The sequence below is a fragment of the Chlorocebus sabaeus genome, chromosome 20 (genome assembly GCF_047675955.1).
Source record: "Chlorocebus sabaeus isolate Y175 chromosome 20, mChlSab1.0.hap1, whole genome shotgun sequence".
NCBI classification, from domain to species: domain Eukaryota; kingdom Metazoa; phylum Chordata; class Mammalia; order Primates; family Cercopithecidae; genus Chlorocebus; species Chlorocebus sabaeus.
In genome coordinates this window covers 97,131,551-97,275,115 of record NC_132923.1, presented here as the reverse complement: position 1 = coordinate 97,275,115, position 143,565 = coordinate 97,131,551, and the positions used below count along the sequence as shown (strand labels likewise).

Genomic DNA, 143,565 nt, shown 5'->3' with positions numbered 1-143,565 from the left:
GGCCAGAGTGCAGTGGCCGTATCTCAGCTCACTGCAAGCTCTGCCTCCCGGGTTCATGCCATTCTCCTGCCTCAGCCTCCCGAGTAGCTGGGATTACAGGCGCCTGCCACCTCGCCTGGCTAGTTTTTTTGTATTTTTTTACTAGAGATGGGGTTTCACCGTGTTAGCCAGGATGGTCTCGATCTCCTGACCTCGTGATTCACCTGTCTCGGCCTCCCAAAGTGCGGGGATTACAGGCTTGAACCACCGCGCCCGGCCAACTCATAATTTTTTTTAAGTGCTGTAATCCCAGTGATTTGGAAGGCTGAGGTGGGAGGATCACTTGAGGCCAGGAATTTGAGAACAGCTTGGGCAGCATAGCAAAATTTATTCAATTTATTCAAATTCAAAAACAATATTTTTTTAATTAGCTGGGCATGGTGGGACATGACTGTAGGAAGGCTGAGTTGGGAGGATCACCTGAACCCAGGAGTTCAAGATTACAGTGAGCTATGATCACGCCACTGCCCCCCAGCCTGGGTGACAAAGCAAGACCCTATATCAAAAAATAAAATAAAATGACCAAGAGTAATGCCTACCAGGGGTGTCCAATCTTTTAACTTCCCTCGGCCACATTGGAAGAAGAATTGTCTTGGGCCTCACATAAAACACACTAACATTAATGATAGCTGATGAGCTTAAAAAAAATTGCAAAAAAACCTCATGGTCTTTAAGGAAGTTTCTGAATTTGTGTTGGGCCGCATTCAAAGCCGTCCTGGGCTGCACGTGGCCTGTGGTCCTCGGGTTGGACAAACTTGGCCTTGACATTTGTACTCAAATCACTCTCTAGAATGGACCAAGCAGAGTGCAGGCACAGGTACAGAACACCTCTGACATCTTACAGTCCAATAACTACGCATATGGACACATCCTAGTGACCCAAAGCCTTTATTCATTCCTTCTACCCCTCCTGTCCTGTGGTAGAGGGTGGTGGATGGTTGAGGGTGAAGCGATGGTTAAGTCAAGAGCACCTGCTCTGGCCAGGCATGGTGGCTCACATCTGTAATCCTGGCACTTTGGGAGGCCGAGGAGGGCGGATCATGAGGTTCAGGAGTTCAAGACCAGCCTGGCCAACATGGCAAAACCCTGTCTCTGCTAAAAATACAAAAATTAGCCAGGCATGGTGGTGCATGCCTGTCATCCCAGCTACTTGGGAGGGTGAGGCAGGAGAATTGCTTGAACCCGGGAGGAGGAGGTTGCAGTGGATGGCGCCACTGCGCTCCAGTCTGGGTGACAGAGCAAGACTCTGCCTGGGGGGAAAAAAAAAGAGCACCTGCTCTGCAGTCACACAGATGGGTTCACATCAAAGCTCCACATGGGCCGTATGACCTGGAACCTCTCTGGGTCTCTGACTCTTTGTGTGTTGGATGGGACCATAATTGTACCTGCCTAGAGAGGTAGGGTAACAGCATTACACAGGGCCCAGCTCACGCAATGAATGAGTAAAACCGTCTTCCAAAGGAAGAGGGCCTCCCGAGGCAGGTGTGGGCATGGGCGCTGCAGCCTGGAGTCGCAGCTCCTCCATTCCTGGCTGTGGGCCTCTGAGCCTCACTTCCTCTCCTGTAAAACACGCACGAGACACACCTGCCTCACGTGGGCCTGGACAGCTTGCTATTACTAAGAAAGCAGCAGCAACCACAGGACAGCTTCACTTCCGGAAACTCCCTCTGTCACGTGATTTGCATGACTCCTCACCCTGTCTCACCAGGGGCCCTCTCCCCGTTTCACCAGTGACTTGGTAACACCCAACCTTGCTCAGGAAGCAGCAGCTGTGTCCTTTCTGTGTGCAGTGGGGTGTGGGTTTGGGGAGCCACGGTGTCTGTGGAGTTCACAGGCTGGGGTCAGAATCCATGGCCCCTGTCGCCACTGCCACCCCCCAGCTGCTGAAGGTGACAGATCCAGGGCTGGTATCCAAGCTGCTGGGGGGTTGGAGTCTTGGGCTCTGGTCCACGTCCGCCTCTGATTGGTTCTGCCACCTGAGCTGGTCACTGTCCCTCCGTGGGCCTCAGCTTACCCTATGGTAAAGTGAGAACTGGGGGGAAGACCCCTTAATCACTAAGATCTCTGACCACAGCCAAGGCTAAGGGAAGCGCAGGAAAACGTGGGGCTCGTCCAAATTTCCGGCCTCTCTCTGCCCCCTGGTGGAAGCCGGCAGCCTAGCACTCGGGGGGAGATGACCCCGACACTGTGTGACCTCTGCCAAGGCTCCCCTCCCTCTGAGCCCCAGTTCCCATCGGTTACATAGGAATGATTATAATACCTACCTCTTTGGGCTGCTGTGAGGAGGCAAGGAGATAATGCATGAAAAGTGCTTGGATGGGATGGATACTAGCCACTCAACAGAAGGCAGATCCTAGAATGGGGATGGCGAGTCCTGTCATCAGTGAAGAATGTAATGACTGCAAGCTTAGATGACCTGTCTGTTACTGGAAACCAGAGTTGTTTACTTAAGCTGTAAATGAACTCATAGTCCCTGGGATAATTATCCCACCTCTGGATAAATAAACTCAACAGCCTTATGTATTTCATAAATTTTTCTTAAAAAATGCTTAAAATATTTTTCCTTCTTTTATTTGTTCTCTTTTCTTGGTTTCTGACTTTATTACGTTCTTTCTTTCTGTTTAGGCATTTGTTTTATTGCTTTTTTTCCGCCAACTTAAACTGAATGCTTACCTTATTTAACAGTTTTACTGAGGTATAATTTACACACCAGAAAATTCACCTGCCTTAAGAATACTGTTCAATGAACAGCTACTCGGGAGGCTGAGGCAGGAGAATCACTTGAACCCGGGAGGTGGAGGTTGCAGTGAGCCGAGATCACGCCACTGCACGCCAGCCTGGCGACAGAGTGAGACTCTGTCTAAAAAAAAACAAAAAACAAGTCTCTCCTTTCCTTTAGCTACCACATCCAATGAGATGGCACAACTCCTACATCAGCAGATCAGACTCTTATGTAGAGTGAGACCCGTCTTCAAAAAAACAAACAAAAACCCCAAAACCTAGTGCAGCATGCTCTGGTATTCTGCCCAGTCATCAGCTCTGTGTACGTCAGGTTATTCATCACAGAATGGTTTGTGATAGCATCAGTCTGGAAACAACTCAAGTGTCTATTACTAAGGAAGGGACTGGTTAAATTAGCTATAGAACATCCTCACCACGGAATACTAGGCAGCTGACAAGCAAACTCCACACACACACACACACAAAAGAAAGCTCTTTATGGACTGATATAAGCTACAAAATACATTGTTAAATGAAAAAGGCAAGATGCAGAACACAGTATACTCTCCTTTGAGTAAAAGGGTGGAATAAAATTTTCTATTTGCTTTATTTACATGAAATAGACACCTAGGAAACTAATAAAGTTGACTTATAGTGGATGGATGAGGTGGACAATGGAATAAAGATAAGAGTAGAAGTAGCAGGGATACTTTGTTTATCTTGAGACAAGGGCTCACTGTTGCCCGGGCTGGAGTGCGATGACACGATCGTGGCTCACTACAGTCTTGACCTCGCAGGTCCAGCGATCCTTCCACCTCAGCCTCCTGAGTAGTTGGGACTACAGACACGTGCCACCACACCTGACTAATTTTTTGCTCATTTTTTAGAGACAAGGTCTCACTATGTTGCCCAGGCTGGTCTTGAACTCCTGGACTCAAGTCATCCTCCCACCTTGGCCTCTGAAATTATTAGGATTACAGGTGTGAGCCACCATGCCCAGCTGAGACTTCTTAAAGGATATCAATTCTATAGCTGATTTCTTGAATGATGCAAATATATTACTTAGCCAAAATATTAAGTAGAATAAAAAAAGTCTTGAGTTAATGAAGGCTCTGTGTAACCCTAAGGAACTTATTTTCCCAATTCCCACCTCAGTTTCCCCAAATAAACTGGAGGACCACTGAGGGCTACCCCTCTTTGGCTCCCAGACTTTGGGTACAGGCCCTTAGGACTCCAGCCTGCATCTCTGACCGCAGCCCTGACAGAGGGTCAGAAGGGGTCTGCCTCATTTCATGTGCCTCCCTCCTCCTAAATCAGTCAGGGCTGTCAGCACTTCAGTCCGTGTCCTGCTCCCTGGAGCCCCTGAGCCAGAGGGCCTGTTCTCCACCCGTTCTCCACCTGGAGAGAGAATCACATGGAGGAGGCTAACTCAGCTCTGCGCTCTCTGCCTAGAGGTTGCATCTGTGCTCTCTGCTCAGAGCACCTACTGCCAGGGTTTTGTCTGCAGTGGGGCCTTGGAGCTCTCTTTACATCTCACCCTTCACCTTCTAAACAGCAGGTTATGATTCCCTGCTATGCTGTGACAGAGCTGAACCCTCCATCCCAGCTGCAGGCACCTGCCTCTGTGGAGTGGCTACTCTAAGCCAGGTACTTCAGCATATTCTCTCTGTTCATCCTCCTGCAGTCCAATTTGGCAGCTAAGGAAACTGAGGCCTAGGGAGGTTCTGGGCTCCTGCAGAGCCAGGGAAAGGGGAAGGAAGCAAAGACTAATCAGGTATCCCTTTAATGGACTTGCCTGGGAGGCGGGCACTGGGCCTGAGTAGAGGGTGCTGGGAGCTGAGTGTGGTCAGAATACAGGGAACAGATAGGTGCAGGGTGACCGAGGCTGAATGGGGGTGGGGGCAGGGTCCCTGAGGGCAGGGCTGAGGCACTTGGACAATTGACTACAGTGGGGCATTTGGAGGTCTGGGCTTGTGAAGCAGACAGATGAGGTCCCTGAGTGGAGACACAGGATGGCCGGAGAGGTTGGGGAGAAGGTGGTGAATCTTGGAGGAATCCAGAGGGGAGATGATGTGACCTCATCTAGGGATGTAGAGGTTGTGAGAGGGGCAAGAAGCAGCAGGGCTTGGTGACTGACAGGATATGGAGGTTAGGGCAAGGGAGGGGTGATAACATTTATTGGGCACTTTTTATGTGCATTCAGTAGTGTTTCCCATTTGTCATAGCACTTAATCCTGCAAACATGCTAATAGTGTTGGTTCTATTGTCACCCCCATCTAACAGATGGGGACTGCGACTCAGCGGTAAGAGTCTTAGCAGAGGTCACAAGCCAGTCCTCAAGTCCCTGGGAATCACTTGGTTCCCACCGTCATCTCCCCCGGGATGCTAGGCTGCTTGTGTCCACCAGGGGGCAGAGAGAGGCCGAGAGTTTGAATGGGACCCACGTTTTCCTGCGCTTCCCTTAGCCTTGGCTGTGGTCAGAGATCTTGGTGATCAAGGGGTCTGACCCCCTAGTTCTCACTTTACCATAGGGTAAGCTGTGGCTCATGGAGGGACAGTGACCAGCTCAGGTGGCAGAACCAATCAGAGGCGGACGTGGGCCAGAGCCCAAGACTCCAACCCCCTAGTAGCTTGGACCCCAGCCCCAGTTCAGGTCACCCCAGCACCTGTGGGTGGCAGTGGCGACAGGGGCCATGAATTCCGACCCCAGCCTGTGAACTCCACAGACACCGCGGCTCCACACAACCCACACCCCACTGCACACAGAAAGGACACGACTGCCGCTTCCTGAGCAAGGCTGGGTGTCACCAAGTCACTGGTGACACGAGGAGAGCGCCCCTGGTGAGACGGGGTGAGGATTCATGCAAAGCATGTGACGGAGTTTCCGGAAGTGAAGCTGTCCTGTGGTTGCTGCTGCTTTCTTAGTAATAGCAAGCTGCCCAGGCCCACGTGAGGCAGGTGTGTCTCATGCGTGTTTTACAGGAGAGGAAGTGAGGCTCAGAGGCCCATAGCCAGGAGAGGAGGAGCTGCAGCTCCAGGCTGCGGCGCCCATGCCCACACCTGCCTCAGGAGGGCCTCTTCCCTTGGATGATTCTTCTTTATGGACAGGGTCTTGCTCTGTCGCCCAGGCTGGAGTGCGGTGGTACAATCACGGCTCCCTGCAGACTTGACCTCTCGGGCTCAGCTTCCCAAGTATTTGGACTACAAGCATGCACCACCACACCTGGCTAATTTTTAAATTTTCTGTTGAGATAGGGTCTTGCTATGTTGTCCAGGCTGGTCTTGAACTTCTGGACTCAAGTGGTCCTCCTGCCTTGGCCTCCCAGAGTGCTGGGATTACAGGCGTGAGCCACTGTGCCCAGCCTGGATGATTATTTTAGTCAGTCATTCATCACACGAACATTTGTGCCAGGTGTACTCTGAGCCTGGTTCTGTGGTGGGCACTGGTGCCACCCTGGGCCCTGAGGTGGATGAGGGGGCGGAACAAATGGAAATTGAGGCAGGCTAGGCCTAGAGCCTGTGGGATTCCTGGGACTGGGCACTGAGCAGTAAGCTTGGGGGACAGAAGGCTGAGCCTAAGGGTGTGGGCTTGTGCCACCTCTGCCTAACCAGGGCTTGCTTATCTTCCTCCCAGAATCACATAATGGAGGTCGTTCCTCCCCTGTACAGCATCCTGCCCTCACGATAGCCTTGGGGCTTCCCACACACATGGGAGCTCCCTCATCTGGGGCCACTCCAGGGCCGGGGATTCTGCCAAGAAGAAGGCTCCCACATCCTTGCCCCGCTGTCTGAAGCTGGTTTGGGCCAGTGAAGAGGAGCCTTCCCTGGCCGACCTCCCATTGTCCAGCCCAGGGAATATCCAGGGCAGGGGGTGGGGTCTGGCCTGGGGATCAGGGGGCCAGGGTCATGTTTGGGATTATCCTAACAGGCATTGCATCTGCATAAGACAGTGCAGGATGGGTCTGCACAAGACCACATAGACGAGAGGCGAGCAGGGTTGAAGGCCAGTCCACACCCCGCTCCACTTGGCACTGCTGGGGGCTGGAGCAGGGCTGTATCAGCCTAGAGGAAACAGTTTCTTTTTCTGAGTCATCATGGGCACCACATAGGTTGGCAATGCCCTGATGGCAACAGTCCCTAAAGTGCAGCACTGGAACAAGGCTTGACGTTGGCCTGGAGCTCCAGGGCCAGTTGCTATTTGAATGAAAGAGCTGCAGCGAGCTGGTCTTTTCCCCAAATCCATGGCCCCAAGGTCTTGCTCAGGAGAAGGAGGGATGGAATTGGCCATGGGCCACCACCTCAGGAGGCTGGACCTCCCAAAGGAGCTTCTAGTGCTTTGCTTAAGATATGTCCGCCAAGACCCACGCCAACACTCTTGGGATCTCAGGGGCTCCTGACTGTTCATTCTCCCAGGCGCCAGTCCGGACTGACTCTCCCAAACGCCCATTGTGGATTATGTCCAAATTCCTTTGCAGGGCCATTTTCTCTTCACCACAGACACACCTGTGTCCAGTGTGCACATCTGACTAGCCACTGCTCTGAGGGGGACCTCCTGGTTGGGGGGATTCCAGGACCTAGATCTGTGAAACCACCTGTCCCGGACACCACAGAGGAGGATGGCAGTGTTCGGAGGCTCAGGAAGCGCAGCACCGTGCGTGGGTGGCAGTTGGCCTGGAGTCCAGGCAATGTGGGGTGAACCAGGGCCACTTTCTGGGATGCCCAGCCAGGACAGACAGGAAGGTGTTCCAGGCTGGGCCCCAAGGCCTCTCTGTAGCCTCCTGAGGCCACGTAAGGACCCAACCTGGCCTGGCCCAGAGGTCAGATTCCTCAGTCATGGAGTTGCAGGGACAAGGAGAGGCGGCCAGTGTGGTGGGAGGACGCCTTTGTTGCAGGTATTTTCTCAACGGTGGGGCTGGGCTGCCTGCCAAGTGCCAGGGCGCCGCTCTGGTCTCCCACCGCACAAGCCACTTTGCTGCCAAGCCCTGTACCTGGCCCAGCAGCTCTTTCCTGCGCTTCTGCTGCCAGGCCCAGGAAAGTGAGAGGGAGGAAGTGTGGGGCGGGCAGAGCAGGCTGGTTCCCAGCCCACCTGGCCTCATGCTTCTGGCAAGGATCCTGAGCCTAGACAGGAGAAGGGACTCACTCGGGGGCCCTCATGGTGCTTGGCATTTAGAACCGCACTCTTCCAGTTAAAAAATACATACACACTTTTGCTCAATAAAATGTGATAAAACTGCAATGCTGGATATGAGCTCATACACTTATTAGCTGTATGTCCATGAACAAGTTACTACTTATCTTCTCTGTAGCTCCATCTCTTTACTGAAAAATGGGGACAAAAGAAGAAGAAAATGGAAAAATGGGGACAATAGTTGTCCTACCTCATGGGACTATTACGAGGATTTGATGGGTCATTACACGTAAAGCTCTCAGAACAGTCTTGCACGTGGTGAGGGCTATGGAAATGTCTGTTGCGATCATGAGCATAATGGTGACCATCAGTGGGAACAATGCTAACCAAGAATCAGTGGCACAGAGCAGAAACTCACTCAGGCAAGCTCCAGCTGAGAGCTTTTAATCACATCTTCAGAGATGGCACGTGGAACCCGAGGGTAGGGGCAGCCAGACCTCAAGAGGTCTGAGAACGAGGATCTGAAGAATGAGAAGCCCGGAAGCTCCTGTCTCTCTCTGGGCCTCACTGTCTCCTATCCACCCTCTTTCTGCAAGTCGGCTTCACTCTTATACCTCTTAGCAGCTCGACTTTCCCCAGTTCTCTCACGGCCAAACCTGGCTGGCTCTCAGGTCTCAGGTCAAGTAAGCAGAGGAAGCACACCGGCTTCTCTGAATCCCAACAGCAAGATCGTCGGACAGGGAACCCATTGCCCAATTTGGGTCATGCACCCATCATAGCCCATGGCTGAGGGGCCGCCAGGGACCAGTCCCTTGGTGCTGAGGGAGAGCCTATGGGCTGGGCAGGCATCCCCAGGGGCATCTGCTCCAATGGTGCTCTGGGCAGCGAAGAGACCAGTGTGCTAGCCCTGGTGTCGCGCAGGAGATCCCCGGTGTCACTGGGCCCTTTTCCTCTTCTGTTCACTCTGTGATTCCTATAGTCCCTTGTCACAGCACTTAGGGTGTCTTATAATTGTTTATGTGTCTGTTTTCCTCACTAGACTGTGATTTTCATTCATTCTCTCAATACAGTAATCACCAAGTACCAGCCATGTGCTCAGGATAGAGATGAATCCAACTCAGTGCTTGCTGCCTCGGCAGAGGCTCAGTCTGGCTTGGCGTGTGGTCATGTGAAACGGATCGCCTCCATGTCTGCTTTCTCCCAAACTCAGGTGCTGGAGACGTTGTTTCCCATAGCATTGACAATGTCAAGGTCCCACTCTTTATGAAGTTTACAAGACTCTGGAGCTATTATGAAAAGTGTGTCTAGGCCAGGCGCGGTGGCTCACGCCTGTAATCCCAGCACTTCGGGATGCCGAGGCGGGTGAGGTCAGCAGTTCAAGGACCTCACCTGAGGTCAGGAGTTCAAGACCAGCCTGGTCAACATGGAGACACCCTATCTCTACTAAAAATATAAAAATTAGCCGGGCATAGTGGCCTGCACCTGTATTCCCAGCTACTCGGATGCTGAGGCAAGAGAATCTTTGAACCTGGGAGGTGGATTGCAGTGAGCCAAGATGGTGCCACCGCACTCCAGCCTGGGTGACAGAGAGAGACCCTGTCTCAAAAAAAGAAAAGAAAAGGAAGGAAAGAGAAGGGAGGGGGGAGGGGAGGAGAGGGGAGAGGAGGGAGAAGAAAGAAAAGAGAAGAGAACAGAAGAAAAGAAAAGAAAAGAAAAGAGAAAAAGTGAGTGTCCACAGGAAATGGTTCTGAAGGGGCCAGGCGTGGGTGGGCATCACCTCTGCTGGGTGATTGAAGGGCAACAGTGTGCAGCTGACAAAAGAAGAACTTGGCTGGTGCCTGTAATCCCCACACTTTGGGAGGCCAAGGTGGGCGGATCACCTGAGGCCAGGAGTTCGAGACCAGCCTGGCCAGCATGGTGAAATCCCATCTCTACTTAAAAAAAAAAAAAGGAAAAAAAAAATGTTAGCTGGGCGAGGTGGTGCGTGCCTGTAATCCCAGCTGCTTGGGAGACTGAGGCAGGAGAATCGCTTGAACCTGGGAGACAGAGGTTGCAGTGAGCTGAGATTGTGCCACTGCACTCCAGCCTGGGTGACAGAGGAAGACTCGGGCTCAAAAAAAAAAAGAAAAAAGAAAAAGAAAAACTCAGCAAGTGAGGAGCAGGATGGCGACTGTGGCTTCTCAGCTCAGGTGACAGCTGTGCTAACTGGAGGCCACGGATGGTTACTGGTATTGCTTGGCTGCCATAACACACCACTGGCCCTGCAGCTGGGTGTCTCTTGAGGCTGACTTTGCTCCTCGCCACATCTTTGCTTCCATCTCAGGCCACTCTGATCTCTTCCAAAATCAACTTGTGTCCCTGTTCCAACCCTGAGCTATCCCTAACAAGTCTCCCTGTGAGCAGGATGGGGGAGACACACCTCTAGGCTCCTTCCAGCTCACTTCTAAGACATTAACTTTACACTCTGCCTCCTTCAGGGACATTCTTTGGGTTCTCAAAATCCTCTCTCCACAAAGCTGAGCACTTGGCTTTCAAAATTATTTATGCAGGTGACCACACTGAGGTCTAGTTTAGAAGCTGAAAAACTAAATGTAGTTTTTTTCCCCTTCCTTTGTGCATTCCTACTATAAAAATACTAATTCTTGAGGCAATGGAATGCCTCTGGCTGATGAGGGAAAGGGCCACATACAAGGAAGTGTGGAAAAGAAAAGGACAAATACTAGGATTTCAAGATGTTTTCCTACTACACATAATCAAATAATTGAAAATACAGTGTAATAGGAATCTCTGGTTAGGGGTGATGGAGTTTAAGGGCTGCAGTGAAGAAAGCAGCGGACTCGCCTGGCTGTGGTGTGGGGGACAGCGTGGAGGCCAGTGCAGAGAAGGTCATGCTTGAGCTAGGCCTAGCAGGGATGGATAACAATTTCCAAGGAAACGAGAAGGTGGGTTGGGGGAGAGCACTCCGGGCAGCGTCAATGGGACTGAAAGAACAAGGACTAAAGAAGGAAAAGCTAACAATGTGCAAAGCACTGTTTGTTTGTTTCGTTTATTTATTTTATTCTTTTGACATTGTGTCTCGCTGTGTCCCCAGTCTAGAGTGCAGTGGTGCAATCATAGCTCACTGCAGCCTCGACCTCCTGGGCGCAAGTGATCCTCCAACCTCAGCCTCCCGAGTAGCTAGGACTACAGGCACACGCCACCAAGTCCAACTAATTACTGTTTTTTTTAGTAGAGACGGGGTTTTGTCATGTTGCCCAGGCTGGTCTTGAATTCCTAGGCTCAAGCAATCTGCCCACCTCGGCCTCCCAAAGTGCTAGGATTGCAGGCATGAGCCATCGCACCTGTCTCAAGCACTGTTTTCATAGGTACTCTTAAAGTATTAATTTAATCATCACAACTTTTGTGGGACTTTTAAAATGAAACTGAGGCACAGGGTGCTGGGCGTGGTGGGTTCATGCCTGTAATCCCAGCACCTTGGGAGGCTGAGGAGGGCAGATTGCTTGAGCTCAGGAGTTTGATACCAGCCTGGGCAACATGGCAAAACCCCCTCTCTACAAAAAATACAAAAATTATCCGGGCTTGGTGGTGTGTGCCTGTAGTCCCAGTTACTTGGGGAGCTGAGGTGGGAGGATTGCTTGAGTCTGGGAGGTTGAGGCTGCAGTGAGCCAAGATCTTGCCACTGTACTTCAGCCTGGGTGACAGAGTGAAATCCTGTCTCAAAAAAAAAAAAAAAAAAAAAAAAAAGAGAGAGAGAAAGAAAAAAGAAACCGAGGCACAGGCATGTTAAGTTACTGGCCCAAGAATTCTAGTTTGGCAAGCTGAGACCCAGGCCTGAGATGTGTGGCCTCAAGGCTGGGAGTGGTGGCTCATACCTATAATCCCAGCACTTTGGGATGCCAAGGTGGGTGGATCACCTGAGGTCAGAAGTTCAAGACCAGCCTGGCCAACATGGTGAAACCCCATCTCTACTAACAATACAAAAATTAGCCGGGCCTGGTGGCATGTGCCTGTAGTCCCAGCTACTCGGGAGGCTGAGGCAGGAGAATCGCTTGAACCTGGGAAGTGGAGGCTGCAGTGAGCCGAGATCATGCCACTGCACTCCAGCCTAGGCAACAAAGCAAGACTCCGTCTCAAAAAGAAAAAAAAAAAGAAGTGTGGTCTCAGAAGCTCTAAAAGCCACACTATTCTCTGTCTTGAAGCATGGAAAATAGCTTTGTGATGGCAGGTGGGGGATTTGGCTGAAGGAGTGAGCAGGATAAAGACCTCAGAAGACCTTGCACACTATCTAAGGCGCTCAGACTGGATCCTGATGATAACGGGGAGTCAGTACAAACTCAGAATCAAGAGAGAGACACAGAAGATGCTATTAGAAGGGTCATGGGTTGAAGGGGGTAGGACCAAAGGCAGAGACTAATTAGGAGGCTGTTTTAACAGCCTAGAAGAGAAGGAGATGACCTGGCCTGAAGAGCGATGACAGCTGAAACAGGTGAGTTCAGGAATGGTAAGTGGTCAGGATGGTGTGGAAGATGTCCACATCCTAATCCCCAGAACCTGTGACTGTCATTTTAAATGACAAAAGGGACCTTGCAGATGTGACTAAATTAATGATCTAGAGATGAGGAGATTATTTTAGGTTATCCAGGGGCCCAATGTCATCACAGGGGTCCTCCACAACAGTGAGTAGGAGGAAGGCAACATGACGGCAGAGGCAGAGATCCAAGTGATGCGGCTACAAGCCGAGGAATAAATGGCCACCTGGAGAAGCTGGAGGACAGGGAGTGGACTCTCACCCAGAGCCTCCAGAGGAACTGGCCCCGCCGACAGCTTAAGTTTAGTGCACAAAACTCGTTTCAGATTTCTGACCACCACATCTGTAAGAAAGATACTAAATTTGTGTTGTGTTAAGCCACAAAGTTTGTGGTTAGAGTTGTCCCTCAGTACCCATGGAGGATTGGTTCCGGGACCCCCTAAGTATGCCAAAATCGATATACTTGAGTCCTGAAGTAATGGCAGGTACATGTGGAATAATCCACTGTATATGCAGGCTTCGCATCCTGCAAACACTGTATTTGCGATCTGTGGTTGAAAAAAATCTGTGTCTAAGTGGACCCATGCACTTCAAAGCCTTGTTGTTCAAGGGTCAATGGCATTTGTTACATCAATAGGAAGCCAGTACAGATGGTTAAGACCTTGTGACCAGGTAGTTATCAAAGAAGGAAAGGGAGGGGTCCCAGAAAGGGTTGAGCAAGAGGCGCGGATTTTGGCTTGGGTGATGGGGCTGGCAGTGAGACCAATACAATCAGGACTGCGGATAGTGAAGAGCGGGCAGTTTGGGGAATGGTGGGACAGTAATGTGTTCTGTCTTGGACATGGTGAGTTTGAAGTGTGCATGGGACATCCAGAAGGAAAGTCTGGAACCTAGGGCAGACCTTGAGAGCGATCAGTGCACACAGGCTCCAATCTGAAAACTGCTGGGAGAACATGTGGCCAAGGACATGGGTTTCCCTTTTTAGCTCATACTCTGTGAGGTGAGACCAAAGTCTCTCCTAAATGCAGCTGTTGGGCACTTAAACAACCCTCCTAGCACCCTTCCTTACACACTTCCCTCTTTGGCAGTGAATAGAAGCCAAATCGACTCTTCCGAGGAGTACCCATGTGTCACTTCTGGGACAGGCAGCCTCACTCCTGCCAGGGCCATGCAGGGCAGCCCACAGGCCAAAGGTCCAAGTAGATCCGCGCTGCTGAGTTGCTTCTGGGTAAGCTCTGCTGGCTCCTGAAGAGCCACCCCTGTCCCACTGGTGCATGCGAAGATGCTTTTCAGTGTGTAAGCCAGTTTAACTCAAGCTGTACCTGTGGATAGCACCAAGGTATTTCTGATACTAACAGAAATATCTTAGGGGAATTTCCCATGGGTCAAACTGAACATGCAAGCACTGAATACAAAGGGCACAGGATAATAGTCACATATCATTTTAAAACAAACAAAAAAGCCTGCTCATCCGGCAGAACAGGTGGGAGCCAAAGCCTGAGAGCAGATGAGATCATTCAGGGAGGGCTTGCGGCCCAAGAGCAGAGGAGGGTCCAGGAAAACGATTTCTCTAGGGTGGGCAAAGTGAGGGAAGGGGACCCTAACATGCTCATCTTCATGTACTCAGGGCTGATAGACAGTAAAAACTCAAAGGATGCTTGATGAATGAATTCATTTCTATTCTATCTTCTGTAGAATATAAAAAGGAAAGAGGCCAGGTGTAGTAGCTCACATCTGTAATCCCAGAGCTTTGGGAGGCTAAGGCAGGAGGATCGCTTGAGGTCAGGAGTTTGAGACCAGCCTGGGCAACATGGCAAAACCCTGTTTCTACAAAAAAATACAAAAATTAGCCAAGCATGGTGGCACACGTAGTCCCAGCTACTTGGGAGGCTGAGGTGGGAGGATCACTTGACCCCAGGAGATGGAGGTTGCAGTGAGCCGAGATAGTGCCACTGTACTGCAGCCTGGGTGACAGAGTGAGACCCTGTCTCAAACAAAAACAAAAATAAAAACAAAACAAAGGAAAGAAAGAGAATGTGGGAAAATACGTGTTGATTAAAAATCCAAAAAAAGAAAAAAAAAAAAAAAACAGACACATGCTTATTATCCAATAAACTGAATTGAGTATTTACGTATGAAACTGGATTCTACCCAGAAGGGGCTTAAAATGTAAACAACATGAATATAGCATTATCTTAGGAAAATGATAGTCTGACCAGGAAATAAAACAAATGCAAATTCAGTTTCCTTTAAGATAAACTTATAGGCTCATGCAATTGGAAAAAACAAGGCAACAAGGCCCCCAGCGGGTGAGGCTGTGGGGAAGTAAGGGCTCCAGCAGCCCCGGATGAGAGCAATGTAGCCATCGAGACCAGGAGCCCAGAAAGGGCACACCCTGGGGCAAGAAGCCTTGGGGATAAACATAAATGAAATGCACTTAGGCAAAAATGGAGAGTTTTACAAGGAAACAGAGGTATCCCAGGAACCCAAGGAAGCACACTAGGTCTCAGGAGGGTCAGGAACAAGGAACTGAGAAGTCAACAGGAATCTCCCTCTCCCTTCCTCATCTGGGCTTCCCTCCTGCACTGTCTGCTTTTCTCCTTCTCTGAAGATCAGCATTCTCTGTTTTGTAGTGCACCCATTCATAACAACAAATAGTTATTTCCTGTGTATGACCAAACATGGTTCTTGTATTTCTCTGTTCAAGTGTACCCAGCTAGGACTAAGCTGCGATTTGAAATTCCTGGGAGGAGTGTGATTGGCCTGGCCGGCCCTCCGTGGGTCTAATAAGTTAGAACCCTGGGGACAGGGTAGTTATTCCTTTAGGAAGTTATGATCTCTGATTCCTTTTTCCACAGGAAGATAAATTAGTGAATGTGATAAGATAAGATGGGGAGGGAATGCCCCGAGGCAGCAGAGCTCAAAACTTTGAGCTCCAGGCCCTGGTTCCAGCGAGAACATCCTGTTAACCTTTTTCCTGCTTCCACTGTCCACATGCTTACTATGCCTTTATAGTCTGTTTTCACATAGCAGCCAGACTTATCTGTTAGCATGTAAATCAGATGATATTCCTCCTCTCTCTAAATGAACAAACCAGCCAGAAAACTCTTTAACTCCTTCCTTTGCAATTAGAATAAAATCCAGGCCTGGTGCAGTGGCTCTCGCCTGTAATCCCAGCACTTTGGGGGCCCAAGGTGGGTGGATCATTTGAGGTCAAGAGTTCGAGACCAGCCTGGCCAACGTGGTGAAACCCTGCCTCTACTAAAAATGCAAAAACAAATTAGCTGAGCGTGGTGGCGGGTGCCTGTAGTCCCAGCTACTCGGAAGGCTGAGGCAGGAGAACCACTTGAACCCAAGAGGTGGAAGTTGCAGTGAGCCAAGATCGTGCCACTGGACTCCAGCCTGGGTGACAGAGTGAGACTCTGTCTCAAAAAAAATTTTTTTAGTTAAAAAAATAAAATAAAATCCAAAGTCCTTATCTAGTGCTTGGCGACTTCTCTAACTTTGTCTTCTACAAATCACCTCATCATTCACTCCTCTGTAGCCACACTAGCCTTTTTTCTAACTTGTAAATATGCCCAGCCCAATTCCTATCTCAGGGCTTCTGCACTTGCTGCTCCCTCTGCTCCACCTTCTTGTATGGCCAACTCCACATCATTCCAGACTCAGGTGATGCCACCTCCTCAGAGGATCTTCCCTGAGCAACCCATCTGGAGTAGAACCCCCACCTCAGGCGAGGCACGGTGGCTCACATTTGTAATCCCAGGACTTTGGGAGGCCAAGGCGGCGAATCCCCTGAGGTCAGGAGTTTGAGACCAGTCTGGCCAACATGGCAAAACCCCGTCTCTACTAAAAATACAAAAATTATCCGGGCGTGGTGGCAGGCACCTGTAATCCCAGCTATTCGGGAGGCTGAGGCAGGAGAATCGCTTGAACCTGAAAGGCAGCAGAGGTTGCAGTGAGCCGAGATGGCGCCACTGCACTCCAGCCTGGGCGACAGAGTGAGAACGCCCACCTCAACACACACACCAATCACTCTCTACCCTGTTTTTCCGTTTTTCACAGGACTTCATAATTATTGAAATTTTCTTCATTGTTTGTGACTTGCATTTTTTTTCTTTCTCCCTGTGAGAATGTAAGCTGCATTTGGGCAGAAACCCTGTCGTCTATCTGATATTTTCCCAGCAGCAGAGCTAAGCCTGGCACTTAGTAGACACCAAAAAAACACTTGAATGAATGCCTGAACAATTTGGTTTCAATGTTATACTGAGGCAGTGCAGTGCAGCACTTCAGAGCAAAGACTTTGGGGCCAGACCACCTGAGTTCACCAGCTCCCCATCTCCTGCCTGCATAAACTTGCACACATTGTCTTACTAATCTGTCTTTCAGTTTTGCCATATGGAAAATGGGGTGGAGGGGGAGGATAGCAGTACCCATCCTTTAGTATTGTTATGAGGAAAATGAGTTCACACATGTAAAGGGTTTGAAAGGGCTTGCCACAGAGCAAGCACTCAACATGTCCTCACTCTTATTATTCACTATTAATCATGAGTCCACTCAGCTGAATTATCAAAATTCATGTTTCATTGTCCTGCCCTCCATAGCTCCTCTTTTATCTTATTTTCATGTCTTTTATCAGTTTCCTGTGTTCTGGGAGACCATCTGAAGTTTGTTTTCTTTACTAAATTGATCTTCTGTGTTGGACCTGGCATTTGTTGCTTCCATGCAGTTTTTAATTCAGCAGCCATGTCTTCAATCTCTTCTTAATCTCTTCTTATCCCAGATTATTCCATTGGCAGAAGTGCTGATTCTAAGTGAATTATGTACCATCTTTTGAATCTTATTGAAACTTCAATCAGGTATCACCTACACTTTCTTTTATTATTTGCAACAGGTCTTTTTTAGAGGTAGGTACTCCTCTAAATCTTCAGAGAAAAGCTAAATCACAGTCTCTGCAACTGCAGACTGTGTCTTACCTAATCCTTCTGGAAGGAGGTCTCTACATAGGTGACTGAGCATCTTGGTTTGCCCCCACTGAGGGGTTTCCCAAGACATGAGATTTTCAGTGCTAAGACCAATAAATCCCAAGCCAAACAGGATGACTTGGTAACCCCACCCGTAGACCGTGTCAAGGAAGAGCTGTATCGTTTTAAGAAAAAATGGTCTTCCAAATCCTTCACAAAAGGAGGAAACCATTTTCTAGTAAAAAGAATGACTAGCTCCTTCCAAGTAGCATTTTAAAATGTGAAAGTCTCTTACAAGTAAGGGGGTGGGGGCGGAAACAAACTTGCTTCAACCCAAAGCCTCCCTTTAGCAACCCCCTCTCCTTCCTTTCCTAACTTAGACACTCAACCCTTTCTCTCCTCCCATTCACTCCTCAAACCACTGGAATATGGCTTCCATTTTCTAACCCTCAGCTGACCCTTCTCTTACCAAGGTTACCACTGATGTCATCACTAAGATCCAATGGATACTTCTCATTCCTTATTGTGAATGGCCCCTACACACTTCCCTGCAGACCACTCCCTTCTCAAAGCTCTGTAAGATGCTCTGTTGATGTTCAAGGCTCTGCTCCAGATAGTCTCTGTTCTCACTACACCCCATGCTCGAGTGACCTCATCTTCCACGGCTTCAAATACTATCAATACTGATGACTCTGAGATCCCTATCTCCAGCCCAGAGTGCAATCTGGGCTCAACCCGAATATCCAGTTCCATGAGGATTCTCTACAGATGCCTCAATCTCCACAAGTCTCACACTGAACTCATCCTCAGCCCAAACCTGCTCTTCCTCCAGTGTTCTTATCTTGGCGAAAGGACTTGGCCACTGTCGAATCAACTGTTCAAGTCAGAAACCTGAGCCTCATTCCTGACCCCTTCCCTTCCTTCACCTCCAACATTTCATCAAGTCCTATAAATGCTACCTGCTACATATCTAAACTGTCCCCCGCCGCTAGGCTTTCTGCAGCCAGTCCACTCTCTGCATTGCACCAGAGTGATCTCTCCAGGAAACATGTCTGATGTTTTCTCGGGATTCATGGTTTACAGGGTCCTCTATGACCTGGGTCCTGCAGACCCCTCCTGCCTTTTCCCCTAACACTCCCCTACCTGGCTCCTGCCCATTATTCTCAGGTTTTTTGTTTGAGATGGAGTCTCACTCTGTTGCCCAAACTGGAGTACAGTGGCCGATTTTGGCTCACTGCAACCTCTGCCTCCTGGGCTCAAGAAATCCCCCTGCCTCAGCCTCGAGAGTAGCTGGGACTACAGGTACATGCCACCAGGCCTGGCTAATTTTTGTATTTTTTATAGAGGTGAGGTTTTGCCATGTCGCCCAGGCTGGTCTCAAACTCCTGACCTCAAACAATCCCCTCACCTCAGCCTCCCAAAGTGCTGGGATTACGGGCGTGAGCCATGGTGCCCGACCTCATGTTTTTTCAGATGCCATTTCCTCAGGAAAGCCTTCCCAGACTCTTCTAGAATGAGTCAGGTAAAATCTTGTGTATTCCCTAAACGACCCTATTATAGCATTTATCATATTCACTGGGATAGCATGGAAGACTCCAGCTCTCTGAAGACAGGAACTGTCTTATTCACTGATAGATCTCTAGCACCTGGAACAGTGAACGATAAGCATTCATTTAAGTCTGTTGAATAAATTAACAGGCATTCCTAATTATAAAGCTGTTTGACTCCTGAAGTCCTCTACTTGCCTTCATATTAGTTCAGAACTGGTTCAACTTACCATGTACCTGATGAAAAATACAACTACTTTTTAATTCAAAATAACTAGAAGTGGCATAATCCAGTAAAAAGAACACTACTGCTAAACCAGGAGACCAGGGTTCCAGGCACAGCTCTGCTACTTACTAACTCTTCGTGTAGCTGTTGGTGACTTACTTAACCTCTCTGTACTCAATTTCTCTATCTGCTCAATAATGTGGCTAATCTGGATCAGAGATTTTCAAAGTGTGTCCCACAGCGGGGGCGGGGGGGGCGCGCTAAATCAGAGGGACCAGAAGACTGTGCACCCCACCCAGACTCGAAGCCATTCTATTTCAATATGTATTATATATTGGAATTCATGTATGACTTGGGAGAGGGGGAAAAAAAAGGATCCACAGCTAAAAACAAGTTTGAAAACAACTGAAACATGATCACTGAATTCTCTGCACCCTTTACATGCTAACATTGAATAGAAAGCCATGAATGTAATAACAAGGCAGTTTGACCGGGCACGGTGGCTCATGCCTATAATCCCAACACTTTGGGAGACCAAAACGGGTAGAACACCTGAGATTTCAGGAGTTCGAAACCAGCCTGGCCAACATGGTGAAACCCTATCTCTACTAAAAATACAAAAATTAGCCAGAGGTTGCAGTGAGCTGAGATCGCGCTATTGCACTCCAGCCTGGGCGACAGAGAGAGACTCCATCTCAAAAAAAAAAAAAGAAAAAGAAAAAGAAGGTAGTTTTTAAAAAGCACTTGAAGATTCTGACTGCAAAAGTTTGGAGAGAGTAAGCTGGCACTTTTGTCTGCCATCAGGAACCCACCAGTTTCCAAGCAACTTGACTTCATTATGCAGATCCAGCAAGACACACAGACATTTTTGTATCCACAAGTAACATCTATATGTGTCTTTATACCTCGGAGCCGGACACAGTGGCTGACACCTGTAATCTCAGCACTTTGGGAGGTCAAGACGGGAGCACTGCTTGAGACCAGTTCAAGACCAGCCTGGGTAACATGGCGAAACCTCATTTCTACAAAAAATACAAAATTAACTGGGCATGATGGCAGGTGCCTGTGGTCCCAGCCTCCCTATGCTGAGGCGGGAGGATCACCTGCACCCAGGAGTGCCATTGCATTCCAACCTGGGTGACAGAGTGAGACCCTATCTCAAAAATATAAAAAGTCTTTATACCTCAATCCCCTTCATATTAACAAGGAGGCTCAGGCAGAAGGCACAGACTTAAACGGTTTTCCTTTATGCCTTTCAGGTGGTTTGTCACTTCACTTCTGGTGACTCAGAGTCTGACCCCAGCCTCACACTTGATAAAGCACCATCCAGAGGTCTTGCAGAGATAGGGCCTTCCTTTAGCATGGGAAGTAGTCCGTAGTTACTGTGTGCTAGTGAGGGTTGTAGTCAGAGGACCTGGACTTCTCTCCTGATCTGCCACCTACTCTGTGTCACTGCTATGGACACCTATTATTTGGTCTACTCAGCACCAGTCCCATCCCTGCCCTCTTCCTGAAAACTCTTGTGGTCCCTTGCTTCATTCTATCATACTGTTCTACAGGGAGGAACATGTTCTTAGATGGTGCACTCTCCTGCTTAATCTGAGGATAGACAACAGAATTCAGCTCTACTCAACTGCGTCTTTTCCTGGGGCTTTTAAACTTGGGATTTGGTCCACTTCTTTGCAGTGCAGAAAAGCTGTAAGATGTGAAGTGTGGCAGCTTCCAATGACCATGTGAAGAAAGCCGGTTTGCATGGAGAAAAACGTGAAATCGGCACGCTGAGAAGAGATGAGGCAGTGCTAGTAGTGTCTGAGTCCTCGGGAGCAGTTGTTCCTGAGGCCCAGCTGCACCTTGCCTGTCCTTTCAGGAGAAGCTCAGTTGTTTGACTTTTAGATTCCATAAACCAACAAATCCTCTTTTATACCTAAATTAGTTTAAACTGGTTTTTAGTCCCTTACATCTGAACTAACACCAACCCTGTGTTAAGTCACTGAAATACTGTAAGTCTGTTTCTTCATTTGTAGAAACGACCTCAAAGGTTTTTGGCAAGTACTAACAAGATATGTCGTTTTGTTAAAACCATACCGGGCCATAAATTTCTAAGGAATGACTACTACAGATATCTCATGATGAAGATAATGGCAAGTACCACCCAGAAGGCATACGAACTTAGTTAAGCTCAGCCCTGCTGCTGGAAAACCAAGTGTCTTACTGACTAGCAGACAGCAACTTCACAGGGACACCAATGCTTGTCTGCCCAGGTGCCCTCCCCTCCTTTCAGGAATCCATCTCCAGACTGGCTGATGGGCCTCAGGATAAGCACTAGACTCAAGCTGTGCTAAAGGATCCCTTTCCTGGGACTTTTACTTTTTCAAAAAAATGGTGGTAAAATTCACTTTTAAGTGTATAGTTCAGTAATGTTAAGTGTATTAAAGTATGAAAGTGCATGAAAGTGTATTAAAGTAGTTTTAAGTGTATTAAGTAGTTTTAAGCGTATAGTTCAGTAGTGTTAAGCATATTCATTGTTGTGCAACTAATTTCCAGAACTTTTTCATCTTACAAAACTGAAACTCTATCCCATTAAACTTCTCCATTTGCCCTTCCCCTCCACCCCCAGGCACCACCATACTGTTTCTATAAATTTGACTATTCTAGATACCTCATGTAAGTGAAACTATACCATATTTGTCTTTCGGTGACTGGCTTTTTTTTTTGTTTTTTTTTTTTTGCTTTGCTGCCCATGCTGGAGTGCAGTGGCGCCAAGGCACACTGCAGCCTGCCCTCCCGGGCTCAAGCAATCCTCTCACCTCTCATCGCCGAGTGCTGGGTAATAATTCTTTTATTTTTTGTAGAGGTAGAGTCTCATTCTGTTGCCCAGGCTGGTCTCAAAACTCCAGGCTCAAACAATCCTCCCACCTCAGCCTCCCAAAGTGGCTTGAGCCACTGTGCCTGGCCTGACTGGCTTTCATTTAGCATAATGTCCTCAAAATTGTAGCATGCGTCAGAACTTCCTTCCTTGCTAAGGGTGAATATTCCATCATATGTACTTACATTTTGTTTATCCACTCACTCTTACTTATTTTTGAGATAGGGTCTGTCTCATTCTGTCACCCAGGATCTGGAGTGCAGTGACACAATCACAGCTCACTGCAGCCTTGACCTCTTGGGCTTAAGTGATCCTCCCACCTCAGCCTCTTAAATAGTTGGGACTACAGGCACACACCACCACACCCAGCTAATTTGTTTATTCTTTTTAGAGATGGGGTCTCACTATGTTGCCCAGGCTGGTTTTGAACTCCTGGGCTCAAGTGATCCTCCTGCCTTGGCCCCTCAAAGTGCTGGGATAACAGGCACAAGCCACCGTGTGCAGTCCTAATATTCACTTTTCTTTTTCTTTCTTTCTTTTTTTTTTTTTTTTTGAGATGTAGTCTCACTCTGTCGCCCAGGCTGGAGCACAGTGGCACGATCTCAGTTCATTGCAACCTCCAACTCCCAGGTTCAAGTGATTCTCCTGCCTCAGCCTCCCAAGTAGCTGGGATTACAGGCCTGCGACACCACACCCAGCTGATTTTTGTATTTCTAGTAGAGACAGGATTTCACTATGTTGGTCAGACTGGTCTCAAACTCCTGACCCCAGGTGATCCACCCACCTCAGCGTCCCAAAGTGCTGGGATTACAGGTGTGCGCCACCGCATCCGGCCTAGATTCATTCTTGATGGACAACTGGGCTGCTTCTACCCCTTGGCTATTGTAAAGAACATACTATGCAGCACGAGGGTGTATCTCTCTGAGACCCTGCTTTCAGGTCTTTGGGATATATCCCCAGAGGGGGGACTGCTGGATCATATGGCGGTTCCCTTTTTAATTTTCTGAGGAACTGCCATACCATTTTCCACAGCAGCTGCACTATTTTACATTCTCACCAACAGTGCAAAGGGTTCCAATTTTTCCACATTCTTGCCAACACTTGTTATCTTCTGGGTTTATTTGTTTTGTTTTGTTTTATAGCAGTCATTCTAATGGGTACAGGGTATCCTAGGGCTTTTGAACTTAGAACCAGAGAGAACATCCGCACAATCTGTGTCCAGTTGTCAAGCGCATAAGAGGTGAAACACAGGCGCTACTAGCAGCCCTGTCTCCTGCCATGCAGAGAAAGCCTGTTTACAGTGAGAGAGGAGTGAGCTGATTTGCAGAGAAAAGAGAAAGTCTCTAAAGCCTCAGATTGGGTAGTACAAGTTGTGCCTGGAGCCTAGATACTTTCTTGCCCTTGAATTTGATGAGACACCTCATTAACCTAATCATAAATCCACCTTTTTACTTGTTAGTTTGAGTTGTTCCATTTGTAACCATGATTCTTGCCATAAACATCTTTGTACATGTTTGAGTTAGTTCTTCAATCATCTTTTCTTCTTCTTTTTTTTTTTACGTTTTCTTCCTTTGATTCTTTCTTAGAAGTAGATCGGATATAAATAATTTGTACATTCAAAAACCCTAAATCTGTATGTTCAAAAACCCTAAAGAAATGCCCTTGCAGAAGTAGAGGGTTGTGGTTAGAGCATGGCTTTGGAGTCAGCCCAAACTGGCTTCAAATCCTAGCTCAACAAATGTTTATGGGATGTGTTAACTAACTTGATGGTGGTATAGACAGATAAGATAGATAGATACACACACACATATATATACATATATAAAACCATCACTTTATATAGCTTGAATACATACAATTTTATCTGTCAATTATATCTCAATAAATCTGGATAAAAATAAAAGGCTGACTTAAATTAAAAAGCAAAAACACAAATAAGTGCTTTTAAGCAGCAGGCCATTGTAGGTGCCAGGGATAAAGCAGTGAACAACAGACAAAAATCGCTGCCCTCACCAAGCTTTCTCTCTGGTACTCGGCAAATATTTGCATGTTTACTCTATGCCAACCACTGTTTATTAAGCTGTGTTTATAAAATGGTGATAACAAATTATCTTGTCCGTTTGTTTTAAGGAATCATTATAACGTATGCATGTGCTTGATATAATGCCTGACACACAGAAAGCACTCAATGAAGAGAAGCTATGTCTACATTTAGACAGGGAGGTGTGCCTTGCAGAAATTAGCCTCAGTATACATTGGGTGCCCACTATATGTTCCACAATTATCTTAAAATAGTACTCAGATCCTGGCAGAATTTACTTTCCAGTGGGAACAAGAGATAAATAACAGGTGCTATGAGCTGTAGCAAAATAATGAGGCAGAACAGACTCTGGAGCCACCCACCTATTTTCAAATCCCAGCTTGCCCTTAGGAAAGTCATCTAACTGCTCTACTCACTTTCCTCAGTTGTAAGACAGAGCTAACAAGAACAATGACAAAACTACCTCATTGGGCTCTGTGAGGATTAAATAACTTAATATGTGTAAAAGTGCTTAAAGCAGTGCCTAGCTCACAGGACTACATAAGCACCAGCTAATATTAACACTATTACGTATTAACTGCTAGGAGGAGAAATTAAGTCTCCCTAGAGGAGTCGAAGAAGCTTTTTCTAAGGAGAGGACATCAGATCTGGGCCTTGAAGGATGTGCAGGAGTTCACTAGGTAAAGAGCAGGGGAAAGGACATTTCAAGGGAAGAAAACAGTCCAAGCAAATGAGCTGACCCATGGAGGAAATCATATGCATTGAAACAAACCAAACCTAACAGCTGAAGCCTAGGTGGGTGGCAGATGAAGCCTGAGGCACCATTTCTGGCCATTAGTACTACAGTCCACCAAACTAGTCAGTCTTAAGTCAGACCTTGCCCTGATAACTTCCAAGAAATGATACCATATCAGAAACCAACATTTTAGTAGCATTAACAATTTTTCCCCAATGAAGCAAATAAATCCAATTTATACTTACCATTTACTGGGCACTACAGTGCCAAAACACTATGCCATTTACAAAAGGACCTCACTTAATCTTTACCATGTCCCGTGGAATACAGATAACTTCATTTTACACACGAGGAAACAGGCTTTTAAGCAATATTCCCAAGATCACACAGATAGTATATTAGAAAATAAAGTGTTCAGCTGCAAATACAAATAGTGGTTTCTTTCTCCCACTGCCCCCTCCCTGCCACATAAAACAAGGTCTGAAGGTAGGCAGTTAAGTCATCATTAGTTCAGTTATTCAACAATGCCACCAAAACACCTTCCATCTTTCCTCCCCACCATCTTCACAGTATCAGCCACCGGCCCTGAGGTTTATACAGACTCCCATTCCCTACGATGTTTTCTTATTCTTGTCTTAAAGTCCTACCAGTCAGGATTTTCTCAAGCTTTACTTTTTGAAATATTGCAGAGGTCAGCTCAATACAACTCACTAATTTCACAGATGGGGAAATAGAGACATTTGCCCCAGGCAAACTAGCAGAGTTTATTAATTAGTTAAATGAGCCTGGAATTGAGTGCTCCTTCCATTTAGTGGGGACTGTAAGTTGCCCACCAAAACCTGTCCTTCCATTCCTTCTTGGCACATGGCTTGACTACGTTTCTCAGCCTTCCTGGCAAGGTAGGCGTGGCCATTGGACTAAGTCCTTGCCAAGGGAAAGTGAGAATGTATGCAGAAGTATCCATGCCACTGAAGGGTCTAGGCCTTTAGGTAGCAGGTCTGCCTCCTCCCTGTTCCTTTTCCCCTTCCCATTAGCTGGGACCAATGATGACCCAGCTTTAGGCACGCAGCCCATGAGGACAATACTCCAGAGGATGGAGAAGCAACATGATATGAGGAACCTGTGTGCCTGAATCACCATTTGGTGCAGAGCTGCCCCAGTGACCTGAACCGCTCACTTCAGACGGGTCAATTCCCCTCAGAGCTGTTACCTGAGAAAGAATAAACTTCTTTGTTCTTTAAGCCACTGTATCATTGAGTCTCTTTGTTATAGCAACGTAGCCTTTTACCTGAACTAATCCAAACATGCAGCTTCCTTTGTAAGCATTCAGAGCAGCTTTACAAATAACCAGTTAGCCATCATTTTAGAAAACAGCCTTAACTGCCCAAGTAGGCGATAATCAAATACCGAAATTCCTGCCAGTGGCTATCCCAAAATTTCTTCATCTTGGTTAAAGGGTATTTAGCTATTGAAGCAGATCACTTATGTAGAGAACTACTTAGTTTTTATGCTTTCACGCAATTTATTTAACAAATATTTGACTGTTTCTAGGTGCTAGGGATACTGACAAGTCACTGCATTCATAAAAGGTTGATTTCATGCATGTGTGTCTAGGGGGAGGGGGTTGTTAATTTTATTTTCTTTTTGAGCAACACGGTGTTGCTCTGCCACCCAGGCTGGAGTACAGTGGCATGATCATGTTTCACTGTAGCCTCAATCTCCCAGGCTCAAGCCATCCTCCTACCTGAGCCTTCCAAGTAGCTGGGACTATAGGCATGACCCACCATACCCGGCCTGCCTATCTATCTATCTATCTATCTATCTATCTATCTATCTATCTATCTAATCTATCTATCAATCTATCTATCAATCTGTCTATTTTTTAAATCTATCTATCTATCTATCTATCTATCTATCTATCTATCTATCTCTCTATCTATCTATCTATTTTTTTTTAAACAGACTGGGTCTCACTACGTTGGCTAGGCTGGTCTCAAACTCCTAGGCTTCAGTGATCCTTCTGCCTCAGCTTCCCAAAGTGTTGGCATTACAGGCGTGAGCCACCACTTCTGGACTGTTGTTTTTTAATGTTATACTGTGTGTTTTGTTTTGTTTTGTTTTAAGCAAAAAAATCCTCTTTGGAACTAAAGAGAGCTAAGAGAGTACAAAAAATTACTCAGCGCTAGGAAGGATCAAGCCATATTCCTGGAATACAGATGAGCTGTTCTCTTGCTTAGCCCTAAGAATCAAGCAAAGTATTTTCAAGTCTAAGAATCTAGATCTCTCTTCAGAATCAAAGTACTTTCTACCCACCTACAACAACATTGCCTGAACTGTAAGAAATATCTAAAGCCTAATCAAGATTTTTACTGACAGAAGCAGATGAACCTAATAGCTCACTGAGTATTGGAATTAATTGCCAAAGCCATTTAGATAGCACTGCTGGTGTGACGGACTGGAGGCTCTGGGTACCTGGACTGGAGGGCTCTGCTTGCCTGGAGATTGCTATGGCCAGATGGTACAAAATGGCATTCCTCATTCTCACTCCAGGCTGAGCAAATAGCCCAAAGCTCTATGGTACTTTTCAGCTCTCAAATGAGATTTGGTATGAGATTTAGAAATAAAGTAAGAAAGGTGATCTAAGGTTTGTCCTGGCTTTGCCGTGCTCTGTGACTGGAACATCCATATTTTAGGCCTCAGTTTCCCCATCCATACAAGAGATAAAGGATTCTTTCATCTCTACATTTATGACCATCACCAGACAAACTATTTTCCTTCCCTACACTTGACAGCAAAGTCATTCATTGGGGAGCAGGCACAAAAGGGAAATCTACTCAGGGCAGTGCCTCAGCCCAGAGCGCCAGGCAGATTTCTAGTGAGTGTTCTGCCTTTCCCAGGCTCTTTGCTGCCGATAAAGGAATTTCATTTGGTTGAATTTACAGTTTCTAAGAATATGAACAGTGGGCTCGACCACAGTGCCTTACACTTAGTAAGTGCTTCATAAATATTAGACATTTTGATTTTTTTTTTGTAAAAAATTCCTGATTTCCAATTGCCATAGAGATAACAACGAGTTCAATGAGAAGTTACTGCTCCAAGTATTTCAGATGGAAGAATTAAAGGCTTTTTAACGTACAATGATTAAAACTAGTTTTTCCTGCTTGTCTACTGAAACTTTTTTAGGCTTTAAAACATATTTAGCAACTTGAACGAAGAATATTTCAGAGAAACTAAAGGTTCTCCCCTACAAACTGCCAGCTTAACACAGTGCTTAAAAGGTTGTCTACCAGCCTCACCTCAATTCCAGCTCTACCACTTGCTAGCTGTACTCCACTGCTGAGCCTTAGTTTCCCCCCAGTTAACAGCAAAGAAAACAGCATTTCCCTCCCAGGGAATGTGAGAAGATAACGTATAAAAAGAACTTAAGCACTGCTTGGCTCACAGTAAGTACTCATCTCCACTCCCACTGGGAAGATGTGGCTTCTCACCTTGTTAGCTCCTAAAGTAGTTAATAAACTTCTTTGCCCAGAGAATAAATTTATTTCTGAGATTCAAATGAGTTAAAGGTGGGTGAGGTTCTGGAATTCAGCACTGTTTAAAAAAAGGTCAATCAAGTTAGATAGTTTTTTTACTCTGCCTTCTCCTCTGTGAAGTCTTACATGCATAGGAAACAAAACATTTACCAACAATTGCTTTTCAAGGTCTAGCAGAAATGCTCCTCCTTCCATGATCGCTTCCCTTCCTTCTAAACTGAAATTCTACACAGCTCTTGTGGCCTTTGATACTCTCTTGCCTGGATTGGTGTTTGTGTACACATGCAATTATTTATAAGCTCCCTGAAGGCAAGAACACATCTCATCTCTGCATTCCCTTTAGCCTAATTCAGGGCCTCTCATATAGTAGATTCTGCACAAACAAAATGTATTTGAATGGGGAGTTAATGCTTACAGGGCACAAAGTTTGTTTGGAGTGACAAAAAAGTTTTGGAAGTAGATAGTGGTAACGATTGCACAACATTGTGAGTGTAGTCAATGCTGCTGAATTATACACTAAAAATGCTATATTTGATGTTATATATAAATAATAACTATTTAATATTGCTGGCAGCGCAGGTCACTCCAGAAAGAGGGCTTCAACTGGAAGTAATAGATCTCCAATAAAAGACCCTCTCTAGATGTCTTCAAGGACTATAATGTGCTAAATAAACACCTGCTACATAAATGGACAGCATGATCTACGAAGAATGTCAAATTTGAGAAAAAGCTATATCATATTGATAACAGAGCATACTGTGTATAAACTAGACATGGACTTGTATGTCTTTTTAAGGATCAAAGAGGCTCTTGTAAATTTTTTCTTTATTTAAACTTCAATAAAAATATAGATTTGTAACTCAATAGAAAGACAGCAGTGATAATAACTCACATATGAGCAGCTTGCAAATTTCAAAGTCTTTGGTCTTCAAGTCCCATGTCACAGCTTCTCAGTCTGATTCCTCCTCCTCTGTAAAATTCCGAGAACTAGTTTGCTTCACTTAATCATCTCAGTGGGGATGGTCCTTTCCTGCCATTCACTCAAATCTAGAACTCCCAATATGTGGCTCACAAATACTTCAGTCATCTACAAAAGCATCTGGAAATCAGATAATTTTAGCCAGAGTCAGGGACATAAAACTTCTTTAAAGGGATGCAGTCAGTCCTGGTATTCACCACAAAAAAAGATCCTCATGTATAAAAATGTGGAATCTGTGCCTCTTTTAATAATAGAACCTTTAAGATTCAAAGAAAAAAAAAGGCTTTCTTGAACGACATCATTTCCAGACACATCAGCCATACAAGGAGCTGACAAGACCTGCTGTTTCTATTATAGAGAACATGAGACTTTAGAACACGCCACTGAATGAAAGAAAATGGTGGGAGCTTTTCTGCTATGCACAAAATTGTGCATAGCACTCCTCTGCCCAGACTGGGAGACAGACATACCCCTCCCTTCAGAAGTGGATCCCCGCCACCTTTCCAAAGGCCACTGGACATGTCTCTTAAATGCTGCATTTCAACTCTTGCTCATTCTGCCCTGAGGATCCCTTCTCTTTAGGTTCTTTGTCATGGTCTGGGGAAATGCTCTGACTTTCTATGGTGTTGGCAGCATCTGAATCCAACCTTCTTCTTCTCTTCAGTTGCTTCAAGTGGGATTTGGATTTTATATGCGCTGATAAGACAAAACCAAATCAAACAAACAAAAAAACTCATTAGAATGCTCTAGAATTAATCTAGAAGCAAGTAAAATTAACTATACAATGCTTTTCTTCAACAATAAATAGCAAGATCAACACATGTATGGGTATAGCTGCTTAGCATTTTTAAGGGAAGAATAAATTATATGGCTAGCGAGCTGGCAAAAGAGAGTGAGCTACCACCTATCAAGTGCTCCCTGCCAGGTACTTTACATCACCAATCCTCATGGCAGTCTTGTAAGATGGTACTATTCTGCTCATTTTACACAAGGGAAACTGAAGTTCAGAGAGGTCTTACAAAATGTCCAAGGTCACACAGCAGGTAAACTCTTCTACTTAGACCCATGGCTTCAAAAAGAGATCCCACTTTCCAGAATCAGGTCTCTGTAGTATGGGGCTTCCTGTTACAGATACATTTTTAACTTGTAAGGCTGAAAAGTTAGAAATTCAAATCCTCTGTATTGCAGGGCATTGCCTGTTGTCCTTCCTGGTCTGGCATCCTTGTGCCTGGGTCAAAAAGGTCATGTGAACCACTCTGGCAAGATTCCTATTCTCTAGGCACACACTGCTCCAGGGATACAGGAAGGTGCATTTATCACTGACAATTTCTTCCGAGGGTTCAAGGAGGAAGTCAAGCTAAAGGGCCACTGTTGCCTGCTATCAACTGCGGACCTGTCACCCCTAAGACAGTTCCCACCTTATGACTAACTTATACAGGTTTATTTTCACTATCCTGTTCTTTTTTCAAGGAAATCTCATCTGGGAACACTGAAAGAGATAGATAACTAGTTTAAATTCTCTTTTATACATATTAAAAACATCATTTTGAAGAGTTTAGAAGCAAGAATAAGTAAGGTAGAGGTTAGAATTAAGAGAAAAGTTTACTTGGGGAAATAAGTCAGCTTTGTTCTCCAGCTAGAGCCTAAGGCAAAAAATGAGCTTCTGGGCTGGCTCTCCATGGCAGCAGGAGATGGGAGCAAGGACTTGACAGATGGCACTACAGAAGGGCTTACACAAGCTAAGCTCACAAAGGCTCACACATGTTGCTTCTCTAAGGCTATCCCTGAAGGACATTCAACAAATCGAACCACTAAGTTTCCTTTAGAAAAAAACAATCAGACACTCTCTTTCTCTTCCCCTTTCATCATTATAAACCAACGACAATCGAGGCTTCTTCTGCTGGTTGGGCAGTCACAGCCATCCCCAGTCTCTGACAACGGAGTTCATTTTGCCAGTTACCAGTTAATAGACCTAATCATCCTATTGGTTGCTTTGGGGAGAAAAATCTACTTCTCTGAGAATCCCATGCAAAACAGTACTCTGAACAGAAGGATCCCAGCCGCTGAGTAAACGACAAGCCCCACTGTGCCTGAAAGCAGCAAACCTTACACCTGTTTCTAAATACCAAGTAAACTCAAGGCTTGGGGGAGAAGTCCTGGGCTTTGACTGGATCACTGCAGAAATCTGAAAATCCAACGATGTGTGTGCAATGTAACTCTGTGGCAGAGGCAGAGCCAGGCTCTAATGCAGGGATACAGAGCCTTAGGGTGGGGCTGGCCCTGAGGTGGTGGGGAACTAACCTTCTTTATACATGTGTGACAGGCTGACTTTCACACAGTTTCCCTTAACATCTTTTTATCACAGTTTTAGCAACTACCACTATGTCAACAATTACCTCAAAGGTTACTGAAGAGATACCACTTTTAAAAACCACACTCAGGAGGAGTAACTGTACTTCCTGCCCGCTCCCAGCTATGCTTCTGCTTTTTCCAGTCTCCTGGATGAACTGCCTGGCTTCCCTTACACCCTTACTTTCTGATCCCTCCCCCACTGAATTATAAACATGAAAGGCCAAGAAACTCCTCCAAGGCAGGACCACAAAGTCAAAGGAGCTCTAGAAAGTTACCTGCAGATCTCTTAGTATAAAATATTAATTCCAGCTGAAGATGGAGAGCATTTGATTTTCCTCTGAATCTCAGAATACAGAGACAACTCCCCAGTTGGGGGAAGCCTCCAGTGAATTTGAGCACAGGCTCTTAGAGGAATCTAGCTGTCCCTTTACAAATAAATAGACTCCAGGTTCAATCTGCCAAAGACCCTGAATTTCATGAAGTCAGTGTGAACCCACCCTTATAGATTTCTTCATGCCCCTCCCCATACTCTACCTGCCCACTCGCGATCCCCAATGATGATTCGATCACAGAGGTCACACATGTGATAACTTCTCTTGTTCTCAGCTTCATTGTATGGCATCTTTATTGGAGTGGCTATAGGCTTGCGGCCCTAAAAGAACAAGGGTGGAAGGGAATATTCAATTCAAAGAGATCTGGATATAATTCTCTATTAAGGGAAGTGGGATTTTCCTAAGATTCCTTTTTCTCACCCCAGAGAGCAGATGGGTTGTATCCAGATTTTAGCAACACCCTTTCTGAATGTAAAAGTAGAAAAGCAGTCTCCAGGTACTGAAAAGCAGCCAGCCCTTTGGCTTTATTCTATGGAAAAGAAGGCCTGGTTCTTCAATATAGCAACAAAGGTGTCAGCTAACAAAAGTGCTCTGAAAAACAGACAATAGACTGTATCATGATTCACAATTACCTGGATGAAACTTTGCACGATTTCAAGAGCAGGTTTAAGAACAGACTCTTCCCACTTCGAGACATCAGATACCTCTAAGCCATAGACAGGGGGGACACTGGGACCAGGTCCTAATGATGACAAAGAAAGGTTGTGAGAGGTCAGCCTCAAACCCAATCTATTCTGCACCCAGGACTCTGAAATCCTCCAGGGAAATACACAGAGCCAAAGGAGTAAATATTCTGACCATGCTATTCATTCTAACTGAAACATGAACCACAATCCAAGAAAGACCTAAAGGTTTCACTGCTCTGCAGCCAATAGGACTAGCTACATAATCTGGATACATGGGTGCAGGATCTTCCAGATCAGCCAGGAAACCAGAATAGAGATAACAGCTCGAGGGACCATTGTGTGAGCTACAACACAAAGACAGCACATCATAAGAAGAAATAAACTAACAGCTTTAAGTAAGTGCCTATTCTAAGTTCCGTATCATCTTACGATGACGGCGATCTGTGGCAAGAGAATTCACAGCTTTCTTTAGGAGCAGATACTAGTCTCAGGTTTGCATATATTCCCTCAGCGGCCTGGGACTTATGAAATGGTTTGACAGCATGGGCTGGGAACAGAATCATATCAGCCAATAAGCCACAGAACCTGCGAACCAGAAAGAAACCTTGGAATTGATGTAGTCGAGCAACTTCTTTTAAAAACCTGATCTAGAGGGTATTCAAGAAACACCCCCTGGTAGACACTTTCGAATGCAGATGAGACTGAAAGTAGCAAAGAGTGCAGCTACAGGTAGTTCACCCACCTGAGCCAACCATGTTGCAAGAGTTTAGTCTCTGCAGTTAGCTTCCCTGCCTATGTACATACTAAATTGCCTTCCACAGCTAGGTTAATTCAGTTGCCTAACAGCAAAGAGCATCACCCATAGGCAAAAACATCAAAGGCCTTGGGATGCCAACGACTGGCAGGTGCTGGCCTTTTGATTGTGCCAACCACAAATAAGATTCTTCATAGACTGGACTGGGCTGCACCTGCCACCACATGGAAAGGTGAGACTAGGAGGGTGCAGGCAGCATCCACAGCACACCTGGCTTTGGCTAAGCTCTGCACCTGTTTCCAGGCCACTCTACATTTTCCTTTCTCCTCTAAGCCCTTTGTTGGGCTTCTGTGCCCTGTCTAAGCACCTTTCAACAAGTTCTCGGCTCCCAGCTGCTATTTCTGGCTTGGGTCCAAGGCCAAGCTGGGGTGGGGAAGTCCCCCTGGCTTCCTGCCAGAACCATATCCCAGCAGACCAGCCCTGGCCAATCACGCACAGCTCCTGATTTACAGGGCAGCTGTGCCTTTCACTCAGCACCAGGACGATGCCGGCATACACACGAATGAGGAACAGGCATATGACACACTGTGCCATCAACTCCTCCTGCCACAGAGATGGAGGAACTACTGTGGTTTTACTACAGGAAGAAGTTCTAAATTATTACCAAAAAGTCTTCTGTTACAGGCTCATTGTCGGACATGGGGAGAAGAGAAGTTGCATTAGAAATCTGTAGTACAGGCCGGGCGCGGTGGCTCAAGCCTGTAATCCCAGCACTTTGGGAGGCCGAGACGGGTGGATCACGAGGTCAGGAGATCGAGACCATCCTGGCTGACACGGTGAAACCCCGTCTCTACTAAAAAATACAAAAAACTAGCCGGGCGAGGTGGCGGGCGCCTGTAGTCCCAGCTACTCGGGAGGCTGAGGCAGGAGAATGGCGTGAACCCGGTTGGCGGAGCTTGCAATGAGCTGAGATCTGGCCACTGCACTCCAGCCTGGGCCTCAGAGCGAGACTCCGTCTCAAAAAAAAAAAAAAAAAAAAAAAAAAAAAAAAAAAAAAAAAAGAAATTTGTAGTACAGCACTGAGCTTCAACTTCAGATGACACTAAGACTTCTATCTACCAGGACATGCAGAGAAAACAGGATAAGTAGAAGAAAGCATAATGAGCCTCTTCACACCAGAACTCCACTGGAGAGCTCAGGCAGAGAGTGGGAGTTGGGAGAAAGAATGTTAGCAGTTTAGTGGTAAAAAGCAGGGATCAAGGTATGTATTTTCAGAGGCACCGAGTGGGGCAGACGCTTCAGCTGGCCCTATCTGTAATTGAGAGCAGAAGTCTACCAGCAAAAGGTAAACACAGGATGATTCAGAAGCATATTTAAAACGTGTCCACAAGATAAAACTGAAGTTTCACTTATGCTTAAATTAATCTCCTTTCGCTCATAACCACATAGTTTTTACCCACAGTCCAATACTAATGCTGTCTTGCTAAAGTTACAGCTAAAGGAAGTAAGAGTAGCAGTATAAAGGAGTGTGGACTCTGTGTCAGGCCTGCATTCAGTTATCTACTGCCGACTAGCTGGGTGATTTTTGGCAAGTTATTTAACTTCACTAGGCCTTCATTTTCTTATCTGTAAAAAGAAAAGAATAATACCTACCTTGAAGACTCAATAATATATGTATGGCACCAAATTTAGTGCCAAAGACACAGTACAGGGCCAAATGAATAAAAATTTCCTTTCTTTTCCCTTAAAAATACTATTCAATTAAAGTTTCATTTGAAGCAATCTGAAGCACCATGTGGAGATGCTGGGAGAAATGGTGAAGGTATCTTTTTATACTACTCATCTGGCCCCCAAAAAACATTGTAATTAGGAAATCTTCCCTACAGAAATCTGACTGACTGCTCTTCAGGTACAAAACTGAAGCTAAAAATCAGCCCTGAACACCAACTCTCCTAAGAAGATGCTGCTGTTGTTCTTAGCTGTTTGCAGCCAGTATCCATCTGTTCAAGGCAGAAGGTAGACTCCTCAATGCAAACAATTTTTTTTTTTCTGAGACATCACAAGAAAATATCCCTGGATAATCATTTATGTTATAGAACTTCCCCTAGGTCAGATCCAGAATCTCAGAACAGGCCCAGAATCTAAAATTCATTTTCTGGGTGAGCTGAGGACATCTATATTCTATTGAAAACAGACCCATAGTATAAGGAAAAACATGAGACTTACTGCTCAAAAAACGGTTTTTAACCCATCGGTTTTGCTTCCGGGCATATCTCTTAGTTACTTGTTTCAGAGCCTCGATACCTGAAAGATACAGCAGATTTAACAACATCTAGGTAAGCACTCCTTACCCTGCAGAGAGGCAGGCCCTCCCAGCCCAGCAGGAGAAAGTCAGTCATGGCAGTACAATGTCAGACTTGGTGGACAAAAATCTCAATTCTGAGCTGAAGGCTACTTGGGACGCTTTGAGCCTTGGCTCTTTCTCAGACCATACCAGCAGAGTACCCTGCCACCCAAAGATGTCCAAGACTAGGTCAGATGGAAGAATTCACACCTTTCTTTAGAAGCTGGTCACTAGTCTCCAGTGTGCATTTTCCCTCAGTGATCAGGTACTCGTGAAATTCCTTGAAGCCAATTGATTGGAAGATACCATGTTGATAGTCCTGGCTGGGAATAGGAGGGCATCAGCAGATAAGCCATTGCTCCTAAAAGCTAGCAGGCGCTTTGGAGATGGACCTAGTTGAACCATTTCATCTGTCAGATAAGGAAATTGAGATCCTGAGCAGTTACTGATTCTCTGAAATTTTCCCCTCCCCTACCCACCAGGTTACTTTCTTGAAAAGTTAACTCCTGGGACTGTCTGAAAGATTGAAAAACTGCATCTGTAATGAAGGCTGATAAACAGGTAGACCCAAAGCTAGTATTAGCGTTATGGTCTTTTGACTGTAGGCAAAAGCTGGACAGTAGGTCAGAATAACAGCCAAATGCTCACCTATTTTCTGAAACATTCTTCTGATTATAGCGTCTGTGAAAATCTCTTAGTTCCTCCAAGAGCCCAGCAGCAAGCATGTCATCCACCCTCTTATCCAAGCGCTTATCTAGAACTTGAATCAAATCAGCCCATCAATCAGCAAGCAAGTTGTACGTACCTACTATATACTTACATCATGAGTGAACAGGTGGTCACAAAAAAAAGAGAATTTATCCAAATGGAAGAAAGAATTCAGATTCCAAAGATTATTGTAATAATTTATACTTTATTTACTCACATTTAAGACTTTGCAGCTCCAAATAAAAACTGCCAGAATGAAGCACATGCCTCCTCATCATATAGAGAAAGCATACAACTACAGCAATTGTGAAGGACAAATATTTCATTCTCACATGGAATGTATATCCCAATGTGTTTTAGAGGTGGCTGAGGATCCCCTGGTTTACCTTTCTTATTTTTAATTTAATGTGTCATTATACTGTAACTCAGTGTTACTTTGTTTAAGAACCCATAGATAACACCTCGGATAAGAATATGGAACTTTCATCCAAAGACATCCTAGATACATTCTAAACTACTGAGCCAAGCAAAGGAGCAAAGAGTGAGAGGTCGTAATTGTTCAGATGTGACAAAGGGCTTTACTGTGAATCAGACACCATTATGTTATGCTGAATTGTCGAGTAGAAGATTTTATTTACAAAATTTCATTATTGAAAAATTCCCTTTTAAAATCAATTTATGGCAGTTAATTTAACAATAGATTGTCACCATTTTAATTATATTCTTCTACGTCTCTACCATTGTGATTTATTGGCCTACGGCAACAATAACCTTCCTAGAAAGTTTGCATTTATTGAGGACCCATCACGTGTCAGACACATTCTGAGCACTTTACATGTATTAATTCATCTAATCCTTAATGAAGCTATGAGATATATACTATTACTATTATCTCTATTTTACAGGAGAACTGGGACACAGAAAGGTAAACTAATTTGTCTTACAATTCACATAACTAGAAGCTAGTAGATCAGGAATTTGCTATTAGACAGTCTGCCTCAAGAGCCTGTGCTCTTCAGTGCTACACTCTACCGTTTCTCCACATAATGATGTCGTCTTTTCAGGTCTATCATAGGCTACCTTTGCAAACTGGTCTCTGACTCCCCCCAGATAATGTTTATTGTCATCCCTTCTCTGTGACCCTACAGCACCCTGAAAATATATCTAGCCCAGCATTTGTCAAATAAATAATAGACAGACAGACAGTATCTATCTCCTTGTCTGTTGTCTCACTAGACTGGGAATTCCTTAAGAAAAGGCATTGCCTCTTCAACTCTGAAAACGAAGTACCACACAGAATACCCAGCACTTCACTGAATGCTTACTGAACGTTTGCTGGATGAATAAGTTACTACTATCACAGGGCATAATTATACTTTAGCAACAAAATACCATCAGGCTAGCAAGCTAATTATAAGGCATACTGCTTCTAGAACATTCTAGCCTCCAGCCAACCTTCCACAAGAGACTTCCTTCTTTTCTCCTTTGGACCTTCCCTGGATGGCAGTCTCTTTCCCATTCTGTCCATCCCATCCCACTCTACCCATGATATCTTCTCCTAGTGCCAGGGCTATCCTTTCTCCCTTTCCAAACAGATATCTAGGGGGAATAGCACTGTGCCTAAGTCAACAAATAATGATAATGATAATAAAATTAATAGCTAATACTTGTTTAGGGTTTATTACGAGCCACCCATGGTTCTAAGCATTTTCTATACAGTAACTTATTACTCTAAGTTCCATCACAGATGGACTCTAGGGCATCAAAGGGCTGTTACCTGCCTGGTCAGCATGAAGCCAAAGGATGCAAGGGTTAGAGAACTTCAGAGGACCTCCAAGGGGACCACCACCTTCTTCTGTATGTTGACGATGGAGAAATTCACTATGAGAGATTCCCGTTTCTTCAAAAACTTGCAAGCTCCTAAGTAATTTAAAAGGGGAGGGAGGGGGCACACCCATAAAAACCAATAGAAAATATTCATTCTCAGGTAAAACAAGAAGAAAGGCTGTTTATTATAGAAAGCCTCATTCTTGAAAGCCAGGCATGACAGTGTGCGTGTCTGTAGTCCCAGCTACTCAGGAGGCCAAACTGGGAGGACTGCTTGAGCTCAGGAGTTCAAGATCAACCTAAGCAGCAACAGACCCTGTCTCTTCAAAAAGGGGGGACGCAGAAAGGCTTAATCTCATTTTCACTGCATTAAGTTCCAAAAGACATGAAGGTCTAGGGTTACTCCAGTCCTACAGCTACTCAGAAAAGGGTACTAAAGAAAACTTTAGGTAAAGTAAAAAATAATTCTATTTTTCTAAAGATATATAAATTATTCTGAAATCAGTTAAATAGGTTCAGAAACAAGAGATTTCTTCTATACAAACAGAAAGGTACTCACTCCCTTTCAGATAAACAGTAAAAGAGCTTGTTTGGGACACTTTGTAACAAGCCAACAAGTCTGGTCTCGCTGGCGTGCCTTTCCCACAGTACAAAAGCATGTTGTACGTCCAGCTCATCAGCTTTCTTTTTTAAATATGTCAAATTAATGAAGAATGCTCCTGGCTAATCCAGTGCTCTACTGGCACAAAGATCACTGAGAAAAGAACTCACATACTTATTCTTAAGCCACCATCCACTTCTGTCTGTATCTATTATGTTATGCAGCACTAGGTAATTTAACTCCCCAATCTATACTCTACCACTCTGGGTGATTGCAACTTATCAGCCTGAAAGTGATCTTTCTCTTCCTGACCCAATTCTACTTCCTGAAACCCTAACGCAAGAGTGTAGACCCCTTGTCTTTCAGTATCACTGGTTTCTCAAAGAAGATCTATGAGAAAAAAATGTAGGAATAGATAATATCTCACTTATCTGGAGTTAAAATACAGCCTCAAGCCAAAAGAAAGATTAAAAAAAAAAAAGTTCTCATTCTCTAAATGAGACTCTAGAGCTCTTGCTTAGAACCTATTGACTCTTACTAAGAAAAAATTCTCAAACTCATTACTCATTTAGAAGCAGCAAAATGAGGAGAGGTGATAAGAAAGAATTGACTAGTAAAAGGAGAGAATAATAAACACCAAGCTCTAGAATCATGTAATAAAACAATATAAAAATGAATGTTTATCATAATGTTCCTAAGTTTAAAAAAAACCTGAATGTTTTCTATTAAAGTGTTTAAAATGTTTGGATACTGAAAAGTATAAACTTCGTTAATCTAAAACATGCATTCTTAATGGGGTTATATTGCCTTTAAGGGGGTGAGAAAACTTAGATAATACAATTTGTGCCCCACCCGCTCGCCATGCAAAGGACAACCCTACCTGAAGAAATCCTTTTCTTGGCTGAGTACTGTGACTCATGACTATAATCCCAGTACTTTGGTAGGCTGAGGCAGGAGGATCGCTTGAGCCTAGGAGTTTGGGACCAGCCTGGGCAACAAAGCAAAACATCTCTACTAAAAATTAAAAATTTTAAAAACTAGCCAGGTATGGCAGTGCACACCTGTAGTCCCAGCTACTCAGGAGGCCAAGGCAGGAGGACACCTAAGCCCAGGAGGTCAAGGCTGCAGTGAACCATGATCGTGCTACTGTACTCCAGCCTGGGCAACAAAGTTAGACTCTATCTCTTAAAAAAAAAAAAAAAAGTAATAATAATAATGAATGTTTTAAATCCAATATTCTAACATGAAGTTTCATTGAGGGGGGTAAAATCAGGACGAAAAATATCAAATTCATTTCAGTGGAGTACTTCACAACCCCTATGAATATGAGATGTTACTTTAATATTTAATCTGCACAACCATCAATAGAGTAGGTCCTTCATTAGATGTTCTACTATGCCAGAAGTGGTATCACTCCTAATTCTGCAGAAAAATAAACCTAACATGAGGCTGCAATTTCAAAACAACCTAAAAAAACATGACCTTGTGAGTTCATTCACTACTTTTCTTCCCTACCAGATAGTTTCCATGTGCAAAGGTGAGCTGATCTGTGAGACAGTTTATAAAATCCACCTCCCACTGGGAAAGCTGCTGGGGCAGAACACGGCATTGCATAATCAATTATGAAATCCAAATCACAATGTAAACAAACTGCATGCCAGAAAAAATGTATATGAAAACTGTTATACAAGCAAAGATCAAATAGAAAATGAAGCAACATTATATAGGCCCTAGGGGAAAACGATATTGTACTATGCATTTAAAATGTAACAAAGTAGGGTGCAATTATTTATTGAGGGAGCTGAACTGAAGCAATAACTCAGGGCCTCCCAACCTGCTGAGTTAGAACAACACATCCATCTCCACTAACTGCTATTACCAAATCTCTCTCATCACCTGGGCAAACCGAAGAACTGACTGTTCCCTAGTTGTAAAGGAATTTGGGGTCAGCAGGCCAGGCTTTCTTACCTGGCCACTTTGCGTTTGTCATGTGGATGCAGCTTGGCGGCCATTTCTGGGTCCACCTGGCTTAGGCGTTTGTGAAGTACAAGACCATCCTCCTTTTCAAGCTCCACTTTTCGGTCAATCACTTTCTCAGTGCCCATCTGCTGGGGCTAATAAATGATGGTTTAGAAGCAAATTTAATTCAACCAACACTGAGACGGTGTACGTGCCAGGCACTTTGCTAAGTGTCAGGAATACAGAATAATCAGAAGATCTTGCCATACAGTGAGAGACAGATCATAAACAGAAAATTCCAATATGCTGTGGTAAGTGCTGTGAGGCCACAGCAAACAAAAAAGAAGACTTACAACATAGGGAAACACTTGGCTATTTGCTTCCTTGTCAGAAGTTCAAACAGGTACCAGGGCTAATATATGTATTTTAACATATCCAGGAGTCTAGTCTTCTCAGCAAGGGTGAACAAGGAGACCAGGATTGCCAGCAAATTACAGTTTACACAGTCTTACCCTACACAGTAGCACATATGTAAACAAGGTCAGTGTTGGACATCTCCCTGATATACATACTGTGCTGCCAGCCAGGAAATACTGAATCAGGCTAATGTACTGGGTTTTTTAAAATATAATTTTTATAAAGAATTATACATATTTTTTCTTGAATCACATCTATTTATTATTATTATTATTTTTTTGAGACAGGGTCTCGCCCTGTTGCCCAGGCTGGAGTACAGTGGCGCGATCTCAGCTCACTGCAACCTCCACCTCCTGGTTCAAGTGATCCTCCCACCTCAGCCTCCCTAGTAGCTGGGATTACAGGTGTGTGCCACCACGCCTGGCTAATTTTTGTATTTTTAGTAGAGACGGGGTTTCACCATGTTGGCCAGGCTGCTCTCAAACTCCTGACCTCAGGTGAGCTGCCCACCTTGGCCTCCCAAAGTGCTGGGATTACAGGAGTAAGCCACCACGCCCGGCCTAATGCACTGTTAATTTATATGGAGATGCTAATTAATCCACACAGCAACATTTTTCCCACACACAGCCCCTTCCCATAGACCAGCCTGGAGGAACTCACTTCACATATGGAGGTGGCATTTGCTTGAGAATATTAAGTAGGAAAATTATAGTTGCTGAGTATAAGAAATAGGCAAGAGTCAACCTTTCTCCCACTAAAATTAGCCAGCAAGAAAGAGCAACCCACTTCCTCAGTGAGTTACAAGTGAACTAAACTTACCTTGGTATTGACAAGAACTTTCCAGAGCAGAGATTCAATGTAATAATTGGTTCCTCCCACGACAATAGGAATTTTGTCTCGAGCAAATATATCTTCAATGTGAACATTAAGAAAGATACCACGATATTAATATCAAGAGAATCCTGACTCACTTGGGAAGGACACTATTAGCAAGAAACCACATTCATTTATCTGCAGAGCAGAGGAGAAAGGGTGGGAACCAAAATGCATTCATACCAGCCCTCAATGTTTCCAACAAATTTCCAGAATCATGTCCAATCAGTTCTGGAGGGACTTGCAGAAACCAGAGACAAATGCATAGTGGTAATTCCTTCCAGTTCTAGAACTTTCTAGGTCTTGCTGCTAAAAGTCAAAGTTTTATTAGTATTCCAAATCAGTTCAACAAGCACAAGCCCGAGGACTCTCAAAGAACCAAGTGTCAGCTGCTCAGGAGGCCATCAAGGTGGCATCCATTGCGTGACTTTGCCTTCTAAGGCAAAACACAAGCTGGTTTCCCTAAGATTCTTAGACTCAGTCAGTCTCTACCATCAGGAGAGACTATCACATTTTTGCCACTTGAGGCTTCACCAAATTAAGTGAGACGCACAGGTTCTGAAGATAAATAGACTTCAATTTCCAGGTTCAGTTCTTGGGCAAGTTACTCAGCCTGTCTGAGCTTCAGTTTTCTCACCTGTAAAAATCTCCATAAGAATTAAATGTGACAATGCACAGAAATCCCCTACCACAATGTCTAAAAAATAATAAGCACTCAATTTACTTTAGCCACTATTGTTTTTATATCTCTGCTACTTTACATTTTTCTCTTTAGAATCTCCATTGAACAGATAATTATCTGCTTTAAGAAGGCCTTCGCTCCTGAGAATAATTTTTGTTTTTTTGAGACAGGGTCTCACTCCGTCACCAAGACTGGAGTGAAGTGGCGCGAAAACAGTTCACTGCAGCCTCGACCTCCCAGGGCTCGAGTTATCCTCCCACCTCAGCTCCCACTGCCAAGTAGCTGGGACTGTAAGCATGCACCCCCACACCTCGCTAATTTTTGTATTTTTTGTAGAGGTTAAGGTTTCACCATGTTGCTTGCCCAGGCTGATCTTCAACTCCTGAGTTCAAGCAATCTACCCACTGCAGCCTCCCAAAGTGCTGAGGTTACAGGTGTGAGCCATTGTGCCTGGCTGAAAATAATTTTTTTAAAAAGACTTTCAATATCCAGGAAATAATCATTTACACACTTCTTCTCCTTGTTGGCCAACTTGCCAGCATAGAAACAGACCACCTCAATTCTACTAGAATCTCACTAACCCTTAAGCAGTTAAGGTGGAGTGGGAAGAAAGATGTTATCAATCAAGAATCATAAAGAGAAAACATCGTTTGTTTTAAAAAGAGAAAACAAATTCTCTATTTGCCCCTTTAAATTAAGTATAGGGAGCAAAGTGGAAATTGTATACAAGTTAAATATCCCTTATCCGAAATACTTAGGATCAAGGAAATGTTTCAGATTTTGAATTATTTGCATTATACTTACTGGTTGAGCATCCCAAATCTGAAAATCTGAAAATTGAAATGCTCCAATGAGCATCTCCTTTGAGCATCATCTCAGCACTCCAAAAATTTCGGATTTTGGAGTCTTTTGGATTTTAGATTTTCAGATGTTCAACCTGTAGTATGATTAACAAAGGGAAAGTGAGCAAAGAAATGAAAAGGGGAAGGGAAAAATGTTAAGATTCCAGAAGAGGAGAGAGTGGAAAGAGGAAAGAAGATGGGATAGGACATACTTCACGGGAAAAGGTTTAACTTATTTGTGCAAGCCATGAAATGACTGTGATATTGAACAATCACCCTTCTACCCTTTGGGCCTCAGTAGTTAGTACCTTCACCTGTCGAATCAAGAAGGCTGATTGGGGCCAGGCGTGGTGGCTCACACTTGTAATCCAGCACTTCAGGAGGCCGAGGCGGAAGGACCACTTGAGCCCAGGGGTTCAAGACCAGCCAGGCAACATAGCAAAATCCATCTCTACAAAAAATAAAATAGCCTGGTGCGGTGGCTCACGCCTGTAATCCCAGCACTTTGGGAGGCCGAGGCAGGTGGATCACGAGGTCAGGAGTTCGAGACTAGCCTGGTGAAACCCTGTCTCTACTAAAGATACAAAAACTTAGCCGGGTATGGTGGCGCATGCCTGTAGTCCCAGCTACTCGGTAGGCTGAGGCAGGGGAATCACTTAAACCTGGGAAGCGGAGATTGCAGTGATCCGAGATTGCGCCATTGCACTCTAGCCTAGGTGACAGGGCAAGACTCCGTCTCAAAAAAACAATGGTAATAAAATAAAAATAATTAGCTGGGTGTGGTGGTAAGCACCTGTAGTCCCAGATACTTGGGAGGCTGAGGTGGGAGGATCACCTGAGCCCAGGAGGTCAAGGCAGCAACGAGCCATGACAGTGCCACTGCACTCTAACCTAGGCAACAGAGTGAGACTGTCTCTAGGAGAAAAAAAAAAAAAATTTACACACTTCCATTTGAATCTATATCTGGGTTTTCTATTCTGTGCCACAAATATATCTAGTACTAAATAAATTCCATACTATTATAATTATTATGACTTTTCAATCTTTTAATATATAGCAATCCAGATACTAAAGGCAGTCTGCATGTTAAGACATAAGGGCAATCCCCCTTACATTATTCTTTTTGCAAAAATTTCTTGGTTTTACCCAGAACTATATTTTCGAGTCCTCTCCCATCTAACAATCCCTTTGAAATTCTAACTAAAACTCCATTATATTTATAGATTAACTTCGTATCTCCATTTAAAAGATAGAAAACCGAAGCTCAGTGGGGTTAAGGAAATGCTTTACCCAGTAAAATTCACATGGTAAAAAAGGCAGTTCTGGACTGTAACACAAATTTTCTGATTCTTAAATCAGTGTTCTTATCACTAAAACAGTGCTTCTCAAATTTTAATGTGCATATGAATTACTGGGGACTCCTGTTATAATGCAGATTCTGATTCAGTAGGTCTGGAGTGGGGCCCAAGAATCAGCATTTCTAACAAGTTCCCAGAGGATGATGATGCTACAGTCTAAGGACAAGAATATGAGTGACAAAGACACTGTATCTTTCAGTCCATAGTCTGATGGGGATGGCATCTATCAGTAGTTAGGCCTTGGGTGCCCCTTCTGAGAAGAAATTGCCACTAGAAGGAAAACTTCTCTCTTGGCTTGGGCTGCTTTCACCCACCAAACCCAGCTGCTGCCTTTCCTAAGGATATCAGAGCAGTTGCTCTATTTCTGAAGTCCACCACAGTGTAATTGGTCACAAGAGGATCCACAAAGCTGATCATGTGGTGCCGGCAGATTCTCTGCTCTTGGGCAGAAACCTTGTTGGTGATGATGTCTAGGCCTTCATAAACCTAGGGGAAGGAAAATTTACATGAGAAAGTCAACCACATCCATACAAAATGCATACTTATGAACAGAAATTTTAATCTGTTTCTCCCTCCTGCCAAACACTTCACTGACCCAAAGCACCAGACGTATTCTAACAGAGGGCACAGTCAGATCCAAGAAACCCAAAACAAAGAAAGAAGAAAACAGAGCATTGGTTTTCTTATCAAATAGTAGCTATTAGCTCAGATTTAAAGGTAAGAAGAATATGTAAATACATGCCCAGAATTAGTAAAAACTAATTCTGCATGGCCAGAACGTTAAAGCCCTGCAAATTGGGCAGGGTGTTTTATTTATTTTGCTTATCACAAGACTCTAGAAAGGTAACATTTTACATTCATTGCTCATAGTTCTACTTCAAAATGCTTAGGTATTTCTTGGATTTAAATGGCTCGAAAAGGTCTTCAGAATTTGTATAAGATTGGTTCCCTTTGTGGAGAAGAAGTCTACAAAAATACATAGAAAACATACATATACACACTTTGAAGTCGGAACCCCTAATACTGCTGTACTCTAGTGGAAACATTGTGATCTATCAAAATTACTGCTTCAGGGGTCAGCAAGGACAATCTAAATACTCAAAGGCAATATCCTGTCTGTGGGCTCTTGATCTGCCAATTCGACTAAAAAGTTCAAGTGTACTTTTTCTAAATGCAAGGTCTCCAAGAACAGATCTGAAAATACTAGTTTGAAAATAGGGGTGAATACTTTGAGATTAAATGTTCTCTGTAATCACTGATTCTACAGGGAGCACTAAATGAACAAATAATAAGTTCTGTAGAACCCACAAAGATGTTAAAAGCATTTTTATCTCACGTTTCCCTTTACTTACATGGGTGTCAAATAAGTACGGTACAGTGTAATGGTTAGGAGGAAAGACCCTGGCGCCAGGCTGCCTCAGCTCATGTCCTAGCTCTGCCACTCACTAGTTATTTGTAGTTGGAGAAGTCAGTTACTAACCTCTCTGGGCCTTAATCCCTCATCAATAAAATGAAAATAATAATATCTATCTCATAGGGTTGTTGTGGGGATTAAATGAGTTACTACTAAAAAGCACTTAGTTTTTGCCTGGCACACTGTAAGGGCCACGTGAGGGTCACTACTACCTAATTGCTATCATTATCACTACTACTATCACTATAACTAAAAGAGAAAGGGAAATAATTTTAGTGTTACTGTTTAATACTCAGAAGCCTCTATGCTCTTAGCGACTGAGGTCATTTACCAAGCAAGGATATAAGCTATCTTCAATGAAATAAAATCAGTAAATAGTAAAACAGCATATAAATAAAAAAAACATAAACAAGAGCCATAAGGAGTATCAATTCTGCCTTTTAAACTCATTTAATTTGTGCCTGACAGCAGACTCACATTCTCATACCTGAAAATTAATGGAATCATAAATCATAGAGTATTCTTTTCTGTGTATCTTGAACAAGACTTCCTTCTAATGTTATACAAGGTCATATGGTTATTATACACTGCTGTCTTCAGTGCAAATTAAGAAAAGTAAAGGGGAGGCCGGATGCGGTGGCTCATGCCTGTAATCCCAGCACTCTGAAAGGCCAAGGCAAGCAGATCACGATGTCAGGAGTTTGAGACCAGCCTGACCAACATGGTGAAACCCCATCTCCACTAAAAACACACAAAAAATTAGCTGGGTGTGGTGGCGTGTGCCTATAATCCCAGCTATACTCAGGAGGCTGAGGCAGGAGAATCGCTTGAACCCAGGAGGCAGAGTCTGCAGTGAGCCAAGATTACGCCATTCTAGCCTGGGCAACAGAGAGAGACTCGACTCTATCTCAAACAAAAACAAAAACAAAAAAACAATGAAAGAGGCCAGGTGTAGAGGCTCACACCTGTAATCCCAGCACTTTGGGAGGCTGAGGCAGGCAGATCACTTAAGTTCATGAGTTCAAGACCAGCCTGGGCAACATGGCGAAACTGCGTCTCTCCAAAAAATGCAAAAATTAGCCGGGTGTGGTGGCACGCACCTGTAGTTCCACTACTGGGGAAGCTGAGGTGGGAGGATCCTTGTGCCTGGAAGGCAGAGGTTGCAGTGAGCTGAGATCATACCACTGCACTCCAGTCTGGGCAACAGAGCCAGACTTTGTCTCAAAACAAAAAAAAAAAAAAAGAAAAGAAAACTAAAGGGAGGAAAGAGTTAATAATAACTGTTTATTCCTCCCTGTCTCCCTCTTTTCCCACAGCCCTTGGTTGACTCTGCTGTAGCTTAGAATTCCAAATGATCATATTTTAAAGAGCTCACATAGCAACAACTTGATTTTGCTAATAGAGGATTTCTAACCCCTGTTAAGTATGTTACAGTAAAAAGGATTCTAAATTTTTACACTGAGATTAATGTTAATTAATGTTAATCAGTGTCAAATCCATAGCTGCAAATGTATAATTACCCACACCTCCAACAAGGTCAAAATGTAAATATCTCTACCAGCACCTTCTATCACAAACCCTAGAAGGCTAGATAAAATTTCTTCCTGTAATCTGCCTTTAGGTGTATCTTCTAGAGGCCCTTAAAATGGTGAGTTTAAACAAATGGACACACAAATATAATTCAAACAGAAGGTAACCCAGAGCTAGCTCACCTTATTTACTAAAGGAAGTGGCCTATTGTACTGCTTATGATAGATAATACAAATGCCACCAAATATCAGGAAGAAGAAAAGAGTATTAATGGTTTAAAGAAAGCAGAGCTCTTACTCACAGAGTTAACAAAAACTATAACTCACAAAAGTACTAAATCTTGCTTACTAATATAAATTGTCATCTTTGGGTGATCTGTTAACTCTTTGCCTCTTACACATTCAGATTAAAAGAAATGGGACATAAAGATGTGGGTGATAAAGACTAGACATCTGATTTACATTTAATATGGTTTTATGGGTATGTTTTATAGTCATTAACTAAATGCAAAACTGAAAACTTCTGAACACCAAACACACCACTCAGAGGAAATGCTCACTGGAGTATTTTGGATTTTAGATTTTCAGATTTGGGATGCTTAATTGGTAAATATAATGCAAATATTCCAAAATCAGAAAAAACTAGGAAACCAAAACACTTCTGGTCCCAAGCATTTTGCATAATGGATACTCAACCTGTATAATAGTATATTAAAGTACAATGAATGAAAGTATATGACTGTGACCTGCATTGCAACAATAGGGAAAGGAGAGACAAGACTGTAAGTGAAACACGATTGGCCAAGTGTTCATAATTATCGACTCTAGGTGATGGATATATGGGTAGTTCATTTCATTATTTGCCCTACTTTCTTTATATGTTGGGAAATTTCCATTACAAAAAGTTTATTTAGAAAAAGACAGCCAGTTGCGGTGGCTCACGTCTGTAATTCCAGCACTTTGGGAGGCCGAGGCAGGCAGATCATGAGATCAGGAGTTCGAGACCAGCCTGACCAACATGGTGAAACTCCGTCTTTACTAAAAATACAAAAATTAGCCAGGAGTGGTGGCGTGCACCTGTAATCCCAGCTACTCAGGAGGCTGAGGCAGGAGAATCGCTTGAACCCAGAGGGCAGAGGTTGCAGTGAGCGGAGATGGTGCCACTGCACTCCAGCCTGGGTAACAGAGCGAGAGTCTGTCTCAAAAAAAAAAAAGATATGAATGTACTTCGCACTCATTATAATGGCTATTAGAAAAAGAAAAAAAGAAACAGAAAATAGCAAATGTTGGCAAGGATGTAGAGAAACTGGAACCCTTGTGCATTGCTGAGGGGAATGTAAAATGGTGCAGCTATTATGGAAAACAATATGGCAGTTTCGGGAAGGGCAAGGTGGCTCATGCCTGTAATCCCAACATTTTGGAAGGCTGAGGCAGACCCAGGAGTTCAAAATCAACCTAGGCATCATAACGAGACCCCATCTCTAGAACTTAAAAACAACAATAAAAACGGGAAGAAAAACAGTATGGCAGTTCCTCAAAAAATAAAACAGAATTAACATACAACCTAGCATTCCACTTCAGGTATATACCCAAAAGAATTGAAAGCAGGGGGTTGAACAGATATTTACACATCCATGTTCACAGCAGCATTATCCACAATAGCCAAAAGGTGAAGTAATCCAAGTATCCATCCACAAATAAATGGACAAACAAAATGCAGTCTATGCATACAATGAGTATTATTCAGCCTTAAGAAAGGTAGGAAACTGGCCGGGCGCAGGAGCCAGGAGCTAGGGAGAGGGGAGAATAGGGATTTATTGTTTAACTAGTACAGAGTTTCATTTTAAGAAGACAAAAACCTATTGGAGATGGAAGGTGGTAACGGCTGCAGAACAATGTGATTGTACTTAATGCCACTGAAACACTGAAACGGCTAAAATGGCCACCGAAATGGTTAATGGTCAATGTTATATCACAATTTTAAAAAGTCTTGGATGATAGCTTTTAGGCATAATAAGAAACTAGTGAATAGCATCAATGAAATAAAATTTTCAAAATTATTGAGAGCTGGTAATGTTCTATTTCTTGTAATGCTCTTTTTCTTGAACTGAAATTCAGTTGAGTTGTGGTTACACAGGTATTTTAACTTTTTGATAATGTATTGAGCTATATAGTTATGAATTAGGTATTTTTATGGGTATCCTTTATTTATCAAAAAAAATCATACTGAACAGTTAAGAAGCAAAAACACAACATTTTTCACAGTTGTACCAAGCATAAATATCTAAACAAACTTAGAAATCAATCAATTTTATAAATATCACATTTGGTCCAGAGGTTTAAGTTACATCCATGCTCTAAATGCCACAATCAGGCTTATGATTTTATTACCAGCCTAGAAAACATTCACATGTGAGATTTGTAGCTGAATGCCTTACATTTCCCCTATTTTTCAGCTTCAATTACAGTTTCAGCATCACTCTACCTACAATCAGCCTGAATGCTGGTAAGAGCCAGAAGGATCTGTGTCATCTTTCAAAGACAGCAAGTCACTCTGCTCCATTTCCCCTTCTCCCTTCCAAAGGACACTTGTGATCTGAGTACAAAGAAATTATTTGGGGCCGGGCATGGTGGCTCAAGCCTGTAATCCCTGCACTTTGGGAGGCCGAGACGGGTGGATCACGAAGTCAGGAGATCGAGACCATCCTGGCTAACACAGTGAAACCCTGTCTCTACGAAAAAATACAAAAAACTAGCCGGGCGAGGTGGTGGGCGCCTGCAGTCCCAGCTACTCGGGAGGCTGAGGCAGGAGAATGGCATGAACCCGGGAGGCGGAGCTTGCAGTGAGCTGAGATCCGGCCACTGCACTCCAGCCTGGGTGACAGAGCGAGACTCTGTCTCAAAAAAAAAAAAAAAAAAAAGAGTCCTAGTCCTCAGAGAGTCCAAGTTAGACACAAATAGCTAAAATAAAAGAAGATACATGATATAAAAGTGCATAATCACTAAACATTTAATGTTCTAGGCATTAAATTGGGCATTATAGAAAAATATACCACTTTGTTTCACCTCTATTGATGGTTTATTTCCAGACTGAAAAAAAAAATTTGGAAAAATGGTGCAAGGCTGAAATAACCTTAACTCTCCAGATCAACAGAGCTGAAGCGCCTAGAGGAACTAATGAAGGCAAAAGAAATCTACAACAGAGAAAAAAAAAAAGATATGAAAAAAAATAAACCCATAAACAACAACAAAAGATATGGAAAAATCAAAAAACAAAAAAAGAAATCCACAACAGAGACCTAGAAGAAGAAAACCAGCAGAATCCAGAGCCATGGTTCTCAACTCAAGTGATTTTATTCACTGGGAGACATCTGGCAATGTCCAGAAATTTTTTCTTTTTTTTTTTTTTTTTTGAGACAGAGTCTTGCTCTGTTGCCCAGGCTAAGGTGCAGTGGTGTGATCTCAGCTCACGGCAACTGCCACCTCCCAGGTTCCAGCAATTCTCCTGCCTCAGCCTCCCGAGTAGCTGAGATTACAGGTGTCTGCCACCGTGCCTGGCTAATGATTGTGTTTTTAGTAGAGACGGGGTTTTGCTATGTTGGCCAGGCTGGTCTCAAACTCCTGACCTCAGGTGATCCACCAGCCTTGGTCTCCCAGAGTGCTGGGATTACAGGTATGAGTCACTGCACCCAGTCGGAAACATTTTTGATTGTCACAACTACAGGGCTAGGGGGTGCTACTAGCATTTAGAGGGTAGAGGCCAAGGATGCTGCTACACATCCAATGATGCACTCGGGTCTAGCCATCAGCCCCAAACACAAAGAAGTATCCGGCCCCAGGCCGGGCACGGTGGCTCACGCTTGTAATCCCAGCCCTTTGGGAAGCCGAGGTGGGCGGATCACAAGGTCAGGAGATTGAGACCATCCTGGCTAACACGGTGAAACCCTGTCTCAACTAAAAATACAAAAAATTAGCCAGGCGTAGTGGCAGGCACCTGTAGTCCCAGCTACTCGGGAGGCTGAGGCAGGAGAATGGCATGAACTCAGAAGGCGGAGCTTGCAGTGAGCCAAGATCGCACCACTGCACTCCAGCCTGAGCGACAGAGCGAGACTCCGTCTCAAAAAAAAAACAAAAAAACCAAAAAAAAAACATTTATCCAGCCCCAAAATGTCAACAGTCCTGAAATTGAGAAACCCTGATCTAAAGAAATTTCACCTTGCAGATACTCCCCCGAGTTTTTTAAGTGTACAGCCAAAGATCCCATCCTTTTAACCCTCCATCCCTTTGGGCTCCCTTGCTGTAGGGTGGTCCTGAGTGTGCTAATCAGCAGCAATGTCCGTGGCAGTGGGCAAATCCCAGAGCTCTGAGTGCTGGCTGTGATGTCCCCACATAGCTGTCTACAAGCAAAAGGAAAAGCTGCCCCCACCCCTGGATGGTTCCTTCCCTGTAAGTTATCTTCCACCTTTTCACTTATGTCCTTCCCATTTCAAATTAGATCCTAAAGTCCTTCAATCACTTTCTTGCCTCAATGGATTACACCTGCCTTGAAAACCGCAACCTTGGATTATGGCTCAGTATAATCATCCACTGCTTGCTGCCCTCCACTGCCCTATGGATATCTCACTGAGATCATTAATGAACCCTAACTGCCAAATATAACACTTTTCTACAAAGCTCTCAAAACAAGTAATGGAAAAAGCAACAATCTGATATTACTGAGCTCTCTCTCCTTCATAAATCACTCCCCTTTGGGGCTTCAAGGGCACCATTCTTTCCAGGTTTTTCTTCCTATCCCACTAGACCTTCCTCCATCTATTTCACTGAGGCCAGCCACTGATCTATTAGCAGTATCTGTCAGAAACAATACTGAGAAATGGCAGTCTTTATGGCATCCATCTGCCTTTTTGTATTATGAACTTTCTCTGAGTGACACCCATGGCTTCTACAACCACTGTTGTGTTGATAACTCTCAAAATCCATATCCACAATCCAGTTCTCTTTTTGTGGTGCCAGACCTGTATATTCAACTGTCTAGTGGACATTCCATCATCGAGAGGCACATAGCATATAGAAAAGTGGTTAACAGTAAGGATTCTCGTCAGGCATGGTGGCTCATGCCTGCAATCCCAGCACCGTGGGTGGCTGAGGCAGGCGGATCACTTGAGCCTAGTGTTCAAGACCAGCTGGGCAACATTGTGAGACTCTGTCTCTACAAAAAAACAAAACAAAACAAGAAAATCAGTCAGGCATGGTGGCACGCACCTGTAGTCCCAACTACTCAGGAGGCTAAGATGGGAGGGTCATTTGAGCCCAAGAGGTCAAGCTGCAGTGGGCCATAATTGCACGACTACACTCCAGCCTGGGCAGCACAACAAGACAAGAAAGGAAGGAAGGAAAGAAGGAAAGGAAAGAAAAGAAAGAGAGTGATAAAGAATGGAAAGAAAAGAAAAAGAAAGGAAGGGAGGGAGGGAAGGAAGAAAAGGAAGAAGAAAGAAAAAGGAAAAGAAAGGGAGGAAAGAAAGGGAAGAAAGGGAAGAAAAAAGAAAGAAAAGGGAAGAGGGAAAGAGGGAGGGAGAGAAGGAAGGAAGGAAGGGAGGGAAGGAAGGAAGGAAGGAAGGAAGTTGGTCAAGTTTTTCTTCTGGAACCTCAAGTTTCTCACATCTAACATCTCTTCTAGTTCTTCTTCTTTTTTTTTTTTTTTTTTTTTATCAGACGAAGTCTTTGTCTCCCAGGCTGGAGTGCAGTGGCATGATTTTGGCTCACTGCAACCTCCCCCTTCCAGATTCAAGAGATTCTCCTGCCTGAGCCTCCCAAGTAGCTGGGATTATAGGCACCTGTTACCATGCCCAGCTAATTTCTTCTAGTTTTAATAGTTCAAGCTTCAGGAGAAAAGATGGTTTTAGCATATGTAGATGAAAGGAAAAATTAAGATGTTGACACTCACTGAGAAGTTGATTTTCCTTTAAACAAATTCAACTGAAGAGATTTTGAAGAGTAGGGGAAAGGCTGATTTCTTGACTAACTTTACTTTTTTAATTAAAAGAAAATTTTTTTTAACATAACTTCAGTGGGTTAGGACTAATAAGTTTGTTGCAGGAACATCAAGGCAATTACTCTTTTTTAACTCTGGCAGAAATTCAACCGTAGATATGCTGAATAAACTGGACACATTAAGATGCTCAGAAAGCAGAAGGCCAGGCACAGTGGCTCACACCTGTAATCCCAACACCTTGGGAGGCCAAGATAGGAGGATCGCTTGAGCTGAGGAGTTTGAAACCAGCCTGGGCAGCATAAAGACCCCATCTCTACAAAAAATAACAAAAACAAAAACAGAAAACCGGGCCGGGCGCGGTGGCTCAAGCCTGTAATCCCAGCACTTTGGGAGGCCGAGACGGGCGGATCACGAGGTCAGGAGATCGAGACCATCCTGGTTCACACGGTGAAACCCCGTCTCTACTAAAAAAATACAAAAAACTAGCCGGGCGAGGTGGCGGGCGCCTGTAGTCCCAGCTACTTGGGAGGCTGAGGCAGGAGAATGGCGTGAACCCGGGAGGCGGAGCTTGCAGTGAGCTGAGATCCGGCCACTGCACTCCAGCCTGGGCGACAGAGCTACACTCCGCCTCAAAAAAAAAAACAAACAAACAAACAAAAAAAAAAACCAGTTTTAATCAGCCAGGCGTGGCAGCACGTGCCTATAGTTCTGCTACTCAGGAGACTGAGGTGGGAGGATTGCTTGAGCCAGGAGGTCAGGGCTGCTGTGAGCCATGATTGCACCACTGCACTCCAGCCTGGGTGACAAAGCAAGACACTGTTTCAAAAAATAAAATAAAATAAATTAAAATAAAATAAAATAAAATAAAATAAAAAAGCAGAAGAATCTGTGCCTGATCTGTTGAGTCAGTGTAATGAGACTCATGGTTTGGAATTTATAGTGCAGATTACGACTTTTATTCTTCCTACAGATCTTCTCTTTAAGGGAAAAGGGACCTCATATAAGGCCACAGTTTTCTGCTTTTTTTTTTTTTTTTTGAGATGGAGTTTCGCTCTTGTTGCCCAGGCTGGAGTGCAGTGGTGCAATCTCGGCTCGCCGCAACCTCCACCTCCTGGGTTCAAGTGGATTCTCCTGCCTCAGCCTCCCGAGTGGCTGGGATTATAGGCGTCCACCACCATGCCCGGCTAGTTTTGTATTTTTAGTAGAGACGGGGTTTCTCCATGTTGGTCAGGCTGGTCTCAAACTCCTGACCTCAGGTGATCCACCTGCCTCAGCCTCCCAAAGTGATGGGATTACAGGCATGAGCCACTGCGCCTGGCCAAGGCCATAGTTTTCAAACTGAGACATGCATAACATACATATGATACATTCTTCTGAAGTATCAATCTTACTAGGTAGTAAAAAAAAAAAAAATGAAACATTTTTACATCTAAACAAACAGTGCAGAGAATGCAAAACTGGCTCACATTTTTAAGTTAAAACATGAGAAACTGCAACACAGAGCTTCTGCAATGGCTGCTTGGAGTCCACCTGCAAACAAACACTGGAGAAGCATGGTTGTAAGGAAATTCAGAACATCCATCCAGTCCAAACACCCAACATTTTATATTCGAGAATACTCAGGCTCCCCTGGCCATATAACTGGCTGGAAGCAGAGACAGGACTAATGCCAGGCTGCTCTGCCTATAACCCAAGCTATTTCTGCTGCTACTTAGTAGAATTTTTATCCCCATTTGACTCTGGTGTGTTTGTTTGCTTTAAGTAATGAATTCCTCCTGAGGTGAAATTAAATTCCAGAAACTGAGGAAAAGACAGTTACCACACACTGAACTCCTTCAAGATTCCTTTTTTTTTTTTTTTTTTTTTTTTTGAGACGGAGTCTCGCTCTGTCGCCCAGGCTGGAGTGCAGTGACTCCATCTTGGCTCACTGCAAGCTCCACCTCCTGGGTTCACGCCATTCTCCTGCCTCAGCTTCCCAACTAGCTGGGACTAGAAGAGCCTGCCACCAAGCCTGGCTAATTTTTTTGTATTTTTAGTAGAGATGGGGTCTCACCGTGTTAGGATGATCTCGATCTCCTGACCTCATGATCCGCCTACCTCGGCCTCCCCAAGTGCTGGGATTACAGGCGTGAGCCACCATGCCCAGCCATTCAAGGTTCTGAAGAGTAGGCAAGAGAGAAAGCTACAAATATACACACAGACAACACCATGTGACCATAATGCTGACACACAAACAAAGGGCTTAAGAGAGAAAATAAGGTTCATAATAAAGTTTCCATTCTTTGGCCATCTTTAAAGCCTCAAGATTGGCCCATCTTTGATGATTTCAGTGATATTTTATCTCAGGATACCTCAAATAGCATATGATAGCTGAGGTACTTCAGTATTTGGAGGTGCATATCTAAGTTATGAGGAGATAATATAGGATAATGGAGTAGACCATCTAGGTTCAAATTTTGCCTCTACCATCCAGCGGTGGCCTTCACTTAGCAGATTATTTAAATACCTAATTTTTCGTTGCTTCAAGTGTCCTCATCTGTAAAATGGGGATAATATGAGCACCTACACTCCTTATTGGGTTATTTGAAGATTAGTGTTAGTGCATGCAAAATGTTTAGAATGATGCCAGGCAGATAAGCACTATGTAAGTGCTTGACATTATTTATATTTAATTGGTAGCGGTTAAACAAGATTTTCCTTGGCTCTTTGTGAGAGTTTCACTCTTGTTACCCTGGCTAGGGCCTAAAAGAAACACAAAATACCAGCGCTGAAAGGAGTTTTAGACACCAAGACAGATAATGTATGGCCCATAAAGCCTAAAATATTTATTATCTATCTCTTGATTGAAAAAGTTTCTAATACCTGATCTAATCCAATGAGTCTTCTCTGCTTAATACAACCAAAGAGGAAACTAAGGCCTAGAGAGGGTCAGTAACTTGTCCTAGGTTATATATACAGTGAGTGAGTGGCACAGCTGGAACTAAAACCCAGTTTTCCCAAAAAATATAACTGCCTACCAGGCTAAATGAAGACCTTAAAGACAGACTATAGGCCAGATGCCATGGTTCATGTCTGTAATCCCAGCATTAGGGAGGCTCAGGCAGACAGATCACTTAAGGCCAGGAGTTGAAGACCAGGTTGGCCAACATAGTGAAACCCTGTCTCTACTTAAAATACAAAAAATTAGCGAGTGTGGTGGTATGCGCCTGTAGTCCTAGCTACTAGGGAGGCTGAGGCACAAGAATTGCTTGAACCCAGGAGGCTGCAGTGAGCCAAGATTGTGCCACTATACTCCAGCCTGGGTGATAGAGCGAGATTCTGTCTCAAAACAAACAAACAAACAAAAAAAGAGACTATAAATTAGGAGACTAGTGGCATCTTCGAGTTAGACAAATAATCTAATCAATAGACCCTCACTAAGTATAGGCCTAGGCATCACTATTTTTTTTTTGTTTTTGAGACAGAATCTCGCTATGTCGCCAGGCTGGAGTGCAGTGACACGATCTCGGCTCACTGCAACTTCCGTCTCCCGGGTTCAAGCGATTCTCCTGCCTCAGCCTCCCAAATAGCTGGGACTACAGGCGTGCACCACCGTGCCCAGCTAATTTTTGTATTTTTAGTAGAGACGGGGTTTCACCAAGTTAGCCAGGATGGTCTCGATCTCTTGAACTCATGATCCGCCTGCCTCAGCCTCCCAAAGTGGGCATCAGTATTTTTTAATGCTCTCCAGGTGATTCTAATATGAAGCTGGGGTTGAAAACCACTGTTAGATGGCTGGTGTGGGGGTAGCTCATGCCTGTAAACCCAACACTTTGGGAGGCTGAGGTGGGTGGATCACTTGAGCCTAGGAGTTAGAAACCAGCCTGGGCAACATGATGAAACTCCGTCTCCATAAAAAAATTAAAAAATTAGCTGGGCCTGCTGGCACATGCCTGTGGTCCCAGCTACTTGGGAAGCTGAGGTCAGAGAATCGCTTGAGCCTGGGAAGTTACAGCTGCATTCAGCTGAGCTCGCACCACCGCACTCCAGCCTGGGCAACAGAGCACGACCCTGTCTCTTAAAAACCAGAAAAAAAGAAAAAAAAAGAAAACCACTATTACAAGTACTGTGTTAAGTAGCGAGAAGTAAACCAAAAAAAGTAAAAGAAAAAAAAAAAAAGAAAAGGCAAGGAAATTGAGTAGCTAACCAAACATATCCAGACCTAAGTATGCCTGGATAACACAGGACCCCACAGTTAATCTCCAATTATCTACAAGTACGTAGGGAAGAGCAACAGGGGCAATAAAGCCATGAAAGCCCTGGGTGTGTGTTCATTTACACTAGCAACACTAGCAATCAATGACTTTTTTTTCTGAGATGGTATGTTGCTCCGTCGACTAAATTGATCTAAATTGGACTAAAGTGATCACCCCACCTCAGCCTACCAAGTAGCAGGGACTACAGGTGTGCACCACCACACCACACCACACCCATGTTTGGCTAATTTTTATTTATTTATTTATTTTTTCTCGCTCTGTCACCCAGAGTGGAGTGCGGTGGGACGATCTCAGCTCACTGCAACTTCCGCCTCCCAGGTTCAAGTGATTCTCCTGCCTCAGCCTCCTGAGTAGCTGGGATTATAGGTGCCCGCCACTACGCCCAGCTAATTTTTAAATTTTTAGTAGAGATTGGGTTTCGCCATGTTAGCCAGGCTGGTCTCAAACTGCCGACCTCAGGTGATCCACCCGCCTCGGCCTCCCAAAGTGCTGGGATTACAGGCATAAGCCACCATGCCAGGCCCATTTTTAAAATTTTTTTTTTCTTTTTGAGACTGAGTTTTGCTCTTGTTGCCCAGGCTGGAGTGCAGTGGCACAATCTCGGCTCACTGCAACCTCCGCTTCCCAGGTTCAAGCAATTCTCCTGCCTCAGCCTCCTGACTAGCTGGGATTACGGGTGCTCACCACCACACCCAGCTAATTTTTTGTATTTTTAGTAAAGATGGGGTTTCGCCATGTTGGGCAGGCTGGTCTTGAACTCCTGACCTCAGGTGATCCGCCCACCTGGGCCTCCAAAGTGCTGGGATTACAGGCATGAGCCACCACGCCTGGCCCCATTTTTAAATGTTTATTCCTACATTGTCCAGGCTGGTCTCGAACTCCTGAGCTCAAGAGATCCTCCCACCTCCAACTCCCAAATTGCTGGGATTACAGGCATGAGTCACCACACCTGGCAGACATGAACTCTTTCAAAAAGAATACTAAAAAACTAATTTATAGGCCAGGTGTGGTGGCTCACGCCTATAATGCCAACACTTTGGGAGGTTGATGTGAGAAGACTGCTTGCACTCAGGAGTTTGAGACCAGTCTGGGCAACAGAGTGAGACCTGTCTGTCTGTCTCTGTCTCTCTCTATATATATATTGTTTGTTTGTTTGTGTGTTTGTTTTTTTGAGATGGAGTTTCACTCTTGTTGCCCATGCTGGAGTACAATGGCGCGATATCAGCTCACTGCAACCTCCGCCTCCTGGGTTCAAGTGATTCTCTTACCTCAGCCTCCCAAGTAGCTGAGATTACAGGCATGCGCCACCACGCACAGCTAATTTTTATATTTTTAGTAGAGACAGGGATTGTCTATGTTGGTTAGGCTGGTCTATATATATATATTTTTTTGAAAGACTGGCCAGGAATTGTGCCTCATGCCTATAATCCCAACATTTTGGGAGGCCAAGATAGGCAGATCGCTTGAGCTCAGGAGTTCACGACCAGCCTGGGCAACATGGCAAAACCCCATCTCTACAGAAACAAACAAACAAAAATTAGTTAGGTGTCCATCCTGGCCAACATGGTGAAACCCTGTCTCTACTAAAAATACAAAAATTAGCTGGCTGTGGCAGCGCGTGCCTGTAGTCCCAGCTACTTGGGAGGCTGAGGCAGGAGAATTGCTTGAACCCAGGAGGCAGAGGCTGCTGTGAGCCGAGACCACGCCACTGCACTCCAGCCTGGGCGACAGAGTAAGACTCTGTCTCAAAAAAAAAAAAAAAAAAAAAAAAAAATTAGGTGTGGTGGCACACAACTGTAATCCCAGCTACTCAGTAGGCTGAGGTGGAAGGACCGCTTGAGCCCAGGAGGTAGAAGCTTCAGTGAGCAGAGATCGCACCACAGCACTCCAGCCTGGGAAACAGAATAAGACCCCGTCTCAAAGAAAAAAATAAATAAAAGGCAGAGCAAACAGAAAACACAAAAAAGAAAAACACAAATGGCCAAGCTAGGTAAAGTGGCTCACATCTGTAATCCCAGTGCTTTGTAAGGCCAAGATGTGAGGATTGATTGAGGCCAGGAGTTCAAGACCACCCCTGGTAACAAAGGGACAACATCTCTACAAAAATAAAATTAAGGAGAAACACAAATAGCCAACATATCCTTGAAAAGATAATTAACCTCCCTAGGAAATGAAATTAAAAAGAAATCCATTTCTTATTTACCAGATTGACAAAGATGAAAAAGACAGGGAATACACAGAACTGCACGTGTGAGGTGAAACAGACATCCTACTGGTATGTCTGTTTCATGGTCTCCAAAGTAGTACGGCAATATCTTTCAAAATATAATGTGCACAACTCAACAACAAAAAAACAACTCAAGTGTAAAATGAGCAAAGGACTTTGAATAGATATTTTTCCAAAGAAGATACAAATGGTCAACACACACACCAGAAAATGTTCAAAATCATTAGTCATTACGGAAATATAAATCAAAACCACAGTAAGATACCACTTTCATACCCACTAAGATGGTTACAATTTTTAAAAAAGGAAAATAGTAAGTGTTAGAATAGATAGGAAGAAATTTGGTACCCTTGTACTTTGCTGGTGGAAATGTAAAATGGTATAGCTACTGTGAAAAACAATATGGCAGTTCCTTAAAAAGTTAAATACAGAATTACCATATGATGTAGCAATTCCACTCCCTGGTATATACCCCAAATATTTCAAAACAGGTACTGAAACAAACATGTACACTCATGTTCATAGTAGTGTTATTTACAATAACATAGTATTATAATAACATAGTTCATAGTAGTGTTATTTACAATAGCCTAAAGGTGCTAATGTCTATCCACAGATTAACTAACTATAGTATATATATATATACAATGGAAAATTATTCAACTATTAAAAGGAATAAAGTACCAATACATGCTACAGCTAATGTAAGTGAAAGAAGTCAGACACAGTGGTGGCTCACGCCTGTAATCCCAGCACTTTAGGAGGCAGAGGTCGGATGATCGCTTGAGCCCAGGAGTTTGGAACCAGCCTTGGCCACATAGCAAGACTCCACCTCTATATTTAAAAAAAAAAAAGGCAGCAGCAGCAGCCAGACACAAAAGGTCACACATTGTCTGATCCCTGATCCCATTTATATGAAATAACCCAGAATAGACCGGGTGCAGTGGCTCACACCTGTAATCCCAGCACTTTTAGGAGGCTGAGGCAGGCAGATCACCAGGTCAGGAGATCGAGACCATCCTGGCTAACACTGGGAAACCCTGTCTCTACTAAAAATAAAAAAAAAAATTCGCTGGGCGTGGTGGCAGACACCTGCAGTCCCAGCTACTTGGGAGGCTGAGGCAGGAGAATGGTGTGAACCTGGTACGCGGAGCTTGCAGTGAGCTGAAATCGCACCACTGCACTCCAGTCTGGGCGACAGAGTGAGACTCCATCTCAAAAAAAAAAAAAAAAAAAAAAAGAATAACCCAGAATAGGTAAATCTATAGAGAGAGAAAGCAGACTGGAGGTTTCCAGAGGCTGCATGGAAGGAGAAATGGGGAGTAACCGCTTAATGAGTATGCGATTTTCTTTTTGGGGTGATTAACTATTTTGCAACTAAATAGATGTGGTGGTGGTAGTACCTTGTGATTGTACTATGTCACTGAATTGTTCATTTTTAAATGGTTAATGTTAGGTGATTTTAACCGCAATAAGAACAATAATACAAAATATACCCTCTACTAAAGCTGTTGAAGTGGAAGAAGATGGAAAAAAAAAACCCATGTGTGTAGCCTCTCAACCAATAATATCATTCTAGAAATTTACCCTGAGGAGAGACTCATATAAGGGCAAAAATATGTAAGTGCAGAGATGTTCATCTCTGCATCATTTATAACAGCAAGAAACGGAACACTTCAAATGTCCTTCAGTGGAAAACTGGTTAAGTAAATCATGATGCATCTATAACAGGGATTAAAACAATAATGTAGATAAGCTGGAGAGCTAACACTATTCAATTTCAAGATTTATTATAAAGCTACAACAATCAAGACAATGTGGTATCTGTGAAAGAACAGACACACAGATCAATGGAACACAACAGAGATACCAGAAACAGACTCACAAATATAATCAACTGATTTTTGACAAAGGTACAAAGGCAATTCAATGGAGAAAAGATAGTATTTCAAAAAAAGTGTTACAAATGAATATCCATATGTATCTGATATACCATATTATACAAAAGTTAATTCAAAGTTGATCACAGACCTAAATGTACAATGCAAAATTATAAAACTTATAAAAACTTATAAAGTTATAAAACTTATAAAAATTATAAAACTTCTTTTTTTAAAAAAAGAAAATTTTGCCAGGTGCAGTGGCTCAGGCCTATAATCCCAGCATTTTGAGAGGTCGAGGCGGGTGGACCCAAAGGTCAGGAGTTCAAGACCAGCCTGCCAACATAGTGAAACCCCGCCTCTACTAAAAATACAAAAAAAAAAAAAAAAAAATTAGCCGGGCATGGTGATGGGCACCTGTAATCCCAGCTACTTGGGAGGCTGAGGCAGGAGAATCTCTTGAACCCAGGAGGCAGAGGTTGCGGTGAGCTGAGATCACGCCATTGCACTTCAGCCCATGCGACAGTGCGAGACTCCGACTCAAAAAAAAAAAAAAAAAAAAAAAAAGAACAGAAAACTTGCATGATCCTGGGCTCGACAATGAGTTTTTAAAAATGACTTCAAAGATACAATTCATAAAAGAAAAAAAGATAAATTAAATAGGGCATTATAAAAATGTAGAACTTTTGCTCTGTGAAAGATAGTGTGAAGAGAACGAAAAAATAAGCCACAGATTGGGAGAAAATATTTGTGAATAACATACTGATAAAGGATTTGTACCCAGGATATACATAAAGAACTCTTGGCCGGGCACGGTGGCTCATGCCTGTAATCCCTGCACTTTGGGAGGCCAAGTTAGGTGGATCACCTAAGGTCAGGAGTTCGAGACTAGCCTGCCCAACATGGTGAAACCCCGTCTCTACTAAAAATACAAAAAATTAGCCGGGTGTGGTGGCAGGTGCCTATAATCCCAGCTACTAAGGAGGCTGAGGCAGGAGAATTGCTTGAACCTGGGAGGTGGAGGTTGCAGTAAGCCAAGATCATGCCATTGCACTCCAGCCTGGGCGACAAGAGCAAAACTTCCTCTCAAAAAAAAAAAAACTCTTAAAATTCAACAATAAGAAAACAACCCCACTCCTGTGGGCGGAAGATCTGACAGACACTTCACCAAGGATAGACAGATGGCAAATAAGGATATGAAAAGAAGCTCAACATTGGCTGGGCATGGTGGCTCACGCCTGTAATCCCAGCACTTTAGGAGGCCGAGGCGGGTACATCACCTGAGGTCAGGAGTTCCAGACCATCCTGGCCAACATGGCAAAACCCAATCTCTACTAAAAATATAAAAATTAGCTGGGTGCGGTGGCAGGCACGTGTAATCCCAGCTAGTCGGGAGGCTGAGGCAGGAGAATCCCTTGAACCCAGGAGGCGGAGGTTGCAGTGAGCCGAGGTTGCACCACTGCACTCCAGCCTGGGCAACAAGGGCAAAACTGTCTCGAATGAAAAAAAAAAGGTGAATAGACAAACTATGGTACATCCAAACAATGAAATACTACTCAGCAATAAAGAGCACTGGACGCATGCAACAATATGGAAGAATTTTAAACATAGTTTGCTGGTCAGGCGCAGTGGCTCATGCCTATAATCCTAGTCCAAGGCAGGTGGATTGCTTGAACTCAGGAGTTCCAGACCGGCCTGGGCAACATGGTGAAACCCTGTCTCTACAAAAAATACAAAAATTAGCCAGGTGTGGTGTGGCACACACCTATAGTCCCGGCTACTTGGGGGCCTGAGGTGGGAGGATTGCTAGAGCCCAGGAAGTTGACACTGCAGTGAGCTGAGATGGTGCCACTGCACCCCACCCTGGGCAACAGAGTGAGACCCTGTTTCAAATCAATCTATCTATCTATCTATCTTTAAAAAAAAAAATGTATTTTGCTAAGTGAAAAAAGCCAAACCTCAAAGGTTACATATTGCATGATTCCATTTTAAGACATTCTGGAAAAGGCAAAATGATAGTGATGGAAAACATGTAAGTCATTGCCAGAGACTGGGGGAGATAGAGGGGTTGACTACAAAGGGGCCATTATAAGGGATTTTTTAGGGTGATAGAACTGTTCAGTATGGTACTGTGGGGTATATATCTGACTCTATGCATCTGTCAAAATCCATACAACTAAACATCCTAAAGAGTACACTTTACTGTATGTATGCAAAAAATTTAAAAAATGGTTTTTTTTGAGACAAAGTCTCACTTTGTTTTCCAGGCTAGAGTGCAGTGGCCCCATCATGACTCACTGCAGCCTTGACCTCCCTGGCTCAAGCGATCCTCCTGCTGGGACTACAGGTATGTGCCACCATGCCTGGCTAATTTTTTTTTTTTTTTTTTTTTTTTTTTTTTGTAGAGATGGGTTCTCACTATGTTACCCAAGCTGATCTCAAACTTCTAGACTCAAGGAATCGTCCTCCTTGGCATCCCAAAGTGCTGGGATTAGAAATGTGAACCACTGCAGCTGCCCACTGTATGCAAATTTTTAAAAATAACCAGAATATCTGGGAACCCAGGATAGACTGCAGACTATAACAAACGAAATCTAACTGCATAACAAGTGTCTGATATAACCTCAGGGAGGAAAACAAAAGGAGCTGATCTAAGTAGCTTCATAAAACAATGTTACTACTGGATATTGTAAGGATAAAAACAAACTGTAGGCAAACATTGTACTCTAGTTGGTAAATCTGTTTCTCACAGGAGTAATCACAAACTACAGGTTACACAAATAAGTAAATACACTGTAGAGAATGAGAGCTAAATTTCTTACAAAGAAGTCACAAATAAGCAAGGGGGGAAGACAAGAATGAATCTTGTGGTGCTGGATTAGAGTCAGAGATACCAGTATAATCCCATGCTTATTTTAATATACATACAGATAGATAAATAAATATAGATGTGTGTATAAATAGATTAATATACATACATACATTTCCTAGCTCTTTCCACTGAAAGGGACTAGAAGCATCTTGTAGTACCAGACAGGAAGTACTAAACACACACACACACACACAAACACAGAGAGAGAGAGAGAGAGGAAGGAAAGGAAGGAAAGAAGGAAGGAAGGAAGGAAGGAAGGAAGGAAGGAAGGAAGGAAGGAAGGAAGGAAGGAAGGAGGGAAGGGGAAGAAAGGAAGAAAACAAAGACAGGAAAGACCGATGAATGCTAAAATCAGAGGGTGAAACTTTAAGGAGAAATAGGACATCTGCATAGCCTGAGAGTATCTCCCCTAAAATATTTATTAATTACTGTGGTGCTTTTAACATATGTCCGCAAATTCTTTGATATGCTTTCCTCCTGGAAGTGAAGGTTAATTCTTCTTCTATTCAGAGTGGGCCAGACTTGGCAACTAATTTCCAACAAATATGACTAGGTACTGTCATTTGATGGAAATGGAAAAGAAAAATAACACGAAAAGGGAAAAATCGTGACTTTTTCAGTGAAGAAACATGTACACAATCTCAACCAAATGATCAAAAGTTACCATCACCAGTAATAAGCCATGCTGATACTATGTTGATATCATACTTTGATGTGATCCAGTGAGAATGGTACTTCACTTCTGTGGTATACTTTCCCAAAATCCATAATGTCAAGTCTAATCATGAGAAACCAAAACCCAAATGGAGAGACATCTACAAAAGAGCTGACCAGTACCCTTCAAAAGTATCAAGGTCATAAAAGACAAGGAAAGACTGAAAACTGTCAAAGATTAGAGGAGACTAAGGATGCATGATGACTAACTACAGTATGGTATCCTAAACTGAATCCTGAAATGGAAAAGGAACATGAGTGAAAAAACTGGTGAAATCTAAGACTACAATTTGGTTAATCGTATTGTACCTATATCAATTTCTTAGTTTTAATAAATGTACCATGATGATGTAAGATATTAACATTAGGACAAAGTAGATGAAGGGTATACAGGAACTCTTGGTACTATCTTTGAAACTCTTGTGTAAATCTACAATTATTTCGGGCCAGGTACAGTGGCTCACGCCTGTAATCCCAGCACTTTGGGAGGCTGAGGCGGATGGATCACCTGAGGTCAGGAGTTTGAGACCAGCCTGACCTACGTGGAGAAATCCCATCTCTACTAAAAATACAAAATTAGCTGGGCGTGGTGGCGTATGCCTGTAGTCCCAGCTACTCAAGAGGCTGAGGCAGAGAATCACTTGAACTCTGGAGGTAGAGGTTGCAGTGAGCCGAGATCATACCATCACACTCCAGCATGGGCAACCAGAGGGAAACTGTCTCAAAAAAATAAAAATAAAAATAAAAATCTACAACTATTTCAAAATCAAAATTACACCTGTAATCTCAGCTACTTGGGAGGTGAGGTGGGACGACTGCTTGAGCCCAGGAGTTTGAAACCAGCCTGGGTAACATAGTGAGACCCTGTCTCAATCAATCAATAAATAAAAAATTATAAAAACAATAATATAGGACAGTTTTTTAACCTCAGTACAATTAATATTTGGGGCCAAATAATTCTGTTATGGGAAGTTGTCCTGTGCCCACTAGCATGTTAGCAATGTCTCTGGCCTCTACCCCTTAGATGCCAGGAACGCACCTCCCCAGTTATTAGAACCAAAAATGTCTCCAGGGATTGCCAAATGTCCCCTAGGAGGCCAAATCACCCCAAGTTGAGACTACTGATATAGCTATATACATTAACATATGAAGATATCCATAACATACTGTTAAAAGAAAATAGAATAGCATCTAACCTCTGAGTCAATTTATGTAATAACATATATACACATGACACATGTGCTCAAATATATATACAAATGTCTGGAAGGATGTAAACCAAAATGGTTACTCCAGGATGCTAAGACTATGGTTATATTGTCTTTGTACTTTTCAGTGTTACTGGATTTTTTTAATAAGCATGTCTCATTTTTCTTTTCTTTTCTTTTTTTTTTTTTTTTGAGACAGAGTTTCGCTCTTGTTGCCCAGGCTGGAGTGCAGTGGCGTGATCTCAGCTCACTGCAACCTCCACCTCCCGGGTTCAAGTGATTCTCCTGCCTCAGTCTCCTGAGTAGCTGGGATTACAGGTATGCACCACCACGCTTGGCTAATTTTTTTGTATTTTTAGTGGAGAAGGGGTTTCTCCATGTTGGTCTGGCTGGTCTCGAGCTTCTGACCTCAGGTGATCTGCCCGCCTCAGCCTCCCAAAGTGCTGGAATTACAGGCGTGAGCCACTGTGCCCGGCCCCCGCATGTCTCATTTTTCTGAGTAAAATTTGTCAGTAAAAATGCTTTGTTCTCATTTTTTTCATAGTCCTTCCAATTCAATAACCAAAATCCTACTGGTTCTGTTTCCAAAATATCAAAATGGTTACCTATTCTCTCCAGCCAAAGCCCAACTCCAGCCTCTCTCACCCAGGTTAATGTAACAGAATCCTAAACTGTTTTTCCTTCTCTAACCCACTCTCCATCCAGTTACTTAGTAAAATAGATTTACAGGCCAGGTGCAGTGGGTCACGCCTATAATTCCAGCCCTTTGGGAGCCTGAGGCAGGCAGATCACGAGGTCAGGAGTTCGAGACCAGCCTGATCAACATGGTGAAACCTCGTCTCTACTAAAAATACAAAAATTAGCCGGGTGTGGTGGCATGCATCTGTAATCCCAGCTACTCAGGAGGCTAAGGCAGGAGACTGGCTTAAACCTGGGAGGTGGAGGCTGCAGTGAGCCGAGATTGCACCATTGCACTCCAGCCTGGGTGAAAGAGCGAGACTCCGTCTCAAAAAAAAAAAAAAAAGATTTACTACCACTTCCCTGTTTAAAACCTCAAACCTCATGGCATGACTTTTGAGGGCCTCAAAAATTTGTTCCCAGGGTCTATATTTTTAGTTTTACCTCCTACCACTGTCCCTCAAGTACCTTCTATGCCAGATAGTTGCTGGTCATTCCTTGAAAACATACCATGCATTTTCTTAACTTTGCCTATACTGTTCTTTTGTCAGTAATATTATTCTTTCCACTTCTCTGCTTGATAAAATGTACACAGTGGTACAGAGGAAAAGAATGGGATGGAGGATGAATGAATAAATAAATAAGAGTTAGAGGGAAAAGTATAAAACAGCATGGAGATGAGGATTTAAGAAAGTAATTTTTAGTAGGGATGAGACAATAACAGTACCCACGTCAAAAGGTTATGGTGATGATATTAGATAATATTTGTCAAACTTTTAGAACAGTGCCTGACATATATTATTCTTGCTATTATCTTCAGTAGTATAATTATTATGATCATTCCTGTAGTGAGGGCTTGAACTCTGACTGCCACAATGAGGGAGGTACAGGGAGGCTGCTACTCACAAGCAGAGCCCCAAAGGGATCAAGAGGCAAACAGGGTCCTGGTCTGATTCAAGTTTCCAAGGAATCCAAAACTACACAAAAAAACAAAACCAATTCCATTAAACCACACTGGAGCACATATGTGAATTCTTTTATGCCCCAAGTAACTTTTACTCCTCAAATATATATTTATTTTTGAAGTGGAGCTGCTTCAACACCCTGCCCCAGGCACTGAAACATCAGGGTAGCACTCATCCTCATGAATCTGAATCTGCAAGCCTCATTTGTGCTCTCCTGTGGTTTCCTATTTGGCCAGTAGTCACTTCTCCTTCCTTATATAACACAGATTTGACTCCAAAGTTCTCCCTGTAGGTGCAAAAACATGACCACATACGTACAAAATACACAGCTTAATACTGTAGCCAAAGGAAAACTAAATTCATTTACAATGGAAGTGAACCAAGGGACCTAGAAACTCATTATTTATATGTGTGTGTGTGTGTGTGTGTGTGTGTGTGTGTGTGTGTGTGTGTATATATATATATGAATGATAAGTTGAAAATTTTGAGATTTCCTTTTTAGCCTCTTGTAAGTCTCAGTCCTTCTAAAAGACTGCCTTTGGCTGGCTGCGGTGGCTTATGCCTGTAATCTCAACACTTTGGGAGGCTGAGGATGGCAGATCACCTGAGGTCAGGAGATTGAGACCATCATGGCTAACATGGTGGAACCCCCCTCTACCAAAAATACAAAAAATTAGCCAGGTGTGGTGGCACGCGCCTGTAGTCCCAGCTACTCAGGAGGCTGAGGCAGAAGAATCGCTAGAACTTGGGAGGCTTAGCTTGCAGTGAGCCAAGATCACGCCACCGCACTCCAGCCTGGGTGACAGAGCAAGACTCCATTTCAAAAAAAAAGACTGCCTTTGTCGGTTGTGTCAAATAGCTTCCAGATAGACCCCATTTCTCCTGGTTAACAGGTCTTAAGAAAAAAAACAAAAACAAAAACAAACAAAAAAAACACAGATCTTCAAGCCTTTTATTTCACATTTTATTAAGCCACTGTGATCCACCATCCCATCTCTCCTTTCATATCCCTCCCCGAAGCATCCCATATCCTTTGATCAGACTGTCTTTTGGTACAAACACGGCTCCTACAGTATGTCTCAAAGCAGACAAAAAGAATACAGAGGCCAAGTGGGGTAGCGCATGCCTGTAATCCTAGCACTTTGGGAGGCCAATGCAGGAGGATCACTTGGGGCCAAGAGTTCAAGACCAGCCTGGGCAACATAGCGAGACCTTGTTTCTATTTAAAAAAAAAAAAAGAACAAAGAGCTCCACATCTATTAGATGACAAGATGACACATATTCTGCTTGCTTACTAGTCAGACTGCCAAAAATCATTTGCTTCTCCTCTTGTAGATTTAAACAAACACAAAAGGAACTGTGCTCCTATGTATGGCTACTGCTTCTCCACAGGACTTGAAAAACTGAGGCATTAGAGACATTTCCTCTCTATAAACCCAAACAGAACACTTTGTTTCTTTTCTCTTAGCATATAGTTGGTAGTTTGTATTTCCAGGCCATCATTGTACATGTTTGGCAAGGGCCTTCAATTTTCTCAGTACAATGTTTCATCCAGTCACTGAAGGCCCGGCATTGTACCTTGAATTTACAAGCCAAGAAAAAGACTCAGACTGAAAAGAAGACCTTCGGTATCATCTTCCTGAAATATATCAGACTCTACAAATGAGTTAGAAGACCCAGATCCAATTCCCCGTGTCTTGCACTGTGATCTCTAGACAGCGCTTTAATCTTTCTACCTCCAGTTTTTCCATCCTGGAAAACAGGGATTGTATTACCTGTCCCTCCTTGAATTCAGACTCTTACTACTGAAAGAGAATATTTTTATTTCTATAATTTGTGAAACAACCAGCATTCAGAAGACTCAGAAAATAAAGCACAAATGTTGTTTCTCACTTCTGTCAGAATTGCCATGTAGAAATCCTCAGCAAAACCCAAGAGAAATCCCAAAGTAGGTAATCTTCTCAGAAAGTAATTCTGACTTCCCAATCCACAACTACCTTGCATAAGAATCATGGAAGGGCATGTGTTTTCAGGACCTCCTGGGGCTGTGTCATAGGAAACAAATAAAAAGAAAAAAAGAACACTGGGATGCAAGAGGACAGGCAGGACCTTCAGCTACTAGATGGCTACAGAAGCAAGTCACTGCATATCAGGCTACGTGAAGAAATTATCACTATCGACACAATACCTTTAACAACCCCGTTGTAGTTTTACCTCAAAGCTTAAAGCACTTATTCAATGTTTACAAAAACAAATACTTTCTCTGGATAGGAACTGCCCTGTAGGTGCTGTAGGGTTGACCTTGGGTAGGTGTTGCCTGGGATGACCCTACAGTTTAAAGCAGGACAAAGGGGTGACAAAAGCAGTATAAGGTACGAGACAATTTAGCATTTAAGATAGTGTTGTACAATAGTTTTTGAGTTACTGGTACACTTCTGAATAGAAAATTTTCAGCAGCACACCAAAAGGAATTATTAAAATGCAAATATTGGTTTTAAAAAACCCAATTTGGAAACTTGAAAAAACTTTCTAGTGATCACACCTTCTATTTGGTCACCCTTTGGTGTGTTACAACAAAGAAGTTTACTGTTCTGTCTAGGCTCTCCACAAGTCCAAGTTTACCCTTTGTTCCAATAAAAACTATCTGTCTTTGATACGAACTTGACATTAGATTCTATTAATATCTCTTAGCTGCAGCAAATTTTATCCCCAAAGTACATCAGGTGGCTTCCAGTCAACTCAACACTCCACTTGACAGATACCACTATGAATTAACACTGTGATTTACAATATGAATCCTAAAATACATCTTATATCCTGATCAAAATGTTGCACACTCCTATGAAGGATGAATGGCATACAAGTTAAAAACTCCTGGCCTGGCGCAGTGGCTCATGCCTGTAATCCCAGCACTGTGGGAGGCCGAGGCTGGCGGATCATGAGGTCAAGAGATCAAAACCATCCTGGCTAATACAGTGAAACCCTGTCTCTACTAAAAATACAAAAAATTAGCCAGGCGTGGTAGCACGTGCTTATAGTCAGTCCCAGCTACTCGGGAGGCTGAGGCAGGAGAATCGCTTGAATACGGGAGGCAGAGGTTGTAGTGAGCCAAAGGGAGGCAGAGGTTGTAGTGAGCCAAGATCGTGAGCCTGGGTGACAGAGTGAAACTCCATCTCAAAACAAACAAACAAACAAACAAAAAACTCCCTACTGACTGAACCCCACAGCTCCTGCTCATCTTAAAGGGAATGGCTTTGTGTAGTAGATATGCCTCTGGGCAAGGAAAGCAGAAACCTATGTTCAGACTCCAGGTCTGCTACTTATTCTAAGACCTTAGGCCTATTTTCTTAACTGTGAAGTGATAATATCCATTTTATGAGGCTATTGTGAGGATTTTAAAAAAATTTTCTCTCTCTCTCTCTCTCTGTCTCACCAGCACAGTGTTCCATGCCTATAGTCCCAGCTACTTGAGACAGGAGGACTGCTTGAACTCAGGAGTTCAAAGTTATAGCAATGCCAGGCGCGGTGTCTCACACCTGTAATCCCAGCACTTTGGAAGTCCAAGGCAAGCGGATCACCTGAGGTCAGGAGTTCCAGACCAGCCTGGCCAATACAGTGAAACCCCATCTCTACTAAAATACAAATTTAGCCAGGCGCAGTGGTACATGCCTGTAGTCCCAGCTACTAGGGAGGCTGAGGCAGGAGAATCGCTTAACCTGGGAAGCGGAGGCTGCAGTGAGCCAAGATGGTGCCATTGCATTCCAGCTTGGGCCACAATAGCGAAACTCCATCTGGAAAAAAAAAAAAAAGTCTGGGCATGGTGGCTCACGCCTGTAATCCCAGCACTTTGGGAGGCCGAGGTGGGCAGATCACTAGGTCAAGAAATCGAGACCATCGTGGCCAACATGGTGAAACCCCGTCTCTACTAAAAATATAAAAATTAGCTGGACCTGGTGGCATGTGCCTGTACTCCCAGCTACTCGGGAGGCTGAGGCAGGAGAATCACTGGAATCCAGGAGGTGGAGGTTGCAGTGAGCTGAGATAGTGCCACTGTACTCCAGCCTGGTGATAGAGGAATACTCCATCTCAAAAAAAAAAAACAAAAAAAACACACAACAAAAACAAAGTTAGAGCAGTGAACTATGATCACACCACTGCATTCCAGCCAGGGCAATAGAGCAAGACCTCAAATCAACAAAAAAAAAAAAAAAAAAAGGAAGAAGAAAAAGAAGAAACTAAACATTTGGTAAACAGTGCTATGCAAATTTAAGTTGCTGATATTTATTATTGCTTTGCCTGTGGAGTTACTTGAAATTGAAAATGTTATTTCGGCCGGGCGCGGTGGCTCAAGCCTGTAATCCCAGCACTTTGGGAGGCCGAAACGGGAGGATCACAAGGTCAGGAGATCGAGACCATCCTGGCTAACACGGTGAAACCCCGTCTCTACCAAAAAATACAAAAAACTAGCCGGGCGAGGTGGCAGGCACCTGTAGTTCCAGCTACTCCGGAGGCTGAGGCAGGAGAATGGCGTGAACCCTGTAGGCAGAGCTTGCAGTGAGCTGAGATCTGGTCACTGCACTCCAGCCTGGGTGACAGAGCGAGACTCCGTCTCAAAAAAAAAAAAAAAAAAGAAAATGTTATTTCAAGTAGTTGATATTGTAGATTCAACATCTACAATATCATTTTGTTTACATGTTTACCAAATACTTTTGAGTCAACCTAAAGTCACTGAAAAGCAGCATCTCCTCTCACTGGTTAAAAACACAAATTGGGCCGTGTGCAGTGGCTCACACCTGTAATCCCAGCTCTTTGGGAGGCCAAGGCAGGCGGATCACGAGGTCAAGAGTTTGAGACCAGCCTGGATAACATGGTGGAACCCCATCTCCACTAAGAATACAAAAATTAGCCGAGCGTGGTGGTGGACATCTGTAATCCCAGCTACTCGGGGGACTGAGGCAGGAGAATTGCTTGAACCTGGGAGGTGGAGGTTGCAGTGAGCAGAGATCATGCCATTGCACTCCAGCCTGGGCGACAGAGCAAAACTCCATCTCAAAAAAAAAGAAAAGAAAAAAGAAAGAAACATTTCTATGGTACACAGCTATGAGTAACAAGACATAATAGCTATTATAGAGCTATATCCAACCCTCACTGACAGAACCCAGTAACCTACTTAAAAATAGATGTAAGGCCAGGTGCAGTGCCTCACGCCTGTAATCCTAGCACTTTGGGAGGGTGGGGAGGGTGGATCACCGGAGATCAGGAGTTCGAGACCAGTCTGGCCAACATGGCAAAACTCCGTCTCTACTAAAAATACAAAACTGGCTGGGCGCGGTGGCTCACACCTGTAGTCCCAGCACTTTGGGAGGCCAAGGTAGGTGGATCACGAGGTCAGGAGATCGAGACCATCCTGGCTAACACGGTGAAACCCCGTCTCTACTAAAAATACAAAAAATTAGCTGGGCGTGGCGGCGGACGCCTGTAGTCCCAGCTACTTGGGAGGCTGAGGCAGGAGAATGGTGTGAACCTGGGAGGTGGAGCTTGCAGTGAGCCGAGATGGCGCCACTGCACTCCAGCCTGGGCGACAGAGCGAGACACTATCTCAAAATAAAAAATAAAAATAAAATAAAATAAAAAATACAAAACTTAGCTGGGTGTTGGACAGGTGCCTATAATCCCTACTTGGGAGGCTAAGGCAGGAGAATCCTTGAACCCAGGAGGCAGAGTTTGCATTGAGCCAAGATCACGCCACTGCACTCCAACCTGGGAGACAAGAGCGAAACTCTGTCTCCAGAAAAAAAAAAAAAGAAATTATAGAACATAAATATTGGCATGGACCTTAGATGTCATCAGTGTAACTCCATCTTACTGCAACTCTTATTACTTAAGTCTCTGAAGTATCGGACCAAAGATCTATTATTATACCATTCTTGGATATTTTTTATCCAAGTACCATACATACTGCTCACAAATGAATGTTCGTTACACATTACCTTCATCATGTTACTCATCTCACATTCCATATCTACAATTGAACAGTCTCCTTTTACTATCCTTCCTACACACTATGACCATTTCACCTTCTAAATCTTCATCTTCATTCATGTTCCTTTTTTTTTTTTTTTTTTTTTTTTTTTTTAAAGACTAGTCAAGGCCAGGCGCGGTGGCTCAAGCCTGTAATCCCAGCACTTTGGGAGGCCGAGACGGGCGGATCATGAGGTCAGGAGATCGAGACCATCCTGGCTAACATGGTGATACCCCGTCTCTGCTAAAAAACACAAAAAACTAGCCTAGCCAGGTGAGGTGGCGGGCACCTGTAGTGCCAGCTACTTGGGAGGCTAAGGCAGGAGAATGGCGGGAACCCGAGAGGCGGAGGTTGCAGTGAGCTGAGATCCGGCCACCGCACTCCAGCCTGGGCAACAGAGCGAGACTGTCTCAAAAAAAAAAAAAAAAAAAAAAAAAAGACTAGTCTTGTACAGCAGTGAGAAGGGGCCAAAGAGTAGAAAAAGGAGTTCCATCTGTAACTGACTGTGAACAATCAACTGAGACAACTCAATACCTTTGGACCAACTTCATGTTTTCCTTTAATAAGTCTTTTCTTCTTTCTTACCTATCTCAACTTGACCTATTTTTCAACCCCTTTTTCAGAGAGCTTTCCGTACTAAGCCAGCCTTCAATGATTTCTCCTGTCTCAGTAATTCTATAATACCTGTCATAAAATCTAGCATTTGTAGTCTCTCTCCTCCCAACATCTTGCAAATCCACATTTATTAGCTCTGCCTTGTTTTATGTTCAGCTGGACTAAAACTCAAGGGCAGAAATTATGATTTTGTCTCTTCAGTAGGGCCTTGCAGAAAATAGCAACTACTGTATTTTTAGCTCTTATTACGTGCCATATATTGTATTAAGTACTGCACATACTTTATCTCATTTAATCGTCACAATAATGTTATGTTATTGATATTATTCTTCCTACTTTACAGAAGAAGAAACAAAGGCATGAAGAGGTTAGGCTATAGTTGCATATCCTGGAAAAGACAGCTGGGATTTGAGGTAAATTGTCTTCTGAAGCTGGCACAAAGTGGCCTGCAAACAAATTATTTGTTGAATTATCCAATTGTTTCATGTGCGCTGATGGTCTTGTCATGCCAAATAAACTAACGAAAGCAGAAACTATGCCCATAGGCTTCTGGGTGAATTAGGGAAAGGAACTGCCCTTCTTTGCTGAGTACTCATCAGGTCCTACGTTCAGTGCCAGGTTATTTCATGCTCAACGTCTCGTTTACTCTGTGAAGACTCATAACTGTAAATTCTCTTCAACAGACAGCTGCTGTAGTTCCTCCATCAGAGATTTACCCAAAATGTCACCCACTACCCACTCTCAATGGAGCAAAATGCTCCCAGATGTGATGTACACCCCTTCTGGGCCTCCCAGTTCAAAGAGGACAAAGCCCCTTCAACTTTAAATCAGCCAGCATGATTTAAAACCTCCGCTTAAAAAACTATTTACGACGAGTCTGACCTTATTCCGGACAGGGACTCTGTTCTTCGTTCTAACGCTCATGATCCCATTTATTAAGCACTATAACCTTGTGCGGTAGGTGACATTTTCCTCACTTCACAGTTACATAAAATAACGTCCATATAAACGACATTGTTGATCCGAAGTCACATGGCCAATGGCAGATTCAGGACTAGAATCCAGGTCTCCTGACTGTCAACCCTATTCCACTCCCCCAGCAGACACTATAGGTGGTATCCAATTTATCCTGATCTCGCTGGGTTAGGGTTAGAGTTATAATAAAAGCTCTGGAATCATTTTTATTCAAAAAATATTTACTGGATACCTATATGTCGACCTTGTAGGTTCAAATACCATGTCTTCTACTTACTCGCTATGTGACATGGAAAAAGTCGTTTCACCTTCCTAAGCCCCTATTCCCTTCTCCATAAAACGAGATCACAGTATCTACCAAACAGTAACGTCGTGAGCAGTTAATGAGACGATGATAAGGGAAACCTCTGGCACTGTGTCTGGCATGCGGCGGGCGCTTAGTAAGTATGGGCTCCCTTTACCTACTCCCTCCGCCCCTACAAGCCTCGGGGTTCACCCTTTAAGACCTTTGCCACAGGGTGTCCACGCGGCCTCCGGGGTTCCCAGGCGCCCGGGCCAGCCGCACTGCCATACCTGCATGGAGTCAGCGCTGACGATCTCACCGCCGAGCCGTTGGCCTAGCTGCAACGCCAGCGTGGATTTGCCGGTGCCTGTGGCCCCGAGAATCACTACAAGAGGTAGGGTCCGTTGCAGGCCCCGGAGCCCACGGCCCACAGGAACTGCTCGTGCAGCCGCCACGGACGACATCTTGTGGCAGTCTGCGCTTGCGCTGGAGCTGCTGTCCCCATAGCAACCGTCTGTGCGCCTGCGCGGATCTCAGGCTTTGTAGCTAGGTTGCTTAGGGAGGAGGGAGCGGCAGGACCCAGGCGACATGACTGCAGTCAACGAGCTGGTGTCAGAACCTCAACTACCTGCCGCCTTTTTTGTTGTTGTTGTTTGTTCTTTTTTGGAGACAGGGTCTCCCTCTGTCGCCCAGGCTGAAGTGCAGTGGCGCGATCTCGGCTACTGCAACCTCCGCCTTCTGGGTTCAAGCGATTCTCCTGCCTCCGCCTCCCGAATAGCTGGGACTACTGGCGCCCGCCACCATGCCCGGCTAATTTTGTGTATTTTAGTAGAGACGAGGTTTCAACATGTTGCCCAGGGTGGTCTCGAACTCCTGAGCTCAGGCAGTCCACCCGCCTCGGCCTCCCAAAGTGCTGGAATTACAGGCGTGCACCACCGCGCCGGGCCACCTGCCATCTTGAATGGTAGATGGCAACCCTATCTAAATAGATCCGTCCCTATTATTCTTTCACAGCACTCAAGTTATTTTTCATCATAGTGCTTATTACAATATAAAATTATAAATAGGTCTCTTGTTTTTTTGTCTAACTTATTGAGACAAATTCTGCCTAAATCATTGCTGTATCTCCAGTGCCTAGCACAGTACCTGGTACCGAAGAGACATCCAATACTTGTTAAATGAAGAGGGGAATGACTTGCCGGTCAGAGGTAGCATTCTCCAGAATGAGGTCTGCCCAGTTCTCAGGCCAGGGCAGCCGCTCTTAATATTTTCATCCTGTAATACAACCTCACACTCAATCACAAAGCAAACCTTTGGCCCGGCACAGCGGCTCACGCTTGTAATCCCAGCATATTGGGAGGCCGAGGCTGAGGTTAGGTGTTCAAGACCAGCCTGACCAACATGGTGAAACCCCGTCTCTACTAAAAATAAAAAAATTAGCCAGGCGTGGTGGCGCATGCCTTTAATCCCAGCTACTTGGGAGGTTGAGGCACGAGAACCTGGGAAGCAGAGGTTGCAGTGAGCCGAGATCGCGCCATTGCACTCCAACCTGGGCAACAAGAGCAGAATTCTGTCCCAAAAAACAAACAAAGAAACAAAACAAAAAAAAAACAGAAAGCAAACCTTTTCATCTCCTTGGCCAAAGAATGCAACAGATGGGGTGAGAACAGAGAAAAACAAGCAAGTAAACTACAATTCGCAAAATAGGAAAGGGAAGAGGAAGTCTGATAGAAAGGATTAAAGTTGACTGGGAACCGTGGCTCACGCCTGTAATCCCAGCACTTTGGGAGGCCGACGCAGGTGGATGACCTGAGGTCAGGAGTTTGAGGCCAGCCTGACCAACATGGTGAAACCCTGTCTCTACTAAAAATACAAAATTAGCCAGGCATGGTGGTGCACACCTGTAATCCCAGCTACTTGGGAGGCTGAGACAGGAGAATTGCTTGAGCTGGGAGGCGTAAGGTGCAGTGAGCCAAGATCCTGTCATTGCGCTCCAGCCTGGGCAACAAGAGCTAAACTCCTTCTCAAATAAATAAATAAATAGCCAGGCATGGTGGATCACGCCTGTAATCCCAGCACTTTGGAAGGCCAAGGCATGGTGATCACAAGGTCAGGAGTTCAAGACCAACCTGGCCAACATGGTGAAACCTCCATCTCTACTAAAAATATAAAAATTAGCTGGGCATGGTGGTGTGTGCCTGTAATCCCAGCTATGGGGGAGGCAGGAGAATCGTTTGAAACAGGAAGGCGGAGGTCGCAGTAAGTCAAGATCAGCCACTGCACTCTAGCCTGGGCGACAGAGCAAGACTCAGTCTCAAAAAAAAAAGAAAGGATTAAAGTCGTAGCAACCCTGAGGTTAAAATAGAGGTGGAAAAAATTAGGATCAGAGAGGAGCAGAATTCCAGAGACCACACCAGTTTAAGAAAGGCCTTTGGGGTCATATAGAGCTGGGTTCAAATCCCAGCTCTGCCATTTATCAGCTCTGTGAACTTCATTAACTTCACTTCTTTTTTTTTTTTTTTTTTTTTTTTTTTTGAGACAGGATCTTGCTCTGTTGCCCAGGCTTCAGTGCAGTGGTGCAATCAATCACAGCTCACTGCAGTCTTGACCTCCTGAGCTCAAACAATCCTCCCACCTCAGCACCCCATCACCCCACCACAGTTGGGACTGCACGCCCACTATTTTTTTTTTCTTTTTGAGAGATGAGGTCTTGCAAGTTGCCCAGGCTGGTGACCGCCTCCCTCAAGTGATCCTCCTGCCTGGGCCTCCTAAACTGCTGGGATTATAGGAGTGAACGAGCACTTCTGGTCTAACTTTACCTCTTAACCTCAGTGTTCTTATCTTTAAATTCCTCTCAAGATTGCCATGAGGAGAAGATGAAGTAATGTCTGAAAAGTGCCTGCTACAATGCCCTGGCACATGTCACTCACCATTTGTTGAACACTTTGTATTATTATAATAGCAACACCCTATCGGCCTCTCTAAAGAGGTAAAAGAAGCAGCCTACGGGCATAGAAATGTTCAGTAACGTGTAAAGGTGCCTAAATACCTATTCTACTAACCCCTTGTTAGCCAATTTAAGAGTTCTAATTGCTTTTTCACTGAGATTGGCTCTAACTCTCAGGTCATATCACCAGGATCCCCTGGGCCAAAGGAGTGACCCCTGCAAGTTTCAAGCCCTTGACAGGCCTGCTGGAATGACTGCTAATACATTTCTCAATCACTTGAATCCCCATTGGCATAACGACCACTCTCGCAGACCCAGCCTAAACCTTGTTGCCACACATATTGTTTGGAGAATACCAGTTTCCAGTTATGGGTCCCCTGTCCCTCCTTTTCTCAATCCAGCCTGCTTTGATCAAAAGTCCTGTTCTCTCCAATGTGTGGTACCCGCCTGGGGCTGGGTTTAAAATGGAGATGCATGGCCACATATTGGCAGACACTCTCACATGATGGTTGTTAACTGTAGAACCTTTGCCTAGAGACTTTCAGAGGGTACAGTTACCATGACAACCACCAGAAAGATGGCAGGCCAGAGAAATGATGCAATTAAAGGAAAAGGGAGGCTGATTTCATGATGACAATCTGACCATGACAGAGTATGCTCACTCACAGATGGGATAGCACTGTCCAAGTCATGACCAGGTGACTATTACTAGAAAGAGAAAAAAAGATGGGGGTGGAATTTACCACCAAGAGACCAGAAGATGAAGAGACTCGTTACCAAGGCAACTAGGGAGAAAGGAACGGAAAAATGGAGCTTCACCATAGCAGCAGAAAATTGCTTCTAGCCAAGCAACACAGGACTGTTGCTATAGAAACAAGGAGAACAGGGATCCTATAGACCATGGGGAGAATTATCACTGAAATGCTGAGCAGGAAAGACTCCTAAATCAGAATGGAGCCTGTGGTCCAAAACAAATGAGGAGAAGTGAAAAAAAAAAAAGTACCATTTCCATTCATCGTAATTCCATTAGTCCTACCAAAAGAGAATGGGAACATATTTTAAAAAGTACCTTAGGCTATTTTATTTGTAGCTTTGTTTGTCTCCCTAGTGATCTTCTGAACTCTAAATTATACTAAAAATAGGTCCCGAAAGATATTCTGTAACTTGAAATCCTAATTGGAGACATTAAGTTCAAGGGAAAATTGGGAAATTGAAGTCTATGACCAAGAGATAATAAGTATTTCTTTTAAAAACTACATAAAACCCTCTAATGGGAAGCTTTGCAGGGTGAAAAAGAGACAAAAGAAGGCAATAGGAAGTCAGGGAAGTTAGTGGTACTCATGCCTAGGTATTGGCTCTGACTCCCCTCCCCTTTCTGTGAGGCCAGAGGGGAAGTAGCTCACTGTGTTCTGGAAGGGAGGCTCAAAAAGAAAGAGTCTCTCACTTAAAATGTATGTATATGTCTAGAGGTGATGGATGCAGAATCCCATCTCCAACATGCTCCACGCATTACAGATTATTATGGGCAAAGAAATCTGGTTTTAAAGGCAAACATGCCAGAATAAGTTCAGTCTGGAAGAGCATATCTAAAATGCAGAAATGAGGTACCAGGGATACTCTAATTACTTGGAGAGTAGTAATTCCTTGCTTGCCCTACAGAAAGCCCACAGTCAGTCATTTAATTCTCACCCCCACTATGTGTGAGTTATACCCCAAGGGCAGACATAGAGTTAGGATTTCTGCACCTACCTCACCGTCTTTAGGAGATTGAGAGCAATGCATAGGGTGGGATGGGCACAGAAAGATGGCAGAAAAGGAGAACGTGGGGGGTGCAAAAAGATAGGGAGGAAAATCTCAGTGATGACCCGAGAGTGTTTATTCAGTAGTATTTCCTATCCTCTGTATACTTTAAATAACTCATTCAAAATCTTTTAAGAAAGAAAGAAATATACAGGGAGAAGGCAAAAGATAAAGCCATTAGAGTAAAAGGGCCATTTAAAGCAGATCATCCAAAAGGTTCCAGATGGAATTTTAGAGGATGTGCTGACATTTAGGACAGAAAAAAGAACATGCTGTGGGAGGCCTGAAGCATCTATCTCCAAGGTAAGGAAGAAAGTTGGGTCAAAGACAAACACTAGTTTTTTAAAAATTTATTTATAAAAGTTTATAATAGAGATGAGGTTTTGCCATGTTGGCCAGGCTGGTCTCGAACTCCTGGCCTCAACTAATCTGCCCACCTCAGACTCACAAAGAGCTAGGATTACAGGCGTGAGCCATGGCACCCGGCCAACATTAGCTATTTGATACAACCTAAGATTTCTTTTTTTTTTTTTGCAGCCCAATCTTCATGCTAATTATCTACCTCCCCCAAAAAAATATTTCCTGTGGGAGATATTTTATGATGAATGTGGTTCCTATATTAGATTCCTAGGCCTGTCATAAATTACTACAAACTGGGTGGCTTAAAACAAGGGAAATTGGCAGGGCATGGTGGCTCACCCCTGTATTTCCAGTACTTTGAGAGGCCAAGGTGGGAGGCCAGGAATTCGGTACCAGCCTGGCCAACATAGTGAAACCCCATCTCTACTAAAAATACAAAAATTAGCCGGGCATGATGGTGCACTCCTATAACCCCATCTACTCAGTCAGGGGCAGGGATGAGGCACGAGAATCGCTTGAACCCGGGAGGCAGAGGTTGCAGTGAGCAGAGACTGTACCACTGTACTCCAGCCTGGGCAACAGGCTGTTTTTTTTGTTTTTTGTTTCTTTTAATCTCAAAAAAGCAAAAACAAAAACAAACCAGAAAAAAAAAAAAAAAAAAACACCAAGGGAAATTAATTTTCTTGTGGTTCTGGAGTCTAGAAGTCTGAAATCAAGGTGTCCACAGGGCCATGCCCCCGTGCTTCCCTCTAGGGAAGAATCCCTCCCTTCTTCCTGTAGCTTCTGGTGGTTGCCAGCAATCTTTCGTTGTTCCCTGGTTTGTGGCAGCATAACCCCAATCTCTACCTCTGTCTTACCATGGACGTTTTCCCTCTATGTGTGTCTGTGTTCAAATTTCCCTCTTCTTGGGACATCACTGACTGAATTTGGGCATATCCTAATCTAGTATGACCTCATCTAACCTGATTACATCTGCAAAGACCCTATTTCTGAATAAGGTCACCTTCACAGTTCTGCAAGGACATGAATTTTGGTGGTGGGGAGGGGATGACAATGTTGTCATCCCCTAGTACAGTGCCTATGAGTAATCACAATATCTTACATTGAGTCAGTGAATTGCTATTTACATTACTATTTCCATTGGCTATTAGCCAATTTGAATTTGAATTTTGGGGAGCATCAGAATTGCTCAAAGCAAGTGCGAAGAAGAAGAGGGTAGAGCTCACTTTGTTACAGGGTTTGTGTTATACCTAAAATTAAGTTATAGGGTTTGCTCCAGAGCACCCCAGAATGTTCTTAGAGGGAGCTTACTTCTAGCCTGTGCAGCCCTCTAAGACAGCCTGCAACCCAACAGAGGATCCCTGAAGGCTGCAAAATCAGGGTGGGGGAGGTGCAAAAGGGAAAAAAGCATCAGACATCCTTTCCAGTTCTACTCTCATTGCTCTTTCAAGCTCTCTCCTTTACTTCCCAGGCCCCTTCTCTTTCTCTTAGCTTGGCATCCTGGGCCTTAATCATCTGTATATCCTTTTTTTTTTTTTCCTTTGAGACAGAGTCTTCTTTTGTTGCCCAGGCTGGAGTGCAGTGGCATGATCTCGGCTCACTGCAACTGCTTCCTCATGGGTTCAAGCAATTCTCCTGCCTCAGCCTCCTGAGTAGCTAGGATTATAGGGATGTGCCACCATACCTGGTTAATTTTTGTATTTTTAGTAGAGACGGGGTTTCACCATGTTGGCCAGGCTGGTCTTGAACTCCTGACCTCGTGATCCACCCACCTGGTCCTCCCAAAGCGCTGGGATTACAGGCATGAGTCACCATGCCCGGCCTTTTTTTTTTTTTTTTTTTTTTTTAAGAGACAGAGTCTCACTGTGTTGCCCAGGCTGGTCTCAAATGCCTGGCCCCAAGTGATCCTCCAGCCTCAGCCTCCCAGTGTCAAGATAACAGCTTTTTAGGGCTGGGCGGAGGCGGGGGCTAATGCCTGTAATTCCAGCACTCTGGGAGGCCGAGGTGGGCAGATTACCTGAGGTCAGGAGTTCGAGGCCAGCCTGGCCAATATAGTGAAACCCCATCTCTACTAAAAACACAAAAATTAGCTGGGCATGGTGGTGGGATTACGTCTGTAATCCCAGCTACTTGGGAGGCTGAGGCAGAAGAATCACTAGAACCTGGGAGGCAGAGGTTGCAGTGAGCTGAGATTGTGCCACTGTACTCCAGCTTGTGTGACAGAGCAAGACTCTGTCTAGAAAAAAAAAAAAAAAAAGGATAACAGCTTCTTAATTAATTTGTTTTTCTTTTGTAGAGACAGGGTCTTACTACGTTGCCCAACCTGGTCTTGAACTCTTGGCCTCAAGTGATCCTTCTGCCTCAGCCTCCCAAAGTGCTGGGATTACAGGCATGAGCCACTTTACCCTGCCATCTTTATATCCTGATAAGTCTCAAGCCTGTATCTTGCATTCAAATCCCTTTCTAAAGCCTCGGTATCACATTTTCAACTTGCTGGGTACTTCATTTCGGATGACCCCATCACCTTAATTTCATCATGTCCCAAACCACAATCAGTTTCTTCCCCTGACTTCCCTATTTCAAAGAGGATGTTTGCTCTTGAAAGGATCCCCTTAGAAATCTAGTGCAATCCTCCTTATTTTGTAAAAATGAGACTACCCAGCCAGCACATCAGACCAGATTTCTCCCCTATCCCCAGATTTGACACAACCTTCTTAACTGCTCTTCCCCAGAGCTATTCTCTTAGCCTAGAACATTCTTCGTTTCACTTAGCCAAATACTACCGGTACTTCTAGTTCTGGTCAATGTCACAATTTCCAACAAAAACTTTCATGATGACTCCAAACAAAATGTTCTCTTCCCTTTCTGAGGCTCATAGCACTTTTTGAGACACATATTGCCTTATTTTGTGATCATGTTTGTAATCTTTTTGTTATATTACTTCAGACCAGAATATTTTCTGATCATGTTTCCATGCTCATAAACTTCCAGAAGGAAGGAACCATAGTTTCATGTATCATTGCAAACATATTGCTCTCACTATGTAACTGGCACTGTTCTAAGCACTTTACATGTAACAGCTCCTTTAATCTTCACAACAGTCCTGTGGCATAGATATCATTATCTCCATTTTACAGAAGAAGGCTACTTGTAGGACTCAGAGAGGTTGAGCGATTTGCCCAACATCACACAGGTAGTAATCCCAAGTCCTTGTTTTTTCTTGTTGTTGTTGTTGTTTTAGAGATACGGTCTCACTCTGTCACTCAGGCTGGAGTGAAGTAAAGTGGCACAATTATAACTCACTGCAGCCTCCTCAAAATCCTGGGCTCAAGTGATCCTCCCACCTCAGCATCAGCCTCCGGAGTAGCTGGGACTACAGGCACAAGCCTTCTTGCCAGACTTTTTTTTTTTTAATTTCTTAGTAGAAATGGGATTTTGCTATGTTGCCCAGGCTGGTCTCAAGCTCCTGAACTCATGTGATCTTCCCACCTCCACCTCCCAAAGTGCTGGGATTACAGTCATGAGCCACTGTGCCTGGCCCCAAGTTCTTAACCATGGCATCTACACCACCTTCTGTGAATACTTTTTATCTTTGCAAAACCTGGGCTCCAACTCCTTATATCAATGTTTGTCTCAGTGTGGACTCAGGAATTCACCTCCCTGCTTGCTTGTTAGCACTGCAGATTCCTGGCCCTGACCTAGGGTGGGTAGATTCTTTTTTTTTTTTTTTTTTTTTGAGACTGAGTCTCGTTCTGTCACCCCCAAGCTGGAGTGCAATGGCACTCAGCTCACTGCAACCTCTGCCTCCCAGGTTCAAGTGATTCTCCTGCCTCAGCCTCCTGAGTGGCTAGGATTACAGGTACACGACATCATGCCTGGCTAATTTTTGTTTTCAGTAGAGACAGGGTTTCACCATGTTGGTCATGTTGATCACGAACTCCTGACCTCGTGATCCGCCGTCCTCAGCCTCTCAAAGTGTTGGGATTACAGGCATAAGCCACTGCGTCTGGCCAGATGGGTAGATTCTTGAGACACACTCAGGTTTGAGAATCACTGTCTTAATAATATAGGCATTAATGACTACATGGAGTCAGTTGACTCTAGCTCAGTCTAAAGGCACTACAGTGCCCTGTAAGGAAAAGTAGAGGGTTTGTATGTGCAATGGCTTTGCTGATATACAACCTCTGCTGGCTATGGGCTGTGGAGGCTGTGAACTAGTCTGAGGCTCCAGTCTTTGCCCTCCTTCCTCCACTGCCTATCTCAAGCTCCCCAAACCTGGCTATTTCTTCCCTAATAATTTACCACCTCTTGAAGCATCAATATGTGCACTCTGGGAAGATTTCTTATCCTTCTATCACCTTTCACATATGACTAATCTGTATTCTAGGTGTGGCTTGTTAACATGGTTTAAATAATACTAATCATTTACTGAGCACTTACTATTGCTCTGACAACCCACTGAAGTGCATGCTATTATTTCTACCTATTTTATAGATAAGAAAACTAGGGTTAGGAGAGGTTAATAATTTGCCCAAGGTCAAGAAAATGCTAGAAAATGCAGGGCCAAGATTTGGAACTGAGACCTGTTGGATGTGGTGACCACTTAATCATATTGCTTCCCACAAGTTTAAAGGCAATCCATTATTTACTGGGCACCTCCTGGACCCTTGGCACTGAGCCTAATCATTTAATAACACACCTGATTAGAGACTTTCTTTTTTAAATATTACATTTCCTTGCCAAGAAAATGGTAACATTAATACAGTTGCTCCCTTTGGCCAGGAGTATAAATAAACAGACATTAACAAAAGCCGCCCACTGGGCTTACGGTAGAAATGCCCACACACCAACCAACAGAACTCTAGCTGACACATTTAGACACCTCCTCCTTCCCCCTTCCCAGTCACCCGGTCATCAATCATCTCCCAGCTGGTTATCTTATCCTTAAAAGAAACCTCTCTCACACTCCCTCCTATCACTATCACAGATCAGCAAAGTCATCCCCATCCTCTTTTTCCCCTTTTAAAGTTAATATTTTGGAATATCCTGACCTTGGGAGCACTGTAGACAAATTCAGCACATCTAAGATACTTCAACCTGTCTCAGTTCCCCAAAATAACTGCCAACAGAGGCAGAAGTTAAACATACACTTTAGCCTTTTTTTTTGTCTAACAGAGATGATGTCCTTCTCTCTTTGCTACACCAAGTGTGGCTTCTGGGTCACCCCATATTGTCTATGTCCTGAGTTGGGAGTGTGATCCCTTCGGTGCATTATTCAGAGGCAAACCTAATTTGTAGAAATCGTCCTCTGAAATCCAGGAATAAACTCCTGACTATTTTCAGACAGAGATAGAGGTAGGAGTCTGTAGAAATGAGCTAGGAAAGAGCTTAAAATACTTCACATTCCAGAAACACCCTCCCTTCCCCCAGGAGATGGCTTTATTCCCACTCCTTTCTCAGCAGAGTTGACTCAAAAGAGCTGAAGCTTGGAGTCAGGCAGCTGGTACTAGCTGTGTGGGTTTAGACAAACGACTTAAATGTCTCTGAGCTTCAGTTGGCTTCTCTGTGAAATGGGGCTGACGGCATCCTGCTCTCCAGGTTATTGTAAGAATTAAGATACCCAAAACTACTAACATTCATGACTGTACCCATGGGTCCATACTATTGTACTAAGCGCTTTCAACAATGTTATTGAATTCTTTCAAGGTCCAATAAAGGGAGATATGTCCTACAAACCAGACCCTTGACTAATGGCCTCAAAAAAGGAAGATAAATATACTGGGAGTTTTAAGAAAAGAGTTCCAATAATCCATGTCAGTTTTACCGAACAGCTTCTTAGGTTCTAAGTTTGTTACCTATGTGCAGTGGGGGACTAAGTGGAAAAAGCTTACCTGATAGGAGACTGGGCTTGGGATCCTGATTTTGCTACATGGCTTTGAGCAAGAAAACTCTCTGGGCTCCAGAACCATCAGGCAGATATTGTTTACTTACCAGGTTGGAGGGTCACAAGAGGGTCACTTTGTAAATGTGAGGAATTAAGAGAAGCTTTTTGACCCTACTGAGGCTCCATAGGAATCTGGGTGGGCAATACCAACCCAAGTCCCATCTGTAAGGAGGAGTTAGTGGAGGCGTCTTTCACCGTGATGCTCATGGCCATCCTGAACAGCAACTGTTTTCTTTTCAGTCCCAGATGGGGCCCCTTGGCAGCAAGACTATCCCACCCAGCACACATATGCCTCAGAGTTGCTGGTCATGGGACATTTGCTCCATTTCATCCCAATAAGTGGCAGGCACAATAGCCCCAAAGAGAGAGTTTCAATGAGCAGTTAAATGATAGAATTCCATGTTTACCTCCTCCACATACCTGATGCTAACAAACAAGCTGTTCATCATAATGTAGTGACTAAGACCTCTCGCTCTGGAGATAGGCAGAGCTGGTTTCAAATCACAACTTACTTACAAGCTTGTGAATTTGCATAGCTTTGTTTACTCTTAGAACCTCAGTTTCTTCATCTGTAGCCCTGACACATGGTTGATATGGCAGAGTGTTCAGAAATAAGCAGCGACCTATGAGGAACAGCTATTACTGAATTCCCCTCTCTTGCATTTACAGCAAGTTTATGAGAACTGTGGGAGGAAAACGAAGCTTAAACTTTATTTCATTAATTAAGGGAGGAAGAATGTTTTTTGAGACAAGGTCTGGCTCTGTTGCCCAGGCTGGAGTGCAGTGGCGCAATCTCGGCTCACTGCAACCTCTGCCTCCCAGGCTCAAGCCATCCTCCCACCTCAGCCTCCTGAGTGGTTGGGACTATAAGGCTAATTTTTGTATTTTTTATAGACATGCATTTTCGCCATGTTGCCTAGGCTGGTCTCGAACTCCTGAGCCCAAGCAGTCTGCCTGCCTCAGCCTCCCAAAGTGCTGGGATTACAGGCATAAGCCACTGCACCCAGCCAGGAGAAAGAATTTTAAAACTATCTTTCTGTAAGAAAAAAGTACATTGCAACATAAATTCTCAGAAAAATGTTTAAAACACGTCTTGCAGAAGGTCATAATACCACTAAGATAAGAATAACACCACCCTAAAGAGTATAAGGCTTTATAGTTTAGAAAGCAGTTTAAAGTCTACCACTTTATTCAATACCTGCAAAAACCCAGTGAAGTAGCATTTATCCCCATTTTACTGATAAGGAAACTAGGACTCAGAAAGATAAAGCTAAAGGCCACAGAAGTAGTGGAGCCAGGATTTCAAGCCTTCTAAAGTACAAATTCAGCACTCTTTGCAATTCACAAGAGAATTCCGTGTTCACTGAGTACTGAGCCTACATTGTTTCAACATGTCTGAAATGGCATTTCAGGAACCCAGAGTGGAATGACCAGGTTAGCAACATGGTTAGAGAAATGCAGCCCTCTGGATCACTTGTGGCTACCCTGAAATAGTTTTCCGTGGTTGAGGAGGACTCAGGTGGCATAAGCTGCCCCCACTCTGACATGTTTGAGAAATCTTTTATTAGAAGATGTCCCAGAAGGCAACATTTGAAAATCAGGCAATCAATAATCACAACTAAATACAAAATTTCAGGTGAACTTGCCTTTCAAAATAAATCAGACCCTTGCAACGGGAAAATTGCCCAAGAGTTTTTTTTCTTGTACAAAAACAGTTAACACCACTTTGCAAAAGGCATACAAAAATACAATATAAAAAAAAAAGACTCCCCCCAGCAGAATACCCAACAGCAGCTTATAAAACACAAGCTATTCAGGTGAGACATCAGTAACCTACATCCAAACTGTCTGCCATAGACAGTTCCAGAAGTCAGCTGGCTTTTGTAAACCATGCTCCAGAAGGGTAGAGAGGCGATTTCCAAACATCCCCTGGGGTCCTTTGAGGCCAACCTCAGAAAGAAACCATTATGGACAATAGATTTGGAAGTAGCAGCTGGTTTTCCAGAGCCACATATAGTACTTACCACCCCCTACCCACCCCAACTTCCAAACCCAGAGCCAGCAGGCACCTGCTGTCCTGGGCAGAGTTCTGGAAGGGCTGCTGGTCCTTCTTCCAGGACAGGCCTAGAGATGCCTGAGGTTACCCACATGACAACTGCTAGGTTGGGTGACTTCGCCAGACCGGAGGCTGGACGTGGATTCCACTGGAGCTGCCGAGTCCAGCTGGGGTAAAATCCATCATGGTTGGCTAAGCATATCTCCTGGAGGCTCCTTTAAAACCCACCAGAAGCAAGTCCACCTTCTGGAGCACTGGATGAGTCCCAACAGCTCCCCCCAAAACTTCAGAAAGTCCCAGATTCTGGAAAAGAGATCTGATTCATGGCAGACTGGCGGGGGCCCAAGGGTGGCTGCAGAGCCAGCAAGCTCCTTGGAGTTGCATGAGAAGGATAGATTTGCATGGTTCCAGAACTTCAAACTCGCCAGTCAAGGATTGAGATGAGAGGCAGGTGGGAGAGAGGCAGCAGTGCCATTCTCCCTCTGAGGTGTCTTACACCTGCCTTGAGAAAAGATTGGACCTCAAGTGCCCCTCGGAAAATACCTGGGCAGGGATCAAGTTCATGAGCCAGGCCTCCAAGCTATCCCCAGGCCCCAGGCTAGGACCCATTTCCCTGTGTCTTGGGGAAATATTTCTGACCTGTGGGAAAGGGTGCTGTAGAGCCCATTGCATAACAAAGGCATAATGGAACAAAAAAGTCCCTTGTAAGGAAAGAAAGGTCCCTCCCTCAGAAGAGAGAGCTCAGAGGGCTCTGAGACAAAGAATCTAGAGGCCAAGCTTTTTAAATGTTCCCAGGGTTGCAGCATTGAGAGTGGGAGGAAGGGGGTCAGCTAACATCATAATATATATATTAAAGGTTTCCAACTCCTCGGCTACTGTAAAGTGTCTGACAGTGAGGTAATGGTCCATGTTGATCAAGTCTGCGAGCTTGTCTTCACCCAAGACAGCTCGTGTGTCTTCGGGAAAAAGGAGCCTCAGGGAGAGCATCCAGGCCCAGCTGTCCTTGCGTCACCCCAGAGACACCAGTTGGGAGCATCCTTTCCTAGCCTAAAGCTCATGCAGAGTGTGAGATTTCATGCAGGCTGGAGCCCCTGACAACATCCACCACCTGTTGCATAGCATCTGTCAGCCTTTTCTTCGGAGCTAGCGAGCTAGGCAGACCCCAAGGCTCCTCAGTCAGCTGCCTGCTGGGAAGCCAAAGGCGCCAGAGAACATACAGCACTCCCATGAGTCAGGGAAGAGGGAGAGCTGTGTTTCAAGGTTTCCAAGAATGCAAGCCTTTATTGTGTGTGCACCGGCTGCAATGCATTCTGGGATCTATTGTCCAGACTGTCCCACCATAACCAAAATGTGCAAATTACTAAAGCGGAGAAGGAGGTTAAAAAATAAACTTGTGTCTTTGTAAGACAGAACTGTCAGGTTTTTTGGTCAGTTAGTAGCCACTGAGGTATGCAATTCTTTTCTGCAATTGCTGCTGCCGGCATCGGAGCTGCCTTTTCTCTGTAGCCATCCTCTTCTCAGCCCCCACCAGGGCTTGCAAGTATTCCAAGGCCTTGCTTAGGATCACTACTTTGGGGGCCTTAGAGCAGCTGGCCAGGGTGGGCACCTGGTCCCTCAGGGCCAAGAATCGCGAACGCAGGTCATTCCGCCTCTTGCGCTCCAGGAAGTTGTGGTTCTTCCTCTTGGTCACATCCTCAGTATCAGAACTGACAGGTTTGGGGTGGCAGGACTGGGCAGCCTCACTTTCTACAGGTGGGGGGCTCACAATCTCTTCATCCTCCTCCTCTTCCTTTTCCCCTGCAGCATCTCTCTCCAGAGCCTCTTCTTGGGGACCCCTCTCTGAAGCCTCTTCTTGGGAGCAGCTTTCTGGAGGAAAACGGGCAGCATAGTTGTGCTGTTGCTGATGGATGGAGATGTGGAAATGCTTCATGCAGGGATCCAGGGGGTCTGCTCGCACCGTGATGGTGACTGGCTTCCGAATACCCAGAGACTGCCTCTTCTCTACTGTCACAACATCGATTTCTTCATTCTCTGTCCAAGAAAAGAGATCAAGAGAAGAAACACATCCCATGAGAAACGTAAACATAGACCCTACAGCTTCAGCTGTCTATGCTGGTGCTTGGGAAGGTAGGTGGACATTTTTCCAATTTAGATATAAACAAATCGAGGTGAGCAGAAAGCTGATTCATTTGTAATGGGGTAAGGGCACAGTGAAGGAAAGCAGGGGACATTAGCAAGAAGGAAAATATTCTCCAATTTCCTTTTGCACAGCAAGGCTTAGATAAGAACAAAAGGCAGACCCAAGCCAACAGCCCCCAGTCTGCAAAGGCTCTCCCCTCCCCCACGGAGGAGATGGAGAGAAAGAGCTACCGACCTGGGACAAAGTTTAGCTATAAAGATCTTCCCCAGTCGGGCTCTTTCATGCCCCATCAGAATTGTAAATGAGGGGTCTGTGGGCAGAGCTGCCCTTTGTTCCTGCCCAGCACAGCCTGCACTTGGGGAATTGTTACTTTTCACAAGTTATAAATCCTATTATTCCCCCACCTCTCTATTCTGCCATCCCTTTCAGCTGAAGATTCAGAGAAGGGAGGGCTACAACCCATCCCTCTTCACCCACAGAGGGGAGGGAAAGGGTTTCCCTTAGGAGCATTTTGCTCCTGGGTTCAACGGGTTTCTAAAGTCATCCATCATTTATAGGTCGCCTGCCCCACCTCCTTCCCTGGACCAGAAGGTTAGATTTGTAATCACAGGTCGGTGAAGCTGCAGGAACTTCACAAAGGTACAAGCGACCATTTCCAAACTACCTGCACCAGAGGCGGAGACTGGGCAGCAGAATGTCCCAGATATGGGGCCCAAAACACCAGAGACCAGGAGACACGTGGACATGCCCTTATCATTCGCTGGCTTGAAGGTCTCTTAGGTTTACCTAACCAGGAGAGGGGCAATTGGGAGAAAACTCTCCTCCTGCTCCACACATTTTGCGGCCTCCACACAGAAGCCCACCTTAATGGATCTAGGCCTCACAACCGAAGAGCTCCGTTCTCAGCTTCTTTGCATACCAGGAAGCTTGAGCCCCTTTGTCAGGAAGGCTTCCATTGTGTGGACAATCGCATTATTTCTCCATTAATAAAACCTGACCACTCAGCCCTCCTGGCCCCAAAGCCCATGATTGGATGATTACGCTGTGTTTGGAATGCTGTCTTACCCAGCCCCTAGCCTCTATTGGATGAGCTCTGCTGCCAATCACTTTCCCCACCCCCCGCCTCATTGTTTGCAATCTGTTGCATTTTGTTCCAGGCCATGTGGCCTGTGAGTGAACCAGAAGCTCACAAACAGGTTCAGGTTAAAGGGTAGGTCAGAAAAGGATTCGGCAGGCTTCCCTACATCCCAAACCTTTAATTTTCAGTGTTAAGTCTCGTGGCTCAGGAAGATTCTATCTAAGAAAGAAATAATTTAAGACACCATTCTCCCTTTCAGAGAGTAGTGTCTTACTCTACCCAGACAAGGAAATGTCTTCAGCAGGACAATCAAGTCCAACCCCATTGTGCGCAAATGGGGAAATTGAGGCCCAGATCAGCCAAGTCCACATACCACCTTTGTAACTTTCTGGATCTCAAACTAAAACGTCCAAACTTCCAAAACAATGCTCATTCCACTCTACCACTCCACCAGCCAGTGTAGAGATATATCTTTATTGGTTTTTTGATCTCAAGATTCTTTCCAGCCATCAAACGAACATAAACTCTTGGTGTAGAAAGCAAGCCGGTTAAAAACGACCTTAACACAGTGGACCAGGAAAAAAAAAAAAAGACTTTTAATTTTTCTTGTTATCCTATTTTTCCTCTCAAGTGTATGACAACTTCCATACCCCATTCCCCAGTTCCCTATCGAATTGTCATGTAAAAGTTATTCCTAAAAGCTACAGTGAGTTTTCTTGGTCCTGATTTATTTGTCACCAGCCTCAGTCTACACTCTACAAAAATACCCTCTCCAGTATTTCTCATGGGTGTGGAGGTCTAAGATGCCAGAACAATAACAATGTAGTTTAGTGGCACAGGATGCCCTAGTCTGCCCTCAGTGAGGTTTGCCCTTGCATCAAGGATGGGAGAGGAGGGCCTGGAGCTCTATAGCCTTGACCCCAGCACGTAGCCCACAGGTTGCCACAAAGTAGGGGCCAGTGAATATTTGTTGAATGCAAGCGAGCAGCTGAAACTGGAGATGTATTGAAAGGGAGCGAGAAGGACACTTTTCCATCTTAGGACAAACAGCAAGGCAAGGTGTAGTGCCTCTAAGATAAGCTACCACAAAGACCCAAACATCAAGGAAGAGGTGCCTGGTTGGGATGGAGCACTGGGGAAGAGGGGCTGGCTAGATGGCAGAAAGCTGGAGCTGACTAGTAGTGATTTTCTATCTCTAAGCCTCAGTTTTTCCATCTGTTAATGGGGAGTGTTCATTCTTCCCTTCCTGTCTCAGGGATGCACGAGTGGTAAGTGGTGGTGGGGAGGCACAAGAGGGCATTTATTATTGGCATTTTTAAGTAAAGCCAACTGGAGACCTAGTTTTTTAAAAGGATGGGCTTTGGCTTTGCACAAAAGGCTCTCAGCTTCTTCTCCCCCTAGGGGAGTGTGAGTTTCCCAGGGAAAGAGGCAGCAGCAAAAAAACTTCAGGCTTGGAGTGACTCTTAAAGGACTCCCTTCTGGACTCGTTAGGACAGAAATCCCTTACAGTCCAACCCCAGTATTGTCCTCTGTAAGCGCCAAACCTCACCACATATCCCTGGTCCCCTGGGGCTCCAATAATCATCAAAGGGACGCTGGCTCCCACGCCACTTCTCCAAACTGTTTACCAACACACCCACGTGCCAGACATACACGGTTGGGGGCTACACGGGCAGCTTCAGCCAAAGAGAGGGGGAGATGGCCCAAGAGCTTGAGAAGAGCCAGTGCCTGACCTCAGGCAGGGGCAGAGCTTTGGCCACCCATGGGGTGGCCCCCTCTTGGATGTCTCGGGGAGGTCCTTACCCGAGTCGCTTGGGCTCTCGGACCCGGAGCAGGCCTGGGTCTTGGGTTCGCCCAGCGGACAGGGGGCGGCGGGCGCCGGGTTGCCGGCTTCGAGGCTGGGAGTGCAGTCCGGGGCGGCGGACGCCTTGGGCGGGTTCCCCCGGGGCGCGCCAGCGGCGAGCCGGTCGCTCACAGCTCTCTCCAGCCGTTCCCGGGCCGAGAAGCCGCTCCACATGCAGTCACGGCGGATGATGGAGGCGTAGTTCCTGCCCCAACCTTTAGAGTGGCCCCGGGATTCCGCTTCGTCCCCGGTGCACCCTCCGGGCCACGGCTCCGGGGGACCAATCCCGGGGGCCGGGTCCCCTGCGCCGGGACCCAAGCCCCAGGGCGGCGACGTGGGGGGCGATGGCACCAGCTCGAATTTCTTCCAGATGTCCTCGCTGGGCGCCGTGGAGCGGTAGAAATCCTCCCCGCAGTCATAGTCGTAGAAATAGTGCTGGTACGAGTCGTAGTCCATGTCCGCTCCCTGCGGGAGGGAAATGGGGACGTGCTGACCGGGTGCCGGCCGGGCAAAGGAGGCGTCCCCGGGTCCCTCGGCACAGCCGGCTGCCCGGCTCTCGTTCCTCCCCAACCCCACCGGCTTACAGCCTGCGCCCAGTCCTCGCGTACCGGGAAGCCGGGCCCCGGGTCAGAGTGGCAGGGGAAGCCAATCGCAGAGCGCGGACCCGGCTGCGGGCAGCGAGTTCAAAGCAAACTTTGCCAGCGCCGCCCGGAGCGCAGCTCCCAGGGCCCGGCGGGGCCGGGTGGGGGCGCGCCGTGCTCAGAAGGCACCCTGCAGCCAGCCCGCACCGCGGGACCCGCTCCCGTGCCCGGGCCACCCGCAGCCTCACCTCGCTCCCGCCGCCCGCCTCCTGGAGCGGACAGGCTCCCCGCCGGCTCGGGGCAGCCCGGCAGCCCGCACACACGCACATGCGCGCCGCCGAGAGCGCGGCCCGCACTCACGAGCGCGCCCCCCCGCGCGCGCGCCCCCTCCCTCGCTCGCGCACGGTGGCCCGGACGCTCTCGGGATCGGCGCGGGAGCGCGAGCTGCAGGCGCATTGTTTCCTGGCTGCCTTATATCTCGTCGCGCGCCCGGGACCCAGGGACTGGGGGGCGGGCCCTATGGAACAAACCCCGCCCCCTCCCTGCCCACTCCAGGCAGTCGACAGGTGGGGCCGGCCCCACCTCCTGGCAGCGCTCGCCCACTCCGTTCTATCCCCGGTAGCCCCCCAAATAAATTGCACGCTGGGGAGCGCAAACAGGAGGCGGGCTGATGGGGCCCGGCAGCCGCCTGGTGGAGGCGTGACTCTATCGAGGTGCTGGCAGTGCCAGACGGCTGAAGTAAACCATGCTCCTTGCCCACTCCGAGTTGGAGAATTAGGGCTACTCCCCGCTCCACCCTGCGCGCCTACTTTCCCCGGCGCGCCCCGCTGGGTTCAGGTGCGCCCGAGCCGCCGCGGGGGGAGGAGGGAAACGCGCCACCTGGCGGCCCTCAGCCCTGAACTTGGGTTGGTTCCGGCGTCCGTCTGGTCACACCCGTCGGCCCATTTCTTAAGCTCGGTGGCCTAAGCCTGGACGGCATCGAAGCGAAGATGCCGGGCTTTAGAGCCTGAAACGTAACCCTCCTGAGCCTCAGTTTCATCTGTAAAACGAAGGGATGGTAATGCTTACCTCACAGGGTTGTTGTGAGGCTTTAGGGAAATAGAGCATCTAGGGAAGGGGCCTGGGCCAGGAGGAGACGCAGACGGCGCTGGCTTAGCCCCTGCTTTCGGTAGGGCGGTGCAGAAGTGAGGAGGAATTTTTCCCAGGGCAAAGCCAGGGCTGAGACCCGCTGTGCTCCCTCTCTTCTCACACAAAACACTGTACGAGCTGCACAGTAGAGAAAAGAGAATGAGGAATTGGCATCTGGAAAATACTGTAGGACCAAGTTGTTTCAAGTTTTGCCCGGCATCGCTGGCCAAGATGATAGATAACCCCTCTGTATAACTTTTTTAAATTTTTAATATTTTTTTAAGAGACAGGGTCTCACTCAGCGTCAAGGCTGGAGTGCAGTGACTCGATCATGACTCGCCTCAGCCTCGAACTCCTGGGCTCAAATGATCCTCCTTCCTTAGACTCCGAAAGTGTAGGGATTACAGGCATGGACCACCGTGCTGGATTCCCCTTTGTGTCATCTTCTACACAGATGACCTTTGGTGGAAGAGAAAAAATTAAACTATATGGCCAGTCTGAGATTTAGGCCAGAGGAGAGTAACTTGGGACAGCAGCCAATACATCTAGATTCCTCCACCTGGCATCAAGGTCTGGTGTCTGTCTACCCCAGCCTGATTACCTGCTATCTCTCTCTTTCCCTCCCACCCCTGTGATCTAAGAACGCCAAACTACTCACTGTTGGCAGACGGAAGTGAGAAGGGCAAGCAATTCAATGTGGTTGGAGCATGGGACCCGAATGTGAGTTGTTACATGGGTTGGGAGAGAAGGCAGGGAAAATGACAGCCTTCCGTTTTAGATACGTTGGGTCTGGGCTGCATGTGGGATATCCTTGAAGGCAGAAACCTGCTCTTACTTGCTTTGTGATTTCTGCACATAGAACAGCTTCTGGCAGACATTTGTGAACTAACTGACTGAGAGACTCAGCCAACCAGATTTCATTGAGAGAGCTTGTGTGCCCTGCTTTGTGCTAAACGGAAGCCACAAATTAGAAGGGTTCCAGGTTTGGTTGCGCCCCAAGACGCAGACGTTGGATTGTCTTTTAGTGACTTTTCTCTGGTCCGCAGATGTCTGAGATGGTTGCCGTACTAGTCTGGGTTATTGGTTACAAATAACAAAAACCAACCTTAGGCCGGGCACGGTGGCTCATGCCTGTAATCTCAGCACTTTGTGGGGCCGAGGCAGGCGGATCACAAGGTCAGGAGATCGAGACCATCCTGGTTAACACAGTGAAACCCCATCTCTACTAAAAATACAAAAAAATTAACTGGGTGTCGTGGCGGGCACCTGTAGTTCCAGCTACTCCGGAGGCTGAGGCAGGAGAATGGCGTGAACCCAGGAGGCGGAGCTTGCGGTGAGCTGAGATGGCACCACTGCACTCCAGCCTGGGCGACAGAGCGAGACTCCGTCTCAAAACAAAACAAAACAAAACAAAAACCAACCTTAGACAAATGTAAGTAGAAAATAACTTTATTGGAATAATTGGTGGTATAGACCTCAAGGGAGGCTGGAAATTTACATTTGGAGAATGGGCCTTCCTCACCTAGACTACAGCCCCCACCCTGCAGCTCCTCCCATGGTTTCATTGTAGATGATATCTGGGGGCAACCAGGAGGTGCTGCCCCTCCTCAAGAAGTAGGAAAAAGGAAATTAAGTTGTCTTCTGAGAGTTGCACTGCTTCTTCACTTTGAATACTTTTGTTTGTTTTATGTCTTCCTTGTCAGACTGTAAACTCAGTGAGGGCACACAAATGTCAGCCTTATTCACTGCTGTACTCCAGGGCTGGAGAACAGAGCCTGGCACATCATGAGTGCTGAGTATATGACTGAACACAAAATTATTCACTGCTGTACCCTAGGGCTTTAGAACAGAGCCTGGCACATCATGGGTGCTAAGTATATGACTGAACGCAAAACTCTAATGCTTTAGTTTTTGCGTTTTATTATTTATTTATTTATTTATTTAGACAAGTCTCTATTGCCTAGGCTAGAGTGCAGTGGTACAATCTCGGCTCACTGCAACCTCCGCCTCCCCGGTTCAAGCGATTCTCCTGCCTCAGCCTCCCAAGTAGCTGGGATTACAGGCACCTGCCACCACGCCCAGCTAATTTTTTTTTAAAGGTCATACTGCTTCTGTTCCTTTTTTTTTTTTTTATGCTTTAAGTTCTAGGGTACATGTGCACAATGTGCAGGTTTGTTACATATGTATACATGTGCCATGTTGATGCACTGTACCTGTTAACTCGTCATTTACTTTAGGTATTTCTCCTAATGCTATACCTCCCCTATCCTCCCTAATTTTTTGTATTTTTAGTGGAGACCGGGTTTCACCATGTTGGCCAGGCTGGTCTTGAACTCCTGACCTCAAATGATCCACTCACCTTGGCTCTGAATTATGTTGTTATGATTTTTTGAGACAGGGTCTCACTCTGTTGCCCAGACTGGAGTGCGGTGGTGCAATCATGGCTCACTGCAGCCTTGACTTCCTGGGCTCCAGGGATCCTCCCATATCAGCCTCCTGAGTAACTGGGACAATAGGAGGCATGCGCCACCACACCCGGCTAATTTTTTGTGGAGACGGGGTCTCCCTATGCTGCTCAGGCTGGTCTCAAACTCCTGTGCCCAAGTGATCCTCCTACCTTGGCCTCTCAAAGTGCTGGGATTACAGATGTGAGCCACCACACCCCACCTCTAATGCTTTAAAGTAGAGATATGCCAATTGTATTAGTCTGTTTTCACACTGCTGTAAAGAAATACCTGAGATTGAATAATTTATAATCAAAAGAGGTTTAATTGACTCATAGTTCCGCATGGCTGGGGAGGCCTCAGGAAACTTACAATTAGTGCAGAAGGGGAAGGAGAAGCAAGCACCTTCTTCACAAGGCAGCAGGAAAGTGTGTGAGTGCAGGAAAAACTGCCATTTATAAACTCACAGTCATAATAACAGCATGGGGGAAACTGCCCCCATGATCCAATCACCTCCTACCAGGTTTCTCTCTGGACACGTGGGGATTACAATTCGAGATGAGATTTGTTTAGGGACACAGAGCCAAACTATACCTTATAGAGACAGAATAACTCTCAGGCCCAGTCTAGACTATAACCTAGTTAAAAGTATTAATGCAGCTAAAGAAAGAGGGTGCCAGTCAAGAGGGTCTGGGCAGCCAAGGAAGCCAGAGATCAGGGAGAGTTGCCAAGACAATCACCAGCAATGAATATTCTCTGGGGACAAAGATGCTGGTCCAGGAACAGGGGAGATGGAAGTACCATTCTTTGGAGCCACTCAATTCACCCCCTACCTCACTCATGCTCTGGATCACCAAGCAACCCTCTAAAAACTGTTCCGTTTCCTATGTAGATCAGTCCACAGGGAGAGAATGCACTCATCATTGAACAGGAAGATCCAGTCTGCTTCAAAGCCCTGCTTCCTCTTATAAATTAATGAATTGGCATCTGATTTGAAATATCAGTCTCATGAGCCTGGTTAATGTGTGTCTGTTCTGTAGAGATGCTGCTGCTTTTAGGGCTAACAGCTCTGGTTTCAAAGCTGGACCCAGGATGGTGATGAATTCACCAAGGTAGCAAATGCTACCCCAGGGACCTTCCATTTTTCTGCAATATTTTATTTCCTTTATTTTTTCTAAAACATGTTTTTAATCAAAATACATGTAATAAATTTTTTACAAATCAATTAGGCATATGGCAAAGTTAAAAAAAAAAAAAAAAAGGCCATATTCTGTCTTGCCATCAACTGATTCCCACTCCCCAAAGCAACTATTGTTTTAGCTGTTTTTTGTTTTGTTTTTGTTTTTGTTTTGAGACAAAGTCTCACTCTGTTGCCCAGGCTGGAATGCAGTGGTGTGATCTTGGCTCACTGCAACCTCCGATTCCTGGGTTCAAGCAATTCTCCTGCCTCAGCCTCCTGAGTAGCTGGGATTACACGTGGGTGCCACTACGCCCAGCTAATTTTTATATTTTTAGTAGAGATGGGGTTTCACCATGTTGGTCAGGCTGGTCTCGAACTTCTGACCTTGTGATCTTCCTGCCTCAGCCACTGCACCAGGCCTGTCCCTCATATTTCTTTCCGTATTTTGACCAATACAGATATCTACTTTTTCCTGATTTTTAAATGTTTTTCTTTTTCTTTATTTTTTTGTGATGGAGTCTCACTCTGTTGCCCAGGCTAGAGTGCAATGGCACGATCTTGGCTCACTGCAACTTCCACCTCCTAAGTTCAAGCGATTCTCCTGCCTCAGGCTCCTGAGTAGCTGGGACTACAGGTGTGCTCCACCATGCCTGACTAATTTTTGTGTTTTTAGTACAGATGGGTTTTCACCATGTTGGCCAGGCTGGTCTCAAACTCCTGACTTCAAGTGATCCACCCAATTCAGCCTCCCAAAGTTCTGGGATTACAGGCATGAGCCTCCACACCCAGCCCTTTTTCTTTTCCTTTTCTTTTTTTTCTTTTTTTAAATTGCCCCTTGCAGAGCAGCGCTAACTCATACTCATAGACAGAGCTCCCAGAGCCAGCCTAAATTTCCTTTCCTTTTTTTTTTTTTTCAAGATAGGGTCTTACTCTGTTGCCCAGGCTTGAGTACAGTGGCACCATTTAGTCTCAGCCTCCTGGGCTCAAGCGATCCTCTCACCTCAGCCTCCCTAGTAGCTAGGACTGCAGGTGCGCACCACCACACCTGGCTAATTTAAATTTTTGTGGGGTTTTTTTTTTTTTTTTTTTTTTTTGTAGATACAGGGTCTCACCATGTTGCCTAGGCTGGTCTTGAACTCCTGGACTCATGTGATCCTCCTGCCTGGGCCTCCCCAAATGCTGGCCTAAGCCACTATACCCAGTTTATAAATCCTTTCTTATACAATTTTTTTTTTTCAGTGTTAAATTGCCTCAGTTTTTTTTTTTTGCTTAGATTTCTACATATCTATTATGAATTTAACCCTACACATTCCCATTAGAGCTACAAAGATTACTCCATATGGTCAAACACACTAGGTACTCAATCTATCAGTTACATTTTTTTTCTAGGAATCATCTTGGTTGGAGCCCTTTGTCTTCCTGTTCCAGTCTGAACTTATTGATCTCTTGGCCTGCTTCACAATTGTCATCCTGCGACTTCCCTTTACCATCACCTTGGAAATTCCCTCTGCTTCTCTCCTGTGTTGCATCCCTGTTTTCTGGAGATCATTTCTTCCTCTTTCTCGTTTTACTTCCTCACTTTGGTGGAGCACATCCTCTAGCAGCTGCTTTGAGAAAAGGTACTTGGGAAGTAAAACTTTTGAGACTTTGTGTTTCTGAAATTGTTTTTAGTATACCCTTTGGTTGATGGTTGGCTGGCTATAGAATATTAGATTAGAAAATAATTTCCCCTGAGAATGTTAAAGGTACTTCTTTTTTGTTTCTTAGCAACCAGTATTGCTATTGAGAAGACTGATATCATTTCATCTACAAACCTTTGTATGTGATCTGTTTCTCCGGTAGCTTTTAGGATATATTCTTTGTCCCTGGCATTTTAAATGTCTTCAATGATGTGCCTTGGTGTGGGTCTGTTGGAATAAAGAATTTATTGGACTTTCTCCCCAGTTCCTTGGAGGTAAACTCTAAATCCTTGGAATTTCCCAGGTAATAGGGGTGTCTGTTATTTATGGTAGGCACTGAGAGCTTACACTAATAAGGTGACCCATGGGGGACTCCTAGATAGTTTAAGATGACTCATGATAGGGGCTGTCCATGCGAGAAAGACAAACCATGAAATTAGAGTGCTGGGGTTTTGAGCCACTTGATAATCAATCTGACCTCTGGACAGGGGAAGAGGGCTGGAGATTTAGTTAAATCATCTGGACAATGATTCAGTCAATTGTGCCTACATAGTGAACCCTCAATAAAGACTCTGGACACTGAAGCTCTGGTGAGCTTTTCTGGTTAAACATAATCTGTGTGTATTGTTACACATCAATGTGCCAGAGGATGATGCATCCTGTCTTCATGGGAAAAGGACACTGGAAGCTTCAAGTTCGGGATCCTCCAAGACCTTGCCTTTTGTGTCTCTTCTTTTGCCTGGTCCTGATTTGTATTGCCTTTGCTATAATGAAACTGTAACTGTAAGTATAGTGCTTTCCTGAGTTTGGTGTTCTATGGAATTATTGAACCTGAGTGGGTAGCGGGAACCCCCAGATTTGTAGTCATTTGGTCTGAAGTGTGGGTGGCCTGGGAAACCCTGAGCTTCTATTAATAGCTGGTTTCTGAAGTGAGGGCAGTCTTGTGGAGACTGTGCCATTAACCTGTGAAGTTTGGCCTAACTCCAGATAGTGTCAGAATTGCATTGCAGCATCTTTTTGAATTCTTTGTGCTAAGCCTTTTATTTATTTTTGTTTTTATTTATTTTTTTAAAATTGAGACAGAGTCTTGCTCTGTCACCCAGGCTGGAGTGCAGTGGCACAATCTCAGCTCACTACAACCTCTACCTCCTGGGTTCAAGCAATTCTCCCACCTCAGCCTCCCAAGTAGCTGGGATTACAGGTGCTCATCATCATGCCCGGCTAATTTTTTTATTTTTAGTAGAAGTGGGGTTTCCCCATGTTGGCCAGGCTGGTCTTGAACTCCTGACTTCAAGTGATCTGCCTGCCTTGACCTCCCAAAGTGCTGGGATTACAGGCATAAACCACCACATTCAGCTGCCCTAAGCCTTTTAATCTGGAAACCAATTCACCCTGTAATTATTCCTTTGAAAAATTCCTCCCCTCCATTTTTCCCTTCTCCCTCTCTGAAACTCCTGTCTTGTCTTGTCTTTTCTTTTCTCTCATCTCTTACCTTTATGTGTTCTGTTCGACTTCCTAGGATTCAAAATTCCAATCCTTTTTTTTTCCAAAATAAAAATAGAGATAGGGTTTCCCTATATTTGCTAGGCTGATCTCAAACTCCTGAGCTCAAGCAATCCACCTGCCTCAGCCTCCCAAAGTGCTGGGATTACAGGTGGATTGTAAGTGTGAGCCACCACACCCAGCCAAGCATCCAATCCTTTTATTCATGTTCTCAACTTCCAATCCTATTCTTGACTTAAACATTTTTTGACTGATATTTTTTAATTTTTAAGAGCTCTTTTTCTTGTTGTTCCCTAAATGTTCCCTTTTTGGAGCTTCCTGTTCTTTTTCCATGGACACAATCTTTTTCCCATTTTCCTCTGAGGCTACTAATAATAGTTTTCATATTTATTATAAATTTTGAAAGTCTTTCCTGCTCCCTGTTTTCTCTGACTTCTCCCTAGATTACTTTGCTTTGTGTGTTTCATTAGAGGCTTTCTCAAACATCCGATAATCCTTGGTGTAGATGTTTATGTATATTACAGAGCAGAGCCAGGCATGGTGGTGTGCATATGTAATCCCTTGGGAGACTGAGGCAGGAGGATCGCTTGGACCCAGTAGTTCAAGATCAGCCTGAGCAATATAGTGAGACCCCATGTTAAAGAAAACAAAACAAAACAGTAAAGCATTAAAAGCTGATTGAAAGCTCTGTGTGTGTGTGTGTGGTGGGGGGGTATTGATCACTGAGCTTTACTAAAGGATTTTAGGCAGGTACCTAGCAGGGGACTCCTCAACTGTCTTTTCCAGTGCATCTTTCTTTTTCTTTTCCTTTCTTTTCTTTTTTTTTATTCTCTTCTCTTCTCTTTCTTTTCTTTTTTGGGGTGGAGTTTCACTCTTGTCGCCCAGGCTGGAGTGCAATGGTGTGATCTCGGCTCACTGCAACCTCCGCCTCCTGGATTCAAGCAATTCTCCTTGAAGTACCTGGGGATTACAGGCGCCCACCACTATGCCCAGCTAATTTTTTTATTTTTTATTTTTATTTTTTTTTAGATGGAGTCTTGCTCAGTCGCCCAGGCTACAGTGCAGTGGTGTGATCTCGGCTCACTGCAAGCTCCGCCTTCCAGGTTCACACCATTCTCCTGTCTCAGCCTCCCGAGTAGCTGGGATTACAGGCACCCGCCACCACGCTCAGCTAATTTTTTTTTTTAATTATTATTTTTAGTAGAGATGGGGTTTCACTGTGTTAGCCAGGATGGTCTTGATCTCCTGACCTCGTGATCCACCCGCCTCGGCCTCCCAAAGTGCTGGGATTACAGGTGCCAGCCACTGCGCCCAGCTGCAGCTAATTTTTTTTTATTTTTAGTAGAGGCGGGGTTTCACCATGTTGGCCAGGCTGGTCTCGAACCTCTGGCCTCAGGTAATCTGCCCACCTCGGCCTCCCAAAGTGCTGGGATTACAGGCGTATGCCACCTCGCCCAGCCTACCTTTCTATTTTCACTTACAGAAGCCCTCTAATCTGCCAGGGCAAGGTTAGAAACCTGGCTGCCAGTCTTCTAGGTACCAAGAGGGGAAAGGAGATGAAGGGATCTATCTTATGGTTCAGCTAATCCCGCCCTGACGTAAGTACAGTCCATCACTCTTGTTCTCAGCTGCGCCTGGTGTTCCCAAATCCACAGTCTCTCAATTCGACCAGGTAGGAAGAGGGCAGTCACCGGATTACAGAAGTTGAGGGAGAAAATTTAGGAGTCTAATTCCTTTTACTTTCATCCGATCTTCCTCTCTTTCAGCCCCATCCTACCATCCTGCCTTTAGAAATACCCAGTGCCTCCAGCTAATGAGCAGTTCTTGGGTTCTGATGCACTCATGGGCTTGCTCCTTGTTGATACTTCTCCTTCTCCTACTCCCACCATAAGCAGGTACAGTTTCTGATTTTTCTGGCCTTTTGCTAAATCAGCCAGGCCTTATCTGTCTGCTTTCAAGCTTCACAAGTTTTGTAGATATCTGTCAGTTGCTGTTGTCTCCTCCTGCTCATTTTCTTTTTTTAAAAATTGAGGAAAAATTCACATGCCACAAAATTCAACATTTTAACTATTTAAAGTGTGCAATTCAGGCCAGGTGCAGCAGCTCATGCCTGTAATCCCAACACTTTGGGAGGTCAAGGTGAGCAAATTGCTTGAGCCCAGGAGTTTGAGACCAGCATGGGTAACATGGTGAAACTCCGTTTCTACAAAAAAATACAAAAATATTAGCTGGCCGGCATGGTGGCTCACACCTGTAATCCTAGCACTCTGGGAGACCGAGGTGGGTGGATCACCTGAGGTCAGGAGTTCGAGACCAGCCTGGTCAACATGCCCCAAACCCATCTCTACTAAAATACGAAAGATTAGCCAGGCATGGTGGCACGAGCCTGTAATCTCAGCTACTTGGGAGGCTGAGGCACGAGAATCGCTTGAACCCAGAAGGCAGAGGTTGCAGTGAGCCAAGATTGCGCCACTGCCCTCCAGCCTGGGCGACAGATCAAGACTTTGACTAAAAAAAAAAAAAAAAATGTATTAGCTGGATGTGGTATCATGCGTCGTAGTCCCAGCTACTCACTCAGGGAGCTGAAGCAGGAGGATTGCTTGAGCCTGGGAGGCTGAGGCTGCAGTAAGCCATGATTGTGCCACTGCACTCCAACCTGAGCAACAGAGTAAGACCTTGTCACAAAAAAAAATAAATAAAAAATAAAGAGTGTAATTCAGTGGTTTCTTTTATTTGCCTATTTTTGCCAACATTTGTTCTTTTCTTTTCTTTTCTTTATTTTTTTTTGAGATGGAGTCTTGCTCTGTTGCCCAGGCTGGAGTTCAGTGGCATGATCTTGGCTCACTGCAACCTCTGCCTCCCGGGTTTAGGCGATTCTTCTGCCTCTTAGCCTCCAGAGTAGCAGGGATTACAGGTGCGCGCCACCACCCCCAGCTAATTTTTTTTTTTTTTTTTTTTTTTTTTTTTTTTTGTATTTTTACTAGAGATGGGGTTTCATCATGTTGGCCAGGCTGGTCTCAAACTCCTGAGTTCAAGTGGTCTGCCTACCTTGGCCTCCCAAAGTGCTGGGATTACAGGTGTGAGTCACTGAGCCCAGCTTGTTATTTTCGATCTTATTATTATTACTACAGCCATCTTTAATGAGTGTGGAAGTGGTATCTCATTGTGTTTTTGTTTTTGTTTTTTTGAGACAGGGTCTCACGCTGTTGCTGAGGCTGGAGTACAATGGCATGATCTCTGCTCACTGCAACCTCTCCCTTTGAGTGGACTCAAGCAATCTTCCAACCTCAGCCTCCTCCTGAGTAGTTGGAATTACAGGCATGCACCACCAAGGCTGGCTAATTCTGTATTTTACAGAATTTGCTGTAATTCTGTATTTATTTTATGTTATTATTATTATTGTTATTATTATTTAAGATGGAGTTTTGCTCTTGTTGCCCTAGCTGGAGTGCAATGGTGTGATCTTGGCTCACTGCAACCTCTGCCTCCTGGGTTCAAGTGATTCTCCTACCTCAGCTTCTCGAGCAGCTGGGGTTATAGGGGCATGCCACCATGCCCGGCTCATTTTTGTATTTTTAGTAGATACCCAGGTCTTACCATGTTGGCCAAACTGGTCCCCAACTCCTGACCTCAAATGATCTACCTGCCTCAGCCTCCCAAAGTGCTGGGATTACAAGTGTGAGTCGCTGTGCCTGGCCCCAGCTAATCTTTTGATCTTTTGTAGGAAGGAGGTCTCTCTATGTTGCCCAGGCTGGTCTTGAACTCTTGGCCTCAAAGGATCCTCCTGCCTGGGCGTCCCAAAGTGCTGGTATTATAGGTGTGAGCTACCACACCCGGCCACTGGGCCCCTTTTTAACTGTGTTGTCTTTTTGTTTTCGTGTTGTAAGAATTTAAATTTATTTTATAGTCTGGATACTAGACTCTTTGTAAAATTTTAAAATTTTATATATTTTTAAGAGCCACTCAGAGCTGTCAGTGGGGATAAAACTGGATACTAGACTTATTATTATTACTATTTTTGAGATGGTGTCTCGCTCTGTCACCCAGACTGGAGTGCAATGGCGTGATCTCTGCCTCCCGGATACAAGCGATTCTCCTGCCTCAGCCTCCAGAGTAGCTGGGATTACAGGTGCCCACCACCGTGCCTGGCTAATTTTTTTTTTTTGTAATTTTAGTAGAGATGGGGGTTTCACCATGTTGGTCAGGCTGGTCTCGAACTCCTGACCTCAGGTGATCCGCCCGCCTCAGCCTCCCAAAGTGCTGGGACTATAGGCATGAGCCACCGCGCCTGGCGTTCCTTTTTGTGTGTGTGTACTTGTAAATTAAAACAAATTTCTTCGAATTCACTTGCTGTCATTTTAGTGGAATTTCAGGAGTGGAGATAAACACATGTGAACAATCTTAATATTTAGCCAGAAATTTGTTCTTCCATTGATTGATTGATTGATTGAGATAGGGTCTCACTCTGTCATCCAGGCTGGAGTGCAGTGGCACAATCTTGCCTCACTACAACCTCCACCTCCTGGGCTCAACGGTCCTCCATCTCAACCTCTGGAGTAGGTGGGACTACAGGCATGGGGAACCATACCCGACTAATTTTGTGTTTTTAGTAGAGACAGGGTTTCACCATGTTGGTCAGGCTAATCTTGAATTCCTGGACTCAAGCGATCCGCTTGCCTCAGCCTCCCAAAATGCTGGGATTACAAAATGCTGTAGGCGTGAGCCACTGCATCTGGGCTGTTCTTCCTTTAAAACTGCAACAATTCTTCCTTCCTTCCTTCCTTGCTTCCTTCCTTCCGTCCGTCCGTCCGTCCGTCCGTCCGTCCTTCCTTCCTCCCTCCCTCCCTCCCTCCCTGCCTTCCTTCTTTCTTTTCTCTCTCTCTCTCTTTCTTTCTTTTTTTGATGGAGTCTCGCTGTCTCGCCAGGTTGGAGTTCAGTGGCACAATCTTGGCTCACTCAATCTCCACCTCCCAGGTTCAAGCGATTCTCCTGCTTCAGCCTCCCAAGTAGCTGGGATCACAGGCACGCGCCACCACGCCCAGCTAATTTTTGTATTTTTAGTAGAGATGGGGTTTCACCTTGTCGGCCAGAATGGTCTCCATCTCCTGACCTCATGATCCACCCACCTTGGCTTCCCAAAGTGCTAGGATTACAGGTGTGAACCACTCCGCCCAGCCAACAATTCTTTTTTTTTTTTTTTTGAGACGGAGTCTCGCTCTGCCGCCCAGGCTGGAGTGCAGCGGCCGGATCTCGGCTCACCGCAAGCTCCGCCTCCCGGGTTCCCGCCATTCTCCTGCCTCAGCCTCCCGAGTAGCTGGGACTACAGGCGCCACCACCTCGCCCGGCTAGTTTTTTTGTAGTTTTAGTAGAGACGGGGTTTCACCGTGTTAGCCAGGATGGTCTCGATCTTCTGACCTCGTGATCCACCCGTCTCGGCCTCCCAAAGTGCTGGGATTACAGGCTTGAGCCACCGCGCCGGGCCCAGCCAACAATTCTTATTTTCATTAGGCAGATTCCTGAGCCAGGTGGTCTGAGAGGGCTTTCTGGAGAAGGGAAATTTGATCTGATTCATAAGATGTCTAGGATTTTAGTGGAAGTAAGGAGATGGAGATGGGAGAGGAAGAGAAAAAAGATTTAGGGAGAGGGGAGGTAGGAAGAGGAAAGGCTCTGGAGCTGGCCCCAGAAGAATTTAACCAGACTTAAAATCTAGTTTCTTGTCCCATATCTGTGGCTCTGTTGCCTTTGCTTGGGTTTCACTGCAAACCTGTCCTTTCCTTAGAACCCTAAGGAATGTGGCCTTGCTTTAAGTTCAGTGAAAAAGGGGTTCAGGAGACCTAGTGCCTCCCTCTGCAGCCAACCTGGGGAAGGGACCAGGCTTAGAGAGAAAAGAGCAGCTTTCAAGAATAGGCTGGGCACAGTGGCTCACGCCTGTAATCCCAGCACTTTGGGAGGCTGAGACGGGCAGATTACCTGAGGTTAGGGGTTGAAGACCAGCCTGGCCAACATGATGAAACCCCGTCTCTACTAAAAATACAAAACTTAGCTGGGTGTGGTGGCGGGTGCCTGTAGTCCCAGCTACTCGGGAGGCTAAGGAGAATTGCTTGAAACTGGGAGGTGGAGGTTGCAGTGAGCCGAGATCATGCATGTTGGCCATGTTGGCCAGGATGGTCTTGATCTCCTGACCTCGTGATCTGCCCACCTCAGCCTCCCAAAGTGCTGGAATTACAGGTGTGAGCCACTGCACCTGGCCTGGACATTTAAGGTAAACAAGCTGGGTAAGGTCCCAACCAAGGCCCTGAAAGCCTGGCTAAGGAACTTGTACTAAAGCTGAAAGCACTGGAGAACCATAGGAGGCTTGTGAACAGAAGAGTGACAGATATATCTGTCGATATATCTGATCTGTGGAAAGATCACTTCTGGGAGAAAAGCGTCCTGGTGTCACGCAGGATACGGCATCCTGAGCCCCAGATCTGCATCTAACAGACTCCACGGTTTCATCTGTGCCCAACACATGAATGGCTTCCATCATTGTTTCCCCAGTGGGCTATGAATTGTGTGAGAGCTTAATTCCTAACACAAACTGAATCTTCCAGTTTACCTTCTTAGAGACAGAGCTGATTGCGGGGATCAGGGTTGGGCGGGGTGTTCCCCAAACCTGAAGGGCTGATAGCCAGCCTGAGCTGCCACACGGAGGATGAGATGGGATTTCCGAGCAGCTCTGAAGATTGTGATGACTAAAGCCCAAGGGGACCCTCCTGGCACTGCCCCTCACGGGGACATAATACAAGTACCTTGTGCTTGAGGGCAATTGTGAGACTGTTATGTACCCTCTTTAAGGTACTTTTTTTTTTTTTTGAAGTGAAAGCAAGTTTGTCAAGAAGGCAAAAGAATAAAAGAATGGCTACTCCATAGGCAGAGCAGCCCCTTAAGGTCTTAAGGAGGAGTGATGACAAACTTCCTCCGCACCCTTCTTAAGGTACTGAGCTCTGGGCACAGGTGGAGCAAGATAATCACCTGGAAATAACTATTCTGTCCACTAGAGGGAAACCCAGGCTAGAGAGATGGGGAGGGAAACCCAGGCTAGATGCATGGGAGCCCTGAGGCTGGAGGAAACGGAAGGAGCTGACAGCCCCAGGACCCAGTGGACCCAGTGATCTAGGTTGAGTGCTGTGCTGGAACTGGCTTGTATCAGCTTGGTGAGAACTGACGGTTGCATTTTCAGGAATCTTGAAAGCTGGTTGATAAACTTGGTGATTAAATATTATAGTTGGGTGCGGTGGCTCACACCTGTAATCCCAGCAATTTGGGAGGCTGAGGTGGGAGAATCACTTGAGCCCAGTGTGAGACCATCCTAAGTAACATAGGGAGACCCTTGTCTCTACAAAAAACTCAAAAAATTAGCCAGGCATGGTGGTGTGCACCTCTAGTCCTAGCTACTCAGAAGGCTGAGGTGGGAACATCACTTGAGCCTGGAAGGTCCTCGCTGCAGTGAGCTATGATTGCACTACTGCACTCCAGCCTGGGAGACATGTCTTAAATTTTAATAAAAGAAAAAAAAAAAAAAGTCCGGGCACGGTGACTCACGCCTGTATTCCCAGCACTTTGGGAGGCCAAGGCAGGCAGATCACGAGGTCAGGAGATCGAGACCATCCTGGCCAACATGGTGAAACCCTGTCTCTACTAAAAATATAAAAAGTTAGCCGGGCATGGTGGTGGGCACCTGTAGTCCCAGCTACTTGGGAGTCTGAGGCAGGAGAATGGTGTGAACCCGGGAGGTGGAGGTTGCAGTGAGCTGAGATCGCACCACTGCAGTCCATAATGTGTCATGGGATTAAAGCACAAAATTAATAAAGTAAAAATTAAACTATATAAATTTACATTTAAATAAAGTATATTGGCTGGGCATGGTGGCTCACACCTGTAATCTCAGCTGTTTGGGAGGTCAAAGTGGGTAGATGACTTGAGCCCAGGAGTTTGAGACCAACCTGGGCAACAGGGTGAAACCCCATCTCTACAAAAAAAAAAAAACTTAGCTGGGCATAGTGGTGAGCGCCTGTAGTCCCAGCTACTCAGGAGGCTGAGGTGGAAGGATCATTTTAACCTGGGAGATCAAGGCTGTGGTGAGCTGTGACCACACCACTGCACTCCAGCCTAGTGATGGAATGAGACCTTGTCTCAAAAATAAATAAATAAAACAAAATAAAAATAAATCCCTAATTATTTTACTATGTTTTACTATTATCTACCTATCGTATCAGTTATGGTGAAAGTACTATGTAGTGGTATGCTACTGCCCAACTTCAACTTTGATTTTTTGTTTTGTTTTGTTTTGAGATGGAGTTTCGTTCTTGTTGCCCAGGCTGGAGTGCAATGGTGCGATCTTGGCTCACTGCAACCTGCGCTTCCTGGGTTCAAGCGATTCTCCTGCCTCAGCCTCCCAAGTAGCTGGGATTACAGGTGTCTGCTGCCACGCCTGGCTAATTTTGTATTTTTTAGTAGAGACGAGGTTTCACCATATTGGCCAGGCTGGTCTCAAACTCCTGAGCTCAAGTGACCCACCCATCTCGGCCTCCCAAAGTGCTGGGATTACAGGCGTGAGCCACCGTGTCCGGCCCAACTTCAACTTTGGTAGCTTGCAATTGGTCATGGCAGATTATTTACTTCATGGAAACCCACAAATCCTACAAATCAGCGTTCCCCACCTCCTGCCGCCCACCTTCCAGTTTGTTAAACATTTGCCAGGCCATCGCTGCCTAGGCATCCCCATATCAGGTGTTATGGGGAGGACTTGGAATTTTCCAGAGGTCTTGCTGACACAGACACATTCAGATATCCCTGTGGAGGGAGCGCCCCACTTCAGCAGGCAGAAATTGTTGGGGGTATCGTGGGAGCATTGTTGTGTTGTTGTGGGAATGTGGCCTGGAAGTTCCCACCCTGTCTCCAGCTTTGCGCAACTGTTCCATCCACCTCAAATTGGTCTATACTTAAGTGCTCAGGCATCCCTTTCTGTCTGCCTAGCAACAGAGTGAGGTTCTGGATGATCCAGTGCTAGAACGTGTTTCCCCATCAGAAAGGGAGCTTCATGAAGGGCAGGGAAGCCCCCAGCTAGGTTCATATCCTCAGGCCTGGCTCAAGTCCCTGGGCCTAAGTATTGGAGCTGCCACACAGAAAACCCAGGAACAAGCAAGACACTGGAGTTAGACACATCTAGGCTGAGCCACCCCTAACTGTGTGACCTGAGAAAGGCACCTAAACCAATCTTGTCTTGTCTGCTAACCTGTAAAATAGGATGATTCCTACTTTTCATGCCTGGCTGTGGTGAAGATTAAGTAGCATCATCCATGCAAAACTATCAGCTGGGCGTTTCCATCACCTAGAAAGTGTTCTATGATGTCAAAGCTATTATTGTTATCATACTTGGGATGGAGGGTGCCGAATTCAAATCGGTTCTGAGTGCGGGTCTACTCTGACACCCTGTGTGTCAAGGAGGACGGAGGGGCGGGACTAAGAGGCAACAAATCCATTACAGCATAGTTAGCAGATGTGCCCCGTCACACAGCCGGGAAGTGGACCAGGGACTGGACAGCAGCCCTCCGCCCAGAACTCGGCCAGATGTTCCAAGCCTAGCAAGGGTCGCTTTTACCCCCACCCATCCTCCCCGACAACCTAGGCCTGTGCCTTGGAGGGGGCAGAGGAGGGGGTCGGCAGCCGGACGTCGCAGGCCCCAGGCTGCGCGCAGGAAGCGGCGCCGAGGTTGTCCTAAAGCCTCAAAGCGGCGGAAGGGAGGGAGCAGCCGGCACCTGCATTGTGCGAGCCCCGCTCCCCGCTGAGCCTCTGTGACCTCTGGCTCGCGCTCTTGGCATCCGCTGCTGGGACAGGGCCCGCGGCTTTCAGGCAGGTATTAACCGGGCAGAGGATACTAGATCTGCGCTGGCTTTCATTCATTCATGCATCCACGCATTCGTGCATCCGTCAGTTACCCAGCTGTGGCAGGACTTAGTGCACAAAAACGTAGTCCATGTTCGCAGGGACCTTCACAATTCGCGGCTGTGTACACCGTCAAGCTGCTGGGTTGGAACCCTGGCTCCTCCACTGATGAGCTGTGTAAATGGCAAATTGGGCAAATTCCTTAACGTCTCCCGGCCTCAGCTGAGGAGCGTTGGATTACATGAGTGGAGGCAGCTCCACTACTTCCTGGAGTGTTGGATTAAATGAATTCTGTGTGAAGCACTTGGAACCATGTCTGCAACTAGTAAGCATTTGTTAAATGTAGAATTTTAAAAATTATTTTTATTCTTATTATTACAAAAGACCATTTCAGGAGTGGAGCATGGCCTAGCAGAGCCCAAAGTTGCTAATTGGAGTCCTGAACAGTGCAAAGATTTGTAAAAAATTGATTGATGGCCAGGCGCAGTGGCTGACGCCTGTAATCCCTGCACTTTGGGAGGCCGAGGCGGGTGGATCTCCTGAGGTCAGGAGTTTGAGACCAGCCTGGCCTCATGATGAAACCCCGACTCTACTAAAAATACAAAAAATTAGCCGGTCATGGTGGTGGGCGCCTATAATCCCTGCTACTCGGGAGGCTGAGGCAGGATAATCACTTGAAACCGGGAGGCGGAGCTTGCGGTGAGCCGAGTTCCTACCACTGCACTCCAGCCTGGACGACAAGAGTGAAACCCGGTCTCAAAAAAAAAAAAAAAAAAAAAAAAATTGATTGCCAACTTTTTTTTTTTTTTTTTTTGAGACCGAGTCTTACTCTGTCGCCCAGGCTGGAGTGCAGTGCCATGATCTGGTCTCACTGCAACCTCCGCCTCCCAGGTTCAAGCGATTCTTTTTTTTTTTTTTAATCCTTCAGCTAAAAGAGCGGAAGAGGTGATTTATTACAGGGTTGTTACACTCGGCCACAAATAAACACAGAAATAGTCCAGAATGTCACAAGTCCAGGGCACAGGACCAACACGGGCAGTTTTGTTTATGAGCAAGGTGGGTCTCAGAGGTGATGGGCGATCAGAGGGCGATGAAGTTCTAGATCCATCAAGACAAGCTCTAGAGAGTAGCATGCAGTCCCACAACTTGTACCAGCGTCCCCAGCGCCTGGCATTCCATGTTTCTGCTCCTGTGGCCTCCACGATGCAACAAGCTAGCGGTTTACTTGGACCTCTGCCTCATCTTTCTTCTTTTGCGCTTCAGCCTGCGCATTCGCTTCTGCCTCCACTTGGCTCTCATGGCGCAGAGGTTTCCAAGAAAATGGCGCTAACTGGCCGGGCGCGGTGGCTCAAGCCTGTAATCCCAGCACTTTGGGAGGCCGAGACGGGCGGATCACGAGGTCAGGAGATCGAGACCATCCTGACTAACACAGTGAAACCCCGTCTCTACTAAAAAAAAAAAAATACAAATAACTAGCCGGGCGAGGTGGCGGGTGCCTGTAGTCCCAGCTACTTGGGAGGCTGAGGCAGGAGAATGGCGTAAACCCGGAAGGCGGAGCTTGCAGTGAGCTGAGATCCGGCCACTGCACTCCAGCCTGGGTGACAGAGTGAGACTCTGTCTCAAAAAAAAAAAAAAAAAAAAAAAAAAAGAAAATGGCGCTAAGGCCGAGAGCAGGTTCAAGCAATTCTTATGCCTCAGCCTTCGGAGTAGCCTAGCTAATTTTTGTATTTTTAGTAGAGATGGGGTTTCGCCATGTTGGTCAGGCTGGTCTCCAACTCCTGACCCCAGATGATCCGCCTGCCTCAGCCTCCCAAAGTGCTGGAGTTGGTTATAGGCATGAGCCACTGCACCTGGACTGATTGTCAACATTTAAAAGTTATGAAATTTCATCTAAAACTCAGATTTTGGTTTCTTTTGAAGGGATTGAAGATCTGAGATGCTTGTGTTATATAAATTGCTGAGTGTCATGCTAGAGAGGGCCGGGTGCGGTGGTTCACGCCTGTAATCCCAGCACTTTGAGAGGCCAAGGTGGGCAGATCACCTGAGGTCAGGAGCTTGAGACCAGCCTGACCAACATGGTGAAACCCCATCTCTACTAAAAATACAAAAATTAGCTGGGAGTGGTGGTATGCACCTGTAATCCCAGCTACTCGGGAGGCTGAGGCAGGAGAATTGCTTGAACCCGGGAGGCGGATGTTACAGTGAGCTGAGATCACCCCACTGCACTCCAGCCTGGACAACAGTGAGACTCCACCTCAAAAAATAAAAAAATAAAAAAGAAGAGTGTTATGTTGGGGGCAAGCGGCTTTTTAAAATAATGTAATATATTATTTTAAATATTATTTATAGCCTTTTGCAAAGTGGTATTAGTTGTACAATAAAAAACTCTTAGACAATTTTCCTGTCACAAGGGTCTGAAAAGCAAGTTTATTTTGAAAGGCAGATATTTTATTTAGTTGTGATTTTTTAAATTTTGATTTTATTTTTCAGACAAGGTCTCATTCTGTCACCCAGGCTGGAGTACAGTGGTGTGATCTCGGCTCACTGAAAGTCCGCTTCCCAGGCTCAGGCAATCCTCCCATCTCAGCCTCCCAAGTAGTTGGGACCACAAACACACACCACTACACCTGGCTAATTTTTTGTATTTTTGGTAGAGACAGGGTTTCACCATATTGCCCAGGCTGGGCTCGAACTCCTGAGCTCAAGTGATCTGCCCTCCTTGGCCTCTCAAAATGTTGGGATTACATGTGTGAGCCACCCAACCCAGCCTTATTTAATTGTGATTCTTGATTGCCTGATTTTTTTTTTTTTTTTTTTTTTTGTTTTTTGAGACAGAGTCTAGCTCTATGGCCCAGGCTGGAGTGCAGTGGTGTGATCTCAGCTCACTGCAACCTCCGCCTCCTGGGTTCAAGTGATTCTCCTGCCTCAGCCTCCCAAGTAGCTGGGATTACAGGCACCCACCACCACACCCAGCTATTTTTGTATTTTCAGTAGAGACGGGGTTTCACTGTTGTCCAGGCTGGTCTCGAACTCCTGACCTTGTGATCCGCCTGCCTCGGCCTCCCAAAGTGCTGTGATTATAAACGTGAGCCACCACGCCCGGCGATTGCCTGATTTTTAAAATGTTGCTTTCTGGAAATAATCTCCTTCTCCTTCTCCTTCTTCAACAAGGTCTTGCTCTGTTGTCCAGGCTGGAGTGCAATTGTGCCATCATAGCTCACTTCAGACTCAAACTCCTCAGCTAACTGATCATCCCACCTCAACCTCCCGAACAGCTGGAACTACAGGGGTCTACTATGTCACCCAGGCTGGTCTTGAACTCCTGGGCTCAAGCAATCTTCCCGTCTCAGCCTCCCAAATTGCTGGGATTACAGGTGTGAGCCACCACACCTGGCTCTGAGACATCTAATGAAAGATTTCTCAAACATGTCGGAATGAGCTGGTTATGCCATTTGAGTCCCCTGAAGCAAGGAAAAGATCTGTAGGCCTTTGGGTTTGCATAACTGGAGGTTAGAGGGCAGAAGTTAGTGACTGGACAGAAGAAGTGTTTATCTCACCCGAAAGTAGAGTGGGGATGGAGAGAAGGGGCAGACAGGGGACAGGTATTTAGAAGGAAGAATTGATAGGATGTGGGGTCTGGAGGAGAGACAGGAAACAAGGTTGACTCTTGGGTTTCTGGCCTGGGAGAATGGGTGGGAGGGGGACCTGTTCACTGAACTGAGGATCCAGAGGAGGAGAACATGCTTTGCTTTTAGCTATGTGGGGTCTGCGAGTCTGGGTCAGCCATGAGGAGATCAGTGGAATATTGGAGTGCTCAGGAGAGGAAGCTGGGCTTCAGATTCACCATTGGTAAGACAGAGGCTCTGGGGAGTGGTAAAATCACCCTCACCAAGCTGTCTGCAAAGAGCCAGAGGCCTAGGAGGCACAGTGAGAATCCATTTGTATTTAAGGGATTAAAGATGTTTGGCCAGGCGCGGTGGCTCACGGCTGTAATCTCAGCACTTTGGGAGGCCTAGGCGGGTGGATCACCCGCGGTCAGGAGTTCAACACCAGCCTGGCCAACATGGTGAAACTCCAGCCTGGATAATGAGAGCGAAACTCTGTCTCAAAAAAAAAAAAAAAGATGTTAAAGGGTCCAGGTACAGTGGCTCATGCCTGTCATTGCAGCACTTTGGGAGGCCAAGGCAGGTGGATGGCTTGAGTCCAGGAGTTCAAGACCAGCCTGGGCAACATGGTGAAACTCTGTCTCTGCAAAAAATACAAAAGAAATTAGCTGGGCGTGCTGGCACTTGCCTGTAGTCCCAGCTACTCAGGAGGCTGAGGTGGGAAGATCACCTGAGCCCAGGCGGATCACCTGAGCTGAAGCTGCAGTGAGCTGTGATGGTACCACTGCACTCCAGCTTGGGTCACAGTGAGGCCCTGTCTCCAAAAGACTACAGGGTCCAGCTGCCTCACAGGCGGCCTTAGCCTCCATCCTGCTGGGCTGGACGTATTCCCAAAACCTTACTACAGAGGCAGACTGCGGAACAGGTGGGAAGGAGGGATTCTGACCAGAGCCTGCCGTCATCAGATAAAGTGTGAGGTGGGACAAGATTCTAGGTAAGTTCAGGATACCTAAGTGCCCTTCAGCAGCTCCCTCCTGCTCTCCAGGCCACTTAGTGGGCCTCTGGGACATTGCTGAGAAGGGGAGCTGAGAAGAAGGCCCCAACTGGGCCCCACTGGCTAGAGAGTGAGCAAACAGGACACCCAGGACATTCTTCTCAGCTGTAGGGAAGTTGGGAGGCCAGAGGTGCTCAGGGCTGCCACACTAGCTCCTCAGACTGCCCCCAGTGGGACATCAGGCTGGCTGCAGGCCAGGGTAGCGAGCTCCACTCCTTGTGTCCATGAGGCATGGAGATCATCATTGACGGAAGCCAACATCTTGCTTGGGAGCTGGAGATCTGGGCTGAGTAGGGCTGAACGTGAAGCATGCATCGACTTTCACTATATGCCAGACACTCTCATACGTGTTTTGTCTAATCCTCATGAAAACCCTAGGAAGCAAATAGAAAACTGAGGCTCAGAGAGCACAAGTCCCATGCCAAGGATTCGCAGCTGGTGAGAGGCAGAGTTGGGACGACAAGCCTGGAGCTCGGGCTCTGTCTCTCTGGTTTTCCCTGGGGTGACCCCACTTCTGCAATGGCCTCTTGCCTCCCTGACACTTGGATGTCTTTCTAGCCTTCACCCTTTCTCACACTCATCCTCCAAATCATCACCATGTCCTGTCATCCCTCCCCTTCTACAGATCTTGTGTCTGTCCCCTTTCCTCTATCCCTGGCTCACTCTCCCAGCTTGCGCTTCATGGTCTTCTGCCCTGGCTATGACGTCAGCTTCCTCCTTGGTCTCCCTGCCTGCCGGTTCTCCCACCTCCACCCCGCCCCATCTCTCCTCCACATCAGCAGCCAGAGGGCCCTTCTAAAACACAAGTCTGACCTTTTTAGTGCCTGCTAATGATATCCCATTGTTTTCTGGCTAAAGTTCAGCTTTCCTCACAGGTCACCAGGTTCTGTGGGCTCTTGTCACCGACCTCAGCAGCCTCATGCTGACTGCTCTGCTGGCCTGCTGTGCACTCTCACCAAACAGAATACTGACTCTCCCTCCTGGGAACAGGCCAGGAGAACAGGCTGGGCCTTCTTGCCTCTGGGCCTTCGTTCCCATCACCGACCCTGCCCACCACAATCTCTCTCACCCATCTCTGATGACTGAAGTTCTGGCCACCCTTCAAAGCCCAGCTTCATGGAGTGCCTTTTGGCCAGAGCTCGGTGTGCCTTGGATTAAAGTTCTTTGCGTTCCTCTCTCTCTCCCCTACTGAGCAGCGTGAGCTCCTGTGTGTCCCTTCTTCTGTGCCCGGTGTGGTACCTACTATGCTGAGGAGTTCTGGGAGTGTGTAGAGGGGGCACTGAGCCTCTGTCTCCCATCCCCTCCGTCTCTGGCTCCTCGCCCTGATCTGGATCTGTTCCAGCAGCAGCAGCAGTTCCAGGTTTGGCTCCTGGCTCAGCATCAACTTTGATTCCAGCTCTGACCTGCCTCAAGCTGTAGTTCCAGCCCCTCGCCTGGCACCAGCTTTGGCTCAATATCCAGGACTAACGTGGGCTTAGCCTATGGCACTGGGACCAAACTTATAACCCGTCTGTTTGCCTCACTCCTGATCCCCAGTTCCGTGTGCCTGGGCCCAAGTTTCCTGCCTCAGTGCTCCCCACTTAGGAGGAGGCAAGGAGGGAGAGGCCCAGGACAGAGCCCCATGTACCATGCAGCCAGGGATCCTTACCCCTGCCCTGGGGTCGCCTGGCTGCAGCATCCCAGCCCAACTCTAGGGTGCTGGCCACTGCTGTGGGAACAGGTAGTCCCTGGTCCAAAGTAAGACCCTACCATTTACAGTCTGTGAGGCTTTTGAGCACCTCCCTGGACTCCAGTTCTCTTGTTTATAAAATGGGATAATATTTGGTATGAGAATGACAGGAGACAATGTTGTGGAGCTCTGGGTACAGTGCCTGGCACAGAGTAGATGTCAATAACCGTGAGGGCCTTTCCTCTTTACTCTTTTCCCAGCTCATTGGGTCAGCTCCTGTGGGTTCCCTGCACATTCCCCAGTGCCTGTTGCATAAGGGCTTCTCCTGCCACCGTGACATTGGTGGGCCTGTCCCAGCCTTGCTTCCAGGCTGCTGGCTGTCACTGTTGTCCCTAGGGCATCTTGGGCAGGGCAGAGGCAGCATACTGGATCTCCTGCCCAGAACTCCATGTCCTCAGTGTCAGTGGCAAACACAGGTCCATGGAGTAGTAGGGGAAAGGTTGGTCTCCCTTCTTTGCTGTGGGCTGAGGATATGTATTTGTGTTGAGGAGGTAGGGGTGCTTCCTTCTCCCCTCTAACTGCACGCCTGAGTCTCTGCCCCCATCAAAGCTCAGAAGACAAGTGTTCCTATGAATACGAGAACTTGGGGATCCTTGCCCCCCAAACATAGGAACCAATATCAATGGGGGTCTGGGTGTAATGTTAGGTGAGTGTTTGGGTGTGGATGTATGTGTGGGATGTGTACATATGGTATGGTGTGTCGTGAGTGGAGGCATGTTAGATTATCATGTGTGTAGTACGTAGATGTCTGTATGTGGATGTCAGGGTGGATGTCTCTATATGGGATGTGGGTAGTGGGATGGCTGTATCTATATGTAGCATATGTGTAGTGTGCATGACTTTTGTGTGTGAGTAACTGTATAACTGTATATCTGGAGATAGATGAGGACCTGGGTATGTAGTATAAGCCAGGGGTCCTCAACCCCTGGCCTGCAGACTGGTACTGGTCTGTGGTCTGTTAGGAACCAGACTGTATAGCAGAAGGTGAGCGGTGGGTGAGCCAGCATTACCGCCTGAGCTCCGCCTCCTGTCAGATCAGTGGTTGCGTTCGATTCTCGTAGGACCGCAACCCCTATCGTGAACTGCACATGCGAGGGATCCAGGTTGCATGGTACTTATGAGAATCAAACTAATGCCTGATGATCTGAGGTGGAACAGTTTCATCCTAAAACCATTCTCCTGCACCCCAGTCTGTGGAAAAATTGTTTTCCACGACACCAGTCCCTGGTGCCAATAAGGTTGGGGACCACTTGTGTCAATAATATGTTTGGTGTGTCTGCATGTGATGTGTATCTTTGGGAGAGGGGACAGGGGCCACTGGGAGCTGGAGGGCTCGGCTAGGCAGTGGAAAGGTGCTAGAACATTTGAGATTCAACGCTGAACTCTCTGAGGCGACGTGGGCCAAGGTCATTGTCCACTTGCTGCAGGAGCAGAGAAAGGCAGTGGAAGCAGAGCCACAGGGGTTGAGTTCATTCCTCCAGAATGCCAGGCACCCTGCGCCCAGCCAGCTGCCCTGCCCTGATGTCTGCAAACACATCAGGGAAATAAACACAACCTTTGGAAGTCCTGGTGATGTGTCTGGGGAGGAGGCTCCAGCTGGCAGTCCATACGGGCTCTATTCCCTTCCCCACTGCCCTGCCATTGACCGTGGCTGAGGCTGGTGGGGCCAATGGCCTTAATGCCACTAGCCAGTCCTAGACTCTTATCTCAGTACTTTAGCTAAGTTCCAGAGCTTCCAGGACCTCCTTGCTAAGGGGAGTTTTCCTAATTGCAAATCAGCGTTTCTTGCACCTCAAGGCCTGTGAGGGAGGAGAGTTTAGGGACTTCAAGGGCCAAGCCATACCCAAGTTGTCTCCTCTACTGAAGAATCTAGTTTTAGCCCATGCTGGCCCCTCCGTGCTCCACCTCTAGGTGTGCCTCTTTCCTCAGAATGGGCCATGCTTCCCCCGTCAGAATGACCCCTTCAATGAGGTGATCTTTTTGGTGTGTTGTACTGCACTCCAATATGTACTTCATGCTGGAGACACCCGGAATCACTTGCATTTCCAGAAATGCACTCTGTAGCCTACTGCCAAAAACATTCTACTCTGCCTGGCTAACTTTGATTCATCTCTTAAAATTCAGGTTCAGCGTCAGCTTGTCAGAATGCCTTCTGAAGCTAAAACTACTAGTTTTCCCCTAATATCCATATCATCTTGCATGTCCTTAGTCATAAAAGGCTGATTTTTAGCTACACATATGGTTGGCCTGCAGTAAAAACCATGCTTACTGGAATTCCTGGCAGCTAGGTGTAACTAAGTGCTAGCCAACAGATTGTATGCAAAGTGTTTTGTGCAACTTCCAGAAACAGTTTTTAATTAATTTATTTATCTTTTCTTATTCTTTTTTTTTTTTCCCCCGAGATGGAGATCTTGCCATGTTGCCTAGGCTGGTCTTGAACTCCTGGGCTCAGGCAATCCTCCCATCCCAGCCTCCCAAAGTGCTGGGATTACAGGCGTGAGCCACCACAACCAGCCTTTTCTTTGTTTTAGAGTCAGGACTGGACTTGAATTCCTGGGCTCAAGTGAGCCTCTCACCTCAGCCTTCCAAGTAACTGGAACTACAGTCACAGGCTATTGCACACCAGGAACTGTTTTTTTTTGTTTTTCTTTCTTCTGTTTTTTTTTTTTTTTTTTTTTTTTTTTTTTTTTTTTTTTTCCGAGGCAGTTTCTCACTCTGTTGCCCAGGCTGTAGTGCAGTGATGCAATCATGGTTCACTGTAGCTTCGACCTCCTGGGCTCAGGTGATCCTCCTGTCTCAGCCTTCCAAGTAGCTGGGACTGTAGGTGTGTGCCACCACGCCCAGCTAATTATTTGCATTTTTGTAGAGACAGGGTTTCGCCATGTTGCCCAGGCTGGTCTCAAACTCCTGGGCTCAAGCAATCCTCCCACCTTAGCCTCCCAAAATGCTGGGATTACAGGTGTGAGCCACCACAATTATGACTGTTTAAATAGTTCCTGGACCGAGGCTGGGCACAGTGGTTCACGCCTATAATCCCAGCACTCTGGGAGGCTGAGGCGGGAGGATCACCTGAGGTCAGGAGTTCAAGACCAGCCTGGCCAACATGGTGAAACCCCTGTCTCTACTAAAAATACACAAAAAAATTAGCCAGGCATGGTGGTGGGCACCTGTAATCCCAGCTACTCAGGAGGCTGAGGCAGGAAAATTGTTTGAACCTGGGAAGTGGAGGTTGCAGTGAGCCAAAATCATGCCATTGCACTCCAGTCTGGGCGACGAGAGTGAAACTCTGTTTCAAAAAAAAAAAAAAAAAGGTCCTGGACTGGTACGTTTTTCATGCTTTCCTGCTTTGGGCTGACTGGAATGCAGATGTGATTCCTAGAGCTTGAGCAACCATATTTGGACAATAAGGTAGAAACATCATGTTAAGGATGGCAGAGAATGGTAGAGCAAAACAACATAAAATATGGGGCTCTGATGATCATGGATTCACCATACTAGCATTTCACTAGTTATTTCCAGATTTCTAATTAGTGGTAATGACTGTGATTAGGGGTTTCCTGTCACCCACAGACAGGTGCAAGCCTGATACATTTTTTTTGGACCAGCTGCCTCTTCTCTTGTCCGATCAGCTCTCTCTACCAACACACTTTATTCTAATTTCTTTAATTTATTTTTTTCTGTTTTGTTTTTGTTTTTGTTTTTGTTTTTTGAAACAGGGTCTCAATCTGCTGCCCAGGTTGGAGTGCAATCGTATGATCTTGGCTCTCTGCAACCTCCGCCTCCCAGGTTCAAGCAATCCTGCTATCTCAGCCTTCCAAGTAGCTGGGACTACAGGGTGCAACTACTGCACCTAACTAATTTTTGTATTTTTTTTAAAGACAGAGTTTCACCATGTTGCCCAGGTTGGTCTCAAACTTGTGGGCTTGAGTGATCTGCCCTCCTTGGCCTCCCAAAGTGCTGGGATTACAGTGTGAGCCCCCGTGCCCAGCCTCATTCTAATTTCTTGGTTATATCTGCTCTTTGGATTGGGAGCTCACGAGGGCAGTGTCCAACAAACTAAAAAATGTCAGTTTTATGAACAAATGTGTGAAATACATATTCAGGTATCCAGATTTGGGCAGAGTTATAGATTTGGGAGTTATTGGTATAAATATGGTCATTGAGGTGGTGGGAGAGGATATGGTAAAGAGAAAAGAGAACTAAAGGAAGAGGTCCTCAGAGCCTTATGATTTAAGGTCATGTTGAGGAGATAAAACCCTAGGATATGGCTGAGAAAGAGCGAGAGAGCTGACAAGGACCAGGCAAAGGACTGCAGAGCTGGTGAGCTCACAGATCACATGCCTTCCTCCAGCAACTCACAGTAGAATGGGACAGGAATCACTTGGACCTGACCCAGGACGAGGGCAAGGGAAGGTATAGCAAGAGAAAGGCCAGCCCTGTGGGAGGAAAAGCAAAGTACAACTAGGAAGGGCTTCTAGGTGGGGAGAAGATGGAAGGATGGCAAGATGGATGGTCCTGATAGCATTAAAAAACAGGTGGCTGGGTTGGGCGTGGTGGCTCACGCCTGTAATCCCAGCACTTTGGGAGACCGAGGTAGGTGGATCACCCAAGGTCAGGAGTTTAAGACCATCCAGACTGATCAATATGGTGAAACCCTGTCTCTACTGAAAATACAAAAATTAGCCAGGCATGGTGGTGTATGCTTGTAATCCCAGCTACTTGGGAGGCTGAGGCAGGAGAATCACTTGAATCTGGGAGATGAAGGTTGCAATGAGCTGGGATAGTGCCATTGCACTCCAGCCTGGGCAACAAGTGTGAAACTCCATCTCAAAAACAAAACAAAACAAAACAAAACAAAAACAGGTGGCAGGGCACAGTGGCTCACACCTGTAATTTCGGCACTTTGGGAAGCTGAGGCAGGCAGATAAGCTGAGGTCAGGAGTCTGAGACCAGCCCGGCCAACATAATGAAACCTCATCTATACTAAAAATACAAAAATTAGCTGGATGTGGTGGTGGTTGTGCCAGTAATCCCAGCTACTTGGGAGGTTGAGGCAAGGGAATCGAGAATTGTATGAACCTGGGAGGCAGAGGTTGCAGTGAGCTGAGATCCTGCCGCTGCACTCCAGCCTGGGTGACAAAGTGAGACTCCATCTCAAAAAAAAAAAAGAACAAAAACTGAAAAACAGGTGTGGCCAGGCGTGGTACCTCACGCCTGTAATCCCAACACTTTGGGAGGCCAAGGTGGTTAGATGGCTTGAGCCCAGGAGTTTGAGACCAGCCTGGGCAACATGGCAGGAGCTCACCTTTACCAAAAATAGTATCCAAAATGTAGGGCATGGTGGTGGGTACCTGTAGTCCTAGCTACTCAGGAGGCTGAGATGGTAGGATCGCTTGAGCCCAGGAGGCAAAGGTTGCAGTAAGCTATGATTGCACCACAGCACTCCAGCCTGGGCAACAGAGCAAGACGCTGTCTCAAGAAAAAACAAAAACAACTACTACAACAACAACAAAAAAACAGGTGACATGAGAAGGAATGCAGGCGTGAGAATTTGACATTTTTCAGGGTGTGACCAGGATACATCATGCCCAGGATAAAAAATAATTTCAGGCCAGGCGCAGTGGCTCATGCCTGTAATCCCAGCAATTTGGGAGGCTGAGGAGGGCGGATCACTTGAAGTCAGGAGTTCGAGATCAGCCTGACCAACATGGTGAAACCCCATCTCTACTAAAAATACAAAAATTAGTCGGACGTGGTGGCACATGCCTGTAGTTCCAGCTACTTGGGATGCTGAGGCAGGAGAATCGCTTGAACCTGGGAGGCGAAAGTTGCAGTGAGCTGAGATCATGCCACTGTACTCCAGCCTGGGCGATGGAGCGAGACTCCATCTCAAAAACAAAAGACACCCAATTTCACCAAATAGTGTTTTTCTGGCTCTGCAGGACCCTGCCTCCCTCAAATTCCTTCTGGAGAGCTCTGGAAATCCCAGGGGCTTTTCATATATGCAGAGAGAGTTAGCTCATGAGGCCCCCTCCCCATTTTCCCCTTTTCCTGCTCCAGGTCTCAGTGGAGTTGACCCTTGTCAATGCCAATACCCACGGAGAGCCCTGCTGCTGGAGAAGTTTAAAGGGGCCCTGACGTGACTTCCGGTCTCCTCCTCGGTCTGCTCTGAAGCCACGACTGCCCAAAGTCAAGGAAACTAGTGTTGACGGAAGTAGTGGTCAAGGGCTCAGTGTTCTAGAATCAGGAGATCCAGGTTTCCAACCTGGCTCTACAGTTCACTAGCTCTGTGACCTTAAGCAAGTTGATTAATTTCTGTGAGCCTCTGCTTCCTTATCTGCAGAGAGGAGGGTAACAAAGCACTTCCCTTTGCAGTGAGCTGAGATCCGGCCACTGCGCTCCAGCCTGGGCGACAAAGCGAGACTCCGTCTCAAAAAAAAAAAAAAAAAAAAGGCACCTCCCTCATGGGGTTGTTGTGAAGTTAGGATGAACAAATGCATGTAAACCACTTAACACAGTGCCTGACATAGAGAGAGTGGTTAACAATGTTGGTGATTATGATTTTTACTATTATAGTCATTAATTCATTTAACCAGCAAGCTCTAGGCATTCTCCCACATGTGCCCAGGACGTCAGCCAAAATGTATTTCCTGATATTTCCCAACATTTAACATGTTTCCTCATCCCGCTGTGGCTTTGCATATGTGGTTTGCTCTGCCTGGATTGCCCTTCACTCCCCATCTGCCTGGCAAACTTGCCCTTTGAGCCTCAGCTAACGCCTGGTCTCCTTGAGGCGCTTGCCTGGACCTCCCACACTGGATGAGACACCTCCTCTTGTCTTGAGCATGACCAGGGCTGTCTCATTGCACAACCCCAGAGGAGACCAATCATACAGACCCCCAGAGTTGTGCAATGTGGCAACTTTGCCCATGTCTCTCCTCTGTTTTCTTCTGTCATAATTTTTATCACACTCTTACTGTAATGATTTATTTATCTGTTGGTTTCACCCTCAGACTCTGAACTCCTCGAAGCTCTGTTTGACACAGAGTCAGGGGTCAGTGAGTGCCTGTCTGAATGAAGGGATCCTGGCCCAGTTCCTGCACCCCAAAGCTGCAGCCTGGTCGGGGAGACAGAATGAACCAACGTGAGACATGTCAAGAACTGAGCATGGCTAGAGGTTCACACCCCAGAGGTTTTTCTAGGAGAGACCAACAGCTGTAAGGGAGGATGTGTTGGTCAGAGTGGGAGACTAGAGTGGAGATGGAAAGAATGAGGATGTACTTAGAAAACCCAATAGCGGTCGGGCGTGGTGGGTCATGCCTTAATCCCAGCACTTTGGGAGGCCGGGGTGGGCAGATCACCTGAGGTCAGGAGTTCGAGACCAGCCTGGCTAACATGGTGAAACCTCGTCTGTACTAAAAATACAAAAACTTAGACGGGTATGGTGGTGCGCACTTGTAATCACAGCTATTCGGGAGGCTGAGGCAGGAGAATCACTTGAACCCGGGAGGCGGAGGTTGCAGTGAGCTGAGATCGTGCCATTGCACTCCAGCTTGGGCAACAAGAACAAAACTCTGTCTTGAAAAAAAAAAAAAAAAAAGACAGAGAGAGAGAGAAAACCCAATAGCTTACACTTCTGGATTGTTCTGCTTAGGGGTGGAATAATTTCAGCCACCTTCCCCATGATTTTCATCTGATCTAATGTAAAGGAATTAATCATTTCAAAGCTCTTACAAGGAGGACCACTGTGGGTTGATGCTCTTTACCAGGCCCATTTTTTGTGCACGATTGGTGGAGGCAGAGCCTGGAAGCGGAACGATGCACCCAGAGCATCCGACATTACCCTAAAAAATAATTTGAGTATTAGCCCCACCACAGGCAGGGATCAGATTAAAGGGCTCTTAGGAAAGTGTTTCTCTTCCTCAAGATGGATTTAGACTGCATCTTTGCTGAGAATAAACACTTGTCTTTTGTAAGGGTGTGTGTGTCTATATATTTGATCTGCATTTAAGCACCCTATGGTCATCCTCACTTGCTCTAAAAGGCCAAGTCTGAACAACGAGGAGGAGGCATAGCTCATCACTTCTCATTGGTAGAAAGACATTAAAGGAACAGGACCATGAGGATCAAAATTGTCAAGCCTATCCTAGACTGTTTGGCTGAAACCTATTTTCTGCACCCTTCCATCCTCCTTCTGTGATACTAGACTCTTGGGAAGAAGAAACACTCCTACTAATTGTTTCTTATCCTGTTGATCCTATCCCATGTGGCTTAGTAGGTGAGGTTTCCTGCACAGAGTCTGGTGGATATTTTGCCCAGTGGAGAACTGAAAAGGTAGTCTTTCTGTGGGTGTGGAGAGGGAAGGATCTGAGATGAGAGAATAAAATTAGGAACCCAGTGTACCCATGAGGGATGCTGTGAAAAAAATATAACAGGTTTTGGTTGTTTTTTCTTGGGCGGTTATGTGATATGTGTGATTTTAAATTATTTCTTCTAGTTGTGTTTTCCTACAGGAATTCCTGCGTCTTCGGGAAGTCTTGCATGCACATGGGCCTTGAGTTTGTGGCACTAGAGGGGCAAGTCAGGGGGTGGGCAAATTAAGGGGGTGTAGCCTGCTCCTGGCCGTCTCCTGTGGAGGTCTATGTTAAGGAAACTTCCTTGACAGGCGAGCGTGACCAGCAGTACAGCTGCGGATGAATCCTGCTGGGAGAGAGGCTCAGGCAGAGGTGGGAGGAAGGGGACCCTGACGGGGAACAAAAGGGGCGCAGTTCTCTGTAAAGGACAAGGTGATCAGGATAAGACGCAGGGTTCTAGCAGAGGCTTAGGAGAGCCCTGGAGAGACTCTTCTGGGGACTGAGAGATTCAAGTCTAATTCCTGGCTGGAATGGAGGATGGGGCAAAGTCTCTGGGAATGAGGTAGGACAGTGATGGGGCGGGGAGCTCCTCAGACTCAGTCCCAGGCCCTGGTTGCTGCCTACTCACCCTGCTGTCCCACACAGAGCCAGGCTGTGGGCCTGCACCTAGGCTTCCTTTACTGCTCTCTGCTCTGCAGAAACGTCCTTGATAAGCAGGATGGCTTCTGGCCACCTCAAGATACACTCTCGTGCCCCCTGCCCTACCCTTTACCGACTGCTTTTTCCTGGTGGCCAGGGGAGTCCTCAGGCAGCTTGAGGAAGCCTACTACCACTTTCACTTTGACCATCTCTCCTAGAGGGAGGGGGCAAGGCCGAAAGTCTCGAGGAAGAGGAGTGGAGAGAAGGGACAGGCTCAGGAAGTTATCACTCTCCCTTCTGTGACCCTCTTCCCCAACCCCTACTTCCACCCATCATAAGCTTAGAGCATGGAGTTTAGAGGACAGAGACCATATCTTACTGCTTAAGGTCTAGAACCCAGCCCAGCCCAGCCCAGAGCCTAGATCCACAGCTCTCAGCTCAAAACCCATCCTAATGCTCATACCAAAGCCTAGAGCCTAGAACTCAAAGCCCAAGCCAGGCTGGCCCTAGTCTAAAGTCCAGCTCAGAATCCAGAACTAAAGCCCAGAACCCAGAACCCAGACCATAGAACTAAAAGCATAACACAGTCCAGGCCCAAAGTCCAGCCAGGTCCAAAGATCAGAGCTCAGAACTTAGAGCCAAGCCCAGGATCTACAGCCTAGCCCACAGACGCAGAGCCCAGAATTCAGACTAAAGCTAAGCCCAGTCTAGGGACCAGAGGAGCCCAGAGTCTAGCTCAGAACTCACTCCATAGAACCCAGGATAGACCTCATCTTAGCTCCAGAACTGAGTCCAACCTAATAGTCATTGTGGCCTAGAATCCTAACCCCAGCCTAGCAGTTCCTTGATGCTCCTCCTAGAGGCAGCCCCAAAGAAAGAAGCCAAGCCTGCACATTCAGGAAGGGAGATTCCAGACCCCAACCCTACTATTGGCAGGAGAAGACAAGGGAATGGTGTTTGTGTGTGTTAGGGGAATGTTCTGTGGTCCTCCTGGTAGTGGTCTGGAGGGTATATCCTGGGGATCCAGAGACCAGGCAAAACATGGCCTGGGGTTTTCTCTGCAAGGGCTGGCCCTCAGAACCCCAAGGGGATAGAATGCAGAGTCCTGGCACTGCTAAATTTCAGTGGAGCCTTGGGCAAGACCCTTACCTTCTCTGGGCTTACTTTTCCCAGAAAGGAAATCAAGAGGAAATCAGAAGATGCTTTATTTAGACCCAAAGACCCAGAAACGTGGAGGAAGGGACTATTAGAGACAGCCCTTTTAATCATGTCTTCTTTTTTCTTTTCTTTCTATTGACAGGTCTTGCTATGTTGCTTAGGCTGGTCTTGAACTCCTGGGCTCAAGAAATCCTCCTGCCTCAGCCTCCTGGGTAGCTGAGACTATAGACATGGACTACCATGCGCAGCTAATTCATTTATTCTTTTATTCATCAAACAGTTATTGAGCACATATAATAAGTAGATTTATGTTATTTAATTTTTAAATTTGTTTTAGAGACAAGAGTCTTGCCCTATTGCTCAGGATGGAGTGCAGTGGTGCCATCATAGCTCACTGCAGCCTCGAACTCCTAGGCCGAAGTGATCCTCCCGCCTCAGCTTCCTGATTAGCTAGCACTACAGGTGCAAGTCACCATGACCAGGTAATTATTTTATTTTTGTAGATACAGGATTTCAGTGTGTTGTCTGGGTTGGTCTTGAACCCCTGGGCTCATGTGATCCTCCCACCTCAGCCTCCCAAAGTGCTAGGATTATAGGTGCCGGCCCAACAAGTAGATTTTATTTTTTATTTTTCTTTTCTTTTTTTTTTTTTTTGAGACTGAGTTTCACTCTTGTTGCCTACCCTGGAGTGCAATGGCGCAATCTCGGCTCACTGCAACCTCCGCCTTCCGGGTTCAAGCTATTCTCCTGTCTCAGCCTCCCGAGTAGCTGGGATTACAGGCATGCGCCACCACACCCGGCTAATTTTTTTGTATTTTTAGTAGAGACAGGGTTTCTCCATGTTGGTCAGGCTGGTCTTGAACTCCTGACCTCAGGAGGTCCACCCGCCTTGGCCTCCCAAAGTGCTGGGATTACAGGTATGAGCCACCGAGTCCAGCGACAGCGAGTAGATTTTAAACAGGGGCATAAAGTGGTCTGATTTTATTTTAAAAATTGGTCTGTTTTTGGAGATTGGATCAGAGGGGAACACTTAGGCATTGCTGCAACAGTCAGGAAGAGATGAGATGAAGGTCTGAAGGTAGCAAGTGGCAGTGTCATCTTTATAAAGCACAGATGTGGTCTGCTAAGAATCTTTGGGTGGCTCCCCACAGTCTTCAGGATGAGAATGCAAGGCCTCCTTCTATTTTCTTGGCCTCAGGGGCCACCAATTTCCCATGCAGCAAATGCCCAGCCAGCCCAAGCTGCTCACTGATTCTGCTCCCCTCACCCTCCATCCTGCCTCCATGTCTGTGGTGTTCCCTTTGCCTGGTGTGCCCTTACCCATCACAGGAACTCCTTCTCAACCTTCGGGACTCAGCTCCATTATCGCCTCCTCTGTTAAACCTTGCCAGACCACCAGGCCCAAACAGAATCTGGTGTTCTCAATTTTGTACATGCAGGCAGACCTCGATTAGGCCTTGGCCAAATCATTTTGTTAGTTTGTTTTTTCACAGAGTCTCGCTCTCTGTCGCCCAGGCTGGAGTGCAGTGGCGAAATCATGTCTCACCGTAACCTCCACCTCCTGAGCAATCCTCCCACCTCAGCCTCCTGAGTGGCTAGGACTACAGGGGTGCACCACCACACCCACCTCATACTTTATTTTTTATTTTTCATAGAGACAGAATCTCCCTATGGTGCCCAGGCCTCTGTCCTCCTAGCTACTCAGGAGGCTGAGGTGGCAGGATTGCTTGAGCCCAGGAGGTAGAGGTTGCATTGAGCATTGCTCATGCCATGGTACTGCAGCCTGGGTAACAGAGTGAGACTTTGTGAAAAAACAATTAAATAAATAATAATAAAAATCTCCCTATGTAGCCCAGGAGTTCAAGACCAGGACAACATAAGGAGATTTTTTTTTTTTTTTTTTTTTAATTTTTGAGATCCTCCCTAGAATCTCCCTATGTTGCCCTGGCCTCGAACTCCTGAGCTCAAGAGATGCTCCTGCCTTGGCCTCCCAAAGTCTTGGGATTATAGGTGTGAGCCACCGCGCGTGGGCCAAAATCATTTTGTAACGGTCTGCTGTGTTTTTCTCCACAACAAGATGGGACTCATTCAAAGGACAAGATCATCCATACCTTATTCATCTACATTGCTGGGTGGGCCAAGAGTAAATTTAATGAATATATTGACAAGGCCAACTTTATAGCTCCAAGTATTCTTTTATGGATTTTTTTTTTCTTAAGGTTCCCATGTTTTACATTTTTAATCTCAGAACATGGTAAGGAACTTGTTTTGCCATTTTCTATTAATCGAAGACATATATCCTGCCAATCAGAGGGGAAGGATAAAGGAACAAAATGAATATTTGTTGAGAGCAAACTGTAAGGCTTGTTTTGCACACACACATTGTCTCACTGGATCCTGAGGAAAACACTATGAGTTATTATTACAGATCATATAAATGAGACTCAGAGAAGTTGTAACCTGCCTAAGTTCACATGGCTAGCTAGTGACAGAAATGGATTCAAACCCTGATGGGACTGACTCCAGGCCCACATAGCCCCACCTATGCTGTTATCTCTTGCTCTTGATCAGCATGAGATCACAGCATCGCTACGCTGAGTCTGAAGCCAGCCATCCAGAGCTGGAGGCCTTGGCTTACCACAGTGGAGAAAGTAGCCATCACAAAGCTCTGGGTTGCCCAACATGCTTTTTGTGCAGATGGGCAAAAGGAGGCCCAAAGAGGGGGAACGGCTCCAGGGGTGCCCAAGGCAGATTCTACTTCTGCTACCCTGGTCTGAGTCCAGCAAGTCACTTACTCTAAAAGGCCCTTTCAATTCTGAGAGGGTCCAGGCTAGCAGACCAAGGCAATGTCTCCTTGCAGGAATGTGGTGTGAGCATGAGGGCAGGGCTCTGGGCAGCCAGGAAGAAAGAGGTATTCATCAGGCTTCAGCCCCCTCGCTGTCCTCTGAGACCACCTGGTAGCTTGGTCCAACCACTGGGGCTCCCTTAGAGCTACACTTTGGCCTTGGATGGCGTAGCTCTCTGTGCCAAGGCTGATGTTACCCAACTTCTTACACTGTCATTCTTAACATCTTATTGGCAGTCAGAGTCTCCCTGAAAAAGTAGGGCTGTCTTTGTCTTCTGGGGAGGACCTTGACCTTGGGAAAGTCTAGGATGAGAAGATGCTAGGACACAGGTTGGTGGTGGGAAGGGCACCAGCCATCCTAAAGAATCTCTGGGTGCTCTCCATGCCCCTCAGCCCTCAAGAACTGAGGCTTAGCAGCCAACCCAGTCCCAAGGCCCACAGAGGGCCTCCCTGTGGCACAGTCCATAGCCTCATGACATCAGATGGATCAGCCATGAGGCTATCCCTATGCCACTATTGCCCAACCAACATCCAGGCAGGAACTGGCAGCCTCAAGTGACTTCAAGGGCCCTCAAATACTTCCTGCCCAAAGAGCCTCTCTTGGGACCCTCAAGAGTCTCTCCTTCCAGTTTTTTGCCCTAGCTGCTTCCCCACAGGGCAAATAAAGGGGCAAGATAGGGAACAGGTTGAGGCATCCCCATCACAGCAGTTGTTCCAAGAAACCCTTGCTGCCGAGGCTGCCCAACCTTTACCTCTTCAACCTGACCATTCCAGTAGAGCACCACCCAAGATATCAATTTCCTAGTGACAGTAGAGCCAAGTGTGTTTCAAGGTATGGGCATGGCTCCTTTTCTCCAGAAGTCAGGTAGTAGATCTGCCAGTTAGGGACTGAAGAGATTTTAGCACTGGATAATAGGCTGCAAGCTACCTGACTTGGCAACGCCAGAATCCAGCAACACTTTCACTCAGCAACAGTCTCCTAGCACCAACACCCCAACAGCTCCACCTGGTAATCCTGCCCTGACAGCATCCCACTATGTTGGAAATACCACCTCGAGCCACCAGAGCACGTGTGAGAGTGCCAAGCGGGTGACGAGAGATTCAAGGGCACGTTTTGACCTATGACTTGGGGTCTTATATGTTGGCATGTTTCTGAGGTTGAATTACTTCTCACCTGATTCTTCCCTTGGCCGTGCCAGTACTTGAGAGGGACTGGCCAGCACTTGAGAGGGGCCGCATGCGCAGTGTGTCTGCTGAAGTTGTGCGCACGCTCACTTGAGGCATTTTTCCCTTTACCAGTCAAGCATTCCTAAAGGAAGTTCATATACCAGTTAAACTCCACCATTTTGCCTCTTAGTGCACATGTTTGACCCTATTTACCCAACTCCTGAGATGTTATCGGGAAGCTGCTGATGACCAGTTTCAGATTTTTCCATCTATTGGGAGACTGTCTTTCCCTGTTGCTGGCTGCGACCAATCACTATTTAGAGAGACAACCACCTGACCATCAGCTGATAGCTGCCTGACATTCTTGGTCTGGAGGGCCTCTCCTACCCTGCTCTTGTCTAACTACCTACTGTAACGCTGCCAGAGTGTGAAGCTGTCTGCCCCTCAGGAAAAAGTTCCCGTTCTTGCTCCTCCTGTTCTAGATGGAAAGAATATTGCTATGAAGAAGGTCTCTGCTCCAGTCTCCTGGTGAGATTGCCCTCTGTCCACTGTGGACTCAGCAAAGCCTCATGGGCTCATGCCCATAATGCCAGCACTTTGGGAGGATCACTTGAGGCTGGAGTTCAAGACCAGCCTGGGTAACATTATAAGACTCCATTTCTATTATAAAAATAAAAATAAAACATTTAGCACAGTACTTGCCCAGCATACAGTGCATGCTCAATAATTGGGAGATGTTGTATTGGAGTGTCCTGATTCAGTTAATGGTGAATGAGTGCCAGAGAGCTCAAGTGTTTAGGAAAAAGCCTCAAACTGTGTTTTTCCTCTACTCTCACACTACCACCGCAATAATCATCAACGCAGAGGACATCTGTGACCAAAGGTGTGGGAATTTTTCCCCATACACCGAGTGCATAGTGTTGGTGATAGTGTCAGATATGTGGAGATAATGTCAGATTCCACAGGCTGGGGGCTCAGTCCACAAGACTGCTCCCCAACCCTAACCCTGGACACCAGTCACAAGCCCAGGCCTCTGGAACTTCTGACCTACTGGCTTCACGTGTGGTTCCCATGACCCTCTCTTTGAGTTCTTTTAATTTATTGGAACAGCTCACAGAACTTGGGTGAACACATTTACAAGTTTATTATAAAGCATATTACAAAGCAAACAGATGAAGAGATGTATAGGGCAAGGTATGGGAGAAGGAGCATGGAGCTTCCATGCCCTCCCTGGGACACCACCCTACAGGAACCTCTATGTGTTCGGCTAGCCAGAAGCTCTCCAAACCCAGTCCTCTGACCTCGGCAGGTAAAGGGAGGGCAGGAGAAAGTCAGAGAGATTCTGTTTCCTGAGCACTGTCTCTGAGCCCTAACATCAACATTATAACAAAAGACTAACAAAGGCTATGGGAGTTATGAGCTTGGAACTGTAGACGAAAACCAATATATACATTTAACACCACAGGCCACTCCCTGGTTTTCAAACACAGCTCCCTTACATCAAAAGAATATACATTTAGTCAGAGCTGAGAGATTAGAAAAAAGAATATACATTTCAAAAGATACTGCCACATTATTAGAATCCCATTCAGGCATTAACAATAAGTCCTGTCCATCATATTGTATGAACATCTCCCACACTGAGGCCACTCAGGTTTGCAGGTTTCTTGTTCTTTTTTATTATTTTAACTTTTTTTTAATAGAAATATAGTCTTGCTTATTGGTCATCTGGACTCAAACTCCTGGCCTCAAGCGATCTTCCTGCCTCAGCTTCCCAAATGCTGGGATTACAGGTGCGAGTCACTGCACCCGGGCCCGGTTTCCTTTTAATCTTGTCAAGTTCCAAAAGCAGGAGTGGTTTTGGCAAACATAGAGCTTCACTCTTTCAGGCATTTTATAATTGAACTAAGAGACAATGTCATCTCTGGCTCTGAGCCTGTTTCAAGGCATTAATGTAACCCATCTATTCATTTCTTTACTCTCAGCTATTATTTCTCCTTTTCTCAATTTGTCATTTATTCTTACCCAAACTTTTCCACCTCCAGAAGGGACATGAGGTTCACCCAGTGTGCTGGTCCAGATCACTGGTAGCAATGCTAGTCTAGCAAGTGCCTCTCCCTCAGTCCATTCTCATTGATAAAGGGTAGGGTCACATCAGCTCTGAAGGAGCGAGCCATTTTACCACCAGGCAATATAGGCGTATTCATTCTTTTTTTTTTTTTTTTTTTTTTTTTGACAGAGTTTCACTCTTGTCGCCCCAGGCTGGAGTGCATTTGTGCGATCTCAGCTCACTGCAACCTCCACTTCTCAGCTTCAAGTGATTCTCCTGCCTCAGCCTCCTGAGTAGCTGGGATTACAGGCACCCGCCACCATGCCCGGCTAATTTTTTGCATTTTTAGTGGAGACTGGATTTCGCCATGTTGGACAGGCTGGTCTCGAACTCCTGACCTCAGGTGATCCTCCCGCCTGGGCCTCCCAAAGTGTTGGGATTATAGGCATGAGCCATCATGCCCGGCCAGGCATATTCATTCTTAACCCCAACTTTGCTAGTTGGGTGAAGGCTACTCCCATCAGGCCATTAGGAATTCTGGCATAAGGTTTAAAAACACAGTTAGTTTCTTGCTTAGAAATCATCCCCACTTCCCCCACTTCAATTGTAGCCCTGGTCCTAGGACCACTGCATTAGGTAGAAGAGAGAGAGAGAAAAAAATCTTTTAGGTGATTTGGGGACGAAAAAAGTCATTATACCAGTGTACTCCTCCCTCTGCAAGAATTGTGTAGTCATACCAGCATTCTTCTACCTCCTCCCCACATCAACCAGAAAAACAAAATTCTAATGAGGACACTCCTTTAGTCCTGCTCCTGTTGAGTGTGAGCACACATTCTTGAAGGCCTGTAAGTCAACCCTTCACACTTTTATCTCCCCCTGTTTTAGATAACCATATGTTTCAATTGCCTGTTCTATTTCTCTATCAAACTATTACTCTAAGGAGGATATCTCACTCTGTCCATTGTTGGACATTATGAGCGGTACAGTGTGTTCCTTGGTCTGATAAAATGACAGTTGGTCATCCAAATCTGTGCAATATCTTCTGTTCTGGTTTCACTTTTAAATTTTATTTATTTAGTTTTTTAAGACTAGTCAAGTGCAGTAGTAAGAAGCAGGGAAAGAGTAGAACAAGGAGTTCCATCTGTAACTGACTGTGCACAATTGAGATAACTCAGTACCTTCAGACCAGTCGGTTTTTGTTTTTTGTGTTTTTTTTTTGTGGCACTCTGAGCATTTTTATCTTATCTTTCACTGTGTAAGCAAAGCCCACTCCAGAGTCAGTGTTTATTTCTGTCAAGACTCCTTTTTTTTTTTTTTTTTTGAGATGGAGTCTTTCTTGGTTGCCCAGGCTGGAGTGCAGTGGTGTGATCTCAGCTCACTGCAACCTCTGTCTATTGGGTTTAAGCAATTCTTCTGCCTCAGGCTCCCGAGTAGCTGGAACTACAAGCACACGCCACCATGCCCAGCTAATTTTTGTATTTTTGTAGAGACAAGGTTTTGCCATGTTCACCAGGCTGGTCTCAAACTCTTGACCTCAAGTGATCCACCAGCTTTGGCCTCCCACAGTGCTGGGATTACAGGTGTGAGCTACTCTGCCCGGCCTGTCAAGATCCCCCTTTTTGTTTTTTTTTTTTTTTTGGAGACAGAGTCTCGATCTGTCATCCAGGTTGGAGTGCAATGGTGCGATCTCGGCTCACTACAACCTCCACCTCCAGGGTTCAAGCAATTCTCCTGCCTCAACCTCCTGAATAACTGGGATTACAGGTGTGCACCACCACTCCTGGCTAATTTTTGTATTTTTAGTAGAGACAGGGTTTCACCATGTTGGCCAGGATGGTCTCAATCTCTTGACCTCGTGATCTGCCCACCTTGGCCTCCCAAAGAGTTGGGATTACAGGAGTGAGCCACCGTGCCTGGCATGACCCATTTTCAATCCCCACACTTTTGGAGGTGAGAGGATATCTTGAGGTCAGGAGTTTAAGACCAGCTTGGGCAACATAGCAAGACCCTGTATCTATTTAAACAAAAATTTTTAAAGACCCATTTTTAGCCCTTCCTGGGTGTCCAACATCAGTCTCACTTGCCAGTTGTATTTAGGGCCTTCCTATTAGGAAATCTGTTCCATAGCCATTGGCAGTCTCTGTCTCTCTTACTGAGCAACAGAACAGTTTTTACTAGCATTATGTGCCTGAGAGGGAGCAAAAGGAGCATGTCTAGATTCAGCCCATCTCTATACTGCTGCAATACCCTCATATCCACTCATTTCATGGACACAGGTGGCCACCTCTAGGGAGTACACAGAGATACCTGCTTGTCAACTCTAGTCACCTTCCAAACACGAAAGGGAGTTCTGACAGGTGTTAACTTGTTCCACTCTAATATACCCCTCAAATTTCCATAGAGCCATGCTCCATATGGGCATCCCTTTAATGAGCCAAGTTTCCATTGCCCTTTTGCCTGAGTGTGTGGCCAAGCCGTTGATCACTGCCCATAAGTCAGTAAAAATCCAAACACAAGGGCTTCTATCACTGTTCAATTCTTCCATTACTGTTAGAAAAACAACATGCAGCTCAGCCCACCAAGTTGATCTATTTTTACCGTCCGAGCAGGATGTTGTTCATTCACTTTGGAACTGTAGTCTGTAAACCAAGCACCTTGGGCTGGCCACTGTGGCTCATACCTGTAATCTCAGTGCTTTGGGAGGCTAAGGCAAGGGGATCACCTGAGCCCAGGAGTTCAAGGCCAGCCTGGTCAACATAGCGAGACCTTGTCTTAAAAAACAGAAACAAAAATTAGCCAGGCTTGGTGGCTTGTACCTGTAGTCCCAGCTACACGGGAGGCTGAGGTGGATGGATCGCTTGAACCCAGAAGGTCAAGGCTTCAGTGAGCCATGATTGAGCCACTGCAGTACAGTCTGGATGATGAAACAAGACCCCATCTCAAACCACTCCCTACCCAGCCCGGGCACAGTGCCTCATGCCTATAATCCCAGCACTTTGAGCGGTTGAGGCAGGTGGATTGCCTGAGCTCAGGAGATCGAGACCAGCCTGGGCAACACAGTGACAACCCATCTCCATTTCTACTAAAACACAAAAAATTAGCCAGGTGTGGCGGCATGGACTTGTAGTCCCAGCTACTTGGGAGGCTGAGGTAGGAGAATTGCTTGAACCCGGGAGGTGGAGGTTGCAGTGAGCCAAGATTGCACCACTGCATTCCAGTCTGGGTGACAGAGTGAGACTCCAAAAAAAAAAAAAAAAAAAAGATAAAAATAAAAAATACCCGCCCCACCCCCTCAAAAAAAAGCACCTCACAACAAAACCAAGCAGCTTCTTGTTGGTCAATCGAGAGCTGTTCATACTGGACTGTCCAAGTGTCGCTGGAATCCAGCAGCTCCTCACACAGTTTCAGAGTCTGTCCTAGGAGTAAGAGGCTCTTTGTGAGTGTCTCCTCCCTGCATTCTTCAGGTAGCATGATCCTGTATAAACCATCGATTTTATTATGAAACACTTCTGGGCACTGCCATACCCATTAGAGTATTTCTCTGATGTCACTGAAAACATCATTGGTATTTCAGGTTTCAAGATTATTTTATGCCCTTCAGTCATAGGGACAGCTCTAGTTTATGTCCCGTAACAAGGTAGTAAATACCCCTCAAATGGAGAGTCTATAGTCCAAAGTCCCAGGAGTTGTTGCTGGGAAGCGCTCACAGCCATAAGGCCAGGAAATGTTCAACATAGGGCTATCGAACGGAGAATTTGAACCTACCAGTGCTCTGTCTTCTACTCTGTGCCATGTGGGCTTGGCAAACTTGCAGGTTACCATTTAGCATGTTCAATTAATAATGCTTGAAGGGCAGATTTACATGCCTTCTGTTTTACAAAACTAGGTAGGGGAAACATTCTCCAATAAGATACAGTGTTCATTCCCATGCTACAGTCAGGTAAAAGAGATGCAACCACCTCACATGAGGTGTAATCAAATACACCAACTTTCGAAATCCTATCAACCCTTACATTTTTATGTCCTAGTTGCAGGAACTTCTCCTTCCCCAGACCATTGTACCCTCTCTTGTGCAAAAAGTTTTGGGTTCCCAGCCAGGGCTTGAGCCAAAGGACCCTGGCCCTTTTGCTTTTGGCTATCTTTATCATTTTTTTTTTAGACACGGTCTTGTTCTGTCACCCAGGCTGGAGTGCAGTGGTACAACCATGGCCCACTGCAGCCTCAAACTCCTGGGCTCAAGTGTACCTCCTATCTCAGCCTCCTGAGTAGCTGGGACTACGGGCATGTGACACCATGTCCAGCTAATTTTTTGAAAAAAAATTTTTTTTTTTTAAAATATGGGGTCTCCTTATGTTGCCCAGGTTGGTCTTGAACTCCTAGCCTCAAGTGATCCTCTTGCCTTGGTCTCCCAAAGGGCTGAGGTTACAGACATGGGCCACCACACAGGGCCCCAATTGACATCTTTTTTTTTTTTTTTTTTGAGATGGAGTCTTGCTCTGTTGCCCAGGCTGGAGTGCAGTGGTGCAATCTTGGCTCACGGCAACCTCTGCCTCCCAGGTTCAAGCCATTCTCCTACCTCAGCCTCCCTAGTAGCTGGGATAACTTTTTTAATATTTTAGTAGAGGCGGGATTTCACCATGCTGGCCAGGCTTATCTTGAACTCCTGACTTCAAGTCATCTGCCCCCCTCGGCCTCCCAAAGTGCTGGGATTACAGGCGTGAACCACTACACCCAGCCTCGATCTACATCTTAATTAATCTGTTTGACTGTTTCCCTGGGCAATTTCAGATCAGATTTCTCATTGTAATCTCTGCCTTCCAGTTTTTTCAGTTTCTCCTAACTGGGGGAAATATAGGAAACTGTTTTGAGTCCCTTTAACATTGGGAACCAGCAAGGGTTCTCTTTGGTCCACCCAGGCTTCAAAAGTGTTGTATTAAGATCTTTGTTTTAAAGCTATCAATTTTCGTTTTATTCATTCAGTTTTGAAAATAACCATTTAAAGATTTTCATCCTGCAGGGATGAGTCCCATAACTCTCCCTTTCTTTTTCCTCTTAGTTTCACCCCATCAACCCTATCAATGTTTTCTTTCTTTCTTTTCTTTCTTTCTTTCTTTCTTTCTTTCTTTCTTTCTTTCTTTCTTTCTTTCTTTCTTTCTTTCTTTCTTTCTTTCTTTCTTCTTTCTTTCTCTTTCTTTCTTTCTTTCTTTCTTTCTTTCTCTCTCTTTCTTTCTCTCTGTCTCTTTCTCTCTCTCTCTCTCTGTCTCTCTCTCTCTCTCTCTTTCTTTCTTTCTTTCTTTCTTTTTGAGATAGGGTCTCACTCTGTCACCCTGGCTACAGTGCAATTGTGTGATCACAGCTCACTGTAACCTTGACTTCCTAGGCTCAGGTGATTCTCTCACCTCAGCCTCCTAAGTAGCTGGGACTACAGGCATATACCACCATGCACAGCTAATTTTTTATATTTTTTTGGAGAGACAGGTTTCAACGTGTTGCCCAGGCTGGCCTCAGACTCCTGGGTTCAAGTGATCTGCCTGCCTTGGCCTCCCAAAGTGCTGGGATGACAGGCCTGAACCACCACGTCTGGCTGAATATTTGCTTTATTCATCTTATTTCTTAGAACCGTTTAAAAATTTCGACCTTCTTGGGATGAGTCTTTTGACTCTACCTTTTGCCTTTCCTCATTCTCTTGTGAACTAACCTAATACTTTTATTAGCATCTGTGAGACCCATGAAGGGAAGCTGAGACAGCAAGTTTGAACTGCTGTTTGATTCTGCAGGGGTGCCATTGTAGAAGAGGCCTCTAACCACAGCACTTAGTGTGACTTGGGTAACGGGCATCTTCAGTAGGTGAATGTCCCTGCCATCATAAAGCCAGTCCCATATGGCTTGCATACAAAGCATATGAGCGGCTTCATCTGGGGTGGTCCCCTTGGCATTTACAGGTGGAGTTGGACAGTCCCCGCTTCTCAGGGTAAACAGATATTATAGTGGCTTTTATCCAGTCCACTGGATAAAACCAGTACAAGTCTGGTCGTTCCCTCAGAAATACATCTTTTATGTGTCTGAATCACATATATCCATCTGCAATTGTTCAGTAGTGAGCTGTGGTTCCTGCATCAACCCAAACAGGCTCTTCCACTCTGCAGCAATTAAAATCAAAGATCCTGCTCCTAAATTAGTTACTCTCAGAATTCATTTTTGTAAAAATTCCTCAGGAAGCTGATGATACAGATCTACAAAATGGAATAATTCCTTCACACTATGCCCTCTGGTTTCAATAGTTACTCGGTTTTGCCCTTCTCCCACAGTGATTACTTTCCTGGTAAACACAAGTCTTAGAAGTACTTTCTGTTGTCCATGCATAATTCTGCCCTGTGGGGGCAGCTTTGAGGCTGGTGGCCTAAATTCAGACTGACTGAGTCTAAGCTGGTCTAGCACCAAGGTCTCACCCAGCATTCTCTTTTAATTTCAAGTTAGCTGTTACAGATAATAACCAAGGAATTGAATATTTAGCTTGTTTTTCTTATTAGTTTGCATTTCCTTATGCATCTAGTGAATCAACTCTCTGGGAGTTGGAGCCATCTCTAAATTCCCCTGGCAACTTTGACTTTTAGTACCTAATCTAGGTACATACTACATGTGTCCCTGTGGCTTCATACTGTGGGTGAGCACATGGCCACCCAGGAATCAAAGGTTCCTTATCTTTCATCTTTTTGTCCTTTCTTTTCCCAAACCATATGTTTTCTTGAGCCTGGGTCAGCCCAATATATCCCACTCCTGACACCAGTTGTTTAGGAAAAACCTCTCAAACTGTGTTTTTCCTCTACTGTCACACCACCATCACCACAATCACCAACATAGAAGAATGATCTGACCATGAATATGGGTTTTCTTTTTCCCCCGCCCCACACACTAAACAGTGGACACCAGCTGGATATCCTCTAATTCAATTCCAGCACTACCTACCTGGAGATAGTATCAGATCTCACAGGTGGAGGGCTCAGTTCCCTAGACTGTCTCCCGAACCCTAGACACCAGTCACAACGCCAGGCCTCTGGAACTTCTGACCAACTGACTTCAAATTGAGGTTCCCAGGTTGGATTCGTTTGCTGGAGTCATTTATAGAACTCAAGGAAACACTCATGTTGACTGGTTTGGGATACTACAAAGGATAAAGATGAAGAGATGCATAAGATGAGATATGGAGAAGGCTTGTGGAACTTCCATGCCTTGGCTGGGACATTACCCTCCAGGAAGCTCCATGTGTTCGTGCTAGCCAGAAGCTCTCTGAATCCAATTTTCTCAGAAGTTTTTTTAGCTGATCTCAGCTCACTGCAACCTCCGCCTCCTGGCTTCAAGGGATTCTCCTGCCTCAGGCTCCCAACTAGTTGGGACTATAGGCACACACCACCACGCCTGGCCGGGCCTATAGATAGACACACACCACTACGCCTGGCTAATTTCTGTATTTTTAGTAGAGATGGAGTTTCACCATGTTGGTCATGGCTGGTCTCGATTTCCGGACCTTGTGATCCACCTGCCTTGGCCTCCCAAAGTGCTGGGATTACAGGCGTGAGCCACTGCGCCAAGCCTCTTCTCAGGGGTTTTTAATGGAAGCCTCATGACTTCAGCATTCCTTCCCCCAGGGTTTAGGGCAGGACTCCCTCTAGGGAGGGTCTTA

General features: G+C 45.7%; 2 protein-coding genes across 5 annotated transcripts; both read right to left on the bottom strand.

The window, feature by feature from the left end:
* Nucleotides 1–29,117: 29,117 nt before the first annotated feature.
* TRIT1 (tRNA isopentenyltransferase 1) lies at nucleotides 29,118–77,146 on the bottom strand. 3 transcript variants are annotated; one of them, XM_007979292.3, is made up of 11 exons: nucleotides 76,964–77,146; nucleotides 45,389–45,529; nucleotides 42,108–42,206; nucleotides 40,881–41,026; nucleotides 38,262–38,404; nucleotides 36,425–36,536; nucleotides 35,987–36,099; nucleotides 35,659–35,736; nucleotides 32,625–32,734; nucleotides 32,195–32,312; nucleotides 29,118–30,004 (listed from the first exon to the last, which is right to left on the bottom strand). In XM_007979292.3, the coding sequence occupies exons 1-11, from the start codon at nucleotides 77,135–77,137 to the stop codon at nucleotides 29,835–29,837; spliced, it is 1,404 nt and encodes a 467-aa protein (XP_007977483.1). In that variant the 5' UTR covers nucleotides 77,138–77,146; the 3' UTR covers nucleotides 29,118–29,834. The 3 variants fall into 3 exon arrangements, 2 of the variants coding, with proteins under 2 accessions (XP_007977483.1, XP_037853432.1); XR_005240234.2 differs by lacking the exon at nucleotides 32,625–32,734 and having other exon boundaries at nucleotides 29,897–30,004; nucleotides 76,964–77,138; XM_037997504.2 differs by lacking the exons at nucleotides 29,118–30,004; nucleotides 32,195–32,312; nucleotides 32,625–32,734 and adding an exon at nucleotides 32,422–32,583 and having other exon boundaries at nucleotides 76,964–77,138.
* Nucleotides 77,147–90,294: 13,148 nt separating this feature from the next.
* MYCL (MYCL proto-oncogene, bHLH transcription factor) lies at nucleotides 90,295–96,009 on the bottom strand. Of its 2 annotated transcripts, none has more exons than XM_007979290.3 (3): nucleotides 95,671–96,009; nucleotides 94,802–95,306; nucleotides 90,295–91,811 (listed from the first exon to the last, which is right to left on the bottom strand). In XM_007979290.3, the coding sequence occupies exons 1-3, from the start codon at nucleotides 95,749–95,751 to the stop codon at nucleotides 91,213–91,215; spliced, it is 1,185 nt and encodes a 394-aa protein (XP_007977481.1). In that variant the 5' UTR covers nucleotides 95,752–96,009; the 3' UTR covers nucleotides 90,295–91,212. The 2 variants fall into 2 exon arrangements, with proteins under 2 accessions (XP_007977481.1, XP_007977482.1); XM_007979291.3 differs by lacking the exon at nucleotides 95,671–96,009 and adding an exon at nucleotides 95,450–95,660.
* Nucleotides 96,010–143,565: the final 47,556 nt, after the last annotated feature.

Coding starts and splice junctions, on each gene's coding strand:
- TRIT1 (XM_007979292.3), bottom strand. CDS start 77,137: ATGTCGTCCGTGGCGGCTGCACGAGCAGTTCCTGTGGGCCGTGGGCTC. Junction 45,530..76,963: donor TCAGCGCTGACTCCATGCAG/GTATGGCAGTGC, acceptor TCCTTCCCCTAG/GTTTATGAAGGCCTAGACAT. Junction 41,027..42,107: donor AAGTTCTTGTCAATACCAAG/GTAAGTTTAGTT, acceptor ATCATTTATTAG/CCCCAGCAGATGGGCACTGA.
- MYCL (XM_007979290.3), bottom strand. CDS start 95,751: ATGTGCGTGTGTGCGGGCTGCCGGGCTGCCCCGAGCCGGCGGGGAGCC. Junction 95,307..95,670: donor AGGCGGGCGGCGGGAGCGAG/GTGAGGCTGCGG, acceptor TCCCTCCCGCAG/GGAGCGGACATGGACTACGA. Junction 91,812..94,801: donor CGAGAGCCCAAGCGACTCGG/GTAAGGACCTCC, acceptor TTTCTTGGACAG/AGAATGAAGAAATCGATGTT.